The 121,896-nt window shown below is 47.8% G+C and overlaps 1 protein-coding gene and 1 long non-coding RNA gene across 3 annotated transcripts; both read left to right on the top strand.

Annotated features, from left to right (window-relative positions):
- Positions 1 to 4,314: 4,314 nt before the first annotated feature.
- Positions 4,315 to 17,257, top strand: LOC119954213. Its single transcript, XR_005458195.1, has 3 exons — positions 4,315 to 4,770; positions 12,917 to 13,062; positions 16,255 to 17,257. It is a non-coding gene; the product is annotated as an uncharacterized LOC119954213 (long non-coding RNA).
- A 2,960-nt stretch (positions 17,258 to 20,217) lies between these two features.
- LOC119954212 (hepatocyte cell adhesion molecule-like) lies at positions 20,218 to 118,335 on the top strand. Of its 2 annotated transcripts, none has more exons than XM_038779241.1 (7): positions 20,218 to 20,710; positions 89,933 to 90,274; positions 95,487 to 95,768; positions 97,380 to 97,473; positions 107,214 to 107,287; positions 110,451 to 110,527; positions 114,452 to 118,335. In XM_038779241.1, exons 1-7 carry the CDS (start codon positions 20,626 to 20,628, stop codon positions 114,740 to 114,742), a joined length of 1,245 nt encoding a protein of 414 aa, XP_038635169.1. In that variant the 5' UTR covers positions 20,218 to 20,625; the 3' UTR covers positions 114,743 to 118,335. The 2 variants fall into 2 exon arrangements, with proteins under 2 accessions (XP_038635169.1, XP_038635171.1); XM_038779243.1 differs by having other exon boundaries at positions 20,567 to 20,710; positions 110,454 to 110,527.
- Positions 118,336 to 121,896: the final 3,561 nt, after the last annotated feature.

Genomic DNA, 121,896 nt, shown 5'->3' with positions numbered 1-121,896 from the left:
CCCGACCCGACCCTCCCCCCCGACCCCCTCCCCCCCCCCCCTCCCCCCCCGACCCCCCCCCCCCCGACCCCCCCCGACCCGACCCCCCCCCGACCCGACCCCCCCCGACCCGACCCCCCCCCGACCCGACCCCCCCGACCCGACCCCCCCGACCCGACCCGACCCCCCCCTCCCGACCCGACCCCCCCGACCCGACCCCCACGACCCGACCCCCCCCGATCCGACCCCCCCCCCCGACCCCCCCCCGCCCTGACACCCGACCCGACCCCCCCCGACCCGACCCGACCCGACCCCCCCCAACCCGACCCGACCCCCCCGACCCGACCCGACCCCCCCCCGACCCCCCCGACCCCCTCCCCCCCGACCCGACCCCCCCGACCCGACCCCCCCCGACCCGACCCCCCCCAACCCGACCCCTCCCCGACCCGACCCCCCCCGACCCGACCCCCCCGACCCGACCCGACCCCCCTGACCCGACCCGACCTCCCCCGACCCGAACCCCCCCGACCTGACCCCCCCCCGATCCAACCCCCCCCCCGACCCGACCCCTCCCCCCCCCCCCCGAAGAGCGTCAAAGTTCAGCTTGCCCGGGGCGCCAGCAACCCTAGGGCCGGCGCTGGCGACCCCCAACCATCCCTCCACCTCCCTCTCCCTTTAACACTCCCCAAACCTTCCTTCACACCACCATTCCCCCACCCCCAGCACTGTGAACCACGTGTGTGGCTAATGATGTCCTCTCTGTGTCTCCTCAAGAAAGGTTCTCACACAACCATCGGGACTGGCAGAACCACCAGACAGGCGGTGGGGTGCCGGACATAAAAATCCTCACCTGCTTCGAGGAACGCTGGAGGTGACTGGGGTGGCCGAGGACAGAGCGGTCACCAACACGGAGGCTGGCGGACACTGCAGAGGTGAGGAACCACTGGGCCTTACCTGGAAGACCTGATAAACGTGAGTTGTTATTGCCTTACTGACTGACCATCCCTCCCACTGACCACATATACATTCTGTTTTTTAAAATAATTTTGATGGTCACAAGTAGGCTTACACTAACACTGCTGTGAAAAGCCCCTAGTCGCCACATTCCGGCGCCTTTTCAGGTACACAGTGGGATAATTCACAATGTCCAAATTACCTAATAGCATGTTTTTCAGCACTTGTAGGAGGAAACCGGAGCACCCGGAGGAAACCCACGCAGACACAGGGAGAACGTGCAGTCACCGCAGACAGTGACCCAAGCCGGGAATCGAACCTGGGATCCTTGCGCTGTGAAGCCATGGTGCTAACCACTATGCTGCCGTGTTACCGCTATGCTACTGTGCTCCCACAGGTCCTTCAGCCCATGGCGTGGCCCATCCCGGATGGCACCGTCTCCACCCTCCCAGGCGACCACCTCAGAGGGGAGCTCTGAGGAAGACACAATCGAGGTGTCACAGCTGTCAGCCCCACCCTCCACCAACACAGATGCACGCACCTCGGTGGGAATTCTTAGTGGTCAGGCTTCTGGGGCACAATCTGGTGAGCACCACACAGCCACTGATGTACATCAGGTGGAGGCAGGAACCCATCAGACGAGGCAGCAGTTGGAGGTCTATTGGATCTATTGGTAGCGTCGACGTGGGTGGACCAGGACAGATTTTTGGTGATGTGTACCCCTAGGAATTTGAAGGTGCTAACCATCTCCACCTCGGCCCCGTTGATGCTGACAGAGGTGTGTACAGTACTTTGCTTCCTGAAGTCAATGACCAGCTCTTTAGTTTTGCTGGCTGTGGTGAATTATAAACCGAGTAATTCACACTGTGTTCCACTATATGTATTGTGTCCTTGAGGGCTCTGTATACGAGCCGTTGCGCGGCTCTGCCCATAGGGGGAGATGAGTTTGTACTGGGCTCCATCCTTGGCTCTGCCCATAGCTCCGCCCATGGCTCCTCCCACTAACCGGAGGTATAAAGCTCTGCAGTCGTGAGCCTGCTACCAGTTCATCTCGTCGCAGGCAGGCTCTGTTGTAAGATTATTAAAACCACTGTTCACTTCCAATCAGATGTCTTATGAATTGATGGTCACATCACTGGCATTGAGGGATAGATTGTTGTTGCTGATAGGTTCTCTATCTCCCTCCTATATTCTAACTCATCATTATTTGAGATCCGGCCCACTATGGTCGTATCATCAGCAAACTTGTGGATAGAGTTGGAACCAAATTTTGCCATGCAGCCATGTGTATACAGGGAGTATAGTAGGGGGCTAAGCATGCAGCCTTGCGGGGCCCCAGTATTGAGGACTATTGTGGAGGAGGTGTTGTTTATTCTTACTGATTGTGGTCTGTGGGTCAGAAAGTCAAGGATCCAGTTGCAGAACGGGGAGTCAAGTCCTTGGTTTTGGAGCTTTGATATGCGCTTAGCTGGGATTTTGGTGTTGAAGGCAGAGCTGTAGTCAATAAATAGGAGTCTGATTTTGTTGAGATGCTCGAGGGATGAGTGTCGGGCCAGGAAGATGACGTCTGCTGTGGACAAGTTGCGGCGGTATGCAAATTGCAGTGGATCAAGGCGTTCTGGGAGTATGGAGTTGATGCACTTCATGACCAACCTCTCGAAGCACTTCATTACGACTGAGGTAAGGGCCACCGGACGGTCACCAGGGGCCTCCGATGGTCTGGGAGACCTTCCCTCCCCCTCTCAGGTGCTGTTCCACCAGGTTCAAGTTTGTGTGGACCATGCTGAATGAAGCCCAGTTGCAGCCTCCCTGGGTTAGCCAGTAGATACCGGGTAATTAGGCCTTAATGTCCCAATCCCATGTACCCATCCATGCCCTGAGTTCATCTGCCTTGCCCGTCAGGCCTCTTGCATTGAAATAAATGAGGTTTAATCTAGACTTCCCTTGCTCTCTGCCCTGCTTTCTCAGACCATCTGTCCGATCATGTTTTGTACACTCTCCCTGTGTTGTATTTCTCTTAGCCTTACTGGACCCATTCACTGTGTTCTCCACAGTCTCTGTACTCTATACTGTGGCCCTTTTAGATTTTTGACTTTGGTTTCTCTGCCTTTCACTTTTACCCTTCCTGTCTTTTGTTTCTGTCACCACTTTACTTTACAGCGAGTTTGATGGAAGGCAGGAGACGGGAATCCAGTGAGCGCTGAAAAGATGGAAACCCGCCCAACGGCAGGTTAATGGCAGGTCGGTTTTCCAGCTCCCCAGCTGCATGAACACCATTTGCATTTATTTGCAAATCATGAATGCTCATTAGGCCTGTGTCGCCCCAGTGGGAAATTACATTGGCCTCAAACTCGTTTGAAAAAGAACGACATGCACAAGACAGACCTTAGTTCGTTTGAGACGTCGAGGTTAGTGAAACATACATTGCCTACCTGCCACATCACTGCACCGCTTCTGTTACACTGAATGCCACGTTGCTGGGGCAGATTGGCTTGTGCCCTCCAGCTCCATGTCGAGTTAGTCTTTATGAAGAGCACTGCTGCAGGACTCATGGACTCTCCACTCCAATGGACCAAAGTTCGTCGGGAGACCGGGGATGGGTTGTGAGGTGAGGGTAGGGAGCCTGATGAAGACAAGGGGCCAACATGGAAGGGGGGGGTTTGGAAATGTGAGATGGGGGTAAGGGTGAGGGGCACAATAGCAGGCAAGGAGATGGATAAAGATGACGACGAATGGAACGCAGAAGACCGGGGGGAGGGAAGCTGGACCCCGACAAGAGTGCATGAAATGCACACAAAGAAGGGGGTTAAAGATATACCACATTATTTCCTGGAAGGGATACACGCATCTCCAGATGTGGTGGGCAGATTTCCACGTGGTGCCTCGCAGGTGATGGGCTCGGGCGGAAGGTGGGAATGTTCACCACATCAATGGCCAGATCCAGAAGGTCTATAGAGGTGGTTGCTGGGGGGATAAGGGCTATCCACGTAAACAGTGGCTGATAATTCCAGTGCGTTGCCCCCAAACACATGCTGAGGAGAGGTTCAACACTGCTCACAGCTCCTCATTCTCTCCCATAGAGTAACCCATAGGACATTTGAAGATGCAGTTCAGAAGCCAAGATCACTGTAGGATTCGACTGTGCCAGTTGTTGAGGGATTTTGAAACCATTCAGGTTACCAGCTGCACTTGCGATTACTGGAACTCAGTAGAAATTTAAGTTAAAACTTCTCAGGTGCAAATAACAATTGTTTTATTTGTCTTCCATTGATTACAATTTGAAAGTCATTTAAAAGGCAATTCGTAGACAATTTGAAGCTTTCAAAGAATCACAGAAATATCTTCTTGCTTGGGCAAAACTTTAAAAGTCAAAGTCTGAAAATGAAATATGAATACAGGGAGACAGTGAATAGTTCAGATCAAAGTATAAATGATTCTAACCTACCAACAAGACGTACCAAAAACTAACTGAAGCTACCTACTCAACCTAACCTAAAACTAACCACCCAAAAACTATCCGAAAACCTAAAAATGGCGGAACAAAACTCTTCAGTTATACTGTTTCATATCTGTCTTAAATCATCTAATCACACCCCAATATAATCCTAATTGGTTTGGGTTAGACTCAAACACATTTGATTTGACGGCAAGCCGTCCATCTTCAATATGTAACATTCTTCTAATTGTTGTGTATCTGCATACTTGTGTATGTTAAAGAATGCAATATTGTGCTTTTATCTTTACCAGCAAAAACTGGTTTTCTGATGACTTGGCTATTGTAACAATGGAGACTTCATGTTATCTCATCATGCCATGCTGGACAAAGACTTGAAAAATGTAAATCAAACTGTCTGTTTTAATCTAGTAAAGTAAATGATGCTACTTCTATGAAATTGTTATGTTTTGAGAATGTTGGAATCAAATATATTTGATTCGAATGTTTTATAAACTGTCCATTTTAAAAATCCAGCTAGTCTAGAATGTTTCAACCTGTATAAGTTCTGGAATGTGATTCAGGCTGTAATCACGAATGGCCTGAAATCAGAACAATAGAGCCTTTACTCCTGCCACCTCGTTGCCATGGATTCATCCCTTGTCCTTGGAGAAATGTAGTGAAAAGTGTTTTGTCTTATCAGACTTCTGTGTTACTTTAAAACTATGTAAATTAATTTGCGGAATATGTGTTTTTTAATCCTTAATTTAAAACTGGGGCTTAATATTTACGCTTAAACAGCTATCTTTTACCTATATTAGGTGTATTAGAAATACCTGGGGCGCGATTCTCCGCTCCCCACGCTGCGTGGGAGAATCGCGGGAGGGCCCCCCGACAAATTTCACGCCCCCCTCGATTCTCGAAACTCGGCCGAGTTCACGACGGCCCACCCGATTTTTCCCGGGAGCGGAGAATTCCGCCCCTGGCTTCTACAATCGCTCAGGTGGCACTCTGCAATATGTACCAGAGAAGGTTTCCCACATGAATCCACGATCTGGACTTCCGGTTGCGGCTATGACCAGCTAAGTCGCACGTTTGGCTGCTCCTGCTACAAAGGTGTTTTCGGGCCGATTGGAGGGCCCCAACGGCGCTGTAAGGACAAATCCCGGTGGGGGAAGGCTCCCTGAAGAGAACCAGACCAACTTTATGGTCGGTACCCGGAGTGGGGTGGTAAAGAAAGCAACAGCAGCTCCCAAAAAAAAGCGGGGGAAGAAGACCAAAATGGCGGCCGGTGGAGCACCCGAGGAATGGAGGAAATGGGCGGAGGAGCAGCAGGCCGCTCTCCTGCGCTTCTTTACGGAGCTGAAAATGGAGCTCTTGGAGTCAATGAATGCGACGACCACCAGGCTGATGGGAGCCCAGGCGACCCAAGAGGCGTCGATTCGGGAGCTGCAACAGGAGATGACTGTGAGGGAGGAGGAGGCCACGGTCCTCGTGGGAAAGGTAGAGGTGCACGAGGCACTCCACCTGAAATGGCAGAGCCGTTTTGAGGAGCTGGATACCCGAATGAGGCGGAAGAACCTGAGGATCTTGGGCCTGGCAGAAGGCCTGGAGGGGTCAGACCTCCCGGGATATGTAGCAGAAATGCTGAGCTCCCTGATGGGGGCAGGGGCCGTCCCTTCGCCCCTGGAGCTGGAAGAGGCCTACAGGGTCATGGCTAGGAGGCCAAGAGCAAATGAGCCCCCGAGGGCGGTGCTGGTGCGGTTCCAGCGACTCAGCGATCGGGAGAGAGTGCTGGAGTGGGCCAAGAGGGAAAGGAGCAGCAAGTGGGAGAATTCGACGGTGAGGGTCTACCAGGACTGGAGTGCGGAGGTGGCAAAGCGGCGGGCCCGGTACAACCGGACGAAGGCGGTGCTACATGCAAAACGGATCAGGTTCGGAATGCTGCAGCCAGCGCGCTTGTGGGTCACCTACAGGAACCAACACCACTATTTTGAGTCCCCAGAGGAGGCGTGGGCCTTTGTACAGGAAGAGAAACTGGACTCGAATTAGACCCAGGGGATACTTGGCGGCCGTAGCCGCTCGGGTACTTTCAGCTGAATTCTTTGTTTGGATTTTGAACTCTTGCTGTGGTTTTTCTTCTGATGTTTTTTCCCCCTTTGCCAACTTCCCTTAGTTATTGTTATTGTGGTTATTCATGGTTATTTATGGTTATTTATGCTGTTTGGTAGAGGGCGACTGTTAAGTACATTGTTATTTGTTATTTATCTGTTATTTATAATGTTAAGTTGGGGAGGTGGGACGGGGGGGAGAGCAGATCGGGGATATGGGCTCCTAGGGGGGGTTCTTTTACAGGCATGGACGGGGACGGGGGTGGAACTGAAGATGGCGGGGTGGGGTGTGGCAGGGCGAAAGCGCGGGCTTTCCTCTGTTTTCCCGCGCGCGGGGCAGAGGAGGGGGGAGGGGAGGAGTGCGGGGCGTGGCTAGCAATGGCGACCTTTCCCGCGCTGGAGCGGGGCCAGGGAGGAGTGGCAAGGGGGGGGGAGGCCCCCCCCCCGAGCCGGGGGGAGTCGGAGTGGGGCAGGAGCAGCCGGGTCAGCGTGAACCAGCTGACTTACGGGAGTACGATGGAGGGTACATCGCGGCTAGGAGGGGTCCTAGCCTGGGGGGGGGGGGAGGGGGTTAGGGAGGGACACCGGGTTGCTGCTGAAAAGACCAGAAACGGGAAGTGGAGGACTGGAGAGGTGGGGGGGGGGGGACATCGCCATGGGGAGCGGGTCAGAAGGGGAGGGTCGACCCGGGGCGAGCAGGGAACAGGACATGGCTAATCGGCAGGGGAAGGGGGCGGGTCGTCCCGCGACCCGGCTGATCACTTGGAACGTGAGGGGGTTGAATGGGCCGGTCAAGAGATCAAGGGTATTCTCACACCTGAAGGGACTGAAGGCTGATGTAGCAATGTTACAGGAGACCCATTTGAAGGTAGTGGACCAGGTTCGCCTGAGAAGGGGGTGGGTGGGACAGGTGTTCCACTCTGGATTGGACGCAAAGAACCGGGGGGGTGGCGATTCTGGTGGGAAAGAGGGTGTCGTTCGTGGCGGAGGAGGTGGTGGCGGATAAGGAGGGTAGGTATGTGATGGTGAAGGGTAAGCTGCAGGGGGAGAAAGTGGTGATGGTCAACGTATATGCCCCGAACTGGGATGACGCGGGTTTTATGAGGCGCCTATTGGGCCTCATTCCGGGACTGGAGGCAGGGGGCTTGATCATGGGGGGGGACTTTAACACAGTGCTGGACCCCGGGCTAGACAGATCGAGCGCAAGGACCAATAGGAGGCCGGCAGCGGCAGAAGTGCTGAGGGGGTACATGGAGCAGATGGGAGGAGTAGACCCATGGAGGTTTGGTAGGCCGAGGGCGAGGGAGTATTCCTTTTTCTCCCACGTCCATAGAGTGTACTCCAGAATCGATTTCTTCGTGTTGAGCAGGGGGCTGATCCCGAGGGTACGGGAAGCTGAGTACTCGGCCATTGCGATCTCTGATCATGCACCGCATTGGGTGGATGTGGAAATGGGGGAGGCGCGGGACCAGCGCCCGCTGTGGCGGCTGGATGTGGGGCTGTTAGCGGACGACGAGGTGTGTAAAAGGGTCCGGAAGAGCATTGAGAGCTATCTGGACTTGAATGACACGGGTGAGGTGCAGGTGGGGATGGTCTGGGAGGCCCTGAAGGCAGTGATCAGGGGAGAGCTGATCTCCATAAGGGCGCATAGAGAAAGAAAGGAGAGGCAGGAGAGGGAGAGGCTGGTGGGGGAGCTATTGGAAGTGGATAGGAGATATGCGGAGGCACCAGAGGAGGGGCTGCTGGAAGAACGGCGCAGCCTGCAGGTCAAGTTCGACCTGCTGACCACCAGGAAGGCAGAGACGCAGTGGAGAAGGGCACAGGGCGCGGTCTATGAGTATGGGGAAAAGGCGAGCAGGATGCTGGCACACCAGCTTCGCAAACGAGATGCGGCTAGGGAGATTGGGGGAGTGAAGGAGAGGGGCGGGAAGGTAGTGCAGAAGGGGCAAGAAGTGAACGGGGTCTTCAGGGATTTTTACAAGGAGTTGTATCGGTCTGAGCCGCCGACAAGGAGAGGGGGAATGGAGGACTTCCTAAACAAATTGAGGTTCCCAAGGGTCCAGGAGGGGCTGGTAGAAGGGCTGGGGGCGCCAATAGGGCTAGAGGAGCTAGTCAAGGGAATAGGTCGGATGCAAGCGGGGAAGGCGCCGGGGCCAGATGGGTTCCCGGTGGAATTCTATAAGAAAAATGTGGACTTGGTGGGACCGGTACTGGTACGAGCCTTTAATGAGGCGCGAGAGGGGGGGTTCTGCCCCCGACAATGTCGCAGGCTCTGATCTCCCTGATATTGAAGCGGGATAAAGACCCCGTGCAGTGCGGGTCCTACAGGCCTATCTCGCTTCTGAACGTGGATGCCAAGTTGCTGGCAAAGATCCTGGCAGCTAGAATAGAGGATTGTGTGCCAGGGGTAATCCATGAGGACCAGACGGGGTTCGTGAAGGGGCGGCAGCTCAACACGAACGTGCGGAGATTGCTGAATGTAATTATGATGCCGGCAGTGGAGGGGGAGGCTGAGATAGTGGTAGCGCTGGACGCGGAGAAGGCATTCGATAGGGTGGAGTGGGAGTACCTGTGGGAGACGTTGAAACGGTTTGGGTTTGGGGAAGGGTTTATTAAGTGGGTGAAGTTGCTCTACTCGGCCCCGACGGCGAGTGTAGTGACAAACGGGAGGAGGTCGGAGTATTTCGGGCTCCACCGAGGGACCAGGCAGGGATGTCCCCTATCCCCCCTACTTTTCGCACTGGCGATTGAACCGTTGGCGATGGCACTGAGGGGTTCAGGGGGGTGGAGAGGACTGACTAGGGGAGGGGAGGAACATCGAGTATCGCTGTATGCGGATGATCTACTGCTGTACGTGGCAGACCCAGAAGGGGGAATGCCGGAGATAATGGAACTATTAGCAGAGTTTGGGGACTTTTCGGGGTACAAATTAAATTTGGGCAAAAGCGAGGTTTTTGTGATACACCCGGGGGACCAGGGAGAGGGTATTGGGAGACTCCCCTTCAAGCGAGCAGGAAAGAGCTTTAGGTACTTAGGGGTGCAGGTGGCAAGGAACTGGGGGACCCTCCACAAGTTGAACTTTTCCAGGCTGGTGGAACAGATGGAGGAGGAGTTTAAGAGGTGGGACATGGTACCGTTGTCGCTGGCGGGGAGGGTGCAGTCAATCAAAATGACGGTCCTCCCAAGGTTCTTGTTTTTATTTCAGTGCTTGCCCATCTTCCTCCCTAGGGCCTTCTTCAAAAAGGTGACGAGTAGCATCATGAGCTACGTGTGGGCGCATGGCACCCCAAGGGTGAGGAGGGTCTTTTTGGAGCGGAGTAGGGACAGTGGAGGGCTGGCACTGCCCAATCTCTCGGGGTACTACTGGGCGGCAAATGTGTCAATGGTGCGCAAGTGGATGATGGAAGGGGAGGGGGCAGCTTGGAAACGAATGGAGAGGGCGTCCTGTGGCAACACAAGCCTGGGGGCCCTAGTAACGGCACCATGGCCGCTCCCCCCCACGAGGTACACCACGAGCCCGGTGGTGGCGGCCACCCTCAAGATATGGGGGCAGTGGAGGCGACATAGGGGTGAAATGGGAGGTCTGTTGGCGGCGCCAATAAGAGGGAACCATAGATTCATCCCGGGGAACATCGACGGGGGATTTCAGAGCTGGTACAGGGTGGGCATACGGCAGCTGAAGGACCTGTTTATAGAGGGGAGGTTTGCGAGCCTGGGAGGGCTGGAGGAGAAGTTTGAGCTCCCCCCGGGAAACATGTTCAGATATTTACAAGTGAAGGCATTTGCTAGGCGGCAGGTGGAGGGGTTTCCCCTGCTCCCCAGTAAGGCGGCGAGTGATAGGGTGCTCTCGGGGGTCTGGGTCGGAGGGGGGAAGATATCAGACATCTACAAGATAATGCAGGAGGCGGAAGCAGCATCGGGGGAGGAGCTGAAAGCCAAGTGGGAAGGGGAGCTGGGAGAGCAGATAGAAGACGGGACGTGGGCGGATGCACTGGAGAAGGTCAACTCTTCCTCCTCGTGTGCGAGACTGAGCCTCATTCAATTTAAGGTGCTGCATAGAGCTCACATGACGGGGACAAGGATGAGCCGGTTCTTTGGGGGTGAGGACAGGTGTGTCAGATGTCTGGGAAGCCCAGCGAACCATGTGCATATGTTCTGGGCATGTCCGGTGCTGGAAGGGTTCTGGAAGGGGGTGGCAAGGACGGTGTCGAAGGTGGTGGGGTCCAGGGTCAAACCAGGATGGGGGCTTGCGATCTTTGGGGTCGGGGTAGAACCGGGGGTACAGGAGGCTAGGGAGGCCGGAATACTGGCCTTTGCGTCCCTAGTGGCTCGACGAAGGATATTAATTCAATGGAAGGACGCGAGGCCTCCAAGCGTTGAAACTTGGATTAACGATATGGCTAGCTATATTCAGCTAGAAAGGATCAAATTTGCCCTGAGAGGGTCGGTACAGGGATTCGCCAGGCGGTGGCAACCTTTCCTTGACTTTTTAGATCAGAGATAGACGTTCGGGGTCGTGGCAGCAGCAACCCGGGGGGGGGGGGGGGGGGAGGGGGGGAGGGGAGGGCAGCAAGGGTCGTGGGGGGACACGCACGACTGTAACGCGGGCAAGCCTGCTCGCTGCTCATGTCTGAAACTGTAGGCTGCCTTGGTTGTTAAGGTTGCCTGGGGGGGGGGGGGGGGGGGGGGGAGGACTGGTGCGCGCGAGAGGGCGGGCGAGGGAGGGACATTTGCCTAGAGGGATTGTGTTGTAAATAATTTAAAATTAGTAGGGGTAAATGTCTGTATGGAAAAACTCTTTCAATAAAAATTATTTAAAAAAAAAAAAAAAAAAAAAAAATGAATCCACGATCTGGCTATGCAACGAGGTAAACCCTGAGGATGTAGTATGAGCAACATGATGGATGGAATGGTGGTGATGTGAATGTGTCCTTGAGAGAATGTGCGTCCTTCGCTAATGGATGTGTGTGATCCATGAAGGGAGTCACTGTTTGAGTACATGATGCCATGATGAGAGTTTGATAGTGAAGGGAGCTAAGAGGGGACTTGCCATGGTGGAGTGGGTGTGATCATCATCCATTTCCTGCACTGAATGGCGCTTCTGTCATGGTGCCAGCCATGCTAATCTCTTAGGCAACAGCCTCCCAGGCCAGAAAGATGAGGTTGGTGTGCTTACCGCAGCCTTCCGTTGGGTAGAAGCCATCCCTTTGCACCCAGATTCCTCAAATCAAGACCTGGAGGGTACATACTTCTTAAGGCTGCTGACCTTTTGCCTCTGGGCTCCAAACATCCTGCACAGCCTTGTGAAGACAGATGGGCTGGAGGGAGTGATATGAACGTGCTGGACTGGCGTTTACATATGATGCCCAGATCTTCAAACCACTAGCTGATGGAACTTCCGCCAACTCACTTAGAAAAAAAAAGAGAATTATGCCTGTAGTCTCACGGAAGCTTTTGCAGAGGCTGTTTGTGGCTGGAATAATAAAGGCAGAAGTTTAAATTGAGTTCATGGGCAAAATATTGAGTGGTGCAGCATTTAACTCTTTTGATTAATAACTGATGAAATGGGGAGGCAGGTGCTTTTGTCAAGGCTTAAGAGAACATTTGTCAATGCCTTTCAGGTTTTGATTTGAGGAATCTGGGTGCAAAGGGATGGCTTCTACCCAACGGAATGCATGGAAGGAAATGGAGGAAGATAATTTGAGGGTGCAGGTGACCACTATTGCCATTTATGGTGTTAGTCCTCCATTACCAGCGAGGGGCAGTTGGCACACTTTTGTATCTGACCCTGGGATATGGACCTCTCTATGATTAGGTGAGAAGGTAATATAGTGGCATAGGTGCACATTTCATCACTGGTGGAAGCTGGCATCCCTCCAGTACTTCTGCTTGTCCTGCCAATATGAAGGATTCAAAACACTTTTCCAGCGGTATGCATTTACCCAAAAGTTGGTAGCAGCAGAACATCACACATAAAGTTTCTGACCAATAATGTGGAAAAAAAAATTAATAAAAATAACTTGCAATACTCTAAAAATATATTGTTTTAAATGAATGAATGAAAAATGAAAATCGCTTATTGTCACAAGTAGGCTTCAAATGAAGTTACTGTGAAAAGCCCCTAGTTGCCACATTCCGGCGCCTGTTCAGGGAGGCTGTTACGGGAATTGAACTGTGCTGCTGGCCTGCCTTGGTCTGCTTTCAAAGCCAGCGAATTAGCCCTGTGCTAAACAGCCCCTAAATCTACTTCCATACAGTAGTATTCCTTGCAGCCAAGGAAACCAATTTTATATAACTAGGCAAATCTGAGTGTAGGAGATTACGTAGTTATCTAAATCAGGTAATTGGGACCTAACTTCATTAACTTTGTTTTGTTACATGAGCCTGAATTCTGTACAAAAATAACTTTTTCATTTTTTTCATCTTTTTCCTTCTCTAGAGTTTGACTGAACTGTTTCCACATGTACCATGTCTTCAAGTGCTTGACCTCAGTGCCCGTACTCCATGCATGAGTTGAGACAATGAATTGGCAACAATCTAGTCACTACAAATGCCTCGGTCTCACCCAATCTTGTTATCTTTCAAGTAAGTGTCCATACACAAAGACGTTTTGAACTTGTGTGGTGGTGTGGAGCGGCGATTGGGAGCCGGCAAGGTGCCCGCTGTGGTTAATGGGCATCGGGTTTGGTGTTCTAAAAGCTTGAGTCCGCCTTATCCCTGCTTGGCTGTGACTCAGTAATACTTTCCAGGCTTATAAGAACATAAGAACTAGGAGCAGGAGTAGGCCATTCGGCCCCTCGAGCCTGCTCTGCCATTCAATGAGATCATGGCTGATCTTTTGTGGACTCCCCCTCACACCCACTCTTCACTCTTATGGATTTAGGTTGATTTACAATGGGGATTAAAGTCATTTTTATCAGGGAACATTCTTCCTTGTTCATTCCCCCCCCCCCTCCCCGTACACACACTTTATACCACATCCGCCCCTCAGAAATTAACAGCAAGAATTTACTGCTGTTTCTGCATCACTATGGGAACTCCATGTGCTCTTTATTTATTTCTTTGTTTGTCTTCAGCTCCAGTCCACAAACACCAATCTTAGCTCCCTTCCAAACGCAGAAAACTGTCTCGCAACTGGTAGTTTTGAAGTGATTTGTGAGGTGGTCAGACCTTAAAAGAGAAAGAACTAACATAAAGTAAAGACCCATGAATAACATTGTTTTGACCATTTCACTTTATTTCTAAAATTCCAGTGGAAGTATATGTCTTGGCTAAAAAGGTACTTTATATGAAGGCTTTTCGCTTAAATAAAAGACCTTCAAGAAACAATCGAGTCTTTCATTTTGCCAGGTAGTGTTTTGGTGTCTTGAGCCCTTGACCTCAATAAGTGCCCGTTCCAATTCCTTTTGTGCTCTGTGCCATTCAACTTTACATAACACACACAACAAAACACAGTGAAACCTTGTTACTGACTTCTTGTCGGATCAAATATTGTCCCTGATTCTTAGGAAACTCATTATATTCATTGGGTAAATCCTCAACAAGAACAACTGTCAGTTGCTGTGCATTTGTAATCAGGTTTGGTGGCATATAAAGAGAATGGAAAAGCTTGGCATTTGAGTCGCGCCACACAAACACAAAAACATCTATTGGCCCGGCCTTTGTGGTCAGTGGCAAAACAAGGGTGCTCGCCATTGACCTCAAAGCAAATTGTCCACAAAGACCTGGCAATGTCTGTGGTGCAGATTTCCCCTTTCCCAGTTCCAATTTAACTCAGTTTAAACCAAGTCAAGAGGATGTTTTGGCAACAACAGCAATGTTAGCAAGCAGGTAAGCAGTCACTCACACTGAAGTGTTCACACACAACCAACAGGAAGCTAAAAGCACTAATCTAATACTTCTAATTTACATTTTCCAATAGCAAAATAAATTATAGTGCTTGGATAAAGATAGAAGCTAAATAAAGAAAAAGAAACTGCAAAAAATGTATGTTTATTTTTTAAAATATGGGCGTTTATTTATCATTATAGAGAAATGTTACATCCCACAAACCCAAAATTAACTTTTCAGAGCCACTGATGGATAAAGATAGAAGCCAAATAAAGAAAAACAAACTCTACAAAAATATTTATTTGTAAAAATATGGGGGTTTACTTAGCATTATAGAGAAATGTTACATTCCACAAACAAATAATTAACTTTTCAGAGCCATTGATGGTGTTTAGGGGTACTTATGAAGTTTTTAAAAATGTTGAAATAAACCTGTTTCACCATCATCAGTAAAATGTAACCTTTTGAAGGATTTTACAGCAAGACTGAGGGTGGGATTTTCCAGCCATGCCTACCGCAAGATCTCCGAGGATGGAACGGGACCACGTAAAGGTCCGTTGATCTTGTTCGGGAATTTCCAGTCTCCAGGCAGGCGTGGCCAAAAAATCCTACCCAATATATAAAAATGGAAGCGCTCATCAATTCAATTGATTTCCACTGATTGCAGCCATGGGCAAGTGTGAAGGGAGTACCTCATCAGCACATTTTGTGGGAGAAGCATAGAATCACTGATCACAACTTCTACATTTCCTCCTTATTCTCCAAATGAAGTTGCTGCCAGCTTCGATGGAGTAATGCCTGCAAAGGCTGAACTTTTACTATCATTATGACTGTAAAACCTGGGCCAATAATTCTCAAGCAAGGGATGTAGGAGCAAATTCCTCATGTTTTGTGAAGGACAATTTCATGGAATGTGTGCAGGAGTTTCCTATATCAGTATGTTAAGGAACCAACTAAGGGACAGACTATTTTAGAATCGTAAAATTCCTACAGTGCAAAAGGAGGCCATTCAGCCTATCAGGTCTGCACCAACCCTCTGAAAGAACATCCTACCTTGGCCCCCGCCCTACCCCATAACTCCAACTAACCTGCACATCTTGCCATCTTTTGGCATAGCCAATCCACCTAATCTGCACATCTTTGGACTGTGGGAGGAAACTGCAGCACCCGGAGGGAACCCATGCAGACATCGAGAAAAAGTGCAAACTCCAGAGTCACCCAAGGCCAGAATTGAACCAGGTCCCTGGTGCTGTGAAGCAGCAGTGCTAACCAATGCGCCTCCCAAATCTTAGATCATGAATTATGGGTTGTGTGGTCATTACACAAAGTTAGTATTCATTGATTTGGGATAATATATTTAGCATGGATTGAAGCTTGCTTAATCAGCAGAAAACAGAGTGGGAGTTAACATGATATTTTCAGGTTGGCAGACTTTAACGAGCGGAAAAGGAAGTGGTGTGGAGGATGCAAAAGGGTTGCAAAGGGATATAGACAGGTAAAGCAAATGGGTAAGAAGGGCACAGGTGGACTATGGTGGTGATAAATGTGAGGTTATTCACTTTGGTAGGTGTTATAACCTACCTGAATTTTATTGGCTGGGGACAATTGGTTATCCCAAGACTCTTGGGGAGTATGACCTCCCCCAATGAGGGGGACGAGGCAATCACTAGTAGCTGCAGCTGTATAAATAGAGCTGGCCAGTGTGGTACCGGCTAGAGAAGGAAGCAGCGGTGAACTACGGCTGCTGTGTACATATTGTTGTAAATAAAGTTACTTTCTGTTTGACTTTACAAACTCGTGAGAAGCTACTAAAATGAAAGCAAAATACTGCAAATGCTGGAAATCTGAAAGAGAGGTGGAAAATGCTGAATAAACTCAACAGGTCTGGCAGCATCTGTGGAGAGCGAAACTGAATTAACGTTTTGTGTATATTTGATTCTTCTACAGAGAAATGTTGGTGTCCCGAGAGGCATCTGAGAGTCCTTATTTGCTAAAACAGAATTCAAAGACAGTAAATAATTAACATGTAGATGCAACAACCAGTTAGGAAGGACATGGTGGGTTGCCCATTATTGCTAAGGAACTGGAGTACCAGAGGAAGGAAGGTTTATTAAAATCCTGCAGCTCATTGGTGAGACCACATCTAGAGTAAAGTGTACTGTTCTGGTGACTGTATCAAAGGAATACAATAATTGTCCAAGAGATGGTGTAACAAATGTGAACTAAATGATTCCTGGGATGAGCGGATTGTACTATGCAGAGGAACGGAGTGGAATAGATCATGTTCTCTGGAGTTTAATCGAAGAGGCACAATGGGGGAAGTTCGCTGTCTCAGACCTTCAATCATAGTGAACTGAGGGGAGTGGAATTGCATAGAACCCCCTCGGGCTGTAGGACTCACATTGAATGTATACAGCGAATATTACATAATATCGCAATCGTATTTAAGCACCTCAGAGTTCAATATGATCTATGTGGACAACTTAAATTCCTTTGCACCATTTGTATTGACCATTTTGAAATGTCTGTAATGTTTCTTTGACTGTATTGAAGTAGCTCAGAGTGCAACATGATGCATGTAGAGAACTTAAATATTATTGCACTTTGCATAGTGGCCACTTTGAAATGTTTGCAACGTTCTTTTAGATATGTGACAAATAAAGAATATTGTTGCAGCAAAAACAATCTTTAGCACTTAGAAGAATGAGAGATGATCCTATTGAAATATTTAGGATTTTGAAGGGTTTGACAGAGCCAATGTTAAGTGTATCCACCAATTGGAGAGTCTAGAACTAGGAATCAGAGTCTCAGGATAAGGGATTAGCCATTTAGACTTGAAATGCAGAGAAACATAAGCGTTTATGCGGTGAAATATATTTTACTGACCGTTGTGTTTAAGTGAGAAAATATATTTTATTGCAAAAAATTTTTTAAAGTTTAGGTAATTTAATATTATTGATCAGCTGATAAAGTTAAATGTTAAGTTAAATGTTCACTGGTTTCAAAATTTTGTATTTATAAAATTATTTTTGTCAATAAATGTTTTACATTAAACTTTACAAGCTTCTACAAAAGGCTTACTGAAACATCAGAACACAACATTTAATTGTGAGATAATTATAAATGAATAATATAATTGAAGTAAACAAGGCAGAAACATAATAGCACGCATAACACGATGGCACACACTAGCACTGCTGCCTCACAACACCAGGGACCCGTGTTAGATTCGGACCTTGGGCGACTGTGTGGGGTTTGCACATTCTCCCTGCGTTTTCATGGGTTTCCTAAAACCATGAAACCTCTACAGTGCAAAAGGAGGTCATTTGGCCCATCTGCACCGACCCTCTGAAAGAGTACCCTACCTCGGCCCACTCCCACAAACCTAACCTCAGAACCTAAACTGTACATTCTTGGACACTAAGAGACAACGTTGCACGGCCAATCCACTTAACATGCACATCTTTGGACTGTGGGAGGAAACAAGAGCACCCGGAGGAAACTCACGCAGACACTGGAATAAAGTACAAAGTCCACATAGACAGTCACCCAAGGCCAGAATTGAACCCGGGTCCTTGATGCTGTGATGCAGCAGTGCTAACTATTGTGTCACGGTGCTGCTGCTGTTTCCCCTGGGAGCTTTGGTTTCCTTCCACAATCCAAAGATCTGCAGGTTAGAAGAATTAGACATGTTGGATTGCCCCTTAGTGTCTTAAGATTAGATGGGGTTCCTGGGAAAAGGCGGGGGCATGGGCATAGTTCTTTCGGAGTGTCGGTGCAGGCTCGATGGGCCGAATGGCTTTCTTCTGCACTGCAGTGATTCTACGATTCTATAAACACAAATCAAAAAAATGTCAGATGTTACAAAGACAATGACAGCAAAAAGCCCTGGAGCACTTTAACTATCTTATGACCATAATCTAAATTTAAACATACGAACACTTTTAGGCATGCCACACGTAAAGTTATATAATCATATAGTGCAGATTTAAATAGTTTCACAAATTTAAAAGAAATAACCAAACCTACCTTCACTTATAAATAATCATCTCCAATCATAAAAAAAATAAAAATTACTTTAAAAGAATCAATAACAACAGCAATGCCTGTATAAAAGAAAGCAAAAAAACTGTTTAAAAATCTTCTCCGTACCTTTAAAATACTTGTTAATTATGTTGCCCGTTGTGTTGGATTTAATCTGCTGTTTAAATGCCTGCCCTCAATGGCCGTTCCCAAATTGGCCACGTCATAAGGGGGTGGTTCTGCATTCTTCCTGCACTGCACTGGCGCCTACACAGACCAGGGTGCTGGAGGCCTGAGGCTACCGCATTGAGAGGAAGGTTCATTACATTATCCAAGCGCAGCTAAGTTCATATTTTTTCCTTTTGAAAAACATGGCCGATGGCTTCCCGCTGCTAGCCGGAAATTAAGGACCATTATATTTCAAGACTGGGAACTCAGCCTGCTGTTTAAACTCTAGTCTGCAAACATCAAAGTAAGACACCAGGTTGACCAACAGCCTGCACCAAGCCTGAGTGGCCTCAAAGCCTGTTTTCTGCCATCATCTGCCAAGCAAACCAAGGCCTTGTATACCAACCTCATCTCACTGTGCCACCATCAACTTTAAAGGAATTCGGCAACTCTTACTTCAGCTAGTTGAATCCGCATGAACTGTAGTTCCTCCTTGAAGGAACCCTCACTGAACTCTGACTTCCTGGATCCTGGAAATAACATGAACTTATCTCCACATCTGTGGTGCCTATTTCTTTGAAATTGCTCATATTTGTAAAAACTCTTTTCTATCTTCTTATTGTGTGCTTGTGTGTGTCCATGATTTGGAGACCATTTCCGGGTTTGAATGTGTGAGTAAACTAAACTTCTGATTTAACCCTAAAGAGAGTTTTGCTGCGAGTCACTTTAAAAATTGACCTCACAAACAGAGGATTTGGGGAAACATGCCACAGCCCATTCAAAAATGAAAACGCCTCTGTTTATGGTCAGATGGCGAGAAAATAAAGGAGTTCAATTCTACCTCCTACCCCTGTCCATTACATCATGATACATATCACCATCGCACTACCATAACTATTAGCCCATTATTCTACAAGTACATTAATAGGTATAATAATTTTCAAACATGTATAACGTGAAATAGATGGGAAATGTAAGACCTACATGGGTTTGTAAAATGTTTATCAAATTTATTGCACTGTTGCCTCTCAGTGCTGGTGATCCGTGTTCAATTCCAACCTTGGGTGACTGTGTGGAGTTTGCACATTCTCCTCGTGTCTGCGTGCGTTTCCTCTGGGTGCTCCATTTTCCTCCCACAGTCCAAATATCTGCAGGTTAGGTGGATTAGCCATTCTAAATTCTCCCTAAGTGTCTAAAAGGTTAGATAGAGTTATGGGGTTACAGGAATAGGGCGGGGGGTGGCTTTAGGTAGGGTGCTCTTTCAGAAGGTCAGTGCAGACCTGATGGGCCGAATGGCCTCCTTCTCCACCGTAGGAATTCTATGATTCTAAATAGTCACTTTTGAATGCATTGCTAAACTGGTACTCACAGACTAAATGGCATTGGCAATCTCAAGCTAGCAGAGTAATAATATATATTTTTAATGATTATGCCAGAACAATTTCACAGTTTCTATATTCTTCTGGAAATATTATTGCGTTTCCTGGCAGACAGGGAGCAGGGTGAAAAAAAACTCGAAGGAAATTCTGCGGCAAGAAAGCAGCGGTCTACAGGAACAATCAACTGATTCTGATCTGGGAATGTTGCAGACCTTGTTAGCAGTGGTCACAGAGCGGTCAGTGGGAGGGATTGACTCACGCCTCCTGTGTGAAGGCAAGGTGCAATGTGCAAGTTGGAAGTTGCAAGGGAGGCAAGCTAATGGCCACTGTGGCATTTAGTTTTAAAAAGTAAACCGTTGCTTTGAGGAAACCCAAACTTGTGGATTTGAGAACACGAGAATGCAAAGAGTTAATGTCCATATCAAAACATTCAGAGGCAACTGACAGCAGCAGTGCCCAGAGAAGACTCTGAGTTCAAATATCAGTTCCCAAGTTTTCTCAAGAGGTTTATTTTTTTGTAAAGGGAAAAGGCAGATCTCCATCTTTATGTTGCCCCATCTTTTCTTTCTGAAGTTGGCATGGATTCTCAGTGCTGATGGCTTGGTAATAAATTAGAGAACACTGCTCTTCTATTCAGGGGCTTGGCAGAGCTGAGGTCTGTTGAAAACTCCTAGTGGTACTGAGGACGTGCCCTGATTGCACAAATCATGCAAATGATCATCAGCCAGGAGACAGCGTCAGTCCCAAAATGAAGGCAGGAAGGAAAGTATTCTCAAGAGGTTTGACTACTCTGCACTTCTGCAACATTTTCTGTCTACTGCTAGCACTATCAGGTAGGATGTCTTATCTATTAGAAATATGTCAGCTTAACATATTCCTGAGATTTGATCCGACTCTGCTCCTGCTGATGAGCTTACTCGTTGCACTTGATCTCTCGTTAAAGTCATTGAAACCAGTCATCATCTCAGAGTAGACAGAGCCTCAGAAAACTATTTTAAATATTTTTGTTTAAAAAATGACTTAAGTTTTTGTTTGTCAACGCAGAAGTCCTTAAGGCACCCTGTAAAATAACATGCATTGTTTATGCATCTCTCTCTTCGCCTCTCCCACTCTACAGCATGCCTCTCTCCCCATGACACACTTTTTGCATGGTTTCCACAGAGAAACTTTTAGGAAGTTTGTATTGTACATTGATGGTGTAAACTGTTGTGCTTGACTGCAGTTCACGTTGATGCAGGCTGTCATATTCAGATAGTATAATTAGTTTTCAGAGGCAGGGGGCCACACAGATCTGTGTGGGCACTTACTGGGCACTTGTTTAGCCTTTTAACTCTTTCAACGGTGACGTCCACTGAGGATGGCTTTCTCCATTCAGGAAATGTTTTATTTTATCACAGTTTTGTCTCTGCATCCTCTGATTTTCGGCTATGTTTCTGGCTCACGGCCATATTGTCCTCTGTGTTGGGATTTGGGGGGGAGGGAGCGCTGTAGATCAACTCAAAATGGAACTTAAAAACCAAAAATACTGGAAACGTTCATCAGGTGTGCCAGCATTTGCGGAGAGAGAAACAGAGTTAATTTTTTGAGTCCAATATGAGTCCACGGGAGTCACGGTGGCACAGGCTAGTACTGCTGCCAGGGACCCGGATTCAGCTCCGGCCTTGGGTGACTGTCTTGTGGAGTTTGCACATTCTCCCCGTGTTTGTGTGGGTTTGCTCCAAGTGGTCCGGTTTCCTCTCACAGTCCAAAGATGTGCAGGTTAGGTGGATTGGCCACGATAAATTGCCCCTTAGTGTCAAAAGGTGAGTTGAGGTTATGGGATTACAGGGATAGGGAGGGGACCTGGGTAGGGTGCTCTTTCAGAGAGTTGGTGCAGATTCAATGGGCCGAATGGCCTCCTTTTGCACTGCAGGGATTCTGTGATTCTTCTTCGGGGCTGGCTAAAATGAGAGAAAAATTAAAATTATGGTGATTTGTCTCTCCCAAAAGTTGCCCAGGAATCATCTGGTGCGACCAACCTCTGGTGAAGGCCAACTGGACAGTATTTTCTTATAGAGCTTGCTGCGTACCTTTTACTTCATTTGCTGCTTTTTCCCTTGTGCTGATGAAGTTACTGACACAACACGTCCCTTTGTGGACTGCTAAAGGGACCATTGATCATGTATGAGCCCAGATAGTGAGAACTTACTTCATTATTTGATGATGAGGGTGATAACAACCAAGTAAGCAATCATGGGCATGTTCCAATAGGAATTAATGAATAAGGATTAGGAGCAGAAGCTCTAGATGGGCATGACCCACCTGCCCTCTGAGGTGTGTGGGGGGTGAGGGGGCATGTAAAATGGGACAGATGGCTAGCCCACTACCTGGCTGTCCATTCCCACGCCGTTCCCTATAATATGGTAGGTGGGTATCCACTCTCTGGACAGCATTCATGCATGGGCTGATAAGTGCACAAGTGGTAGTCACAGAAGTGCCAGGTAATGATCATCTCCAACAAGAGAGAATCTAACTCTCTCCCCTTGATGTTCATCAGCACCACCATCACCATCACTGAATCCCTCATCATCAATATCCTGGAACTTACCTGAACCAGCCATATAAATGTTGTGGCTACAAGAGCAGGTCAGAGACTGGGAATTCTGCCATGACTCAGAATTACTCACCCCCTGACTCCCAAAGCTTGTCCACCATGTACAAGATTCATGCCAGGTGTGTAATGTCATATTCTCCACTCGCCTGGATGAAGTCATCGTCAACAACATTCAAGATGCTCGACAGTAACCAGGACAAAGTAATGTACATGATAAACACATACACCACCTTAAACATTCCGTTCCATCACTATCGGCACACAGTGACAGTGGTGTGTACCATTTGCAAGATGCACGGCAGTAACTCACCAAGCCTCTTGTGACAGAATCTTCCAAACCCACACCCTCTACCACCTAGAAGTACGAGAGTAGCAGACAACACCACCCTCAAGCCCCTCTCCAAACCACTCAACATCATGAATTGAAACTATATCTCCATTACTTCACTTTCACTGGGTCAAAAACGTAGAACTCATCCCACCAGCACTGTGTGTGGGTGTACCTACACCACATGGACCACAGTGGTTTAAGAAGATGGATCACCACAACCTTCTCAACGGAAATTAGGGAAAGGCAACAAATGCCCTCATGCCATGAAATAATTTGAAAAAATAATGCTAAGCAGGAAACTCCCAAAGGTGTGTTTCCACTCAAGTACCAGTGTAGATGTCACACAGTACTGCAGAAACACTTAGATGATATGAGGACATCAGCCAGAAGTTCGGGTATCAGAATCAATGGTCTAATGTGGAAGTAAGATTATGGGGTAAGAAACAGACTCTTTGGGTTAGTAATTGCAGGATTATTCCATGTAACCCTGTCCAAAGACCAAATTTGGGATTATTACGGATGAGATTCCCCAGCCTCCCAGCCACGTGTTTCTTGGTGGAACGCCGTTCACTGGATGGGGAATTCTCAGATTCCGTCGCTGTCAATGGGATTTCCCATTGAAGCCACCCCACGCCTCGGGAAATCCACAGGCAGGGTGCATTGCCAGCAGTACCAGAGAATCCTGGGCTGGATTCTCTGCCGGCGAGATGCTCCGTTTTGCCGGCAGCCCGGTGGGGGGGGGGGGGGGGGGGGGGGGGTGGATTTCTTGACGGTGTGGGGTTGCTCCACAATTTGAAATCCCATTGACCAGCCGGCGTAATGGAGCATCCCACCGGCGGGATAAAATAGAAATGTGACGCAGCGGGGCGGTGAATCCAGCCCCCTGTCTCTAGCGAACAGCCAGAGAATTCTAGCCGACATGTCAACCAGCAAGGAAAAAGCAGATCAGGGAGGTAAATGTCAGGTGTGTTTTACGGGAGGCAGGGATTCAGACTTTGGGATATTGGGATCAGATCTGGAGTAGGAGTGGGTTGATTTTTAATTATTTTTTCACATGTCTTGTACAGGGGGTGCCAGTGTGTTGTCGTAATGTCACTGGACTAGTAATCCAGAGACCCAGGCTTATGCTCTGGGGACATGGTTCAAATCCCACAGCAGCAGCTGGTGGAATTTAATTAAATCAATAAATTTGGAACATAAAGCTCGTGACCATGAAATCTGTCAAAACCTACCTGGTTCACTAACGCCCTTTGGGGAAGGAAACCTGTCATCGTTACCAGTCACTCCAGGTCCACAAAATCTGGTTGACCCTTAACTGCCCCCTAAAATGGCTCAGTAATCTAATCGGTTCAACAACAATTAGCGATCACCAACAAATGCTGATCTTACCAGGCACGCCCACATCCAGTGAAGGAATATTTTAAAAATGTATACCAGTAAGGATGGCAGATAGCTTTTCATGACAATCGATAACAGCATCATGGTCACCATGAGACTATTGGATGGAGACTAATTAGGCATGCTAGTATATTCTTGGATTATAAATATTTGAATAGCAACACATGAACATAGGAACGGGAGTGGACCATTTGGCCCATTGATTTGATCATGGCTGGTCATCCACTTCTTTGTGCTATCGCCATATACCTTGATGCAGTGGGCTCTAGTAACGTGCATAGAACACACAGTGCAGAAGGAGGCCATTTGGCCCATCGAGTCTGAAGCAACCCAGTTAAGCCCTCACTTCCACACTATCCCCGTAACCCAATAACCCCTCCTAACCTTTTTGGTCACTAAGGGCAATTTAGCATGGCCAATCCACCTAACCTGCATGTCTTTGGACTGTGGGAGGAAACCAGAGCACCCAGAGCACCCAAGCATACACGGGGAGAACGTGCAGACTTCACACAGACAGTGACCCAGCGGGGGAATCGAACCTGAGACCCTGGAGCTGTGACACTGTGAAGCCACAGTGCTATCCACTTGTGCTACTGTGTTGCCCACAGATTTTGATCTTGAAAATGCTCATTGATTGAGCAGCCACTGCCCTTTGGGGTAAAGAATTTCAAAGATTCAAGTAAAGAAATTCCTCCTCTTCCTAGTCTTAAATGGCCTCTCCCTTATCCCAAGATTATGTACCTTGGTATTAGATGCACGAGCTAGGTGAAACATCTGGGCCTGGACTCTCTAATTCATGATGGCGGAAATGTGAATCACGGCCGGGCAGAAAATCGTAGGTAATCACAAAATTGAGGCTTGCGCCAGGCGTCAATTCCAATGCCATACTGGTCCCTCACTGGCTCCGATATCGGTTGTTGTGCCATGCCCTAACAGAATTCATTATCATTAGCGGCTTGTACACTTCATGCTCCACCCTCCTCCGATGCTCTGCCCCTTTGAGGCAGATGTATCCCAGCTGGAAATTAGGCCAAGTATTTACAAGCGGGGCCTGGGCTTACAAGCTCCTGGCTGCTCACACTGCTGAGTCCTTCGAATACTCAGAAGGCCTCTGGTCACCTGGGAGCCCACCCTGACTGTCCATCTGGCCACCCAGCTTGGGACATACTGCTGTCCACGGATGAGGCGCTGGGCAGGTGAGCCCAGTCACAGACGGACATGTCCCGGAGACACATGGACATTACTGTGGAACTCCAGAGCTTGGCCCATTCACAAAGGGTCACGGCTGAGGGAATTGAGACCATTTGCCAGATGCTGACTGACCATAGCCAGTCACAGAGGGGCACATCCGAGGCAGTGGGGGACTTGTCTGACTCGTTGAGGGACATGGCCCAGTGTCAGTGCTCCATAACTGACAGCATCAAGACCATGGTTCAGACGAGGGCTGACCTCCAAGACTGACAGCGCCAGGTGAGGGCGGGGCTCACTCTTGCCTCCCTCTGTCCCATGGAGTAGCCGAGGGTTTAGCTAACAACTCGAGGGAGGAGGAAGTGATGTGGCCCATCCCAGCGCTCTCACAGGAGAGGCGTAGGAACACGTCTGCCTTTCCGAATCCCCCCCACCTGACACTGGCGCATTTGCTGGGTGTGGGCAGAACAGGGTGACACGCCATCACCTGTGACACCAGAAGCTAGCTGGGCCCATCCAGATCCCAGGCCCTCCAGAGGATGAAAGCCAAGGGCAGCACAGGGCAGAGGGAGTGACAAGCAGCAGGCTGTCTCCGCTTTTGACGTGCTTTCTAAATTAACATCCAGAAGGAGCAGGAGGCTACGAAAGATGAGAACGAGAGATGACACTAAGTTTGTCTTTGTGCAGTAGAGAGTAAGGACGCACATTGTGGTGGTATGAATAGGAGCACTGCCATTGGTACAGAGCACTAGTTTCCCATTGGCTCTGGCTGGTCATGTGCCTCTTGGCTTATTGGCTGGGACTAGTCATGTGACTGCTCACCAATTGGTCGAGAGGCAAGTAGACCCTGCGTCCGAGGCGGGGTATAAGTACCCAGAGTTCCCGGCGGTCAGCCTTTCACTGTAGTCGACCACCGGGCTAACATCTAGCTGATTAAAGCCTAAGTTTGGACCTTCAACATGTCTCGCGTCCAATTGATGGTACATCAATTTAATCAGCTAGATTTTTGAAATGGAGCTACGCATCAAGCCTGACTGCCTCCGCATCAGCCCACTTCGAATGCGCCTGCAACCTTTAAACATTGGCTGGCGTGTTTCAACAGTTACCTGACGACTGCAGCCAGCAAGCCCACCAAGGAGCAGAAACTCCACATCCTCCACTCGTGCGTGGGCACGGCGGTATACTCAATGATTGAGGACGAACACGATTATGACGCGGCTATGGATCTCCTGAGAGGACACTTTCTCCGGCCGGTCAACGAGGTATATGCACGGCATCTCCTGACTACTAGACAACTGTTCCCTGGTGAGTCCCTCGACGAGTTTTACCAGGCCCTCACGGCTCTGGGGAGAAATTGCGCCTGTCCCCAAGTTTCTGCGACAGAGCACATGGAACGTTTAGTCAGAGACGCTTATGTTGCCGGCATACAATCCTCCTCCATCCACCAGCGATTACTGGAAAAGAACACCCTCAGCCTAGCTGAGGCACGGACCCTCGCAACCTCCCTGGAGTTCGGCGACCTGAACGCCCGCCCATACCCCCCCGGCCACGCGGCAACCCCTTGGACTTCATGGCACGCGCCACCTCCGTCCTCTGCTGACGCCGACCCCCCCCCCCCAGGCCTGCGCTGCGGGACGCTCCAACAAGCTAGCGGGGCCCCGCTGCTATTTTTGCGGCCTCTCAAACACCCCCGCCCGCGCTGCATTGCCCGCTCCGCTCTGTGTAAGAGCTGTGGGAAGAAGGGCCATTACGCTGTGGTCTGCCAGACCAAGTCGGTCGCTGCTGTTCCGTGCAGCGACCGTGGATCGCCCTCCCCCGGGCCCTCCCAGGGCCCAGCGCCGCGCACCGACCTCTCCGGCCCGCCTCCCGGCCCCCGCAACAGGCCCACGGTCCTCCCTACCCCCGCTCCCGGCTGCCCTGACCGACCCGCAGACGCCGCTGACCCTGCCCCCAGCCGCCACAAGGGTCCCATCTTGGGCCCCAGACGCCGCGTGTGGGCCACGGGCGCCGCCATTTTGGGGCGCCAACTCCACGTGGGGGTCCTGGGTGCCGCCATCTTGGGGTCCCGACTCCACGTCCGGGTCCTCGGCGCCGCCATCTTGGGCCAACACAGAAGGCCCTGCCAGCGATTACTCTGCCACCGAGGATGTTCTGGAACTCTCGCCACGACTTGCTTCCATCACGCTCGACCAGTCATGACCACGCATGCTCGCCAAGACAACGACATCGATCCAGCTCAACGGGCATGAAACGAAATGCCTACTGGACTCCGGGTCACGAAAAGTTTCGTCCACCCCGAAACGGAAGTTGTCCTCAGGATCCCCTCTCCCGACCTGGCTGGTCACCCCCGGCCCATCTTGCTCCGGAAGCATGTGCGGGTGCACAAGCCCGACCCGTTGGTTGATCGAGTCCAGTTACTCCACGCCAACCCACAATATGCGTACGTGGAGTATCCCGACGGTTGGCAGGATACGGTCTCGCTTCGGGACCTGGCACCCGCCGGCGTACGGCCTCCCCCCCCTACATCAACACCTCTCCCCCATCCCGATTCCCCCAAAGCGCCCCCTGCACCCCCACGACCCAGCGCACAGACCCCTCCTTCCCCGATCACAGTGTCTCCACCACCGGCCCGGGGTACGGAGACACATCCACGACCGATGCTCCCGGAGTCAAGGACGACCACCGGCTCGACATCACCGGCTCCACTGCGATGGTCCACCAGAACACCATGGGCACTCGACAGGCTGATCTTGTCCATCCGATGCAACCATAGGACTTCATTGGACTCTATTGTAATTTTTTCCCACCCAACTGTATTCGGTTTTGTTCACTTTTGCCACGAGCCAGTGGGCAGCCCCCATCTTCTCGATTGTCTCCACGCATACCACCAGTCCTCGCCCCCCCCCTCTCTCTCTTCCCCTTACAACACACCCCCCCTCCGGCTTCTTTCTCCACAAGGGGTGAATGTGGTGCTATGAATAGGAGCACTGCCATTGGTGCAGAGCACTGGTTTCCCATTGGCTCTAGCTGGTCATGTGCCTCTCGGCCGATTGGCTGGGACTAGTCATGTGACTGCTGACCAATTGGTCGAGAGGCAAGTAGAATTACCCAGAGTTCCCGGCGGTCAGACTTTCACTATAGTCAACCACCGGGCTAACATCTAGCTGATTAAAGCCTAAGTTTGGACCTTCATCGTGTCTCGCATCCAATTGATCGTACATCACCCATGTTGTAAATTGTCGCCATTAAGTACTTTCTCTAGCAGTCCAACCTGCGTCTTGCCTCTGTCTCACAGGTGTGAATGATGGGCTGGAACTGGGTGTTGTGCAGCGGCTGGGTGGGTGAGGGGCCAGAGGTGCACATGACCCATGAATGTCCCACACAGTTACACCCTCACCGCGAAGTGGCAGGGCATAGGGCCTACAGTGTGAGCCTGTCTTGTATTACAGCATCCCCAGTGAGTGAGCCCTAACCATCCACCCTATCCTGTAACCTCTCCCGCACCAACATATTTGGGCCCGTGAGAAGGAATCGGCAGCACACGCAGGGATCACCCAGGCAGACAATGGAATGTTATCCTAAAGACAGGAGTCAGACTTTGTCAGACAATGAGAAACAGCAGAGCTCATCTCACAGAGAGTCGTCATCATCCTCTGTCCCGTGGACAAGACCCGCTGATACTATCATCCCAGGGCCAACCCCCTGTGATGATGTTGGTCTAACCCCCGAAGGGTGGAGTGGGAAGGAATGGAAGGCTGGGGGAAAATGGAGTGAAGGAATAAGGGAGAATGAAGGGGTGGAAGGACTAATGGATAGGAAAAGATTCAGAGTCTCAGGAGAAAGTGGATTTTATGTGCGGAGGGGCATTAGAAGTAGGGGGAGGAGACAGGGTGCTGGTGGCCAGGCCTTCTGGTTGGTAAGTCTGGAGATGAGGGGGTTGTCCTGTGTGCAGCGGCCCTGGATCACACGTTGGGCTGCCTGCCATGCTAGCTCCGGCTCCACCCTCGGATCATCCTGGAAACCATCCTCGTCTTCCTTGTCAGATGAGACCTGGATTTCTTTCTCCTCCTCCAGCATGTCGCCCCATCACTGATGATTCTATGATTCTAATGTTATAAAGTATGCAGCAGGTCAGCATGATGCTCGAGATCCTCTGGGGCTATATTGGAGCGCCCCACCAGAGCGGTCCAGGCATTGGAAGCGCATCTTGAGCAAGCTGATGCACCACTTGATGACACCCCTGGTTGTTTCATGAGCGTCGTTATAAGGGTGCCTTCGCACTTCCTCTTCAACCTGTTAGATGGCCAGAACCTGAACCTTCCCAGCTGGCCCCTGTTCTCTTGAGGCAGGCTCCTCTTATGCAGGGTCATCCCTGGGATGGCCCTGGTGCTTTCTCCACTGGGCATCTGTGATGGCAGCAGAAGCCAGGTAGATAGGGAGCATAGCCAGTTGTACTCTGATATCAATGTCTCTGCGGAGGGAAGGGGGAGTGAGACAGAGAATGTCAGCAAGATGAGGATTCCCTTGACCGTCCAATGCACATAGAATTTAGAATTTACAGTGCAGAAGGAGGCTATTCGGCCATCGGGTCTGCACAGGCCCTTGGAAAGAGCACCTTACTTAAGCCCACACCTCCACCCTATACCCGCAACCCAGTGACCACACCTAACCTTTTTTGGACACTAAAGGCAATTTAGCATGGCCAATCCACCTAACCTGCACGTCTTTGGACTGTGGGAGGAAACCGGAGCATCCGGAGGAAACCCACACAGATATGGGGAGAATGTGCAGGCTCCGCACAGACGGTGACCTAAGCCGGGAATCGAACCTGGGATCTTGGAGCTTTGAAGCAACAGGTGCTAACCACTGTGCTAACGTGCCGCCCGAAATGCCCCCAGATTACATGGTCACTCTACGTTGTACTGCTACACTGCCCTCAACATGTCCCTCCCCACCTCTCCCAGTCTCTTCGAGATAATGTAGTCCACATTGCACCCCTGTCCCCATCTGTGACTGGCACCCGACCTGTGATAGGAGCATCGACCCTCACCACCCGTCACTGCCAACAGGGGTACCAGTTGCTGTCACAACTGATGTTAGTGTTACACTCTGTGGTCTGTGGCCTCGTGCCAGGAAGGTGGCAACTGGTCGTGTGATGGATATGTTCATACTGTGCAGCCATTCATCTCCATGCTAACAGCCTGGTGCGTGGGCAAGTCCTACAGATGGGGGTGAGCAAGGGATGTGTGCGTTTTCTGGGACCTTAGCTGTAGTATTATTTGGGACCTGTGTTTAACACAGGTTGTGACATGGAACTGATTAGATTTCCTGGCTGGGGGCGGAATGGATGGGATCGGGACACTGTGAACAGGTGGGCTTTGAGACACCTTGTGATCCTCAGGGGCGAGTTTTTACTCTGAGATGGGCTGTGTGCCAGGGAGGGTTCCAGCGAAGGGTGCATGTGCCCTTTGTTTTGGGTGAGCTCTGCTAATCCCCTGCTTCCTCTGCTATGGGGCTGCGCCTCAAATAGTGCACTGACGATTGTCAACACCTGGTGGGCTGGCGAATGAGCATGGCCACGCCCATCACCTTGATGATACTGCTGGAGTATGAGGGTTTCCAGATGGGTGGGTTGGGTGGGATACAGGTCCCACACTTTCGGCGGACTCGGACTGCAGAGGCAGCTGCAAAACATCGGCCTCCCCGATCGGCCGCGCACCCGAAGATACAACCAGCCCGATCTGTCCCCCAGCTGCCCATAAGGACCCTCCCTCGGTGCCCGAACGCCCCGCCCCCATCAGGGCACTGTCCGTGTGGAGTCTGCACACGCGAGCTTCGCGAACGGCAATAGGTGGTTAGAACCACGCTGTCGGGAACTCATTGCACCCCATTCATCACCTTCAATGTTTACTCCTACCATTGGCACATAGTGGCAGCAGTGTGTACCACCTACAAAATGTATAGAAGCAACTCACCAAGTCTTCTCTGTCTGCACCTTCCAAACCCATGGAATCTAAGAAATGGAAGAAAAAAGGCAGCAGATGCATGGGAGCAGCAGAAATTGTGAGTTCTCCTCAATCATCGTTATGACTCGGAAATATATATGTCTCCACTGCTGCTGTGTCAAAATCCCTGGACCTCCCTCCTTAACAGCACTGTGGGCGTACTAACACCACAAAGACTGCAGTGATTCAAGAACACAGCTTGCCATCACCTCCTCAATTTGTGATGACCAATAAATGCTGGCCAAGCCAGTGACACCCACATCCTATGAATAAACTTTTAAAAATAAGTGATGCCAATGTTCATTCCTTAATTTTCCAGGAGATGTTCATGTGCTGATTTAGAACTTAGGTACCATTGATGTGACAAGCCAGTTGGCTTGAGCTTGTCTTGCCTTAACCCGCACATTTCCCAATTACCTGTTGTCAAGTTCCACCTCATGTCAGATACTAATTACTTTTCTTTCTCTGAACTCTACAAACTAGCCCAGGTCCAGATATAATCTTTATCCAAGAATCAGATTTCTTGACAAACTGCAAGTTTCAGATTAAGAATAGGCCAGATTTTGTGGTCAGTGGAGAACAAACCAAGCCAGTCATTCATGGCATATTTGTCCACAGGCTTCACATGTCTATTTGCAGTGAAACTGACAGTGGTTATAAAGCCATCTCAGCGTATTCTATGGGGGATCTGGGACCTATGTAAACAGATTGAGCAACTGTGTGTCTCCTGAACTAATCAAATTGATGAACCTTTAATGAGGCATGAAGAGTCTGAAACAGGAAGTATAAGTTAGAATAATTAATTTGTGAACACAGCCCAGTCCATCATGCGAACCCGCCTCCCATCCATTGATTGTGTACACCTCCTGCTGCCTTGGAAAAGCAGGCAGCAAAATGAAAGACCTCCCCACACGGCTTATTCTCTCTTTCAACCTCTTCCAATGGGCAGGAGATACAAAAGTCTCAGAACACGCACTAACAGGTTCAAAAACAGCTTCTTCCCTGCTGTTACCAGACTCCTCTTATGGACTGATCTCTCAACACATCTCTATTGAGTAATACTACACTTAGTATACTTCACCTGATGAAATGAAATGAAAAAATGAAAATCGCTTATTGTCATGAGTAGGCTTCATTGAAGTTACTGTGAAAAGCCCCTAGTCGCCACATTCCAGCGCCTGTCCGGGGAGGCTGGTACGGGAATCGAACCGTGCTGCTGGCCTGTTTGGTCTGCTTTAAAAGCCAGCGATTTAGCCCAGTGAGCTAAACCAGCCCCAATGAATTTACATTGTCTATCTATCGCATGTCCTATGTTTTTCATGTATGGAACGATCTGTGTGGACTGTATGCCGAACAATACTTTTCACTGCATTTCGGTACACATGACAAGAAACCCAAACCCAAATCCTAATTCAATGTTGAATCTGTAGTAGAATAAAATCATTAATTCAATATTGGAACCTGTAATAGAATAAAATAATTAATTTAATGTCATGTCAAAGAAAGTGAAATAGATTTGGATGAAGAAAGTAAGATAAAAGTGACAGAAAATGTTTTTTAAAAATACATTTTATTTATTTCTTAATTTAATTACTTTTAACTCTCCAACAATAATCAATCTTCTCTGAGCTTTGAAAAAGATATTAATATCTTTTTTTGGGAATTAGTACTCAATGTTGCATGCTGTACTTTGTCCACAAAAAGTGAATCCAACTTGTTATACTATGTTCTCCAGATGCATACTTTATTTGCACTGTTGATAACTTTCATATCTACCAAGCTATTACCAATAATCAACCCAAAATGATTTTCTTCTTTGCTTCTTGTACCTTTTCATGTTATGTAAATATTTAATGTTATTTGTTCCAATATTTACCTGCATTAAACTCCATCCACTGTTTCTCAGTCCATTTTTATAATTGGCTCAAATCAATTTGATGATGATCAATCTCCTTTCCATTACAATTGGGACAAGCACTATTCAGAAATATTGTGAAGGGCAGGAATCCAGTTACTACATCTCGGGGGCAATGTCTTCCATAGATTACTATCCTTTGAAATGAAAATGACTTATGGTCACAAGTAGGCTTCAAATGAAGTTTCTGTGAAAAGCCCCTAGTCGCCACATGCCAGCAGCTGTTCGGGGCAGCTGGTGCGGGAATTGAACCGTGCTGCTGGCCTGCCTTACTCTGCTTTCAAAGCCAGCAATTTAACCCTCTGCTAAACTAGCTCCTTTGTCTTCTGTTGTCAAGACAATTTTTAATCTGCCAATTCCACGAGCCTTAATGTTCATAATAGGCTCTTGTCAAATGCCTTTTTACAAATTTGAGTAAACAACTCCTGGATTAGCTTACTTACATACGCAAAGAACCAGCAGTGTATTGATAAAACATGATTTATGACATACTAAAGTCATGTTTTGATAGGATGATCCTTGGAGGCTAGAGATATCTAGCGATGGAATGCCTAATGTGGCAAGGACAGCATTTGTTGCCACCCCTAATTGTCATTGTGGTGGTGATGGCTTTCCTGAACCGCTGGTGATGGTTCTCCCATAGTGCTGTTAGATAAGGGGTCTCAGGGGTTTTACTCACTGATGTTGAAGGAACGGCGATGTAGCTCCAAGTCAGGGTACATGGGACTTGGAGGGGCACCTTCAAGGTGGCGGTGTTCCCATGCGCTTGCTGTTCTTGTTCTTCTAGGTAATAGAAGTCGCAGATCTGTGTTATCAAAGGAGATGTAGTGAAATCTTATAGATGGTACACACTGCTGTCACGATGCATTTATGGTGGAGAGGCTGAACGATTATGATGGAGGATGGGATGTTAGTTAAGCAAGTTGCGTTGTCCTAGATGATGTCCAGCTTCTTGAGTGTAGATTGAGCTACACTCATCTAGATAAGTGGGGATAATTCGATCACAGGCACAGACTGCTTCAATATGTGAGAAGGTGTGAATACTATTCAATTATCAACAAACATCCCCACTTCTGACCTTATAATAAAGGAGTGGTCATTGGTGAGCAGCTGAAGATATTTGGGCCCCAAGAAATTCCTGCAATAATGTCTTGGAGCTGAAGCTTTCAACAACCTTTCTTTAATTTTCCCCAATTCCTATTGACTTCAATTTTACTAGAACTCTTAGAATAGAATAGAATAAAATCCCTACAGCACAGAAGGGGGCTATTCAGCCCATCGAGTCTCCACTGACCCTCCGAAAGAGCACCCTACGTACGCCCACTACTCCGCCCTAACCCCATCTAACCTTTGAACACTAAGGGGAAATTTAGCATGGCCAATCCACATAACCGGCACATCTTTGGACTGCGGGAAGAAATTGGGGCAAAGAATAAAGAGAACAAAGAGAACAAAGAAAAGTACAGCACAGGAACAGGCCTTTCGGCCTTCATGATGCCCTACCTAAAAATAACCTTCCGCCCTTACTCGGTGTGGTGGTATGATTTGCATAGCTGTCTGCCATTGGTGCAGAACACTGGCTTACCATTGGCCCTAGTCGGTCATGTGCCTCTCGACCGATTGGTTGAGACCAGTCATGTGACGGCTCTCCGATTGGTCGAGAGGCTGAGTTAACCCCGCCTCCAGAGTGAGGTATAAATACCCAGAACGCCCGGCAGTCGTCCATTTACTGTAGTCGACTGCAGGGCTAACTTCTAGCTTATTAAAGCCTAACTTTTGTACAGCAACTCGTCTCGCGTTCGATTGATGGTTCATCAATTTAATAAGCTAGAATTTTGAAGATGGAGCTCCGGATCAAACCCGAATGCATCCGCATCAGCCCGCAAACTCAGAACGCTTCAGAAATCTTTCAACATTGGCTGGCATGTCTCGAAGGATACCTGGCATCCACAAACAGCCCACCACCATGGCACAGAAGCTTCACATCCTCCACTCCAGCGTGGGCACGGCAGCCTACGTGATGATTGCGGAGGAAAAGGATTACGATGCGGCCATGCTTAAGCTGAATGGACAGTTTCTTAAACTGGTAAACAGAGTATTCGCCCGACATCTGCTGGCCACCAGACAACAGCTCCCCGGTGAGTCATTAGACCAATTTTACCAGGCCCTCGCTGTCCTGGGGAGGAAATGCTCCTGCCTCCAAGTTTCAGCCACGGAGCACATGGAACTTCTGATTAGAGATGCTTACGTGGCTGGGATGCAGTCTGCCGCTATCAGCCAGCGGATGCTGGAGAAAGACGACCTCAGCCTAACTGAGGCACGGACTCTCTCCACCTCCCTGGAGGTCGCCGATTTAAACGCCCGCGCCTATGTCCCCAGATGCGCTGCAGCACCCTGGACCTCCTGGCACGCTTCCCCACCGCCATCCACCACTCCCGACCTCCCTCAGGCCTGCGCCGCAGGACGCCCCGACTATTTCTGTGGGTTCACTAAACACCCTCGCCCGGGCTGCCCACCCAGCACCGCCCTCTGTAAGAGCTGCGGGAAGAAGGGCCATTTTTCATCCGTCTGCCAGACCAAATCGGTCGCTGCTGTACCGCGCAGCGACCGGGGATCCCCCCCTCCGGGCCCTTGCGGGCCCTTCCAGTACACCGTGCCAATCTCCCCCACCGCCTCCGGGCCCCTGCACCCGCCCTACGTGCCTCCTCCCCTCCTCCGGGCCCTTCCGGGCCCTACCAGCGCGCTGCGCTACTCTCTCCTCGCCGTCCCCGGGCCCCTGTGCCTGGCCTGCGCGCCTCTCTGCCCCTGCTCTCAGCCGCTCCGGTCGGCCCGCTGGCACCGCTAACCCTGCCCCCAGCAACCATGAGGGCCCTGCGGGCGCCGCCATCGTGGGCCCCGGACGCCACGTGCGGGTCCTGGGCGACGCCATCTTGGGGCGCCGACTCCACGTGAGGGTCCTGGGTGCCGCCAATTTGGGGCCCCGACTCCACGTGCGGATCCTGGGCACCACCATCCTAGACTGGCACGCAACGTTCTGCCAGCTACTACTCGGCCGCCGACGACTGCAACGATGGTTCTTCTCCACGGCTCGCGGCCATTCAACTCGACCAGTCACGGCCACGCACGCTCGCCAAAACAACGACGCTGATCCACCTCAACAGCCACGAGACGGGCTGCCTGCTGGACTCCGGGAGCACGGAAAGCTTCGTTCACCCTGCCACGGTAAGACGCTGCGCGCTCCCTGTCCATCCTGTAAAACACAAAATCGGATTAGCCTCAGGTTTGCACTCCATCCGCATCACCGGCTGCTGCATCGCGGACCTCACAGTCCAAGGGAAGGTTTTTAAAAATTACAAACTCCTTGTCCTCCCTGACCTTTGCGCACCGGCACTCCTAGGACTGGACTTCCAGTGCAACCTGCAGAGCTTGACCTTCCAATTCGGCAGTCCTATACCCCCCCTCACTGTCTGCAGCCTCGTGTCCCTCAAAGTGGACCCCCCCTCCTTGTTTGCTAATCTCACCCCCGATTGCAAACCCGTCGCGACACGGAGCAGACGGTCCACCGCCCAGGACCGGACCTTCATCAGGTCCGAGGTCCATAGGTTGCTGAAGGAAGGGGTCATCGAGGCCAGCAACAGTCCCTGGTGAGCCCAAGTGCTGGTGGTCCGGACTGGGGAGAAAAACCGGATGGTCATCGACTACAGTCAGACCACCAGAGGAGGGGGAACTATCTTCCTGCAAGACAATTGGCTCTCACTAGAAGGAGATTATTGGTCCAGTTTTAAACAGCTAAACAGAGTTCAGTTACCCCTTAATGGAAGATTTTTCGGATAAGTTGCTCAGAAGTAAGGGCAGCACATAGCATTGTGGATAGCACAATCACTTCACAGCTCCAGGGTCCCAGGTTTGATTCCCGGCTTGGGTCACTGTCTGTGCGGAGTCTGCACATTCTCCCCGTGTGTGCGTGGGTTTCCTCCGGGTACTCCGGTTTCCTCCCACTGTCCAAAGATGTGCAGGTTAGGTGGATTGGACATGATAAATTGCCCTTAGTGTCCAAAATTGCCCTTAGTGTTGGGTGGGGTTACTGGGTTATGGGGATAGGGTGGAGGTGTTAACCTTGGGTAGGGTGCTCTTTCCAGGAGCCGGTGCAGACTCGATGGGTCGAATGGCCTCCTTCTGCACTGTAAATTCTATGATTTAAGTAACTCATCTACTTTTTCAGCGCAGGACCGTTGTCACCTAAGACATCCTAAATGAGCGTCTAGGAGCTAAAACTTTTTCAAAGTAAAAATGCACAGTTTATGTATTTTAGTGGAAATTTATTGAAATATTTCAGAGTATAAAATAAAAAGTTACAAAGTTTAAAAATAGGAATCTGTCAACAGTCCTTTGTTCTCTGCTAACAGATTGTATTCCTTAAGAGAAAATACATAAGTAGAACGCAAAAACGATAGGAGAAATGTATGAACAAGGTTTATTTCAATACAATACTCCACCACTCCCCTAAGGGTCTCCTTCCCCGGGCTGTACCCAGGCTGGGGTTTTTTACAGCTCAGGCGCTCCTTGTTGAGGGAAAGCCCCACCGCCTTAAAGGGGAGGTCCCGCCCCCTCCTTTAAAGGGTAAATTTATATTCCGGGGAGGTCATGGGAAATTGTATGGTCCTGATCCCAGAACATCCATTGGGGTTACTACAATATCTAAACATGGAATTCCGCAAGTATCTATAAAACATCTACCTAATACATTTCTTAACAAAGTACTAGGTATATACTCACAAAACATCAAGGGTCTTTGTTTGTCGAAACAGAATGTTGAGCAGAACAAAGTGACTTCACTCTTTGGCAGGGGAGAGAGTGAGAGTGCTGGCTTGATGAATTTGTTCCTTTTTAAAATATTTTCTTTTCTATTCTGTGAATAGCCCGTTTTTTGTCTTATCTCCATAATGAGCGCTTCCTTGCCAATTTTGTTGTTTCACCCGGTCCTATTGCCAGTTTATTTTTCAAAGTTGATTAATGTTTCTTTTAATATTGGTTTGAGTATCAAACATTTTAAAAATAAATTTAAAGTACCCAATTCATTTTTTCCAATTAAGGGGCAATTTAGCGTGGCCAATTGGCCTACCCTGCACATCTTTGGGTTGTGGGGGAGAAACCCACACAAACATAGGGAGAATGTGTAAACTCCACACAGACAGTGACCCAGAGCTGGGATGGAACCTGGGACCTCAGTGCTGTGAGGCAGCAATGCTAACCACTGTGCCACTGTGCTGCCTCAAACATTTTAACATATATTCAGTCAGCAGGTCATTCTAAGAGTTTCTTCATTTTGTTATCTCTCATGTGTCAAGTGTTTCCAAATATATAGTTGAACAGAAAGTTACTTAATTGGTTTTATTGGTTATCTTGTGGAAAGTCTCTCTCATTATGGTTTGTGTCCACAGTTTCAATTGAGTAATTAAAAGGATTTATGTTCTGTCAAACCAAGGATCTTTCTTAAGCTCTTTGTTTTGCTTGGTGAGATATGCGTCTTTCTTTACGTGCCTAATGACTTCTAAAAAGACATGGGGGCACAGGGACTCTCCCATAGAGTGTTGGGGCTTGTAGGGGGGGGGGGGGGGGGGCTGGGGGCTGCTTTGGGGACTTCAGAGATTGGGAAGCCATTTTTAAATGACGCCCTGATCACCCGCTATACTGAGGAGTTACAGCAAGTGGAGTTTGTGGTGTTTTTTGTGATTCTGTTATCAGGATGGATGTCATAGTGTTCACAAAGACCACAGAAGCTAAGTTCATTAACAAAGCTACCTTTTATTTACACAACTTAAATTGAGCTCGACCACTTACACCTATGGTAAACAATAATTATAGTAATCTGCACTGTACTAACAGTAGTCTCTACGTTCTAAATCTAATGTACTCTATCCTCTTTTGATTTCTCCTATGCACTCCACTCCAGCCTTCACTCTCAGAAACCTGTTAGTCAGTGCTTTATATAATTCTGCAACTAGCTCCATCTACTGGTTAATTCTGATGTGACATTAACCCTTTGTACTCTGAACATTTCACATAATGTCATTGCGCACAAAATGGGGCTATGTGTGACCTCAGCCATGCCTTCCCCGATGAGGCTCCCTATCTAACCCGAGTGCAGTTTTATAGCATTGTGTTTCTCGGGACTTTGTTCCCATGTAGTTAAATCCTGCCCATTGTGTATTAATTTCTGATTATAATAAGTGTCTTTATTTTAATCTGAATTCTGTGGTCAATGTGATATTCATCACAACAGGATATCTGGAAATTGATATTAATTGGGTTGTCACCAGGATGTATAAGCAAAGGCTAAAACAAGGTAAGAAGACAAGATAATCAGCGGCAAGCCCATTCCTGAACGCCTCATTGTTGTGAATTTGCGAACTGCACTGATAGACATCTGGGACTGGCTGCCTTTCAGCTGGCAGTGATACAGAGTGTGCAGGAGTTTACCACATTGAGGAGGAAGTATTAAACAAAGAGGGAGAGGAAGAAAACAAGCTTAATGATATCACAGATTTTCAGTGCTCTCTACCGAACTGCTGTATATTGGCCTGTTCCTCCAATTTCATTGGAGCCACACTCCCTACCAGCACTACCTGGATCAATTCAGGACTTCAAAGAGGGGACATTATATTTGTTAAAACGCTTGTTCTACTTAATATTCATTGAGCAAGGATCAAATATAAATATCTATTTTCAATGTAAGCCAAGAGCTTGGCTACTTCTTAGAACTGTCAACAGCATGATTTGAACTGCTCCAGCCAAACTAATTAGAATGAAAATGAGACAGATGACCAGAATGCAGAGTATAGAGGCTGCTCAGTGGACCACTAACACATTGGGCTCAGAACTCCAGTTCAGAGTTGGTGTTCCTGCCAAAAAAGTCGCTAAGACAGCCAGGATGCAGGGATTTTGAAATTAAAATATGGCATCATGGCATGTTTGTGGGACAGGACCTCACAAATAAGTATTGTTTCGAACAAGAACATCCGAGTTCTCCCTGCTGTCCTGGATAATGTTTACCCCTCAACCAACATCACTAAAATGTGACCTTTGCTGTGTGCAATTTGGCTGCTTTTCTTCCCAATAACTTCACTTCAAAATCCCAGTAACTTCACTTCAAAATAACCCCAATGGCTATAAAGTCCTATAATGCATCGTGAGCTTGTAAAAGGTGCTATATTTTTTAAATATAAATTTAGATTACCCAATTATTTTTTCCAATTAAGGGGCAATTTAGCGTGGCCAATCCACCTACTCTGCACATTTTTGGGTTGTGGGGACAAAACCCACGCAGACACGGGTAGAATGTGCAAACTCCACACGGACAGTGACCCAGAGCCGGGATTGAAGCTGGGACCTCAGCACCGTGAGGCAACTGTGCTAACCACTAGGCCGCCGTGCTGCCCGTGAAAGGTGCTATATTGTCTTTTTCTTTTGCAGACAGTTCCTTCAAGCTGTGAGCACAGATCTAGGGTGCTAAGAGCTAGAGATGGTTTGCATCACGTTTAAGGGGGGCCTGACAGACAATGCATCCCAGGTCTGGAGGGAGCATGTTGTGCACTTTTGACTGAAACGTTTCATTTCCGGTTGAAGAGACATGGCCATGTCTTTTGCTTGAGGCAGCAAAGGTAAACAGCAGAGGCATACACATCATTTCCGCTCCCCCATTGAAAGCCACTCCAAATTACCCACCCAATTCACTCTACCACAAACACAAAGTTCAATGTCCTCACACTCCTCTCAGTTCAAGGTCCCTCATAAAGTTCTCTGGTGAGTCAAAATAAAACTCCTGTTTCAGATGTGTCACCCACAAGCGGGCAGGGTACAAAACCCACACTTCACCTCCTTCTTGAAGAGGGCAGCCTTTACCCAGTTGAACGCAGCTCTCCTCTTCGCTAGCTCCACACCCAGGTCTTGGTAGATCCGCAACTCACTTCCACATTCCGGCGCCTGTTCTGGGAGGCTGGTACAGAAATGGAACCGTGCTGCTGGCCTGCCTTCGTCTGCTTCAAAAGCCAGCAATTTAGCCCAGTGTGCTAAACCTGCCCCTGTTATTGTGGTATGGGGAGCACATGGCCCACTCTACAGGTGCGGTACAGCAGAAATGGAAAAGTATTTTTAAAAGCAAAACGATGTTTATTCTATGAACTCAAGTTAGCCTTTTTAAAACATACAGTGAACATCTTAGCAACCATTAATTCAAATACAACCCCCAAAGAATACAACACTAAGTAATCCTTTAATTTTTCCTTTTAACATCCATAAGACTTAAAACACCTTTTACCAGAAGCACATCAGGTTAAAGTCACTACTGTTGTTAGTTTTAAATCACCAGGATTGATTTATAGCCTTTAGATTACAGAGAGAGATTCTAATACACCTTCTGGCTCTGACTGCAGCTATCCAGCTCTGAAAACAAAACTAAAAGTAAGCCTGCAGCAAACAGCCTAAAACAAAAGTAAAAAGCTGACAGACAGCCCAGCTCCACCCACACTCTGACATCACTGTTAAACACCCATTTCTCAAAGGTACATTTCTTAAACACACACTTTTTAAAGGTACTCTCACATGACACCTTGTAGACATCTTTTCAATTCTAAATGAACTGAACCTCAAACTGCAAGTGAAGGATGATGATTGCTTTCGACTCTGTGAAGAAATAAGTTATTGAAAGTTTCACAAGTGCAAGTACAAAGCCAAAACTACCAATGTTCCTCAAACCTCTACAACACATAGAAGAAAATAGTGTTAGTAAGGGACTGTCAATAGACTGGCAAGCCTTATTCAGTCGAATCTGGCTGCCATGATCAACAGTTTGTGTCGCGAATGTCCAGAGGAGAAGTTTCAGATTTTGAAAGAGTGGAGGTGGGTGAAAACCCTTTTTGAGTCAATTATTAACTTACAGCTGACTCCAAATGCACAGATTGAACTTCTGTGCTTTAACTATTCTATGACTCTATGGCACCGCACTCACCTGTGATAGCACATTACAAACATACCACAAGTCCATGAGGCTGTAAGGAGTATCCAGTGCAGAGTAAAACAAGCACTTTGTTGCTATTGCCAATGACCTATATGAGCAAGGCTGGAATTTCTGTCTTCACAAAGATGAAGACAGCACCAAGGAACTGGCTGAACTCTGCATCTGATATGTGCATTGCCCTCTTCTGTGAACCTAGTTGGACTGCGATTGTGAAGACTGAACAGGCTCACCTGTCGCATTAAAGGTAAGCAGAAATGGTGTGTCGTAAAGGTCGGCTAGCATAGGCCATGAAGGTTGACCGGCGTGGTTAGCCGGTTGATAAAAGTGGGTCCCGGTCAAAAAGTTTGAAAAAAACTGCCTTAGATGGAGACCCCCTGGGAAGAGAGAGTCAGGCAGGCCAAAGACGAGTGAGATGGGGCTCTGATGGGATGAAGCACAAAATATGGCAAGAGATAGAGATAGTAAACTCATAGTAGCCTTCTTTCTCTCAAGGGTGGAAGAAGATAAGAAGAAGAAAATTGCATTGCTGATTATGGAAGCTTACTGTGTATAAATTGGCTGCAGTGTTTCTACATTATAACAGTGATTGCACTCCAGTAGTACATCATTGACTGTAAAGCACTCTGGTACAATAGGGCCAGGAATGGTGCTTGAGGTAACTCAGGTTCACCAAGGGGATGGTTACAGAACTGTGCCACTTCCATTACAGAGCCTCACACCAGGGTGAGTCCAGCACTGCCAGTGGGCATACATAATAAGCAGGCACTTTTTGGTCTCATTGACTATATGGGATCTCATCACTAATAATCTGCCTTCTTCACGCAGGTCACTGAGATATCGCCTTTGTGCTGAATTATGAGGTCAGGAAGGCACTGCTGCCTCACAGCGCCATGGACCCATGTTCGATTTTGACTTCAGCTGACTGACTGTGCAGAGTTTACACTCTCTCCCCATGTCTGCGTGGGTTTAATCCGGGTGCTCCGGTTCCCTCCCACAGTCCAAAAGATGAGCAGGTTAGGTGGATTGGCCATGCTAAATTGCCCCTTAATGTCCAAAGGCTAGGTGGGACTACATGGATATGGGGATAGGGTGGTGAAGTGGCCAAAGGGTGCTCTTTGGGAGGATCGGTGGAGACTTGATGGGCCGAATGACCTCCTCCTGCACCGTAGAGATGCTATGATTCTATGAAATCAGGTGAACGGCAGGTGCCAATTAGGTACAACAAATGTGCCAAAAGTTCCTTAAAAATCCACTCCAGGATTTAGGACAGCTATCTTGATGAAATGTAAAAGGAAATGGGTAAAAGGGTGGCAGGGTGGCACCGTGGTTGGCACTTCTGCCTCACAGCGCCAGGGACCCGGGTTCAATTCTGATCTCAGGTGACTGTCTGTGTGGCGTTGTACCTTCTTCCCGTGTCTGCCTGGGTTTCCTCCGGGTGCTCCGGTTTCCTCCCACAGTCCAAAGATGTGCGGGTTAGGTGGATTGGCCATGATAAATTATCCTCAAGTTATGGGGATAGGGCGGCGGATTGGGCTTAGGTAGGATGCTCTTTCGGAGCGTCAGTGCAGACTCGATGGCCCAAATGGCCTCCTCCCTCACTTTGGGAATCAGTGATTCTAAGAATGAACAAATCATGATGTGCGAGTACAGTGTAAACCAAGAAATAAATGAATTGCAGATACTTGAAGGTAAGAATAAGAGAAAAGCGAAAACAGATCAGACAGAGTCTGTGGTGTGAAACAGAGGAGTCAATGTTCAAAGCATCTGTTCTCTTTGCCAATCCAATCTCAAAGGCTGTGGATTTTCGGGCTGGGGATCTGGAAACTTCCAGGTTCATAAATGTTAACATTGAGCCCTCCCTGGTCAATTATTGAACAGGTTACACGAGGGTGAAATGCCTTTTGCCTTCGTACAGCAACAAGGATCAGCATCAAAAAAGAAGAATAAAGAAGAAAACAACTGAGTGTATTGGAGGCATGAATCTTCATAATTGTTCAGTGCACAAGGAAGAGTGAAGCTGTTGGGGGGGGATCAGCACGAGATGCCTGAGCGGTTTTGACACTGAGGAACTTGGCTCCAGCGATTACATTTTTTTGGCACGGAATCAATTCAACAGTTCACAAAGGAGGATGTGCATGGGTAGGTGTCCCAGATTCTGAGAGAGCTGAGGGTCAGGCCATTGTCAGGACTCCTCATCAATCACTTTGATGCTCTCTTCCTTTCAGTTTGGGATTCGGGAAATTAAAGAGCCAGTCCAGTTTGCAATTATTTTGATTGCGATCGAGCAGCAGCAGTGACATCAACATGTTGCTGCACATAGCCAGGATCAACGCCCGGAAAGAAGGGGGAGGCAGGGCCCATTTATCTTCCTGAAGCAGGGCCACAGATGGCACACCCTTGGATGACCAGTCAAGGGTATTCCTGCGTAGAACGTTCTACCTTCAGATGTTAGAGTCCAGTGCCAGAGAAGACTGTGCCTGTCCTGGGGGATGGTGGACCACCTGTGCCAGGTGACAAAAGAGTTGGCACCACATGGACTGGGAGGTCACCCATTGCCTTTGACCCTGAAAGTCACTGCCGTTCTGAACTTCTATACCAACCGTTTGTTTCAGGGCTGCAAGGGTGACCTGTGTGTCATACCCAGTCAGCAGCACTTAAGTGAATAAGGGAATTCACATGTGCTATTTGTGAGGGCCCAGGACCAGGACCAGGCTAGCCAGGCACCCGAGCCATGGGTTTCACCCGCATAGCAGGCGTGCCCCAAGAGCAGGGTGTCATTGACTGCACCCACAAGGCTCTGTGTTGCCCATGGCAGCATGGGTGCCATTTTTGAGCCATAAGGGATTCCACTCCCTCAATACCCCAGGTTGTCCTTAACTATGCAATGCGCATCATGCAGGTGTGTGCCCATTTCCCGGGGAGTGTCGATGACAGTTACACCATGGGGAGCTCGCAGATTGCAGCGATATTTCAGGGAGAGCAGCGGCTAAAGGGATGGCTCCTCGGTAATAAAGGAAACCCAATCAGGAGGTGGCTGATAACACCAGTGCAGAGGCAGCAAACACCCACTGAAACTCGGTATAACGAGACTCGTGTCAACGTATGTGCTGGTCGAGCAGGTGATTGAACAAGATGCAGTTCTGGTGCCTGGACCAGTTGGTGTAGAACAGCCCCCAGAGGGTGTCCCGCATCATAGTGGTCTGCTGTGCTCTGCACAACCTGGCACTGCAGCAGGGTGAGCAGCTGGACCAGGAGGGGATGAAGCAGCACCACTTCTCAGATAAGGACAATGCCGAGGACAGTGCTGAGGAACAAATCATGGAGGAGGAGGAGGAGGAAGAACCCTGGGTGATCGCCAGGACCCACATGAAGCGCAGGGCTAGGGATGCCCTCATTGATTCTCAATTTAGTGATGACCAAGACTAGGTTGTGAAAACCTTTCCCACCCTGGAGTCTGACATCTATTCACCACTGAGGTGCCTGTGGGAGGTCATCGTGATGATGGCTACATTCATGGGCAGGGCGCTAAAGGAATTGGTTGCAGGAGAATGATGATGAAATGCACTGAGGACAAAACAATGTTCCTCCAATTCTCATCAAATATCTGACTCTTGCATGACAGAGAGCTGAATGCGACCTGCCAATGAATGGCCTTGTCATGAAGCCCAGAGAACTGGATGACACATTTCAGCTGCTGCTTCGTGCTGTGAGGTCAGAGGTCCTGTTGTTCTTCTCCACCTACTTACAAGGTGGACAGGCTTGCAACACGTTTTCAGCCCTTGTTGATATCCTCATCACTGGAGAATACTGTCAAACACGAGGGACCATAGCGTTAATGTTGGGGAGGGGGAGGCAGGGGTGGGGGGGGGGGGACGCGTTTAACCTTCCATGGATGCAGGGATGGGGGGTCAGGGCTCATGCCAGAAGCTGTGCGTCTTTAACGTGCCATCAGTGTGGCAGGTGAGAGAGACGGTCTCACACTGATGAAGTGCTGAGTGAGCAGGGGTTTGTGGAACTTGGCGCCATGTCATGACAGCATTTCAGGGTCAACTAAGTGAGTTTTAACGTAAGCGCGATACTTCAATGATGATATTTCTCTACTAGTAACTAGGTTAACCCATGCCTACTAGGTGCCTACAATTCTTACTCTTCCTCATCCTCCCACTATGTCTTGGTGTATCCCCAGGATCCACAGCTTTGAGGAAGCCCGCTAATTCCATGCCCTGTTTCCTGAGGTGGCCTTGTCAGGTGTCCCCTAGGGCCTGAACCTTGATGCTCCGGGACTACATTCAGGCTGTACAGGTGTTGCAATGCTGCCCTCCTTGCTGTGCTGTGTTGGAGGTGTGTCAGTCACCAGGAGGGGGCGTCAGATGGGCTGGACACCCCCAGGGTCTCCCGGCTGGAAGGTCCGGGGCTACACTCCTGCCCATCTTCTTCCCTTCTTGTGCCCTGGGGCCCCAGGGCTCCTCCATGGGACTGAGGGGCAGCTGAAGTGAGATCCAGGACGCCGGCGTCCTCTGGTGCTGACACTATGTAGTTGAAGCCCTGCACCGTGGAACTCATGTCCTCAGCCATGGAGGTCATGGGCTGAGCCGTGAAGCGGATATCCACCGCCATGGAGTGCATGCTCTGCACCAAGGTCTCCAGTGTGGACGCCACCCTAGCAGTATTGGCCTTGTTGCTCGGGGTGATGGCACATCTCCTCGAACAGAAGGCAATGGGATTCCTCCAATCGGTCTTGCAGTTTGAAGAGGGGTTCTGTCATCCCTTTCTAATGCTCATGATTCTGCCTCTATAGCTCCATGAGCTATCGGACAACCGGACACAGGGGCACGTCATTGGACTGGGGCTCAGCAGAGACCTGGGATCCGGCATCCTTCTGAATGTCGGATTCCTGGGACATCCCTCTCTCTCTCTCTCTCTCTGTCTGCTGTGCATCTTCAGCTGTGATTTTCTCACCAGTGAATAACCCAGAAACCTGTCAACTAGCTATTCCCACCGAGGTGTAAGTATTTACATTTGTGGAGGGTGCAGATGGCAGCGGTAAGGCCTCCCCGATGCTTGTCTCTGAGGCGTCTCCCTCAGAGCTGCTCTGGTCTCCAAAGGGTACAAGAATGGTCCGGGCTTGCCGACTGATTGACCTGCAAGGGAAGGGAGATGGCATCAGGGATGAATGATGGAAGAAAGTTACCTCACATTAGGCTTGTGCAGCTGCATGTCTTGTGGGTTCTCAGTTTTGTCTGTTGCCCTCACCTCACTCACTACACAGGTGCAGTCCTGCTTCTCACCGGCCACTTCAAGAGCTCTCTCCATATTGGCTTCTCAGCTTCTCAGCTCGGGAATGGCCCCGTAGGCTGTGCCCACTCACATCGATAGTGCTCAAGTTTATCCGGAATGAGAGAGATAGAGAGAGTATTGGCTGACTCCTTCCAGGTCAGATGGCGATGAAGGCTGGCATGCATGTGACAAGAGTGGGGGCAGGGATGTGAAGAGCACATAATCTGCTGGAGGTACCACGGGCAGTGGGGAGGGCGGGAGGGGAATGGCGTGACATGGGTTGGGAATCCGTAAGGCGGCTGGGTGAGAGATCACCATGGTGGTGTGATAGGTGTGTGAATGGATGCAATGGAAGACATTAGGAGGCAGACTTACCTTGGCTGCACAAAGAAGGTCATTCATCTTCTTCCGGCACTGTTGCCCGTCCTCTTATGGAGCAAGCTGTCACTCACTATCATGGCCACTGCCTCACAGGCGGGGATGGTGACCTTGCTTGATGTACTTCTGCGTGGTCATGGATAAAGGATGTCATGCCAGGGGTTTGGTGTGGGATCTCTCCGTGAATTGTGGTGCTGTCTTTACCTGGCAGCCATTACCCAGACTGGATTTGGAACAAGGGGAGGCAGTGACACAGTGGCATTGTCACTGGACTAGCAATCCAGAGACCCAGCATAATGCTCTGGGTTCGAATCCCACCACAGCAGATTAAAATCTGGAATTAAAAGTCTAATGATGACCATGAAACCATTGTCGATTGTCGTAAAAACCCATCTGGTTCACTAATGTCCTTTAGGGGAGGAAATCTGTGTCCACAGCCTTCTTCCCATGAGTAACTTGCATGAAGCTGGAAATTACTTTATGGCTCTGGTCTTCGGTGGATCAACCTTTATTCCTGATGTATTCACTCTGACCAGGAAAGCTGATTGTTGTCTGTGAAAACTCACGCTTACTGTTGAATGTCTTGTAGTTTTCTCAGCATTGCTGTCACCGTGGCATTGTGGACAGCACAATGGCTTCACAGCTCCAGGATCCCAGGTTCGATTCCGGCTTGGGTCACTGTCTGTGCGGAGTCTGCACATCCTCCCCGTGTGTGCGTGGGTTTCCTCCAGGTGCTCCGGTTTCCTCCCACAGTCCAAAGATGTGCAGGTTAGGTGGATTGGCCATGATAAATTGCCCTTAGTGTCCAAAATTGCCCTTAGTGTTGGGTGGGGTTACTGGGTTATGGGGATAGGGGGAAGTGTTGAACTTGGGTAGGGTGCTCTTTCCAAGAGCCGGTGCAGACTCGATGGGCCGAATGGCCTCCTTCTGCACTGTAAATTCTATGATCTATGATCTACAATCATGTCTCAGCTTGAGTGGGCCCTTGTATCAACATGCCATCCATGTGGCAACCAACTCCAGATAGCCTTGTAAAAGATTTAACATTGCGCTTTGAAAGATCTCTGGTGCTGACGCTATTCCAAAGGGTAACCTGTTAAAGCGGAATCTTGCAAATGGTGTTATTAAAGTTTTGAGAAGCTTGATCTCCTCTTCTAGTGGTACTTGCCACAATCCGCTGCTGCCATCTAATTTAGGGAACACTGGGCTCTTCCCTAATTTAGCTAAACTCTCATTGACTAATACCATTGGATGGGCTTCTCTTTTCACATTTCTGTTGATTTATGTGAGATCAACACATATAGGCTTCAGAACCAGGACCACTTCCAGGCCGCAACTCGCTGGCACTTTTACCGGTGATGTGACTTCTTCTCTTACCATTGAGTCAATCTCTTTCTTTACCTTTGGAAGTAAAGGATGTGGAACACTTCTGAGTCTGTAGAAGCAAATTGGTTTTGCTCCTAGGCTTAGTGTTACACGATACACTGTTCTCAGCTTGCTCAATCCTGTAAATAACTTTCAGAATTTTGCTCTGAAGTCTCTTGATTGACCTTCACAAACTTTATTCCTTCAATTCTACGAATTAGATTCAGTTACACGCATGGCTTTCTACTTACAAGTGAACAACTCTGATCTTGAATTAGGTAAAGTACTTCAGTAATTACGTCCTCTCTGAAATTATTTTCTATCTCACAGTCTTCTGCTAATTGGTTAAAAGCTTTGGTAAATGCTTTTGCCATGTCTCTGGGTACTTTTATTGAATTTTGCGTGTTCCACGATGAAGATTGATGTCTGTCTCCAGTGCATGAATAACCTCGGCATACATGTCTTTACCCTCAGTATTATTCCAGGTTAACTAGATGTCATCTGCACAGTCACACATTGCATACAAAAGTGTACTGACACTCATAATAAAAGCAAAATACTGCAGATGCTGGAAATGTGAAATAAAATCAGAAAATGCCACAGCGGGTCTGGCAGTGTCTATGGAGAGAGAAACAGATTTAACATTCTGAGTCCCTAGAGCTAAAGAGAAGGGGAAACATGATGAATTTTGTACTGTTTAAGAAGGGATGGAGCAGGTGGAGTGAAATAGGTTAGGGATAGGTATAAGCCGGGAGAGATTACACAAAGATGTTTAGGGCACAAAAAAGGGAATGTTAATGTCAGTGAAGGAATATAGAAGGTTCTGATAATGGCATACAGATAGAAAGCCGGATGTATTAATAAGAGAAAGCCGGATGTATTAATAAGAGAACAAAGATCAGTATTCAGTGAACAAGTGACAGATGGCCCTGTGTGTGTGTGTGTGTGTGTTGGAGGGGGGGGGGGGGGGGGGGGGGGGTTGCATTGGGACAAAACATTATTTTTGGATTTAAAAGAGGGATGGAGGAGAAAGTTCATAGTCTAGAGTTGTTGAACATAATGTTGAGTCCAGGAGGCTACAATGTGCCTAATCGGAAGATGAGGGACATGATTCAGCGGACTTTAAACAAAGTCCAGTTGTGGGCGAGCTTGGCAGAGTGTTTCTCGGCAGCTGCACTACCGAGATTCACCCCGCTATTCACTTGTCAGTTTTCTGGGCCTCAGAGAGTTTCTCCCCATCGTGGACACGTTTTAGTCGAGTTCCTACTGGCAAGCTGAGCTCGCCAGCAGGGGCGGCTCCTCGCAGATTGGGGCACCATTTTGACTGGCAGCCCCAATTTCTCCAACCCCCCCCCCCCCGCCTTTTCCAACTCTTCCACTTTCTGTACCCCCCCCCCCTCCCCAACCAGATGCAACACGGTACCTGAATCACACTCGAGCTGCTGTTCCTCCAGTTAAGACTTTGTTGTTGCAAGAGTTTAACTAATTCTCAAAGACTCCTGGCTACAAAACACTCTACTGTAATATATTTACAGTTATGAAAGCATCTTATATTAGCTTCTGAACATGCTACTCTCCTGTTCCAGATCACATGAATACACACCACTTTCATCCATGATATCACAGACTGGTACAGTTAACACTGAATAGGACTTAGTCTGACATATTCCATTATACAACTGGTTATTGTACACTCCTTGCTCAGTTTGTTTATATCTGACAGTTTCATAGTAATGAAATGAATGGCAATACCGTTTCCTACTTTGGGGCGACCAAGGTCTTTTATCGAGACAACCCTATTAGTTGTTAGACTAGCCATGTTTTTCATTGGAATAATCATTTCATTTTACCATATAAACCTCGGGCTAGGATTTTCTGGTCACGCCAGCAGTGAGTGGGGTGGGAAATTATGTCTTATGTATTCTGGGATAACACAGGCTGCAACTGGATGCAGCTTTAACCAAAAGATATTCCAGACCTTGAAGTTCGTTCAAATTGATTTATTGAACCAGTAGCACAGTTGGCACAGTCAGTGGCGGACTGGCCAGGGTGTCAGCTTGCCCGATGGCAAGTGGGCCCCTGATGAAGTGGGCCCCCTATATCAAATAAAAATGCAATAAAGAAACAAACACAGACAACTGTTTTAGTAATAAAAAGGAATAAGAAAAAAAAAGAGAACAGGACACAAATAAGCAGTGCATGAAAAGGAACGAAGCAGGGGAGGTAGTGGAAGGATGTGGAATAGGGGGGCCCAGGTCGGGGATAATTAAGGAAATTCCATGTTTTCAGCAAGAGTGTGTGAATTTAAAGATAAAATTACAATTCGTGATTTGAGATGGTCGGCAACTTCAAAGGATATCAAGCAGTAGTCTTGGTTCAGCCGGTACTTCGGTCCAGGGCCCGGAGAGCCAAGAAGGGGTCCGCGAATCTCTGAAGGGCCCTTAAAAAGTATAATTAATTAGATAAATAAATCTCCAACTTCTTTCCTGAGATTTGTATTCTAACTTAATAAAATATAATTGTTTTTAAGAAGAGCAATACCAAATAAAAATGCAATAAAGAAACAAACAACTAATCACTCAGTGTATGAAGGAACGAAGCAGCATTAAACGGATGTGAAAAGGAGCGGAGGGGGGTGGGGGCTGGTTCACCCGGGTCGGACATAGTTGGAAATCCACGTTTTCAGCAAGCGTGTGTGAATTTAAAGATAAAGTTACAGTTCGTGATTTTAGATGGTCGGCAACTTGAAAGGATATCAAGCAGTACATAGGGTTGTGAGGTCACCGAAAAGGAGAAGCGGTACCTTTGACCGTGAATCATGAGGTCAAAGATATTGAAGTGATAAGCCATGATTGGTAAACTCAAAGGGTTGCAACTTGTAACACTACACTGGTATCAAACTGGACATGTTAACTTTGGTTGTGGGACCATTCTTAATGTCTTACTATAGTCGGACCAAACTTCTAAGTTTCAACAGTTGTCTCAGTTGCTAGCTGGTGTGAACACTGGACAGTGGATTGTCCCCTCTTCTGAAGCTGCATAGGCCACAGTAGTATTGACAAATGGACATAGCCTATTGAAGTGTAAGTAAGTTATTTTATATTTTTTATCAAGTAGGGGTTTATCTGGCGTTCCTTCAAGTTATTCTTGCAATCATCAATATTCATTTTTCCCAATGTGGGCTATTTTTAATTAAGTTTTTATTTAAGGAATATTACTCCTACCAGCATGGAAAAGAAAAAGCATAAATCTGGGTCACTAAAACGCAAAGAACAAAAAGAAGCAGAAAGGAAGGAATCGGCCAAGCGATGCAGGCCTATTACAGAGTTTATAATACCACAAGCACAATCCACATCAATATCCAGTTCTGCAACAGATAATCAAGAAGCAAGAAACAATGCTCATGGTGATGATGCAATGACATGTGAGTTACAAGAACAGAGAAGAGCTACTTTGAATGTAGAGACAAATACAAGTGCATCCATTACTAATCAACTCAGGCCCAATATTTCTTCTGGCTTCCTTGTTCAGGTATCTTTACTGCCTGTAGTTGCAACATCTGAACACATAGCTTCAACTAGTGACAGGGAATCAGATATTCCTTCAAGCATAAATGACTTGGTTTCTGAAGCACATCCTGTAAATGAACCTACGCAAGAAAATGAAAGATCAATTACTGGAATCTTCCAATATCCATCACGAGCAAAGCTAAAACAGTTTTTTGCTGAACATCCACTTCAGCCACTTGATGATCTGCCATTTGATGCTCGTTTGTATGAGATGAAAATTATGAATGACTCAGTCCCAAGAAAATGGCTAACATATAACAAAGAAAATAGATGCTTATATTGTTCATACTGCTTAGCCTTTGAGTTTCCCAACACTTGTAATCCATCACCCTTTGTACGTGGCTTTAGTGACTACAGGCGTATTAGCCAGAGCTTGACTTTACATGAATCGACAACAACGCATGTCAGAAATGCTCAGCAATATATCAGTGTGGTTAATGATGGCACCTGAGATACATTTTTTGCAGCATCACTAATTAAAAGGAAAGAAGAAGTATTGAAGCAGAGAAGTATTGTCATGAGGATTATAGACATCATAAAGATGTTAGTCAAGCAAGCACTTTCTTTTCAAGGTCACAGAAATGAATCGGCCTACACTCTAGATAATGAGGTTCTGAATCATGGCAATTTTTTAGCTACAGTGCAGTTGATGGCAAAATATGGCCCCATTATGGCAGTTCATGTTTCTGCAGTGCAAAACAAGTCTAAACAAAGAATCACACGATTAAAGCAACAAGGAAAGGCTCAAAGTAAAGGCCGTGGTGGACTTGTCACATACCCGAGTAAAACAACTATAAACATGTTAATCAAAATTAAGAATATGATACAAGAAAGAATTAGTCATGCAGTTTCTCAAGCAAAAAATTATTCTATTCAGGTTGATTCAACACAAGATAATTCATCCATCGATCAGTATAGCATTATTATTCGGTATGTGCTTAAAGGTGCTATCTGTGAGTGACTACTTTCAGTTGTGCCAAGTAATGATGGTACAGGACAGGGAATTTTTGATCTATTGATTGAAACATTACAGCATCTTAAAATTGACCCCTAAAAATGTTTATCTGATAGCACAGATGGCGCTGCAAGCTACCATGGCCAGTATAATGGTTTACAAAGTAAAATTGCTGATGTGGCTGATCAACATGTTCATATATGGTGCTATGCCTATGTCTTGAATTTGGTGATAACTGAAACAACAAAATGTTGTGTGCCTGCAGTTTCCTTTTTCAATTTGCTCCAGAATATAGCAACTTTTGTGAAAGCATCATACAAGAGAATGGCTGTATGGATAGAAGTTGTTGGAAAACATCTAGGACAAGAAAAAATGAAACGATTAAAGCTAATTGGTGAGACCAGATGGTCAGGAAAATCCAATGCAGCAACAACTATATTTGGACGTTTTGATGATGCCGCTGCCAGTACTTTCGTAAATCTATTGACATGCTTATCAATGATACAAGTCTTCTAAAGTTTGAAACCATATTGACAGCATTTACTTACTTGTATATATTTGAAACTACAACCCCGTTATCAAGTTATCTACAGACAAGTGGTTTAGATATGTTTACTGCATGGAGTTTGGTAGATTCAGCTACAACAAAGTTGAAGGAACAGACAAGAAGATTTGATAACGTTCACAGCAAGGCTTTGGAATTTGTAAATAAATGTAATGACAGGATTTCACAGATGAATATGGATGAAAATCAAACATTGGAAATTGATGCATTGGAAACAGCATTGCCAGTTAAGAGGCAGAGGAAGAAGAAAAGAATGGCAGATGAGCTAATTGATGATGAAAGAAATTCCTCAGATTCTCCAGCTGATTTTCGAGTAAATGTATTTAACCTAATAATGGATTGCATTTTCCAGTCCCTAGAATCACGCTTTGTGCAACACAAACAGTTGTATAAAGATTTGTACTGCTTGGACCCAGCAAAGTTTAAAACTATTGCAGAGAAGGGCCTTGAAGATGAAGCATTGGAAGGTATTATTAAGCTGTTTCCACAAATCAGCAAAGATCAAGTAATATTGGAATAGTTTTCTTTTGCTTCAAACTTTGATGTATTAAAGCTATTCCCGTACCAGCCTCCCCGGACAGGCGCCGGAATGTGGCAACTAGGGGCTTTTCACAGTAACTTCATTGAAGCCTACTCGTGACAATAAGCGATTTTCATTTCATTTCAGTATTGCTTAATGATGGTGAGAATATAGATTCCAGTTGCAACAATTGTACAATTTGCAGCACTTGCCCATCATGTGTACTAAAAATTCTGGCATCCAACAGAATTCATGACAAGGCATATGATAACCTTTATGTACTTTATAAAGTCATCTGCACACTATCAGTTACTCAAGTCCAATGTGAGAGGACATTTTCAAAGCTAAAGATCATAAAGACAAGGTTAAGAAATTCGCTGTCTGATGAGAATTTGGAATCATACATGTTGCTATCCATTGAAAAGGAATTGTTAGATTTAGATTTAGATTTAGAACAGTACAGCACAGGCCCTTCAGCCCTCGATGTTGTGCCGAGCAATGATCACCCTACTCAAACTCACGTATCCACCCTATACCCGTAACCCAACAACTCCCCCTTAACCTTACTTTTTAGGACACTACGGGCAATTTAGCATGGCCAATCCACCTAACCCGCATATCTTTGGACTGTGGGAGGAAACCGGAGCACCCGGAGGAAACCCACGCACACACGGGGAGGATGTGCAGACTCCACACAGACAGTGACCAGACCGGGAATCGAACCTGGGACCCTGGAGCTGTGAAGCATTGATGCTAACCACTATGCTACCATGCTGCCCATACATTCATGCCATCCATTCATACAGATGAATTGGATGCAGAAGCAATTATTGGCAGATTCGCACAATCATCTGGCGAACACAAACAACAGTCTGTGGACTGCATGCAATTCTCTATTGTGCTTTTGAACTATCTGTTAATGTGTAAATTGTGCAGTAAACTATTTAAAAATAGCAACCAATTACTTAAAATTTAAAAAAATAAATAAAAAATTCAATTATAACATTCTGTATTTACATTTGGTATCTACTGCCAGTAATATGTACAGCACATGTAAGCTGTAATTACTAAGAAATACACATTTTTTCCACAAAAATTAATTGTACCGTTTTTTTCCCATATGTATTTTGTGAAAATTTTATTTATTCGTTATGAAAATTAAATGATAGCATTGTAGTTGTGGGTGGGCCCCCTTTGTCTCCTGGCAACCAATATTTTTAGACCCAGTCCGCACAGAACTGGGCACAGTTCTCTATGAGTTCGACTCTCTGCTAACCTAAGTGTGGTTACTCTGTCTAACTGAACCAGGCTAGCTCTTAGCCACGTGCTGGAGGTGTGATACTGTACATACACCCTGACTCAACACTGTAGATGTTCATCAGTGGAAAGAGGTGGAGTGTGAGTGCCTCGTGCCTTTTATAATGAGATACCACCCCTGAGTGTCCTGCCTGCTCATTGGTCATGTCCTGTTCTCTGTGTTCATTAGCTGCTTGTCTGCGCCTGTCTGTATATCATTATCTGCATGTCTGCATATCATGACAGGAAAAATCGGAGAGAGGTCAAAAATCAATTGACTTATTGTCAGGTTTGTCAATTGAATTTTGACCGCTCTCCAAATTTTCCCACCCCACCCGTGACAATGCCCAACACTGGCGGGATCAGGAAATCCCACCCTCGGTATCTTATTCTGTTCAATAAAGCTGTTTGTAATGTGTTGTAAACCCTTCGGCCTTCAAGATCCAATTGCTTTAAATGGCACATCATAAAGATACTTGCAAAGCTTCTCAGACAGTTGACAGTTGTTTATAAATCCCAGAGTTAGAAGAAATCAACAGGAGTCTTTCCCTCTTTTATTTTCAATGGGATGCAGCAATAGTGTATATGAGGAAATGTACTGCCGGATGTGTGGTGGATCGGCCCCCAAATCAGGTGATCTTGTTCACAAGAAGCTTGAGGATTTGAAGTTTGGGAAATCCAGGCAGTTTATGTTTTGGGAAAATGTAGACTTCCATCTCTTTTTAAAAAAAACATGTGGTTAGTTAGTCAACAGTTAGCAACAGAGCGGTGAGTGATGGGGGAGTTAGGGGGATACATTCTGGCACCTGTCCTTACCCCGATGCCTGCCTGATCCTATTTTTAGATAGAATTGGGATGAGGGTGATTTTGTTGGGCAGGCGTATGCTTACATGCACGTTGGATGTCATATGAAAAATGTAGGCCTTAGTTTGCAATTATTAGATGGAATCTGTCATTATTATTCTGCACTTCGTACCAGGCAGCCTAAACTATAGTATTTAAAGGGATTGTGGAGGACTTTCAGGAAAAGGCCCCAAATATTTTAATTTTATTTTTGTGGGGCCAGGAGGTTTAGGAGCACTCCTCTTGATTTTGTTAGGAAAATAAAGGTAGATTTATATTTATAATGGTAAACATTAGAAATAAGGGCAGGAATTCTCCGAGGCCGCGCCGGCTCGGAGAATCGGAGTTAACACTGGGACGGCCTGCGACGCTGGTCCTATGCCAGGACGTGATTCTCCAGCGACCGGCGAATCACTGGCAGTCGTGCGAGCGCGATTGACACAACGCCGGTCGGGGGCTGTTGGAAGAGGCCCCCGCGGCGATTCTCCGCGGTCGACAGGCCGAGTTCCCGCCGGTGTGGTTCTAACATGGTTCCTCACGGTGGGAGATCAGACCCACGGCCGCGGTTGATGTCCTGGTGGGGGGGACGGGGGGGGATCAGACTCCAGGGGGGCTTCCACGATGGCCAGGCCCATGATTGGGGGCCACCGATTGGCAGGCGCGCGCGATCCATGGGGTGCCTACCCTATTCCGCGCCGGCCCATTGTGTGGCTCTGCCATGTTGCGCGGGCCCATCGCAGAAGCGGCGGCCACGTGCATGTGCAGGGCCGTGTATCGGTGCCGGCGCTGTGTGCAGCACTCCGGCGCCGTGCTGCCCCCCTGTGGGCAACGGAATCACTGGGCCAGGAGGCCCATTGACGCCGGCATGAAACACTCCGGTGTTTAAGCCAGCGTCAACACTTAGCAGCGATTTGAGAGAATCCCGGCCAAGGTATCATTTTTAGCGTTAATGTTTCTGCACCTGGATGCGTAAAACCTATAGTTAGATCCATACTGGACCTATGTGCGGGGCTTGGTTAAGTTCCAACTGTGCTTCCATTGTGCTTAGAGAGTTACGATGTGAAGAATAAATAAACCAGAAATGGTTGCTTAGTAACTGGGGCATTGTAAGGTGGAAAAGTTTCACGTTTTAGTTCAGCTAATTTGATTGCAGTTGAAGAGAGGTAATGTGGGAGAAGACTGCTCTCACACCTCTGCTGGCAGCAATTAATTTTAGGAGGCTAAAGAGGAAACATCTCGCTCAGACTTGCTAGAAGAAAAACCATACTGTGGCTAAGACAACAGATGCCGGAAATCTAAAGTCCAGCTGGTTAAGGAAACTGGCGAAATGAAAAGAAGTGTCCAAGAAGTCTGGAGTTAAGTGAAAAGAGACCAAGGTATGGTTCAGAAAGTTTCAAAGAAGAGTAAACAAAGGGTTCTGAGTTAAAAAGACAATTACAGAAACCAGATTTACAGCTGGACAGCAGCTTTCAGAGGTAAATCAAACGTCTGACGCCATTTTAATACAATCTGGAAATCGAAAGTGAAAGCAATTGTGAGCAGGTTGCACAGCAGTCAAGACAAATAAATCCTAAAGGTGTTGGTTTAAAATCCTGGACTGGATCCACTGTTTAAAGAGTCATTTGGAAAACCTGGTCTGGATTTCAGAAGGCAAACCACGAAGGGAAAACATTATTATGAGAGAAGATTTTAAAGCGTGTTTTTGGGATGAGAGTTTGGAAACTGCCATGTGATCATCATCTGGGAGGATTCTGAGGAGAAATCCACAGACACTAATTTGGGTACAGGACAGAGTATGTGTACTTGACCACTGCCACCGTGTGTGTTCAAAAGGGACTTTTGTGTTAATGAGATCATTGCAGTTTAAGGTGTAATTTGTAATCCGTGTTAATCTTTAAATCTGTGTGTATTTGTTAAACTAAGGGTAGAGTAAAGGAATATTGTATAATAATCCAACTTTTCACAGTTAATTTTTTAAAATTCTTGTTGTTAAAACTAATGAGCGGTCCTGTGGCTCTGTTCCTCCACATTTCTTAAAACAAAAGTAAAAATTGCGGTCTTTTGAGCCAGTGTTCCATTATGGAATCTTGCTATCCAGGTATAACATTAACTGGGATCAGAACAATTCCATGAGATCACTTTGTTTCACCAACACCACCACCCACACCCCCTTCCCACAACAACCAATGAGCTACAGCAGAGTGCCCATCCAGGACCTGCAGATCACCAGCAACAGCTATGTGAGGCCCAAAACTAAAATGGTGCTGGTCTCCCTGATGCCAGCTTTGGGTGAGTGGCATGACCATCCTACCAACCTCACACCTGTTCGTGAGGCAGCACGGTAGCATGGTGGTTAGCATAAATGCTTCACAGCTCCAGGGTCCCAGGTTTGATTCCCGGCTGGGTCACTGTCTGTGCGGAGTCTGCACGTCCTCCCCGTGTGTGCGTGGGTTTCCTCCGGGTGCTCCGGTTTCCTCCCACAGTCCAAAGATGTGCGGGTTAGGTGGATTGGCAATGCTAAATTGCCCGTAGTGTCCAATAAAGTAAGGTTACGGGGGGGGGGGGGGTTGTTGGGTTACGGGTATAGGGTGGATACGTGGGTTTGAGTAGGGTGATCATGGCTCGGCACAACATCGAGGGCCGAAGGGCCTGTTCTGTGCTGTACTGTTCTATGTTCTATGTTCTATGTGGGTGGTGCAAGATTCTTCCCATGTTCTACATGCAGAGTCTATTGTGCTGGCACATTTAGCTATGGTCCTGAATAAAGAAAATGGGGGTCGAAAAACACAATTAGGTTGGCAAATGACAGAGAGAAATTAAACAGAAATGTAAATAAAATATTTTTAAGTACTTTGAAAAAGAGATTCATTGATATAACGGGAGGTATTGGTATAATTGCAGAGGAATTGTGTTGTGTAGTATTTGGTGTTACTGTTAAGGTCCAGGACCAGATCCCAACATTTGTTAGGATACCAGAGAAGACCCCAAACGCTTTTTTTATACTTGTAAAACTGAGGAAAGGATTATTCGCTTCAGATATGTAACATTAAACATAGAAACATGGAAAGTAGGAACAGGAGGAGGCAATTCAGCCCTTCAAGTCTGCTCCACTATTCATCATGATCATGGCTGATCATCCAGCTCAAGAGTCTGATCCCGCCTTCCCAAACGTTATTATTAACACATGATCAAACTACATTAGCAACATCGAAAATAGTTGACAATTAACAGTTAAACCATTCTGAACAATAAAAGGAAACACTTCAATGGGCTGGTTTAGCTCAGTGGGCTAGAGAGCTGGTTTGTGATGCAGAACAAGGCCAACAGCGCGGATTCAATTCCCGTACCAGCTGAGAATTCTGAATTCTCTTCTCCCTCTGTGTACCCAAACAGGCGCCAGAATGTGGCGACTAGGGGCTTTTCACAGTGTTAATGTAAGCTTACTTGTGACACTAAAAGATTATTTATTTATTTTTAATTTCTAACTGCTACCTTCTCCATCTCCAATCAAGCAAAACCCATCACAGGTCAAAAGCTACTTGTAAATACAGTTTGCGAATACAGGGTTACTTGCTATGCACTTGAATAGAGATTTCTTGGATAGACTGCTTGAAGAGAGAAAGAAACACTTTCAGCCACCAACTGCAAGTCTTGCTGTCTTTGGGAGACAACTGCTTAATCTGGCAGCTTTGGCAAAAGCTGCTGCTCAGCTTAAAATTCCCAGCAAAACTAAAAGTTAAACTACAGACCTGGCTCCTCCTATTAATTACATAATTTATATCCCACTCAGATCCCCTTACCTGCTTACCTAAGTCTGGACATTGTCTACTCTCCAGGGTGTGATGTTCTCTGTTTTGTTTGTCTGGATATCGTGAATGTGTTGTGTTGAACAAAGGACATCAAGCTAAGTAAATTAACAAAGCTGATTTATTAACACTACTTAAATAAGATTCATACATATTCCTAAAGTATAAAGTTACTAAATTAAACTATGCTATCTTGAACTGCAGAACTCTCAAATACACAACTGATCTATCTCATGCCTAAACACCTTCTCCGAATCAAGGAGCATGACATGATATATATCTGTGACTGCTCTTGATCACCATCTGGTGGTAGGAAGTATTAACATTAAATTGTTAACTGTTTGTCTCCCATACATTGTACCTATTGTGACACAGGGAATCTCCAGCAAAAAATTCCATTAAGCCTCTCTTTGTAAACACATACACGGTTGGAAAGAATGATGATCTCACTGTTACAAAATCTTAGTTGCACCTTGTGCAACCACAGAGGCTGGAAACCTTAACCTAGGTTCATTAATAATATTACTGCAACAGATATAAAATACAATGGGCGGATTCTCCGTTGCCCGCCGTCGAAATCGCAACGGCGATCGGGCAGAAAATGGCTTCTGATGTCGAAATCGCAGCAGGCGGCGCTTGACACTGGATTGCGATGCTCCTTCCCCTCCAAATTGGCGTCATCGAGACGTGTGCCGCCTGCAGTCACAACCCTGTTGGAATGCCATTTGTGGGCTCACCCGCAATGCTCCGCCTCTAATGGGACAAGTTCCAGACGGCACGGGCCACATGTGGTCTCAGTGGTCGTGGCATGGTGGCTGCAGAGAGAGAGAGAGAGGGCTTGCGGGCAGTGTGCAGCACCGCATCTCACGGCCAAGATCCCTGCCACTGGCTTCTGCCAGGGCTGGGGTGCGGTGCCCAAGAGGTGGGCTGTGGGGTTGGGGTGGGTGGGAATGCTGTCTAGCACAGCCAGCAGCATATTTTCCGGTGCGATCGGCGCGTGTGTGTGTGTGGCGGGGGGGTGTAGGCGTATGCGTGGCTGCAGCTTGTCATGTGCAGCACGGAGCCGGCGATTCTCTAACCGTTTTCTGCGATCAGCGGGTGTTTCACGTGGCACTGGTGCTCGCCCCTCACTGGTAGCCGGATCTGTGCAGGTTTCCCATCGTGAAACACCATGGATCCTCTGTTGCCCTCGGCACTTAGCCTCAGCAAAGGAGAATCCAACCCTATATATATATAGCAACTTCTTACATTCATCACATTATTGAAGTTCGCTTGTGGTGAGGTTATTCAATATTCTTTGCAATAATTTATCAATATGTTCCATTTTCACTGTTAACCAGATATTGTGTTGAGGGTGTGGCACAGGACAGAGAAGACGGGTGCTGTTTTCTCAGCCATATAATGTCTGCTTTATTTACTCGATGGCAAGAAGGAATTGTGACTTCAGGAGGAGAATATTTGTAATGAATGGCTAACAGACACTAACAGTACAATATCAACATAGAGCCAACCCTTGCTCAATGCAGACCCAGAGAGACAATGGAACAACATTGCACGAGATCTGTAGTTAGCTTGTGGAACATTGTAACTCCTAGAGTTATTGTCCTGAGCGATGGTGTTTTTACTGAGTTGCTTCCAACACTTTCTGCACTTCAGAAATATTGCTTTTCAAGGGCGACAGTTTAGTCAGAGCCAAGGATAGGAAATGAGCTCAATGAAAGGAAACAGGAACTTTGTTCTGCGTTGCTTGGCAGCTTCTTCAAACTCACAAACTGCTGGGTTCACTGGGCGAGCATTCACGCCCTTATCTTCCCGTCAGCCAAATCCTGTCATTAATCCAATGAAGTTCCCAATATTGATCTGACCAACCAGTCTGAGCCCATGTAACAAAGTAATGAAGCACCAAAGTGTCCATAAACTTCCAGCATAAAAGAGATGGAAATATTTGTCCAATGTGCTTTGCTGCCGGGACATGTCTTACCCACACTGCGCTGACCACTTTTCTATTGCTATAATTTTTGGATCAATCCTGCACGAGTGATTTTACAACCTAACATTGCCATAATGGAATGCCTGCTCAGTGAGCAATTTGATTGGCAGCTCCGAGTGGTAATAGAGTAGAAATGTTTGTTTTCAAAAGAGATTATTTGAAGAAATTTCAATGAACTGAATGCTTTTTTTTTAAACCAATGAGAGTGTTTATTTAAATTTTTATAAACATTTTATTGAAGTATTTATGGTTTTATAACAATAACAAAAGAAACAGTGTACATATAAACATAGTGCAAAAGCCGTTTTCCTCTCTCACAACCCCAACCCCCCCCCCCCCTTCTCTTTGCTGCTGATTGTTAATTTTCCCCAAAGAAGTCAACGAACAGCTGCCACCTCCAGACGAACCCTAACATTGACCCTCTGAGGGCAAACTTGATTTTCACCAGACAGAAAAAGCTAGCCAGGACTCCGACTTCGGGGGCTCTGAGTCCCTCCAAGCTAATAATATCTGTCTCCGGGCTACCAGGGAGGCAAAGTCTGCCTCTTTCTCCTCCTGGATTCCCGGGTCTTCCGAACTTCGAAAATCGCCACCTCTGGACTCGGTGCCACCATTGTTTTCAACACCTTGGACATGACATCCGCAAACCCCTGCCAGAATCCCCGAAACTTTGGGCATGCCCAGAACATATGGACATAGTTCGCAGGCCCTCCTGCACACCTTGCGCACCTACCTGCTATCCCAAATAACCTGCTCATCCGAGCCACTGTCATGTGAGCCTGGTGAACGACCTTAAACTGTATCAAGCTGAGCCTGGCACATGATGTGGACGCGTTGACTCTGCTCAACGCGTCTTCCCAGAGATAATCCTCTATTTCTCCTCCTAACTCCTCTTTCCATTTGTATTTCAGCTCCTCAGTCTTCTCTGACCCCATGAATTCCTTATAAATATCTGAAACCCTCCCTTCTCCCACCCACATTCTGGAAACTACCCTGTCCTGTATCCCCCTTGGTGGTAGGAGCGGGAAGGTTGAGACCTGCCTGCGTGGGAAGTCCCGTGTCTGCAGGTATCTAAACCCGTTCCCTCCCGTCAATTCAAATTTCTCCTCCAACTCTCTCAGGCTGGGAAAGCTTCCCATTATAAACATATCTCCCATCCTCTCGATCCCTGTTCTCTGCCATCCCTGGAACACTCCATCTAGCCTCCCAGGGGCAAACCGGTGAATATTGCAGTTTGGAGACCAGACCGATGCTCCCTCTGCTCCCACATGTCTCCTCTATTGTCCCAAGACTCTCAGGGCCGCTACCACCACGGGGCTGGTGGAGTCCCGCGCCGGCGGGAACGGCAGAGGCGGCGTTATCAATGCCCCCAAACCATTGCTCTTGCATGATGCCGCCTCTACACGCTCCCACATCGACCCCCCCCCCCCCCACCATCCACTTCCTAATCATGGCTATATTCGCTGCCCAATAATAATTACTAAAGTTCGGCAGCGCCAGCCCGCCCTCCCCCCAGCTGTGCTCCAGCGTCCCCTTTTTTACTCGCGGGGACTTAGCCATCCTACAAAGTCAGTGATCACCTTATTGACCCGTTTAAAGAAGGACCGTGGAATAAAGATGGGGAGACACTGAAACACAAACAGGAATCTCGGGAGGACCGTCATTTTCACTGTCTGCACCCTCCCAGCCAGTGACAACGGGAGCACGTCCCACCTTCGGAAATCTTCCTTCATTTGGTCTACTAGTCGGGCCAGATTTAGCTTGTGTAGCCGCACCCATTCCCGCGCCACCTGAATGCCTAGGTACCGAAGGCTTCCCCCGCCACTCTAAACGGCAGCTCCCCCAATCCCCTCTCCTGCCCCCTTGCCTGGATCGCGAATATCTCACTTTTCCCCATGTTCAATTTATACCCCGAAAACCGGCCAAAATCGAGACTGTTTATTTTAAATATTGACATCATCAATAGGCACATGCCTTTATTTCATGTCAGCACAGCTCCTGAGGTTTGCTCGTGGTGAATACCAGGTGAGATGGCATGGAGGTGGTGGGTGGAGAGCATGGCTTGGCATGTGTTGACAGATGCCCACAGATGCCCCAGACTCCACAGATGCTGCCATACCTGCTGCGTTGATCCAGCATTTTCTGTTTTTATTTCAGATTTCCAGCATCCGCAGCATTTTGCTTTTATTTATAGTCATTGTTTGTGGGACACTGTCGTGTACAAATCAATTGCTGCATTTACAATGTTACAGCAGTGGCTGAACATTAACTGTATTTAATTGGGTCGAAAGCACATTGGACATCCTGGGTGGGATTCCCCGATTGCCGACCCCAAAATCCTGTTCGGCGATCGGCCGGAAAATCCCCATTTATGACGGAATAGGGGGTGGTGCTGTTCTTGCGACCATTTAAAATGTACAGGGTAGAGATTTTCCCCCCATAGGGTTTTGCTGTCACCATCCCACCCCTGGACATTTTCTTGGAGGCAGGATCTGGGGCAGAAAGGTTACCTGACAGCAAGTGACTTGTTGCCAAATAAAATAATGTAATGGTCCTTAAGTTCAAAGATGTGCAGGTGAGTTGGATTGGCTTGCTAAATTGTCCCTTAGTGTCCAGGGATGTGCAGGTGGGATGGGATTATGGGGTTCCGGGTTAGGGTGGAGGAGTGGGCCGAGGTTGGGTGCTCGTTCAGAGAGTCAGTGCGGACTCGATGGACCGAATGGTCACCTTCAGCACTGTAGGAATTCTATGGTTGTACAGTATTAAGGCCAATTTGCCCTGTGGCATCAGGAACTAGGCAAACTCCCCGGAGACTGCCTGAGGGTGGCAGACCGGTTGGGGCAGTGCTCCAGGCAGAATTTGATGCCCTCTACACCTGCTTGGTTACAGCTGCAGCCTCAGCCTGGCCCATGGAGCGGTTCCATCCTCCATTCCCCCACCCCCCCCAAACACCTCTCCCCACTACGAGGGTTCCGTGCAGCTGCATATTGGCATTTCTGAACTTTAACATTTTAACAATTACCGAGAAGGCACCTCAAGCTGAAGGCACCCAGTCTTACCTTGTAAAGCAGGCTTCAGTTCTTCTGAACTAGCTGCCACCTATTGGTGTGTCTCATTCCGTCCTGATGTTCAGACCCTGAAGCCTGCAGTGAAATACTGCCTGGTGTGTGTGATTTTCAATTGCTAGTTGGTAATGCCGGTATTCCATTGCTTTGGAATTAATTAATGAATATATCTGGCCATTTGTTCACAGACCAGCTGAGCAAACAAGCACCATTGTAAACTGCAGTTCAAGACTGACAAATCTGTGTGGCTGATCCGATCTACAGACAGCAATGTAGCCTTAATAGTGTGTTGTGTTTCCAGTTTATCAGTGACTTTCTCTGTCTGACTCTGTCGGAAGAAAATGTCTCAATAACCAAGTGTATATTATATACGTTCCCCCAAAGGGAAACATGCAAGAACTGAAAGACTGAACTGCTGTTGAGATCATTTGATTGTTTATCTTGAGCAAATTGGACCTCTGAAAAAAAGGTACAATGGGTCATGTCCCTGCCTCTGTGCCCAGAAGCTGCGGATTTGAGTGATGGTCGACGAAGGTGGGTTCATACCGCCGCCAAACAGGTTGTTATCGTTGAGACAACACTCTGGAGGCTTCCAGGAGGAAATAAGGGTTTATTGATAAAAGGCAAAGACTGGTAATATTACAGGCACAGAACACAATGTAACAGGACTGGTCATTTTGGCTCCAGGGTCCACACTGCCTAGGGTCTTGCTCCCAGGGGTCCGCGCAAACTCCCTATTAGTTGGGGTTCATTGCACTCTTGGGCGTTTGATCCCGAGGCAGGCACATAGTTCGTGAAGCCCATCCCCTTAAAGAGGCCGTGCTACAGCATCCCTCCCTCCCCTTAAATTCCTTATAACATTCTATACAAAAACTATGTACAGATTCTGTATACATGGCTGCTGATGTTTCAGGAGGCACCACCTTGACGATAGGAGAACCGGCCTTGCCAGTGTCCATAGGTACAGCTCGCTGAGAGGATTTGGGAGTCCTCAACTCCCTCTGGTCAGGAACACTCATAGAATCATAGAATTTACAGTGCAGAAGGAGGCCATTCGGCCCATCGAGTCTGCACCGGCTCTTGGAAAGAGCACCCTACCCAAGCCCACACCTCCACCCTATCCCCATAACCCAGTAACCCCAGCCAACACTAAGGGCAATTTTGGACATGAAGGGCAATTTATCATGGCCAATCCACCTAACCTGCACATCTTTGGACTGTGGGAGGAAACCGGAGCACCCGGTGGAAACCCACGCACACACGGGGAGGATGTGCAGACTCCGCAGACAGTGACCCAAGCCGGAATCAAACCTGGGACCCTGGAGCTGTGAAGCAATTGTGCTAACCACAATGCTACCGTGCTGGTAGTGAATGTCGACAACACCAGTGGAACCCATTTGCTCAAAATGGAGGCTGTCATCCCCAACTCCTCAGGTGGTCAACCTGCTTTTTGACAGTCCTTCCATTTACATTGACCACATATGACACAGGCCCTGACTGAGCCACAATTGTCCAAAGCGCCCCGAGGTGAAGTTACGAACCAAAACCGAGCCCCCACAGGGAACGACCTGTAAGTCCTCTGTGCAGCCAAGTTAGGAAACACAAAATCCAAAGGCGTTCTGACATCTGCCACCCAAAGGCCATGAGCAGCTCAGCAGGTGTGACACCCATGATGGTGTGGGAGGGCCGGACTGTATGACATCAAAAAACTGGGCAATCGTTGGCGTAGGGGCTTGTCAGACTGTTTCCACATTGCGTTCTTGAAGGTCTGAACAGCTCTCTCACCAAACTGTTAGACCCAGGGTAGCAGGGGATATCCTAGTGTATCATATGTCATTGCCTCAAACAAAGACCTGGAAATCATTGGCTGTAAAAGGAGAGCCATTGTCAGAGATGATGGTCTCTGGACGTCCATGAATAGCGAACGTTCAGCGTAAGTGTCTACAGTGGGGCCGCGGTAGTGATCCCCATCTCCTGCATAGACAGCCACTTGGGAGTGGGCATCCACCAAAACTAAAAACATCCTGCCCATGAAAGGACTTATGTAGTCAATGTGGACCTGGGCCCACGGGCGTACTGGCCATTCCCAAACGTGGAGAGTGGCGGGCGGAGGCAGCGACTGCTGTGTTTGACAAGGATTGTACCATGGTGCCAATACTTCAATGACTTTACCAATTCCTGGCCACCAGATGTAGCTGCACGCCAATATCTTCATCTTTGTCTGCCCTGGGTAGCACTATGCAGCTCCTGAAAGAGGGGATGCCCGGCTGGAGGGGTAACAACTACTTGTAATCCCCACCAATCACAATCTCCACAGGTGAACTCATCCTGAGGGATGAAATAGGGCCTCAATAGCCCAGATTTTTCACAGTGTCACCTGATCAGTATCATTCTCTTCACTTTTGATAGGTGGAGTCTCTCTGGGTCCAGTTACGAACGGCAGGGTGTCTAGGAGGTTCAAGGCCAATACGATCTCTTGGGGTAGTGGTGACAGCAGGAGGCTCTTTGGCAGGAAGAGTTGGCTCAGTGCATCTGCATTGGCAATCTGTGTGCTGGGCTAGTGCTGAAAAGTATAATTGTAGGGCTCTAGTAGCAAGGCCCAATGATGCACCTTCACCAGGATATTGGCGGTATTGGCTTGACTTCCCTCAAAAGTCCCAGTAGTGGCTTATGGCCGGTAACTATGTCAAATCGCCACCCATACACATATTGGTGGAATTTCTTTACACCGCATATAACTGCTAAGGCCATTTTCGTGATTTAGGCATAGTTCCGTTCCAGTTCTGCAAGTGTCTTTGAGGCAAAGGCGATGGAGCATTCAGAACCATCTCCCAACTTGTGGGATAATACTACCCCTGTACCGTAAGCGGACGCGCCACATGCGGGCACGACTAATTTCCCAGGGTTGAAGTGAATCAAAAGGTCCTGGGACTGCAAAGCTTGCTTCACCACTCAATCCCCCACAATCCAAAAGATGTGCAGGGTCGGTGGATTGGCCACGCTAAATTGCCCCTTAACTGGAAATTCTTTAAAAAAGCTGATTTCTGGCTCCACTCCAATGCCATCGCTGATTCTTTGTTTATAGCTGATGTAATGGTGCCAATATTGTGGCTAAATGTGAAATTAATCTTCCATAATAATTTACAATGCCGTGGAGAGATTTGAACTCATTTACATTTCTGGATGCTGAACCTTCGAGTATTGCCTTGACTTCCTCCTCCAGGTGATGCAACCCCGGGGCAGCAATCCAGAATCGTAGCTACGTCACTCCTGGGCCCTGGAAAGTACAAAATTATTCTCTTAAATTACTTCACTATGTATATTTAGCTACGGCTTTTGACTAACAATATAAAATATGTTTTCCCTTTCAACCCCATTCTACCATATAGTTACAACATGGGGGCCCTACTCCTCTCCCACAAGTAACTTCTTGGCAGGGGTTTCCAAACCTCCCCCCCCCCCCCCACACCACCACCCCACCCCACAGAGTGTTTTGTGGTGGCTGTGGGGGGGGGGGGGTCACCATTGGCGGGATGGCAGATCCATTCGCGAGAAAGGCCAGAAAATCTCGCCTCATGCCTTCATCATTTCTCATCTCTATCCAAAACACTTCTACATCCCTGTTTCCTGAACATAGATCACCCCTCTTTATTGTGCTAACACCATCATTAACTAGCAAAGCCAACAATCCACCTTTTCCTCATGTCACGTACCCTTCATTATTCAGGACTCAATCCATGGGTGCAATTCAACTAACAGGGAACAAAGTCCCATAGCGAGTATGTTTATCTGCGCGTTTTCCTTGGCAGCACCAAGAAACACATGGCCATAAAAAGCCACACGCGTTAGATAAGGGGCCTAAGCGGGGAACATGTGGCCGGGCCGCACATATGTCCATTTTGTGCACTGAGGAGCCCCCGTTGCCAGAGCTGACAATGTCTGCGTGGGTCTCACCCCCACAACCCAAAGATTTGCACGGTAGGTGGATTGGCCATGCTAAATTGCTCCTTAATTAGAAAAATTAAATTATTTTAAAAATTCAAGTGAGACGAGTTGTCTTGCTTTAATATGTTGATTTGCTAAAAAGTGATCCTGCCCACAATGGGCGGGATTTACATCGCAACATCTCGCGAGACTGAATTAGATCAACTGATTCACTGTTAGATTCAAAATCTCTGATTTACTGTTAGATTCATACTCCCTGATTTACTGTTAGATTCGTACGCTCTGTCCCTCCCTGTCGCTGTCTGGTTATCATTACCCAATGAATACCTTTTCAGGGAAGGTGACCAGATTATGGAAGGCAGCACTTTAGAGGGGCCGGTGGTTGGGGGGTGTTGAGCCTTCTGAACTTACTGTATTGTTACTGGGTGCTGAACGCGGAGAAGGTGCAGGGCTGGAACAGGGAAGATTGTGCAAATTAAAGGATAGAAACAAGGTGAGAGAGAAAGGTATTCATTTGGGAAATGATAACCAGACTGTGACATGGAGGGACAGAGGGCAGGATTCTCCGACCCCTCGCCGGGTCGGAGAATCCCCGGGGGCTGCGTGAATCCCGCCGCTCCAATGCCGGCTGCCGTATTCACCAGCGCCAGTCTGCGGGCGGGGGCGGGGTTTACGCCACGCCATCGGGGGCCGTTGGCAGTGGCCCCGCTGGCAATTCTCCGGGCCCTGAAGGGTTGAGCGGCCGTGCGTTCCTGGCCAGTCCCGCCGGCGTGAAACGGACATGGTCCATCCCGGTGGGACCTGGTTTGGAGGGTGGCTAGCGGAGTCCTCCGGGGGGTTATAGAGTTATAGAGAAATACAGCACAGAACAGGCCCTTCGGCCCACGATGTTGCGCCGAACTTTTGTCCTACGTTAATCATAGAATTTTGGACAATTTTTCATGGCCAATCCACCCAACCTGCACATCTTTGGACTGTGGGAGGAAACCGGAGTACCCGGAGGAAACCCACGCAGTCACGGGGAGGATGTGCAGACTCCACACAGACAGTGACCCAAGTCGAAATCGAACTTGGGACCCTGGAGCTGTGAAGCAATTGTGCGATCCACAATGCTACAGTGCTGCCCTTAAGAAGTTAACCTACACTCCCTTATTCTACCCTAATCCAAGTACCTATCCAATAGCCGCTTGAAGGTCCATAAATTTTCCGACTCAACTACTACCACAGGCAGTACATTCCATGCCCCCCACTACTCTCTGGGTAAAGAACCTACCTCTGACATCCCCTCTATATCTTCCACCATTTATCTTAAATTTATGTCCCCTTGTAATGGTGTGTTCCACCCGGGGAAAAAGTCTCTGACTGTCTACTCTATCTATTCCCCTGATCATCTTATAAACCTCTATCAAGTCGCCCCTCATCCTTCTCCGTTCTAATGAGAAAAGGCCTAGCACCCTCAACCTTTCCTCGTATGACCTACTCTCCATTCCAGGCAACATCCTGGTAAATCTCCTTTGCACCTTTTCCAAAGCTTCCACATCCTTCCTAAAATGAGGTGACCAGAACTGCACACAGTACTCCAAATGTGGCCTGACCAAGGTTTTGTACAGCTGCATCATCACCTCACGGCTCTTAAATTCAATCCCTCTGCTAATGAACGCTAGCACACCATAGGCCTTCTTCACAGCTCTATCCACTTGAGTGGCAACTTTCAAAGAACTATGAACATAGACCCCAAGATCTCTCTGCTCCTCCACATTGCCAAGAACCCTACCATTAACCCTGTATTCCGCATTCAGATTTGTCCTTCCAAAATGGACAACCTCACACTTGTCAGGGTTAAACTCCATCTGCCACTTCTCAGCCCAGCTCTGCATTCTATCTATGTCTCTTTGAAGCCGACAACAGCCCTCCTCACTATCCACAACTCCACCAATCTTCGTATCATCTGCAAATTTACTGACCCACCCTTCAACTCCCTCATCCAAGTCGTTAATGAAAATCACAAACAGCAGAGGACCCAGATCTGATCCCTGCGGTACGCCACTGATAACTGGGCTCCAGGCTGAATATTTGCCATCCACCACAACTCTCTGTCTTCTATCGGTTAGCCAGTTTGTTATCCAACTGGCCAAATTTCCCACTATCCCATGCCTCCTTACTTTCTGCATAAGCCAACCACGGGGAACCTTATCAAATGCCTTACTAAAATCCATGTACACTACATCCACTGCTTTACCTTCATCCACATGCTTGGTCACCTCCTCAAAGAATTCAATAAGACTTGTAAGGCAAGACCTACCCCTCACAAATCCGTGCTGACTATCCCTAATCAAGCAATGCCTTTCCAGATGCTCAGAAATCCTATCCCTCAGTACCCTTTCCATTACTTTGCCTACCACCGAAGTAAGACTAACTGGCCTGTAATTCCCAGGGTTATCCCTATTCACTTTTTTGAACAGGGGCACGACATTCGCCACTCTCCAATCCTCTGGTACCACCCCTGTTGACAGCGAGGACGAAAAGATCATTGCCAACGGCTCTGCAATTTCATTTCTTGCTTCCCATAGAATCCTTGGATATATCCCGTCAGGCCCGGGGGACTTGTCTATCCTCAAGTTTTTCAAAACGCGCAACACATCTTCCTTCCTGACAAGTATCTCCTCAAGCTTATCAGTCTGCTTCACGCTGTCCTCTCCAACAATATGGCCCCTCTCGTTTGTAAATACTGAAGAAAATACTTGTTCAAGACCTCTCCTATCTCTTCAGACTCAATACACAATCTCCCGCTACTGTCCTTAATCGGACCTACCCTCGCTCTAGTCATTCTCATATTTCTCACATATGTGTAAAAGGCCTTGGGGTTTTCCTTGATCCTACCCGCCAAAGATTTTTCATGCCCTCTCTTAGCTCTCCTAATCCCTTTCTTCAGTTCCCTCCTGGCTATCTTGTATCCCTCCAGCGCCCTGTCTGAACCTTGTTTCTTCAGCCTTACATAAGTCTCCTTCTTCCTCTTAACAAGACATTCAACCTCTCTTGTCAACCATGGTTCCCTCACTCGACCATCTCTTCCCTGCCTGACAGGGACATACATATCAAAGACACGCAGTACCTGTTCCTTGAACAAGTTCCACATTTCACTTGTGTCCTTCCCTGACAGCCTATGTTCCCAACTTCTGCACTTCAATTCTTGTCTGACAGCATTGTATTTACCCTTCCCCCAATTATAAACCTTGCCCTGTTGCTCGCACCTATCCCTCTCCATTACTAAAGTGAAAGTCACAGAATTGTGGTCACTACCTCCAAAATGCTCCCCCACTAACAAATCTATCACCTGCCCTGGTTCATTACCAAGTACTAAATCCAATATGGCCTCCCCTCTGGTCGGACAATCTACATACTGTGTTAGAAAAGCTTCCTGGACACACTGCACAAACACTACCCCATCCAAACTATTTGATCTAAAGAGTTTCCACTCAATGACTTCCGGTTGCGGCTATGACTAGCTAAGCCGCACATTTGGAAGCTCCTGCAACAAAGGTGTTTTTGGGCCAATTGGAGGGCCCCAACGGCGCTGAAAAAACGAATCCCGGTGGGGGAAGGTCCCCTGAGGAGAACTAGACCGATTTTATGGTCGGTACCCGGAGTGGAGCGGCAAGAAAAACGGCAGCAGCTCCCCAAAAAAAGCGGGGGAAGAAAATCAAAATGGCGGCCGGCGGTGCACCGGAGGAGTGGAAGAAATGGGCGGAGGAGCAGCAGGCCGCTCTCCTCCGTTTTTTCACGGAGATGAAAGTGGAACTCTTAGAGTCCATGAACGCGACGGCCACCAGGTTGGTGGGAGCCCAGGCGATCCAAGAGGCGTCGATTAAAGATCTGCAGCAGGAGATGGCCGCGAGGGAGGAGGAGGCCACAGTCATCGGGGCAAAGGTGGAGGTGCACGAGGCACTCCACACGAAGTGGCAGAGCCGCTTCGAGGAGCTGGACACTCGGATGAGGAGGAAAAATTTGAGGATCCTGGGCCTGGAAGAAGGCCTGGAGGGGTCGGATCTCCCGGGATATGTGGCGGGGATGTTGAGCTCCCTGATGGGGGAAGGGGCCGGTCCGGCGCCCCTGGAATTGGAAGAGGCATACCGGGTCATGGCCAGGAGGCCTAGGGCAAACGAGCCCCCGAGGGCGGTGCTGGTGCGGTTCCAGCGGCTAAGTGATCGAGAGAAAGTCCTGAGGTGGGCTAAAAGGGAGAAAAGCAGCAAGTGGCAGAACTCGACGGTAAGGGTGTACCAGGACTGGAGTGCGGAGGTGGCAAAGCGGCGGGCCCGGTACAACCGGACAAAGGCGGTGCTACACGCGAAAAAGATCAAATTTGGAATGTTGCAACCGGCGCGCTTGTGGGTCACCTACAAGGACCAACATCATTATTTCGAGTCCCCAGAGGAGGCCTGGACCTTTGTACAAGAGGAAAAGTTGGACACGAACTAAAACCTGGGAGCACCGGCGGTCGTAGCCGCCGGGGGACTCTTGATTGTGCAAGTGGCCCTTTTCTTTTTCAGGCCAGGTCGGAACTGGGTAACAGTTTCGTGGAGTGTTTGGGGTGTTTTTTCTCGAACGGTTGACTTTTCTGAATATTTTGAAGGTTTCGAGTTGTTGGGTGTTTCTGTATATTTGTACTGTTGAAATCTCTATTGTGGGTCGTTGGCTTCTTATGGGGTGTTTTTTCCCGTTTCCAATTTCCCTTAGTTATTTACCCCTCTTACCCTTTTTCTTTGGGTGCTTGGGGGGGTTTTTTGGTTCTTTTTTTTTCTTTTCGGGTTATGGTTATCTGCGGTTATTTATACTGTTTGATGGAGGGTGATGGTTGGGCACGCGGTTAGTTGATAGTTAGTTAATTATTTTGTTATTTAAGTATGTAGTTAAGTATTTATGTATTTAGTGCCATTGGGTATTTGTATTTATATCGTTAAGTTGGGGAGACGGGACGGGGGGGAGCGGGTTGATTATGCGGGTCTTTCTCGGGGGTTTTAAGGGGATCTTTCACGGGCGCAGATGGGGTGAACCGGGAGGAGTCGGAATGTGGCAGGAGCAGCCGGGTCAGCGGAGACCAGCTGACTCTCGGGAGTACGATGTGGGGTACATCGCGGCTAGGAGGGGTCCTAGCCAGGGGGGGGGGGGGGGGGGGAAGGGGGGGGGACTGGGGGGGGACACGGGTTGCTGCTAGAAAGGCCAGGGACGAGAAGGGGAGAGCCGGGGGGGGGGGGGGGGGGGGGGGCCATCGCTATGGGAAGCGGGTCAGAAAAGAAGGGATGACCCGGGGCGAGCAAGGGACAAGACATGGCTAATCGACAGGGAGTAGGGACGGGTCGCTCTGCGACCCGATTGATCACGTGGAACGTAAGGGGGCTGAATGGGCCGGTCAAAAGATCAAGGGTCTTCTCACACCTGAAGGGACTGAAGGCTGATGTAGCAATGCTGCAGGAGACTCATTTGAGGGTAGCAGATCAGGTCCGCCTGAGAAGGGGGTGGGTGGGACAGGTGTTCCACTCAGGCTTAGATATCAAGAACCGGGGGGTGGCGATTTTGGTGGGAAAGAGAGTGTCGTTTGTGGCGGCAGAGGTGGTGGCAGACAAGGAGGGCAGGTACGTGATGGTGAGGGGTAGGCTGCAGGGAGAGAGTGTGGTACTGGTAAATGTGTATGCCCCGAACTGGGACGACGCGGGTTTTATGAGGCGCCTGCTGGGCCTCATCCCGGGACTGGAGGCAGGGGGCCTGATCATGGGAGGGGACTTTAATACGGTGTTAGACCCTGGGCTGGATAGATCGAGTTCCAGGACGAATAGGAGGCCGGCAGCGGCAGAGGTGTTAAGGGGGTTCATGGAGCAGATGGGAGGGGTAGACCCATGGAGATTTGGTAGGCCTAGGGCGAGGGAGTATTCTTTTTTCTCCCACGTCCACAGAGTGTACTCTAGGATCGATTTTTTCGTATTGAACAGGGGGCTGATACCGAGAGTGCAGGACACGGAGTACTCGGCCATTGCGATATCGGACCATGCACCACATTGGGTGGACGTGGACATGGGGGAGGCGCGGGACCAACGCCCGTTGTGGCGCCTGGATGTAGGGCTGTTGGCGGACGAAGAGGTGTGCAGAAGGGTGAGAACGGGCATTGAGAACTATCTGGGTACGAATGACACAGGTGAGGTGCAGGTGGGGACGGTCTGGGAGGCCTTGAAAGCAGTGATTAGAGGAGAGCTGATCTCCATAAGGGCACACAGAGAGAGGAAGGAGAGGCAGGAAAGGGAGAGGCTGGTGGGGGAGCTCCTAGAAGTAGATAGGAAATATGCGGCGGCGCCAGAGGAGGGGCTATTAAGGGAGCGGCGTAGCTTGCAGGCCAGGTTCGACCTACTGACCACTAGGAAGGCGGAAATGCAGTGGAGAAGGGCGCAGGGTGCGGCGTATGAGTACGGGGAAAAGGCGAGCAGGATGCTGGCACACCAGCTTCGTAAGCGAGATGCAGCCAGAGAGATTGGGGGAGTGAGAGAGAGGGGTGGGGATGTAGTGCAGAAGGGGCAAGAGGTGAATAGGGTCTTTAGGGACTTCTATAGGGAATTGTATAGGTCTGAACCGCCGAAGAGGAGAGGGGGAATGAAGAACTTTCTCGACAAATTGGGGTTCCCAAAGGTACAGGAGGAGCTGGTGGAAGGGTTGGGGGCGCCGATAGAGCTGCAGGAGCTAATTAAAGGGATAGGCCAGATGCAGGCGGGGAAGGCGCCGGGGCCGGATGGGTTCCCGGTGGAGTTTTACAGGAAATTTGTGGACTTGGTGGGTCCAGTGCTGGTGCGAGCCTTCAATGAGGCGCGCGAGGGGGGGGTTCTGCCTCCAACAATGTCGCAGGCCCTGATCTCCTTGATTTTGAAGCGGGACAAGGACCCGGTCCAGTGCGGGTCCTACAGGCCTATCTCCCTCTTAAATGTAGATGCCAAGCTGTTAGCAAAGGTCCTGGCAACCAGGATAGAGGACTGTGTGCCAGGGGTAGTCCATGAAGACCAGACGGGGTTCGTGAAGGGACGCCAACTTAACACAAATGTTCGGAGATTGTTAAATGTGATTATGATGCCAGCAGTGGAAGGGGAGGCGGAGATAGTGGTAGCGCTGGACGCGGAGAAGGCATTTGACAGGGTGGAGTGGGAATACTTGTGGGAGACGTTGGAAAGGTTTGGGTTTGGGGAGGGATTTATCAAGTGGGTAAAACTGCTCTATTCAGCTCCGATGGCAAGTGTGGTAACAAACGGGAGGAGGTCAGAATATTTTGGGCTCCATCGAGGTACTAGGCAGGGATGTCCCCTATCTCCCTTACTCTTTGCATTAGCGATTGAGCCGTTGGCGATGGCACTGAGGGGTTCAGGGGGGTGGAGAGGACTGACAAGGGGAGGGGAGGAACATCGGGTCTCGCTCTATGCGGATGATTTGTTGTTGTATGTGGCAGACCCGGAGGGGGGAATGCCGGAGGTAATGGGGATACTAGCGGAGTTCGGGGACTTTTCGGGATATAAATTAAATCTGGGGAAAAGTGAGGTCTTTGTAATACACCCGGGAGACCAAGGGGAGGGAATTGGGAGGCTCCCCTTCAAAAGAGCAGTTAAAAGTTTTAGGTATTTGGGGGTGCAGGTGGCAAAGAACTGGGGGACCCTACACAAGTTGAACTTTTCCAGACTGGTGGAGCAGATGGAGGAGGAGTTTAAGAGGTGGGACATGGTGCCGCTGTCGCTAGCAGGGAGGGTGCAGTCAGTTAAAATGACGGTCCTCCCGAGGTTCTTGTTTTTGTTCCAGTGTCTGCCCATCTTCCTCCCCAGGGCCTTTTTCAAGAAGGTAACGAGTAGTATCATGGGGTATGTGTGGGCACATGGCACCCCGAGAGTTAGAAGGGTCTTTTTGGAGCGGAGTAGGGATAGTGGAGGGCTGGCGTTACCCAACCTTTCCGGATATTACTGGGCGGCAAATACATCGATGGTACGAAAGTGGATGATGGAAGGGGAGGGGGCAGCCTGGAAGCGCATGGAGAGGGCGTCCTGCGGCAACATAAGCTTAGGGGCACTGGTAACGGCACCATGGCCGCTCCCTCCCACGAGGTATACCACGAGCCCGGTGGTGGCGGCCACCCTCAAGATCTGGGGGCAGTGGAGGCGACACAGGGGGGAAGTGGGAGGTCTGATAGGGGCACCACTAAGAGGGAACCACAGATTTGCGCCGGGAACACAGGAGGGGGATTCCAGAGCTGGCAGAGGGCGGGTATTAGACAACTGAGGGACTTGTTTATAGAGGGGAGGTTTGCGAGCCTGGGAGAGCTGGAGGAGAAATTTGGGCTCCCCCCGGGGAACACGTTCAGGTACCTCCAAGTGAAGGCATTTGCCAGACGACAGGTAGCGGGGTTCCCCGCGCTCCCCGACAGGGGGGTGAGTGATAGGGTGCTATCAGGGGTCTGGGTCGGGGAGGGGAAGATCTCGGACATCTATAAGATTATGCAGGAGGTGGAGGAGGTACCAGTAGAGGAGCTGAAAGATAAGTGGGAGTTAGAGCTGGGGGAACAGATAGAGGACGGGACATGGGCAGACGCCCTGGAGAGGGTTAACTCGTCGTCGTCATGTGCGCGACTAAGTCTCATTCAATTTAAGGTACTGCATAGAGCCCACATGACGGGGACAAGGATGAGTCGGTTTTTTCGGGGGTGAAGACAGGTGTATTAGATGTTCGGGAAGCCCTGCGAATCATGCACATATGTTTTGGGCATGTCCGGCACTGGAGGAGTTCTGGAAGGGGGTGGCAGGGACGGTGTCGAGAGTGGTGGGGTCCAGGGTCAAGCCAGGATGGGGACTTGCGATCTTCGGGGTTGGGGTGGAACCGGGGGTACAGGAGGCGAGGGAGGCTGGAATATTAGCCTTTGCGTCCTTGGTGGCTCGGAGGAGGATCCTGATTCAGTGGAGGGACGAAAGGCCTCCGAGTGTTAACACCTGGTTAAACGACATGGCAAACTTTATCCAATTGGAAAGGATCAAATTCGCCCTGAGAGGGTCGGTGCAGGGGTTTTCCAGGCGATGGCAACCCTTCCTAGACCTCTTGGATCAGAGATAGAAACTGAGGCCATGACAGCAGCAACCCGGGAGGGGAGGGGAGGGCGGGAGGGGGGGAGGGGGGGGGGGGGAGGGGGGAAAACGACGAAGGAAGTACGGTAGCGGCGGTGGCACGGGCAAGGCCTGCCCGAGGACGCTGCTAGAAATGATAAGTTGGTCTGACTGTCGGTTCGCCGGCGGGGGGGGGGGGGGGATGCGCGGGTAGGGGGGGGGGGGATTCTTTTTCTTTTTCTTGTTAAGTAGGGGGGTTTGACTTTGTTTTGTTATAATTTAAATGTAAATGTAGGGGGGGTTAAAATGTTTGTATTTTGAAAAATTCAATAAAAATTATTTAAAAAAAAAAAGAGTTTCCACTCAATGTTTGGGAAGTTGAAGTCACCCATGACTACTACCCTGTGACTTCTGCACCTTTCCAAAATCTGTTTCCCAATCTGTTCCTCCACATCTCTGCTGCTATTGGGGGGCCTATAGAAAACTCCCAACAAGGTGACTGCTCCTTTCCTATTTCTAACTTCAACCCATATTACCTCAGTAGGCACATCCCCCTCGAACTGCCTTTCTGCAGCTGTTATACTATCTCTAATTAACAATGCCACCCCCCCCACCTCTTTTACCATCCTCCCTAATCTTGTTGAAACATCTATAACCAGGGACCTCCAACAACCATTTCTGCCCCTCTTCTATCCAAGTTTCTGTGATGGCCACCACATCGTAGTCCCAAGTACAGATCCATGCCTTAAGTTCACCCACCTTATTCCTGATGCTTCTTGCATTAAAGTATACACACTTCAACCCATCTCCTTGCCTGCAAGTACTCTCCTTTGTCATTGTTACCTTCCCCACTGCATCACTGTGTGCTTTGGCATCCTGACTATCGTCTACCTTAGTTGCTGGACTACAGATCCGGTTCCCATTCCCCTGCCAAATTAGTTTAAACCCTCCCGAAGAGTACTAGAAAACCTCCCCCCCAGGATATTGGTGCCCCTCTGGTTCAGATGCAGCCCGTCCTGCTTGTACAGGTCCCACCTTCCCCAGAATGCGCTCCAATTATCCAAATACCTGAAGCCCTCCCTCCTACACCATTCCTGCAGCCACGTGTTAAACTGCACTCTCTCCCTATTCCTAGCCTCGCTATCACGTGGCACCGTCAACAAACCAGAGATGACAACTCTGTCTGTCCTGGCCTTTAACTTCCAGGCTTTAACTTTAAGGGCGGGTGAATCCGTCCCCGGGGTGGACCACCACGGTGGCCTGGTCCGCAATCGGGGCCCACAGATCAGCGGGCGGGCCTGTGCCTTGGGGGCACTCTTTCCCTCCGCACTGGGAGTCTGTTTGTGGATGTTCCCAGACTTCTGTATCTCCTGCCCGATGGAAGAAGTTGGAAAAGTGAGTAAGCCGGGTGGGAGGGATCCTTGATTATGCTGCCCGCTTTCCCCAGGCAGCGGGAGGTGTAGATGGAGTCCATGGATGGGAGGCAGTTTTGTGTGATGGACTAGGCCGTGTTCACAACTCTCTGAAGTTTCTTGCCATTTCTTGTGGAGGAGGTGTTGTTGTTCATTCTTATTGATTGTGGTCTGTGGGTCAGAAAGTCAAGGATCCAGTTGCAGAACGGGGAGCCAAGTCCTAGGTTTTGGAGCTTTGATATGAGCTTGGCTAGGATTATGGTGTTGAAGGAGGAGCTGTAGTCAATAAATAAGAGTCTGATGTAGGAGTCCTTGTTGTCAAGATGGTCTCGGGATCAGTGTAGGGCCAGGGAGATAGCGTGTGAATTGCAGTGGATCAAGGCGTTCTGGGATTATGGAGGTGATGCACTTCATGACCAACCTCTCGAAGCACTTCATTACGACTGAAGCCAGGGCCACCGGACGATAGTCATTGAGGCACGTTGTCTGGTTCTTCTTTGGTACCAGTATTATGGTGGTCGTCTGGAAGCAGGTGGGACCTCGGAATGGAGTAGGGACAGGTTAAAGATGTCCGCGAACACCTCTGCCAGCTGGTCCGCGCAGGCTCTGAGTGCACGACCAGGGATCCCGTACGGGCCCATCGCTTTCAGGAAGGCCGGTCTGACTTTGGAAGCTGTGATGGTGGGTATGGGTATGTTATGGGCTGCTGGGGCACTCGACAGCGGATCGGTGGTTTCCTGCTCGAACCGAGCATAGAATGCATCGAGTTCATCGGGGATGGGTGCGCTGCTGCCAGATATACTGCTCGGCTTCGCTTTGTAGCCCGTTATGTGGTTTAGTCCTTGCCACAACCGCCGAGAGTCTATCTGTGACTCTAGCTTGGTCTGATATTCTCACTCGGCATCTCGAATGGCTTTGCGGCGGTCGTACCTGGATTTCTTGTATGGGTCAGGGTCATCTGACTTGAATGCCTCAGACCTGGCCTTCAGTAGAGAGTCAATCTCGCGATTGAGCCATGGTTTCCGTTTTGGAAAAATACCTACTGCTTTCTTTGGCACGCAGTTGTCCACACATTTGCTGATGAAATCTGTGACGGTGGTGGCATACTCATTTAAGTTGGTCGCTGAGTTCTTAAATATGGACCAGTCCACTGTCCCTAACCAGTCACGTAAGAGCTCTTCTGTTTCTTCAGTTCTTCGCCATCTTCTGGCGGTTCTGACCTATACACATCCCTGTGAAACTCTTCAAATGCTTTGTTCACCTGCTCTGGCGCCACCCCCAGCTCATTCGTCCTATCTCTGACCCAAACTATCTCCCTCGGTGCTGCTTGCTGCAGAGCTGGCCCAACAACATGCGGCTGGCCTTCTCCTCATTGCTATTCCCAGCTGCCGAACCCCTTCTCCGGCGACAGAAGATCGAACCTCGCCTGTAGCTCCTTCCTTCTCACAGAAGACCTGGATTCAGGTTCTTCACATTCCTCCTATCTGCTTCCAAAATCTCCTCGACCAACCGTTGACATTTCCATCTCACCTCCCTATCCACCTGCGCCTTAAACAAAATAACCTGACTTGTTCTGTGGCGCACGGTAGCGTGTCTGACTCCAGATCAGAAAGTTGCATGTTCAAATCACGTCAAGCTCACAGTTTTTCTGCAGCTGCTTCCAGAAATTTCTCTCAGTGTGGGGGTGTTCCCGAAACGACTCCGTTAAAAAGCATAATGCAAATAATCTTTGGGCAACACGGTGGCGCAGTGGTTAGCACTGCTGCCTCACAGCGCCGACGTCCCAGGTTTGATCCCGGCCCTGGGTCACTGTCCATGTGATTGCACATTCTCCCGTGTTTGCGTGGGTTTCACTTGCATAACCTAAAGATATGCAGGTCAGGTGGGTTGGCTGTGCTATATTGCCCCTTAATTGGAAAAAAATTAATTGGTTATGCTAAATTTATAAAAAAAGCTAAAAACAAAACAAAAGAAAATAACCTTATCCCTCACTACCTTCAACACTTCCCATACCACTGACAGTGAAACCTCCAACCGGCCCATGGAAAGAACACCCTACCTAAACCCACACCTCCACCCTATTCCCGTAACCCAGTAACCCCTTCTAATATTTTGGCATGGCCAATCCACCTAACCTGCACATCTTTGGACTGTGGGAGGAAATTGGAGCACCCAGAGGAAACCCACGCAGACAGGGGGAGAACGTGTAGACTCTGCACAGACAGTAATCCAAGCCAGAATCAAACCTGGGGCCCTGGAGCCATGAAGCAACTGTGCTATCCACTGTGCTACTGTGCCGCTCCTTGTAGAGAAGCCCAGCAGGTTTTACTCAGGACCCTGAATCTTTTCCACACCTTCCTGCCTTCCTTTCCCATATCTCCCAATTGTACCACTGCCTAAATCAAATGCTGACACCGTGGGTGAATCAGGAACACTGTGGGCGAAATTCTCCCAAAACGGGAGAAATCGTAAAACTGCCGTAAAACCCGGGCGGGTTTTACGGCATCGCGCCCCTTCCCGACGGGGGACCGATTCTGGTCCCCCGTCGGGGCTAGCAGCCCGACGTCGGAGGCTCCGACAAGTCGGGCTTAACGAAAATCGTTAAGCCCGCTTGCCGGAGTTAGCGCCGGCTGACGCGTCATATGACGTCAGCCGCGCATGCGCAGGTGAGAAGCCTCCACCCGCGCATGCGCGGGTGACGTCATCGCGTTTTTGCGCGAACCCCGCGCATGCGCGGGCCGGGTTGCCCCTCAGCCGCCCCGCGTATTGATACTGCGGGGCGGCGGAAGGACAAATAGTGCGCGGGCATCGGGCCCGCTGCCCGCGATCGGTGCCCACCGATCGCGGGCCCATGGCACCCTTGGCACGGCCGTGGTACTGCCGTGCCAATCGGTGCCATGGTTATTTTTTGCGAGTTTGTCACGACGTTTTTACGAACGGCAGGACCAGGTGTGTTTGCCGTTCGTAAAAAGGTCGTAAAGGGCTGGGACTTCGGCCCTTCTAACAGCTGAGAATCGCTGCCGGCCGTAAAAAAACGGCGGCAGCGATTCTTGTCGGGATTTCGGCGGGGGGGCGGGAGAATAGCGGGAGGGCGTCAAAAAAGTCGGGAAGGCCCTCCCGCTATTCTCCCACCCGTCGTGGGGGGGGGGAGAATTTCGCCCTGTATTTCTGCTTTTACTTTATCCTACTGAGGTGAAAGCATTTGTGAGTTTCAGATCTCCCAGATTCCATTGACATGTGAACATATGGAAATGATGGATACCTCCTGGTCTCTCCGATATTATCATGCTTTCTTGTCCTTCACAATACAGACACTGCCCTCCCCTAACCTGGAGTCTTGTAATCTCATGGGGGATGCAAAAAGAGCTACACAAGAAAGGTTACTCAGAGAAATAAAACAGGAAAATTTCCTACCAACTCCTAGAGCTGATCCACACCCACACTCCCCCACACACACTCCCTCCCCCACACACACTCTCCCCGCCACAAGCTGTTCCAGGAGAGCACATTGACCATGTTTCACATACATTCATAATTAGAATATCAACTACAGGAAGCAGATGGGCTCGTAAAGGAACCATATATTACTTAGTCCTCATAGACATTCTTCCACCACTGCCATAACAGTGCACAGTCCGATTGTACCTTCCTTTCAGAATCTGCAGTCACCTCTGCTATCCAGTACGGCAGGATAGGTGAGTGCGGCATTGAACCATCTATTACTGTATCATTTAAAGCTGAACAACAGGCTAACCTAGAAGAGGCAATTGGCATGAACTCATTCAATATACTGTGTGTGTGTGGGAGGGTAGTGTATGTAGGGGGGGGGGGCAGTGCGTGTAGGGGGGTAGTGTGTGTAGGGGGGGTAGTGTGTGTGGGGGGGTAGTGTGTGTAGGGGGTAGTGTGTGTAGGGGGTAGTGTGTGGGGGCGTAGTGTGTGTGAGGGGGGGTTGTGTGCGCGTGGGGGGAGGGAGTGAGTGTGTGTGGGGGGATGTAGTGTGTGTGCATGGGGGAGGGGGTGAGTGTGTGTGGGGGGATGTAGTGTGTGTGCGTGGGGGGGGAAGGAGTGAGTGTTTGTGGGGGAGGGAGTGCGTGTGTGTGTGGGGAAATGAGTGTGTGTGAGGGAGGAGTGTGTGTGTGTGTGTGTGGGGGGAGTGTATGTGTGTGGGGGGAGTGTGTGTATGGGGGTGTGTGTGGGGGAGGATAGTGTATGGGGGAAGTGTGTGTGGGGGGGAAGAGTGTGTGTGCGAGGGGAGTGTGTGTGTTGGGGGAATGGGTGTGTGTGTGATCAAATGTGTTTGTGGGAGAGAGTGTGTGGGAGGGAGTGTGTGTGTTGGGGGAGTGGGTGTGTGTGTGAGGAAATGTGTGTGTTGGGGGAGTGGTTGTGTGTGTGGGGTGGGGGTGAGTGAGTGTCTGTGGGTGTGTGGAGGGGGTGTGTGCGTGGCAGGAAAGTGTGTCTGTGGGGGAGAGTGTGTGTGGAGGGAAGTTTGCGTGTGTGTGGGGGGAGAGTGAGCATGTGGGGGGAATGTGTTCATGGGAGGTGTTGGAACCAACAATTCTACGGACACGTGCTTGTAGGATTAGAATAGCGGTTTTAATATACTCACAACAGAGCCAGCCGGTTAGCCATTGAACTTTCGGTGAACTGGCCGGCTGACCATGTGGCACTGAGCTTTATACAGCAGCTCCAGGAGGAGGAGTCCTGGGCGGAACCAAGGGAGAAGCCCAGTACAATTCTCGAGCATTCCCAGAGCTACTCCCCCTGGAGGTCAGGTAGTGCAATTGCACTTACCATATAGGCACATGTATAAACAGATTATAATCTGGTGTGAATCACATTCACCACAGGAAGTAATTGTGTGCGGGGGGGAGGTGTGTGTTGGAGGGAGAGTGTGTTTGGGGGGGGGGGAGGTGGAAAGAGTGTGTGCCAGAGGTGAGTGTGTGTGTGTGTGTGTGTGGGGGGGGGGGGGGGGAGTGTATGTCTGTGTGGGGGAGCGAGTGTGTGTGTGGGGTGTGAGTGAGTGAGCGCGTGAGTGAGTGTGGGTGAAGTGTGTGGTGTGTGGGGGGGAAGTGTGTGTCGGGGGAGGTGTGTGGGGGGGAAGTGTGTGCCTTGGGGGAGTATGTGTGTGTGTGTGTGTGTGTGGGAGGGGGGTTAGAGTGTGTTGGGGAGAGTGTGTGGATTAGAGTATGTGTGTGTGTGTGTGTGTGTGTGTGTAGGCCTAACTAAAGCCACCCCTTCTAGCTATACCTTCCTCCACAAGACCTCGTCAATGGCAATGTGACAACCTAAAGGACAAGAGTGAGCCAGATATGTTTTTCCAATAATTGGTTTCATGGTTACCATTATTGAACCTAACTTTTCAGTTCAAGATTAGTAATTGGATTTAAATTCCAACTGCCAAGATGGGATTTGAACCCTTTTGCCCCATTTGAGTCTCCACCACCATTCAATCAGATTCTAACTGATCTGATGAGATAATCCTCAACTCCAATTTCCTACCTTATCCCCATAACCCTTAATTCCCTCACTGATTAAACATCTGTCTCTCTCAGCCTTAAACATACTTAACGATCCAGCCTCTACTGCCCTCTGCAATTAATAATTCCACAGATTTGTTACCCTCTGAGAAAAGAGATTCCTCCTCATCTCTGTCTTAACTGGGTGACCCATGACTCTGAGATTATGATGTGGAGATGCCGGCTTTGGACTGGGCTGGTCTTACAACACCAGGTTAAAGTCCAACAGGCTTTTTTCAAATCACTAGCTTTCGGAGCACTACTCCTTCCTCAGGTGAATGAAGAGGTAGGTTCCAGAAACATATATACAAACAAAGTCAAAGATGCAAGACAATGCTTTGAATGCGAGCATTTTAAGGTAATTAAGTCTTTACAGATCCAGAGATAGGGTAATCCCAGGTTAAAGAGGTGTGAATTGTCTCAAGCCAGGACAGTTGATAGGATTTTGCAAGCCCAGGCTAGATGGTGGGGGATGAATGTAATGTGACATGAATCCAAGATCCAGGCCGAACTCATGTGTGCGGAACTTGGCTATACGTTTCTGCTCGGCAATTTTGTGTTGTCGCGCGTCCTGAAGGTCGCCTTGGAGAACGCTTACCCGGAGATCAGAGGCTGAATGCCCTTGACTGCTGAAGTGTTCCTGACTGGAAGGGAACATTCCTGCCTTGCGATTGTCACGCGATGTCCATTCATCCGTTGTCGCAGATCTGCATGGTCTCACCAATGTACCACGCTTCGGGACATCCTTTCCTGCAGCATATGAGGTAGACAACGTTGACCGAGTCGCACGAGTATTTACCGCGTACATGGTGGGTGGTGTTCTCACGTGTAATGGTGGTACCCATGTCGATGATCTGGCACATCTTTCAGAGATTGCCATGGCAGGGTTGTGTGGTGTAATGGTCGCTGTTCTGAAGGCTGGGTAGTTTGCTGCAAACAATGGTTTGTTTGAGGTTGCGCGGTTGTTTGAAGGCAAGTAGTGGGGGTGTGGGGATGACCCTGGCAAGATGTTCCTCTTCATCGATGATGTGTTGAAGGCTGCGAAGAAGATGTCGTAGTTTCTCCACTCAGGGTAAGCACTGGACGACGAAGGGTACTCTGTCGGTTGTGTCCCGTGTTTGTCTTCTGAGGAGGTCGGTACGGTTTTTTGTGTGGCGCGTTGGAACTGTCGATCGATGAGTCGAGCGCCATATCCCGTTCGTACGAGGGCATCTTTCAGCGTCTGTAGATGTCTGTTACGCTCTTCCTCTGAGATTATGGTCCTCTGGTCCTGGACTCTCCCACAAGGGGAAACAATCTCTCAGCATCACCCTGTCGAGCACCCTGAGAATCCTATATGTCTCAATAAGGTCACCTCTCATTCTTCTCAACTCAAATGAATTCAGGCCCAACCTACTCAACCTGTCCTCCTGGGTCTCTGAGAAACTAGTCCAGTGATATTATCACTATGTCACCGCCTCCTCCATGATTGTAGCAATAAGACCAGCAACTATTGACTGGCCAATTTAACTTTGGCAGTGGGAAAACTTCTAGAAACAATAATCCAGGACAAAATGAATAGTCACATGGAGAAATGCGGGTTAATTAAGGAAAGGATTGCTTCAGGGAAAATTATGTTTATCTAACCTGCTGGAGTTTTTTGAAGAAGTTGATGGGGTGGCCCTTCTAGAAGGCATTTGGTACAATACCACGCAGCAGATTTGTGAGTAAAGTTACAGCTCCTGGAAGAAAATGGGTGATAGCAACCTGGATATAAATTGATTGAATGAACGGAAACAGAGTAGTGGTTAATGTATATTTTTCAGGCTGAAGGAAGTTTTGTAGTTGATTTCCCCAGGGGTCAGTGTTGGGACCCTCACTGTTCCCGATATATACAAACAACCTAGATCTTCAGCTTTATTAAAAGTGGCACGGTGTACAAGAGCCTATCTCACTCCCCACTCTGTTCACCTTCTGTATCTACCCCGGGATAAAAACCAACCCTCAATTCTCTGCATTTTCAAAATCACTGACCATCCTTCAGTCCACTCTATGTTAAGCTTGTATAAGTCACTAGTTCAGCCTTAGATAGAGTATCCAGTTCTATGCACCGCACTTTCGGAAGGATATGAAGGGATCGGACATTCTCCCCGTGTCTGCATGGGTTTCCTCCGGGCGCTCCGGTTTACTCCCACAAGTCCCGAAAGACGTGCTTGTTAAGTGAATTGGACATTCTGAACTCTCCCTCAATGTACCCAAACAGGCGCCGGAGTGTGGAGGCTAAGGGATTTTCACAGTAACTTCATTGTTAATGTAAGCCTACTTGTGCCCAGTTGTAAAAGATTCAGGAATCATAGAATCATACAATTTACAGTGCAGAAGGAGGCCATTTGTCCCATTGGGTCTGCACCGTCCCTCAGAAAGAGCACCCTACCTAAGCCCATACCTGCACCCTATCCCCACACCTCCACCCTATCCATCCCCGTAACCCCCACCTAACCTTTTCTGGACACTAAGGACAATTTAGAATGTGAGGGTACGGATTTAAAGTAATTAATAGAAGAAGCAAAAGTGATATAAGGAAAGCCTTTTTCCTGCAGCGAGGAATTTGGATCTGGAATGCACTGCCTGAGAGTATGAAGGAGGCGGGTTCAATTGATGCATTCAAAAAGGAATTAGACCTTTATTTGAAATGGCAGAATATGCAGGGTCATGGGGTGGAGGCGGGAGAATGGCACTAAGGGAATTGCTCATTCAGGGAGCTGGTGCAGACGTAATGGGCCGAATGGCCTCCTTCTGCTGGAACAGTTCTGCGATCCTGTGACATGCCTATCTCATGCCCCACTCTGATCACATTCTGTATCTACTCCGGGATAAAAACCAACCCTCAATTCTCTGCATTTTCAAAATCAACTGACCATCCTTCAGTCCACTCTTCGCCAGAACATTTCTGTAGCTACTGATTTGCTCACTGGCCTCCTCACCTGCGATGTCCTAGTCCCCACTTAAACCACTGCACTCCTTCACCCTGGCCATTCCCCTTTTACAGTCCTTGCTCCCTAAGATCCAAGGAATGCAGAATTGAAAGAATTTGGCAGAGTTAACCTTTCACTGTCAGATCTAGCTGGACCACTGAAAGCACTACTAGGTCCAGCTCTCTGCTGCTGAGCTTGCTCACTATTGCAGGATCGATGCAAAGATAATTCTTGGCTTCTTTCCTTTGCTGCAAACCGACTTCGTAATTACCTCTCCCCTGTTTCCTCCACTCTCACCTTCAACATTAAGTTCAAGGAGCTCATGAATCTCTTTTGTAACTGAGATCAAGACTCAACTGATCAGCTGCTTTTGCCACTTCCCTCCCTTCTACTAGGCCATTTGGCCTAACTTCATCTGAAATCCTTCTATCCTAACGTCGGGTTATGGGCAGGGTGGTAGGGGCACTGCCAGGGTGCCAGGCTAGCAATGCCAAAGTGCCCAGGCCTGGTTGTCCACGTCAGGGGTCGGGTCCAGGGTTGCCCTGCCTTTATGAGGTGCTGTGAGGGAGGGCTCGAAGATCTCCTGACTGTTAAGTTGGAGCGTTCGACGGGTCTGGAGACAACTGTGGTGATTCAAGAGATTGGGGGAGCATTTAGAAATGGTGCCCTGAACTCAGGAAGTGAAGGTACATGAGGCCTTTGGGGGACGCTCCACGCTGATGCAAAAACAATCAGAGTTCCGTTTGAAAGCAGGGTTGTGCCTGGCACCTACCCCGCTCAACATGCTCAAGTGTCGAAACGGGCACTTTTTTTCCCGTCAAATTGCACCCTACATCTTAAAATGTAATCAGTAGTTCTGATGCACTTTACGACATTCTGAGGCTGTAGAACTTTTATATAAATGCCTCTTCTTTCTTTTTAACCTGAAAGTTTGCAGCTGGTTCAAAACTGGAAAACAATAATTAATGGACATGTGGGCAATCCAACCCTGTTTCTGATGTTCAGCTGGAAACATTTCTCTTTATATCTCATTATTGTTTTAGTGCCAGCGGACGGAGTGAATATCACAGCACAAGATCACACCACGCACGGCATCGTGGGAGGGTCGGTCTTACTTTCGATACATTACACAACCAGCAGCTCCGAGACTCCAGTCGTTCAGTGGCAGCTAAAGAGAGACAAGCCCATCCCTTTGATCCAGTCATTTGGCACTCGCATCCTGGGCAAGCTCCGGCCAGAGTACAAGGATCGGATCGTGATCTTCGGCAACGGATCCCTGTTGATCCACAACCTGCAGCCAACTGACGAGGGGATGTACGAAGTTGAGATCGCGATTACAGACGATGCCTCCGCTGCAGTGAAAACGCTCAATCTGACTGTTGACAGTAAGTGTTCCGGTTGTCAGGCTGTCTGCGCACCTATACTCTGATTGATACTGAATTTGTACCAGCTTCCACTCTCCCCTCCACTTTCCCATTCTGCTTTTCCAAAGAAACCGATTTGAAGGCCAGCCCCCACTCTACAAAATAGCCATTCCTGATGTGAGTCTAGGTGTCATAGTCATAGAGTTATAGAGTTTTTACAGCATGGAAAGAGGCCCTTCGGCCCATCGTGTCCTATCTCCTTTAACCCTATTTCCCAGCACTTGGCCCGTTGGGAGGTTCAGCTGAAGGAAGAGGCCTATCTCGACTGATTCTGTCCTCCCAAAGTATTATGAAATACAGCTACGATGGATGGGAAGGAAGAACAAAAAACTAATTTTAATTTACGTAGAGGCAAAGATGAAATCTAGGAGGTCTTGTGGGTAACATCCCAGCCTCTGAGCCAGAAGCTCCAGGTTCGGGTCCCACCCCAGGACTGATGGCTACATGACCAAACTGGTTGAGTGTCAGCCTGTAAAATCCTTCCAAACATGCCAATGGCTGGCGGTAAGAGCGGGAGAGACTCCTGGTCAGCCACGTTTGATGTTGAGTTGTTCCCCTAAAGCTATAAGCCCCTGGCGACAGACTAGTGACCTGTTCTGGAAATTCCTAGCTATGGAAACAGATGAAGCTCTGCCTTCATTCACCGCTAGGAGTGGGAAGAGAATTGGAATGGGAAGATAAAGTCTGATTTTCCCCATTTCTAGCTCAGGGACACTAGGTAATTGTAATGCACTGTAACACCACTCCGACTGCAACTTGCTAGGCAGGAGATCAAACTCGCCGTTTCCCTGTTCAGTATGGTGCACCCAGGCAGTGCCGAGTAACTTTGCCATGAATGGGGGCCTCCAGTTATGATTCGTGTCCTTGGTCTCGTGAAAGAAGAAGAATCAATTCTGGTTCCTGCTCCTGACTCACAGGCTCTGATCCATCATGTACAATATAGATTTACAGACACCAGGTGAGGACGGGATTGGGTTTCAGAGCCCTTCGTGTTGGAGTCCAACTATGATGTGAGAGACACCAGAAAACATCAGTAATGTTTTGTAATGGCTAAAAGATCAGGCCGCATCTTGACTTCATGTCCACTTGCAGTAGAACCAAAACAAACAAGGAAAGAGTTGGCTTCTTAAATTGGCAAACTGGACCAGACTCCCCGTTTCACAAATCCATTAGGTTGCTCCCTTCAACTCCTGGTCGAGATAAAGGGAACGCCATTGGAACAATCACCCGCTCCCACCCCCCGGAACATAAAACCCACTCCAACCCCCACCATCACCAATTTCTGTCGCAGTTGGTCTGGTTGAACATAATAAAATCATTGACAATGATCTCTGGGTTGTTGCCCGTGCCACGTGATAGTGAGATGAGGAATAGGGGGAGAGAGCAATTAAACACGTGGCTACAGGGATGGTGCAGGCGGGAGGGATTCAGATTTCTGGATAACTGGGGCTCTTTCTGGGGAAGGTGGGACCTCTATAGACAGGATGGTCTACATCTGAACCTGAGGGGCACCAATATCCTGGGGGAGAGATTTGTTAGTGCTCTTTGGGGGGGTTTAAACTAATTCAGCAGGGGCATGGGAACCTGGATTGTAGTTTTGGGGTACGAGAGATTGAGAGTATAGAGGTCAGGAGCACAGATTTGACTTCGCAAGAGGGTGCCAGTGTTCAGGTAGGTGGTTTGAAGTGTGTCTACTTCAATGCCAGGAGTATACAAAATAAGGTAGGGGAACTGGCAGCATGGGTTGGTACCTGGGACTTCGATGTTGTGGCCATTTCGGAGACATGGATAGAGCAGGGACAGGAATGGTTGTTGCAGGTTCCGGGGTTTAGGTGTTTTAGTAAGCTCAGAGAAGGGGGCAAAAGAGGGGGAGGTGTGGCGCTGCTAGTCAAGGACAGTATTACGGTGGCGGAAAGGATGCTAGATGGGGACTCTTCTTCTGAGGTAGTATGGGCCGAGGTTAGAAACAGGAAAGGAGAGGTCACCCTGTTGGGAGTTTTCTATAGGCCACCTAATAGTTCTAGGGATGTAGAGGAAAGGATGGCGAAGATGATTCTGGAAAAGAGCGAAAGTAACAGGGTAGTTGTTATGGGAGACTTTAACTTTCCAAATATTGACTGGAAAAGATATAGTTCGAGTACATTAGATGGGTCATTCTTTGTACAATGTGTGCAGGAGGGTTTCCTGACACAATATGTTGACAGGCCAACAAGAGGCGAGGCCACATTGGATTTGGTTTTGGGTAATGAACCAGGCCAGGTGTTAGATCTGGAGGTAGGTGAGCACTTTGGAAACAGTGACCACAATTCGGTGACCTTTACGTTAGTGATGGAAAGGGATAAGTATACCCTGCAGGGCAAGAGTTATAGCTGGGGGAAGGGCAATTATGATGCCATTAGACATGACTTAGGATGTGTTGGTTGGAGAAGTAGGCTGCAAGGGTTGGGCACACTGGATATGTGGAGCTTGTTCAAGGAACAGCTATTGCATGTTCTTGATAAGTACGTACCAGTCAGGCAGGGAGGAAGGGGTCGAGCGAGGGAACCGTGGTTTACCAAAGAAGTGGAATCTCTTGTTAAGAGGAAGAAGGAGGCCTATGTGAAGATGAGGCATGAAGTTTCAGTTGGGGCGTTTGATAGTTACAAGGAAGCGAGGAAGGATCTAAAGAGAGAGCTGAGACGAGCAAGGAGGGGACATGAGAAGTCTTTGGCAGGTAGGATCAAGGAAAACCCAAAGCTTTCTATAGGTATGTCAGGAATAAAAGAATGACTAGGGTAAGAGTAGGGCCAGTCAAGGACAGTGGTGGGAAGTTGTGTGTGGAGGCTGAGGAGATAAGCGAGATACTAAATGAATACTTTTCGTCAGTATTCACTCAAGAAAAAGATAATATTGTGGAGGAGAATGCTGAGGCCCAGGCTATTAGAATAGATGGCATTGAGGTGCGTAGGGAAGAAGTGTTGGCAATTCTGGACAAGGTGAGAATAGATAAGTCCCCGGGGCCGGATGGGATTTATCCTAGGATTCTCTGGGAAGCCAGGGAAGAGATTGCTGAGCCTTTGGCTTTGATTTTTAGGTCATCATTGGCTACAGGAATAGTGCCAGAGGACTGGAGGATAGCAAATGTGGTCCCTTTGTTCAAGAAGGGGAGTAGAGATAACCCCGGTAACTATAGGCCGGTGAGCCTAACGTCTGTGGTGGGTAAGGTCTTGGAGAGGATTATAAAAGATACGATTTATAATCATCTAGATAGGAATAATATGATTAGGGATAGTCAGCATGGTTTTGTGAAGAGTAGGTCATGCCTCACAAACCTTATCGAGTTCTTTGAGAAGGTGACTGAACAGGTAGACGAGGGTAGAGCAGTTGATGTGGTGTATATGGATTTCAGTAAAGCGTTTGATAAGGTTCCCCACGGTCGGCTATTGCAGAAAATACGGAGGCTGGGGATTGAGGGTGATTTAGAGATGTGGATCAGAAATTGGCTAGTTGAAAGAAGACAGAGAGTGGTAGTTGATAGGAAATGTTCAGAATGGAGTTCAGTTACGAGTGGCGTACCACAAGGATCTGTTCTGGGGCCGTTGCTGTTTGTCATTTTTATAAATGACCTAGAGGAGGGCGCAGAAGGTTGGGTGAGTAAATTTGCAGACGACACTAAAGTCGGTGGAGTTGTAGACAGTGCGGAAGGATGTTGCAGGTTACAGAGGGACATAGATAAGCTGCAGAGCTGGGCTGAGAGGTGGCAAATGGAGTTTAATGTGGAGAAGTGTGAGGTGATTCACTTTGGAAAGAATAACAGGAATGCGGAATATTTGGCTAATGGTAAAATTCTTGGTAGTGTGGGTGAGCAGAGGGATCTCGGTGTCCATGTACATAGATCCCTGAAAGTTGCCACCCAGGTTGATAGGGTTGTGAAGAAGGCCTATGGTGTGTTGGCCTTTATTGGTAGAGGGATTGAGTTCCGGAGCCATGAGGTCATGATGCAGCTGTACCAAACTCTAGTACGGCCGCATTTGGAGTATTGCGTACAGTTCTGGTCGCCTCATTATAGGAAGGACGTGGAAGCTTTGGAACGGGTGCAGAGGAGATTTACCAGGATGTTGCCTGGTATGGAGGGAAAATCTTATGAGGAAAGGCTGATGGACTTGAGGTTGTTTTCGTTAGAGAGAAGAAGGTTAAGAGGTGACTTAATAGAGGCATACAAAATGATCAGAGGGTTAGATAGGGTGGACAGCGAGAGCCTTCTCCCGCGGATGGAGGTGGCTAGCACGAGGGGACATAGCCTTAAATTGAGGGGTAATAGATATAGGACAGAGGTCAGAGGTGGGTTTTTTACGCAAAGAGTGGTGAGGCCGTGGAATGCCCTACCTGCAACAGTAGTGAACTCGCCAACATTGAGGGCATTTAAAAATTTATTGGATAAGCATATGGATGATAAGGGCATAGTGTAGGTTAGATGGCCTTTAGTTTTTTTCCATGTCGGTGCAACATCGAGGGCCGAAGGGCCTGTACTGCGCTGTATCGTTCTATGTTCTATGTTCTATCTCTCTTCAGGTTACCGCTAGTAAACTCCAGCCCTTTTTTCCCTGAATTACACGGATTATTGCTGAAACCCATTGACCTGCGGGATCATTTCTCCTGGCTGCTTTCCAATATTTCACCATCCATAAATTGCAGCTTATCCAAATCTCTGCTACCAGTATTCAAACTTTCTCCTTGTCCCATTCAGCCATCACCCCTCTGCTCGCTGACTTACATTGCTTCCCAGTCCACCAATGCCTCAATATCACCCTCGTCCAAAATCCTTTGTGCTTGTGTCCTCCCTACCCCTGTAATGTTCTTCAATTCTGAATACTCCGAGAACTCATCCTTGCGTTCCTCTCACTAGTGGTTACCGTGCCTCCAGCTGTCTAAGCCAGTAGTTCTGAGACCTACTTCCTAAAATTATCCACCTCTTTCTTCAACTCTCTCTTTCCCGTAACACATTGTTTAAAATGTATCTTTTTGACCAAATGTTTAGTCACCTTCCCCAGTTTCTCCTTTTTTGCCTCTCTGTCAATATTCATCTGATTACTCGTCTTGGGATGTTTTATTGAGTTCGAGGTGCTTAGAAAACACAATTTGTTGTTGTGTTATATCTTGGATCACTTGTCTGCTCTCTGTTTATATTATTCAGTCCCTGTGACAAAGCCCGTAGTGGTGTTGTCATCCTCTACAGTACTGGAATTGAGTGAATACGTCACGTTGAATTGTTCACACGAAAATGGAACCAAACCAATGTACACATGGCTGAAAGGAGGGAAACTCCTAGACAACGATGAAAGGTTCTCATTGTCCAGTGATCAGAAAACCCTGACTATCACACGGGTCCACATAACCGACGATGATCTATATAGCTGTACGGTGGAAAATCCTATCAGCAGCTCTCGAAGTACTCCAGTGAAGCTGACTGTATACAGTAAGTACACGATCGATCTAGAAGAGGACAGCAAAGAACCACAGGAACTAGTGTGTGAAACTAGGATTATATACACAGTTGGGGTTGGGAGGTCAGTGGAATTCATCGAGGAAACGCAAGGAACAGGGTAGGATATTTATAGAGGCAACAGTTGAATGAAAGTCACCATAGTCTCTGAGGACCATAGGCTACTCTCCTGTTTTTGAGAGAGCTGACTGGAGGTGATTTAACTTGAGGGTCACCACACCTCAAATGTGGGCATGGTTGAGAATGTGGGGCCATCATGGATAACCTTAGCTGGTACAGGAATTGAACCCGTGCTGTTGCCATCACTCTGCATCATGAACTAGCCGTCCAGCCAACTGAGCTAAATCAGCCCACTTCAGTGATATACAGGTGAAGTGAAGTGGAGAATTGGGTGCAATAGGACTTATAAAGGAGATATCAAGTAGGATGTAAAATAGGTAAAAATATATAACAGTGACTGATCCAATTTTAACCTATTGCTGCAAGTTACAATTACTCCTTTTATGGGCCAGGGTTTAGAGAACACCAAAGTATATCATGGAGTTCACCTGACCTACAACTTTTAATAGATTTTGGTTATGAGGAGCACAAGGACCCACTTTTCAGGTGTTATGCAACAGAGATCTTAAGTATTTTTAAACAAAACAATGTTTATTCTATGAATCCAGTTAACATTTTATAAACACAGAGTAAACATCTAATCAACTACCAAGACAAATACCCCCCTCCAAAGATACAGTACTCTATAGTTAACCCTTACTAACTTTCCTAACAACATCCATAAGCCAAACACCCTTTTTCTACAAAAACAGTAGGTTTGAATTCCTTACAGACAACAGGAATAAATTTGATGTTATCAAGTGGTCTGGAGACATTATTTAGCATGCAGAGAGAGAGAGACCAAAAATATACCTTCTTTGTTTGAATGCAGCTCCCAACTGAAAAGAAAACCAAAAAACTCAGAGCCACAAAGTAGCTTCCAGCCCAAAACAAAAGTAAAAGACAGAATCATAGCCCAGCTCCACCCACACAGTGACATCACTGCAGCGATTTGATGCCCCAATTAGTTGTGTAGACCCTCTTCATCAGCACAGAGAAGGTCAAGAGAAAAACTGGTGAAGATATTTAACATTTTTCAGGGTTCTGATAAGATAAAGTGAGAACAATTGGACAATGCATCGATAACTCTAAAGGGCATAACATTTTAAGGGAGAGGTTGGGAGAATTTTATTTGAATGCAGAGAGCCATTGGAATGCCCAACCAAAAGCTGTGTTGGGATCAGAAGTTTTAAAGCTTTTCAAAAGGAAATGGATAAATATTTGAAAAATTTAGATAGTTAGCAGGAAAAGTCAGCGGAATGGGACTGAGTAGATCACACTTTCACAATGCCAGTATAGGCACGATGGGCTAAATGGCCTCTTCTGCACTATAAAATAGGATGATTCTCTGACAGAATAATGTGTGAAAAGAAAAGGTTTGATGGGCAGTTTGGTCCTTTCTTGAAATGTTTTTCAAAATGTAACTACAATGTTTTTACTGAAAATTCAGAGACTGAAAGGACAGTGATCTTGTGTTTTTTATAGGGCGGAGTTCTTTATACATTATCCTCTGCACAGGCGGGATTTTCCTACTCGTTACCTTGGTAACAGTATGTGCCTGCTGGAAACCTTCAAAAAAGTAAGATTTAACTGAGGTTTTTGGTTTTGTATCTTGTCTGCTTGCTATTTTGCACACGGCATAACTCAGTATAAATGGCTTTTCACAAAAGGATTATGGTAGTGTTGTTTTATTACTGAACTAATAATCCAGAGAGTGATCCCAAAATGGTGGTTGTAAAATTTTATTCCAATTTTAAGTCTCTGGAAGTCAAAAAACCATCGGATTGCTGTAGAAACCCAACTGGTTCACTAGTTCCTTGGTAGGCCCCATATGTGACTCCAGTCCCACACAATAATGATGCAGAGGAGACTGACAGTAATCTAAAAATAGATTTATTTACAAGTATTTACAATGGTCTGCATAACACATTATCTCACTCCCAGTGCAATCCTAGCTGGGAGGACTTATCTCACCAGGCCCTAATCTGGGCCTGCTTTTAACTGTTGCTCGTCACGAGCCCCAGGTGGTAAACTTCCGTCCTCTACCTGGGGATCTCGTGCTTCACGAGTCCCACGCGGAGATGAATCAAGGCTTCCCCTTGGTCCTCGTGGGGATTATGACACACCACGATCGTGGTCGACTCTGAAATGGTCTAACAAAGCAACAGATGATATCAAACTGCTGCAAAAGATGCTGGTTCTTGTTGAGGGCCTTTTACCATCCCAAGAAATAAATGCCAGTCTTGTCAGTGATGTCCATATCTGAAGAGTAGATTTTTTAGAAGTTGCGTTTGAAAAGTATTACATGTCACAAAGTGGGATATCAGAAAGAATGGAAACTTTTTGTGCAATTTAAAAATATATATTTTTAAAGAGTACCCAATTCAATTTTCCAATTAAGGGGCAATTTAGCGTGGCCAATCCACCTATCCTGCACATCTTTTGGGCTCTGGGAGCGAAACCCACGCAAGCACAGGGGGTATGTGCAAACTCCATATGGACAGTGGCCCAGGCTGTGATCGAACCTGGGACCATGGCACCGTAGGCAGCAGTGCTAACCACTGCGTCACCCTGCCATCCTTAATTTTTCTGTAATTTAGACACATATATATTAGCAACTAGATTAATCAGATGTTAAATATGTGCAGCTCAGGCAATTCAGATTACGTGGGGGGTGAGGGGGACGGGGGCGGGGGCGGGGGGGGAATTCCCCCTGCGGGGTGTTTTCAGACGGTGGAGGCAATTCCCCATCGACTGATGGCGGGATCTTGCGGTCCCACCGATGTCTATGGTTATTTGTGGGGTTCACCCGTCCAGCTGCCAGGGAACCTGCCACAAGGGGCAGGGAAATGGGAGTGCCATCTTCAGCCGGACTGGAAGATCCCTCCAGCAGGATGGGCACAATGGTTAGCAATGCTGCCTAGAGGCATCAGAGATCCGGGTTCGATTCCGACCTTGGGTCACAGTCTATGTGGAGTTTGCACGTTCTACCTATGTCTGCACAGGTTTCCACCGGCTGCCCCCATTTCCTTCCACAGTCCAAAGATGTGCAGGTTAGGCAGGGCTACGGGGTTTACAGGGATAGGGTGGTGGAGGGTGCTCGTTCAAAGGGTTGGTGCAGACTTGATGGGCCGAATGGGATTCTATGGAAATGATCCGAGACTCTATTAAAAGATGAAGCGATGTTGGATGAGAAATAAATATTGGGACTCTCTCTGCTGCTCATTTACAAATGGTGCCATAGAACATTTCGTGATCACCTGAGCAGGAATATACTTTAATGTTTCACATCAAAGACAATGCCTGCGACTCTCTCAGTGGAACGAAAATGCTACCAACTCAGACAAGGCGACTGAAAGGAAAGCGGCACAAAGGGATGGATAGGTATGCAGCAGAAAGAAATCATGAGATAGAAAAGCATGCGGGAATCATCATACCAGAAAAGAAAATGAAATAATGGAGAGAAACAGAGAAAGAGTGAGAGAGCAACGCCAGGTATACAAACATGGCATGCCACCGTTCAGCTGCCTGCTAAACAATGCATTTACACACAGTAAACAAGGGATTTGCATATTTTGTCTTCCCACGGTACACTGTGTGCTGAAGTCCGAGACTGAGTAATGGTGCAAAGTGACAGAGGTCTGGGTAGTAGCGATACTGTAAGTCCCCGATTAAGACTTGTTCTTACCTGCCTGCCAATATCCAGAGCTGTTTTTAGATTTCAGCCACTCAGGTGCTGGAATAGAAAGCCACATATCCGAATTTACTGATGAAATAGGTCGCATTTGGAGCAATGTAAATGCAAGTACAAAATTAGGAAGAGATACTGATAGTTAAGTGAATGGGCAAAACTGCGGCAAATGGATTTCAATGTGGGAAAAAGGCGAGTGTAATATCCTGACAGACGGGCGACCACCAAATGGATTAACAAATGAACAATTTATTAAAGTAAGAAACTATATACAGAGAGTGAGATAGAAGATTCCAAGACTCCAAACTCCTGCCTAACTGGGAAATCTCACTCGCCCCCAGGTTATGCATTCTCCAGCTCCATCCATTGGCCAATTGGGTAACATGATGCTCTGGGGACACGCCTCCCCTTAAAGATTGATGCACTATTTATTACGACGAGAAGAGAGTAGAGAGTAATCGAGGCTTTATTACACTGACGTGTGTGGCCTCCTACAGCTGCTGCTGAAATGGCTGCAGTTCGGAGAGCACACACATTTATACTCCGCCTACTGGGCGGAGCCAGCAGGCAGGGATCTACCCCCGTACGTGTAGTACAGGGGCCTTACCGTAATATCCTCGTATGCAGTGCAGTATATACAATATAATACAACAGTGGTGACTACCACATTCACCCCCTGCTAAATATGAGTCCAGCGGAGGTGGTGGAAAACTATTTACATACAGATTGTCGTTAAAAATTCAGAGGAGGTTACAAATTCAGACGATTGGGAGCCTTGATCAACGTTGAGAGCGCCGCAGTGTTGGTGGCGAGTCAGGCATCAAATTGGTCGTCGGTGACTCCGGGAGTGTGTCGACATCCTCTTCATCCCCGGGTGGGACCAAGGGGAGGACGGATCATCATGGAGCGGGGGCTGTGGCGGGGTGCACCGGGGGAAGGGAGGGTGGTGCCGGGGCAGAGGGGGGGGGGGGGGGGGGAGCGGGGACCCAGCTGGTGCCAGATCCCGAAGGGAGACTGTGTCTTTGCGGCCGTCAGGGTATGCTACATAGGCGTACTGCAGGTTCGCGTGGAGTAGCTGTACCCTCTCAACCAATGGGTCAGCCTTGTGTAGCTGCACATGCTTATGGAGGAGAACGGGTCCTGGAGCTGCCAGCCACGTTGGGAGCGAAACCCCAGAGGTGGACTTCTTAGGGAAGGCAAAGAGATGTTCATGGGGAGTTTCGTTAGTCGCAATACACAGGAGCGACCGGATGGAGTTAAGGGCGTCGGGGAGGACCTCCTGCCAGCGGGAGGCAGGAAGAATTCCGGACCGTAGGGCCAGCTGGACAGCCTTCCAGACCGTCAAATTCTCCCGCTCAACCTGCCCATTTCCTCTGGGGTTGTAGCTGGTCGACCTGCTCGAGGCAATTCCCCTGTGAGCAGGTACTGGCGCAGCTCATGAATGATGATCCCCGGTCGCTGTGGACGTAGGCGGGGAAACCGAACAGAGCGAAGATGGTGTTAAGGACTTTGATGACGGTGGCAGACATCATGTCGGGGCATGGGATGGCGAAGGGGAATCTCGAGTACTCATCGACCACATTGAGGAAATATGTGTTGCGGTCCGGGGAGGGGAGGGGCTCTTTGAAGTCCTCGCTGAGGCGCTCAAAGAGGCGGGAGGCCTTCACTAGGCACACGCGGTCTGGTCAGTAGAAGTGTGGTTTACACTCGCGCAAACCTGGCAGTCTCTGCTGATAGCCCTGACTTCCTCGATGGAGTAGGGCAGATTGCAGGCCTTTATGAAGTGATAAAAGCGGGTGACCCCTGGGTGACAGAGATCGTCGTGCAGGATGCGGAGTTGGTCTACTTGTGCTCTGGCACATGTACCTCGGGATAGGGCATCGGGGGTTTCGTTGAGCTTACCGGGGCAATACAAAATCTCATAATTGTAGGTGGAGAGCTCGATCCTCCACCTCAAGATCTTATCGTTTTTGATCTTACCCAACTGTGTGTTGTTAAACATGAAGGCAACCGACCGTTGGTCAGTGAGGAGAGCGAATCTCCTGCCGGCTATATAATGCCTCCAATGTCGCACAGCTTTTACGATGGCTTGGGCCTCCTTTTCGATGGAGGAGTGCCGAATTTTGGAGGCATGGAGGGTGCGGGAAAAGAATTCCATGGGCCTGCCTGCCTGGTTGAGGGTGGCGGCCAGAGCGATGTCTGATGCATCACTCTCTACTTGAAAGGGGAGCACCTCATCGACTGCATGGATCGCGGCCTTGGCGATGTCGGCCTTGATACGGTTGAAGGCCTGGTGAGCCTCGGCCGTCAGCGGGAAAACGGTGGATTGAATGAGTGGGCGGGCCTCCGACAAGCAGGGAGATGAGCAGGGATCCTGAGGCAGGGAAGATGGAGGCGTCCACGGGCCTCATGTGTCCTGAGGCGGGCAAGATGGTGGCACCCACACGCCGCACGTGTGAGGCGAGCAAGGTGGCGAGGAAGATGGCGGCGCCCATGGGCTGCACGTGTTGTGAAGAGAGCAATATGGCGGTGCCCACAGGCCGCATGTGGTCTGCGAGGAGGAAGATGACGGCGCCCGGGAGTCGCACATGGGAGGCGCCGGGGCAACGGCGGCGACCGAGTGGGCCAGGCACACAGCAGCAAAATGTCCTTTCTTACCGCAGGCCTTGCAGAGCGTGCTCCGTGCCGGGCAGCATTGTTGGGGGTGCTTTGACTGTCCGCAGAAGTAGCACTTGGGTCCCCCGGGGTTGTTTGGTTGCCGCGCGGCGCAGGCCTGGGGATGGCTCAGTGCGGTTGCTGATGAGGTGCATGATTGGGCATTCGCTGGCGGTGCCCATGATGTCCAGGAGGGGTGGGCCGTGCGGTCGGGGACACACGCTTGAATATTGAGCGAGGCGACCATGAGCGAGAGTGTTAGTTTCTTGGTCGCTGCGAAGTCGAGGGTAGCTCCTTCTAAGAATCGCTGGTGGATGGAGGGCGACTCTCTGCCTGTAACAAACGCGTCTCTAAGTAGCAAGTCCAAATGTTCAGAGGCCAAGACAGCCTGACAATCGCAGTCTCTCACTAGGACTTGGAGGGCACGCCAGAAATCCTCCACAGACTCACCGGGGAGTTGATGCCACATGGAGAGGAGGTGCCTGGCGTAGATCTTGTTGGTCTGCTGCTTATAGTTTTCCTTCAGTTGTGCCATGGCCTCAGCGTATGTCGGCGCATTCCGGATGAGGGGAACATGTCCATGCCTAGGCATGTGTCAAGGATCTGGAGCTTCTGTGCCTCTGAGGCTGGTTCAGTCGCAGATCCAAAGGATGCCTCGAAGCAGGCTAGCCAATGTGCGAAGGCTGACTTGGCCTTGTTTGCTTGAGGGTGCAGCTGCAGGCATTCAGGCTTGATGCGGTGATCCATCGTTTAAAAATCCCTGTGTAATAAATTGATGCACTATCAATTACGACGAGACGAGAGTAGAGTAGAGAATAATCAAGGCTTTATTACACAGAGATGTGGAGCCTCCTACAGCTGCTGCTGAAATGGCTGCAGTTCGGAGAGCACACACATTTATACTCCACCTACTGGGTGGAGCCAGCAGGCAGGGATCTACCCCCATACCTGTAGGACAGGGACCTTATCGTAATACCCTCGTATGCAGTGCAGTATATATAATATAATACACAGTGGTGACTACCACAAAGGGGCACACTACCACAGTGAGGTTGCCCACTTTGAACCCTAAGAGGACACTTTCTATGTGATGAAAAGTTAGAAACAGTGGCAGCCCAAAGAATCCAGGTACATAGATCACTAAAATGCCCTGAACAGGCATAGAAAATAATCCAAAAGATTAATGAAATGCTGGCCTTTATATCTAGAGGACTAGAATACAAATGATAAAAGTTATACTTTAGGGGCTAGATTCTCCTTTCCTGAGGCTAAGTGCCAACGGAGGATCCATGGTGTTTCACGACAGGAAAATAAGTGCGATACTCTCACATGCGCAGGGCTGACAAGCTGCAGTCTCGCGTACTCCACACTCCCCACACACGAACCAATTGCGTCGGCAAAGATGGCGCCGGCCATGCCTGACCGCCTACCCGCCCACCCCGACTCCACAGTCCGCCTCCTAGACACCCCCACCACTCCTGCCAGGCCTGGCCGAAGTCCCCCGGCGAGCGACCGAGTGTGTGAGTGCTGGGCACTGTCCACTCACCAGCCCCCTCTCTCCGCAGCTGGCATGCCAGGCTCACGACTGCTGGGACCACATGTGGCTCGCGAACGCGGCCCATCGGATGCGGAACATCACAGGTGGGCTGGCTGATGATGCTCCAGCGGGGTTGCGGCTGCGCATGGTGCGTGGCCTGGTGACGCCGATTTGGAGGGGGCGGAGCATCGCGATCTGACGCCAAACCGGCGCCTGCCCCGATTTCGGTGTTGGGAGGAATTCTCTGCCCAATCGACATTCCTGATTTTGACATCAGGCAGTGGAGAATCCTGCCCTAGGCCTATAAAGCCCTGTTTAGACCATCCCTGGAGTACTGTGAGTAGTTCCGGTCTCTACACGTTAGGATAAAAATATTGGTGGGAATGCAGCTAGATTAACTGGAATGATACCCAACAGTTAAACTATGAGATTGGGTTCCCAGGAATTTAGAAAGTTAAGTGATAATTTAATCAAAGTTTTTATGTTATTAAGAGGAATAGTTGCCTAAATAGAGGTAACCTATTTCTACTCGCTGGGGAGTCTAGGACCATGGGCATAGCCGAAAAAATTAGAACCAGAACTTTTAACAGTGAAATTAGGAAATGCTTCTACATACAAAAGATGGTAAACATTTGGAACTCTCTTCTACAAATGGCAATTGATGCCAGATCAATTGACAATCTTAAATTTGAGATTTATAGATTTTTGTGATACGGGGAACAGGTGGGTATATAGAGTCAGGTCACAGATCACTCCTGATTTCACTGAATGGCAGATCAGGGGTAAGAGATTAAATGGCCTCCCCCTGTTCCTGCACTCCTATGTTCAGAGCAGAGAAGGAGAAACCGTTCCTATTGGTGGGGGAGGGGAGGGAGGGAAGGGAGAGGGGGGGGGGGGGGGTCAAGAAGCAGAGGACACTGATTTAAGTTAAATGGCAAGAGAATCAACTGTGGCAACAAGTGGAATGTACTGTCTGAGAGCGTGATAGTGGCAGATTCAATCATGGCTTTCAAAAGGGAAATGGTTAAGCAGCTGAAGGGAATCAGGCGACAGGAAAAAGGCAGACTCTCTTGTAATGATATGTATAATGTAAGGAGTGTAAAGGGTTAACAAGGTGATGTTCATGTATCTCAACACTAGATGGTACCAGAGAGTAATCTTATAAAAGGCTGCGTCTCCAGGCATTCTGGGAAGAGGTTGTGAAGAAAGATAGTGAGAGGTAGAGATAGATTGTTAGCTGTACTAAAAAAGATATAGATTTCTGGAACATAGATTTTATACTGTTGTTTTATTAGCTATTACTTAGTGGTGTGTGAACCATTTGAAGTAGTGCAAAATAGTGGCACTGCCACCTTGTTTTTGTGGCCAGACCCACTTGTCACCTGTTCCCATTCCCTTCGGAATGTCTGCACGAGAACCTCCTGGCCCCTGGCGGAAACATGGCTTTTCCACTCGAGGCCACCTCTGCCGTGAATGCCTCCCGCCCCCCCATTCTCCATCTATGAAGCTTGGAGCCCTTTCTCTGGCCAGATGTTCCTTGTTCCTTCTATTTAACTGTAGCAATATCAATCAGTTGTAACTATTCATTAAAGAAAAGCAAATGACTGCAGATGCTGGAATCTGAAACTAAAAAGAAAATGCTGGAAAATCTCAGCAGGTCTGGCAGCATCTGTAGGGAGAGAAAAGAGCTAACGTTTCGAGTTCCGATGACCCTTTGTCAAGATTGGACTCGAAAGGTTAGCTCTTTTCTCTCCCTACAGATGCTGCCAGGCCTGCTGAGATTTTCCAGCATTTTCTTTTTGGTAGCTATTCGTTATCCAGTGCAACTTCCCTTTAAGAGAGACTGACTGCCTTTCAATGCCAGGACTCATATACTAGCCTCGTCTACTAGCCTAGCACCTCATTAGGCTCCTTCTTATGTGTTCAGCCATTTAAATGAGAAGGCAGCATAGACTGTGCACTACCTGCCTCTACCTCAACAAGTATAGTCAGGTTACGGATCCCCCAAAAATAGCATGGCCATTTTTTTTAGCTGGTATTAAATTAAACACCGATTAATGTTGTTATTAACCGTGAAGTGTCTTCACTGTACTTCTTCTTATTTTCATTTAATCTCACTCTGATTGCCTGTTTTGTAAAGGGATGTTTTGTCCCAGGTTCTTCGAAGTATGCCGTCATCCTCTGTGAGCAGCTTAAGATCTGGCCCATCATTTAGCAACATCATGCGCTATCGCACAACATTGTCATGTCTGTCATAATATACACACCAGTATATCATGGTGCAGACACACACTGATTGACACACAGCAAGACCAATCAACACACACAACACCGCAGCCAATCACCAGTTAGAGCACACTCACTATAAAGACAGAGGGCACCAGTTTTCCCGCTCATTCGGGATGTAGTCCTAAGAAGGACAGAGCTTACAGCTTGTAGCACAGATCTTTACCATGTGCTGATAGTATAGACTGGTTAGGATAGGCATAGGTCTTTAGTTTAATCTAACATAGTGTCGACCCACAGTGAAAGTATGTTCAACAGTTTCTAGCTTAATCAAATAGTGTTGTACTATTTAAAGCGTTGGTAGCCTGTATGTGTTACTGCTGAGGTAAACACAGTCTCCACAGATCCAGAGTACCCAACACATCAATGTCTTTGCTTTTCAAAGGCTGATGCACCTGCTGTGCACTTTCAGCATCTTGAGTTCCTGCTGACACTAACTATTTATGTGCGAAAGGTGGGAAAAGTGTCAGAGAGACCTGGTGTGACTGTATCCAGAATGAGTCACTGTTTTCAGGAGCTAATGGAGGAATTGGAAAGCCTCTGTTTGTTGGTCAGAAGCCAGGGTGCAATACAACAAAATGTTTCCGATAAATAATAATAATAATGGAGGTGATGACAATATGCAATGAAGGTTGGATTCAGATAATTGTGGGAGCTCTTAGTGAACAGCTCTGAATCTTGCATTATTCCTCATATTACAACAATAGCTACACCTCTGAAATACTCCACTGGCCATAGGTCGGCGCTGAGGGAGTGCTGCACTGTTGGAGGTGCAGGCTTTCGAACAAGAAGTTACATCTCTCAGGTAGACACAAAATTGCTATGAGGTTATTGGAAGAAGAGTTCTTTGATCTCCTGACTAATATTTATTCCACATGCCTCAGGGAAACAGATTATCTGACCATTATCTAATTACGGTTTGTGGAGCTTGCTCTGTGGAAAATGGCTGCTGCATTTCCTACATTACATCTGTGGCTAACTTCATGTGTGCGTGAAAGCGTTTTGGAATGATTTGTGGTTGTGAAAAGCATTATGTAAATGCAAGTTTTACATTCTTTCACATGAGCAATAACTAGCCACAAAGTCAGGAAAATCAGTCTGAACGGCAGTAGTGTTTCAGGCCTCACTATTTTGCCTTATTTGTTTTTAGAAATAAAGGGACCGGAGAGAAAGGAACGTCCCCAGGTTCTGCAGAACGCAACGAGGATCATGATAAACATGAAGGTAAAGTGTGGCATGAGTGGAGTTGGGTGGTGTGTTGGTAATGGAGAGGAGGGTGGAGATCAAAACTCTGGTTCTTAAAATGCCGACTTCAGACCCAGGTTGGTGGGAAAGAGCATCAATGGTCAAACACTAAACCAGTCTCCTGTAGTGAACAACTGTGGATTAAAGGATGCAAAACAGGTTATATCGAACTTCTTTTTGACATAGTAAAGGTGTATGTGGTGGAGATTGGGAATCTTAAGATAAAAGTAAAAGATTAACCAACGCCTGGTGGGCTGACGATGTGCGTTGGATCACTCCTCTTTATTAATACATAAGCACCTTGACACAAAATGATAATCTTTCAGCAAATCCACAGGAATGCTAATTGTGAGAAATAGAAATTCCATCCTGGCTCAAGCGTGAACTCTCCTCCGGTTCCAATCGTATATCTCATGATCGGAGAATCTGGAATCTGTATAAAAATTAGATCAGGGTACTTGTTGCTGGCATCTGCTGCAAACATGGGTATGCTCATTTCCAACACTAACTCCCTGCTCTTTAATGAGCGCCAAAGCAAAATGATCAAAGAAGGAATCAGCGCATTTGATACTCAGGAGCTCCTGGTAATTTCAGAAACAGAGTCACTAATTCGGTTGAAATATTAACATTTAGAAAGGTATGGGGAAAAGTGGAATTAAGGAGATAAATAGCAAAGGGATGATGGACCGAATGGAGAATTGGTCGAGGAATACGAATAAATGGATTCATGAGGGAATTAGATGACCATTTGAAAATAAACAATTTGCAGGATTACAGGACATGTTCATTTGGAGGGCCTGTGCAGACTCAATGGGCTGAATGGCCTCCTTCTGCACTGTATGATTTGATAGCTCTTTCATATGTCTAGTACAATCAAGGTGGGCCTAATGGCCTCCTCCTAAACGGGCCGCCAATGTTGATTAAATGCATGCCTGGAGGTTTCACCACGTGACTTGCCTCCACGCTAAAACCATTAGTCGGCCACACGGCCATCCTCACCTTCCTAGCCCAATCGGTAAAGACTCATTACCTAATTGGATGGTGCTTGACCGTCAGCCAAACAGACTTTTTTTCTGCCATGTTCAATGACAAAGGATGCAATCTGTTTTAATGTCCCGATGATTTTTCTCCAGGGTCGCACACAGCAGTGACCTGGAGATTGATCTTCAATTCCTGGAGACTCCAGGTTAATCCTGAAGGGTTGGCTACCCTACTTCCTATGTCCCTCAGAAGACAAAGCACAGGTTCAATGACAGCAAACAGAGTGTAATACTGTACTGGTACTGTTACATCTCATCATGAAGGGCTTTAAGTTCTACTATTGTAAATATGCTGAGCTGACATCCAGTGGCAAATACTGATTACTGCAAGCATATCAGACTGAAATGAGCACACTACCTGTTTTTCTGTGCAAGTCTATGAATGAAAAGGGAAATCTGGCTGGTCGATATTGGCAACCAATCTGCATTTTGATTATTTTCCACCACTTTCAAAGTTAAAATCAGCCTTGTATATTTCAGGGTTTTATTGAGAGATGTGGGCTGTATGACCCAAGAGTGACCAATTCAGTACTGTACTCACTTTCATAAAGGGAACCAGAACTAATCTGTGCAACTCCAGGCTGGTTTATCTAACGCTTGTGCCATGGGTACTTTTAATCAACAGTAAAAATAGTAAATATCTAGTTGAAGAGCAAATAATTCGAAGAAACCAACATGGATGTCAAAAGTCAATGATTATGGGGCGGGTTTCTTCGTTGGCTGACGGCAAAAAAAAATTTTTTTTAATCGCTAAATGCAATTGGGTGGATAATATATTCCGACACCAAAATTGTGGCGGGTGCTGATTTGACGCCAAATCGCAATTTCTCCATCACCTCGACAACAGCATCAATGCACGTACAGTAAACACCGTTTGCATATCAGTAGCGGGCTTTCCCTGGTATTCTATGGGGCCTCCGAAATACTCCACCGAATGGGCCGAGTTGTCGATGGCAGGGATCGCTTTGTGCTTTTAAAAATCGTTAAACTGCTTTGTGGCTGCTGAGGAAGAGAGAGGGGTGTATGGAAAGTATTCAACATTGCCATAGTTTGCTGACAGTTGTGCCCCTGGCCAGGGCTTCTGTCAGGAACGGGGGAGTAGCGGGGGAGGGAGGTGGGGTCGGGGTGGATGGGCGTGGAACACCATTGCCACATCTGGCAAGGCAGCCATGCAGCTGCACATGCTGCTAACAGCCCACTGTAAACGTAGGGCCACAGATTGTAAAGCAGTCTCCCTCAGGCCACCCCCGCCCCCCAGGTGCTTTCTGGCCACAGCCGACCGATCAGCTGTATGGGTGTGTTCCAGCTCAACTAGTGCCATCTTCTTGGCTAGGACGAGTGTATGTGGGGAGTGTAATATCTGTGTGCGGCTGCCTCCCAAGTGTCAATCACCGACCTGGCGAGTTCCACGCCGTTTTTCATTGGAATCGATTGCAGGTGCTAGCCCCTCCACAGTCGCTGAATCGGTCTAAGTTTGGTGCCAGTTTTGGTGTACTGAAAGTCCACAAATTCTGCCCGTCGTCAACACTTAGTCTCAGGAACAGAGAATCCCGCCCTATATTTGACAAATTGGATTGAGCACTTGGGCAGGTGACAGTATGGTGAACAAGAGAATTGCAGTAAATGTGGTGTTCCAGAAAGCCTTTGGCAAGCTAGCACATAGGAGATTTTGGGAGGAGATTAAAGAATACAGAAAACAGAGAAGTTTAAAAAATGGACACAAAACATGTTAATAACACCTCAGGAGCAGCTCAGTGGTTAGCAATGCTGCCTCATATAACCAGGTGGCCGGGTTCAATTACAGCCTTGGGTGACTGTGTGGCGTTTTCACATTCTTCCCATGTCTGCGTAGGTTTCCTCTGGGTGTTCCGGTTTCCTTACACAGTCCAAAGATGTGTAGGATAGGTGGATTGACCATGCTAAATTGCCAATTAGCGTCCAAAAGTTTATGTGGGGTTACAGGGATAAGGGGGAGCAGTGGGCTGAGGTAGGGTGATCTTTCGAAGGATTGGTACAGATTCAAGGCTGAATGGCCTCCTTCTGAACTGTAGGGATTCTATGATTCCATTCGTGACTTTATATCTATTCCATTTCTTTTCCAGTAGAGTTGCTACCGAAAGCAGTTGAGCATGAACGTGAGCGCAAGAACCCTGTGGGATTGTACGTCATCAAAGAAAAGGTAGAAACATGGCAGTACTCGTGGGAAAGGGTGCCCTGCCTTTGGTTGAAACCAGTCTATCAGCTGTTCAATGATAATCAGGGAAGATATGCCATGAGAACTACTGCAAAAGAATAGTCCAGTTTACAAACTCTAAAACACATACATAAACTTTTAATCTCACAGTTTAGAGACAAATTAATGGCCACAATAAAATATTATTGATGCTGTTTAAAGGAACAGTGTTAACGGTATGTTAATTATATTGATAAGATACACATGGGAAGGACATTGTTAAATAAGTACTTTGAACATTTATAAAGAGAGACTGCTGGGACACTGGGTTGGTAGGTAGATAGGTAGGAAGCAGACATATTTAATACTGCATTCTGTGAGTAAACCTATTATGAAGAAAATATTGGTGCTTAATTTCATACGTCATAGAACAGGCAGCATTTGTTTCCTCACTTAGATTTGCATTTGAATCCAGTTGCAATTAAAGGCTCCTCTATTTGTTCACAGCACATCCCTATCTCTGCCGTTATAGCACTCAATACTCAATATGATATTGAGTGCAGAGCATCACTCAGCAGGTTTCAAAATATTGGGTACAAGAGGGCAACATGCCCCTGACATAGTTTGCCTGGTTTGGCATCCATTAAAGTTTGATGTTACTTTCCTCATTTAGTGTAAAGTAATATTCTGGATTTACATTATCTTTATCACTTAATAGAGATCAGCAATATCTGTCCCATCTTCTCTCAAGCTTGGCACCTTTACTGTCTGGGCGTTAAGCATCACCTTGTAAATCAAGCTCACAGCTTCTCCAAACTGTGTTCCTACCGAGCAAGGATCTAACCGAGAGGAGCCACAAACATTTATCCTCATGACCCATCATTTGTTTCTTTTACTTTGATTGTTTTCCCACATTGTCCTGATTGGATGTTAAAATCCATGACCATCATCACTCTCGTGTTCCTGGACTCCTTCTGTCATTTCAATGTCATTCAGGATACTTACCTTTTGGTGGAATAAGAAGAGCAGTCACAGTTGCTTTATAGATGAATGTAGCTGACAACTTGTGCAGAGGAGGGTCCCACAAAAGCAAAAAAAAAACTTTAATTTATACAGCATCTTTTCAACTTCATAAATGTCCCAAAGTGCTTTGTAGCCATTGAGATCTTTTTTGAAATACGATAACCAATTTCCACACACAATGATCAAATATTCTATTTTTGAGATGTTTTCACTGAAGGCTAAATTCCTTTTTTTAAATTTAGAGTGCCCAATTCATTTTTTCCAATTAAAGGGCAATTTAGCATGGCCAGTCCACCTCTTTGGGTTGTGGGAGCGAAACCCACGCAAACACGGGGCGAATGTGCAAACTCCACACGGACAGTGATCCAGAGCCGGGATCGAACCTGGGACCTCGGCGACGTGAGGCAACAGGGCTAACCCCCTGCACCACCGCGCTGCCCGAAGGCTAAATTCCTTGATATTCTTTGCCTTGGATCCGAGTGGATAGATGGATAGAGAATTCCTCGAATGGGGGGGGGCACTCTCCCCCCCCCCCCTCCCCGACAGGTTTGCAGGCAGAGGGTGGCAATAAAGCCCTATATTAAAGGGGCTTTTCACAGTAACTTCATTGAAGCTTACTTGTGACAATAAGCGATTACTATTATTATTATTGGATGGCCTACCACTGGACTCTTGCCCAGCTTGGAACTCTCCACAATTTTCTGGTGAGATTGGTGAGGCCTATGCTGCCCCATTGCTCCCCCCCCCCCCCCCCCCCCCCCTCACCATCCACACCCTCCCTCAACCTGTCCTTGCTCCAGTTGAGGCCCTTGAGTGGCCAATTAATGACCACTTAAAATTGTGGCTGTGCAAGTGGTCAGAGTCAGTAGAAAGCAGAGAACTTGGGCGGATTGTAAGGTTGGAGGAGGTTAAAAGGATAGGAGGCCATGGAGATAGATAAAAAGAGGAATGAGAATTTTAAAATCAAAATGTTCCCGGTCCAGGAGTTAATACAGGTTAGCGATAGCATAGATTCTGCTTCATCCTTCTCCAGAATGGCAGGCGTGATCCTCCAGCTCTTCCCACTGGCGGGATCTTCTGATCCAGCTGCAGGCCACACCCACGGCAGGTTCCCTGGCGGCGGGATGGGCAAGTCACACAAAATGTGGTCGGCGTCAGCGGGACCAGAAGATCGCATAGGCGGCCAATGCTGAACCACATCCGCGGCCGAGAAACACGCCTCCGGGTGGTGGTGGGGAGGGGGGAATCCTGCCGCACATCTCACAACTTTCTGGTGTTTGGACTTTTCTCTTTCCCCATAACGCTGCAGATTAATCCTCTTCAAGTACATGTCCATCTAGCATTTTAAAGTTCCTATGGAATCTGATTCCAATCAGGTAGAGGTTTCCATCTGTTTATAAAAAAATTATCCTCATTTCCCCTCACTCTGTCAACTATTTCAAATCTTTGACCACTGGTTATGACACACTAGCTGAAAGAAACAATTTCTCCTACTTGTTCTATCAAAACCCCACATAACACAGGTATTTAAAAATTAAGTCTGAACTATTGCTGCTCCAAGGAGAACAATCGCAACTTCTCCAAATTATTGTCTCTGATCCCTGACATCATTCTGGCAGAATCTACTCAACTGTATCAAGGAGCCTTGACACCTGTTCTAAAACCTGGTGCCCGGAATTGTATGCAATGGTCGAGTTCAGACCTAACCAGTGATTTATAATGGTAACACAATAATGTAGCACTCCCGTGGTACTGCACTGAAGTGTTGTGGAAACGTAGCAAATAGCAGGAGGCGGCCATTTGGCCCTTCGAGCCTGCTCCATCATTCATTATGATCATGGCGGATCTTCCAACTTAATGGCCTTCTCTCCCCCCCCACCCCCCCCCCCCCCTCCCCAAATATCCTTTCATCCCCTTCCACCCTAAGTACTATATCTAATTGCTTTTTGAAAACACAAATTTTTGCCCTCTACTACTTTCTGGGGTAATGAATTCCAAAGGCTGACCACTCTCTGGATGCCAATCTAGATAATGAGCTCAAGTCTTGGAGTGGAGCTTAAATTCCAAATCTTCCGATTGAGAGGTGAGAGTTTTTGTTTATTCTATGGGGCGGCACGGTGGAACAGTGGTTAGCACTGCTGCCTCACAGCGCCAAGGACCTGGGTTCAATTCTGGCCTTGGGTGACTGCCTGTGTGGAGTTTTCACTTTCTCCCCATGACTGCGTGGGTTTCCTCTGGGTGCATATGTCCTCCCCTGCATATCCAAAATGTTAGGTGGGGTACTGGGTTACTGGGATAGGTAAGGTGCTCTTTCAACAGATCGTTGCAGGCTCCATGGGCTGAATGGCCTTCTTCTGCACTGTAGTGATTCTATGTTCTTTCATGGGACATGGGCATCATTGACTTGTTGCCTATTCCTAATTACCCGTAACAACAGGACAATCAACCAGATTTCCTTCCCTCAAGGACATTAGTGAACCAGATGGTTTTTTGCGACCATCAACGGTAGTTTCATGGGGTCAGTTTTGGTAAAAAAAATATTTAAATTAAATTCCGCCAGCTGCTGGGGTGGGATTTGAACTCATGTCCCCAGAGCATTTTGATCATGACTTTAGCACAATGTCAAGATCCTGTCTTCGAGCACTGCCAAACTGGCAATACTATTATCCTACTTTAACCCATCCTTTCTCAAAATGCCAAAATGTTTTAACTCCACACTTCTGTCTTTTCTTGCTCGTATATTCTATAAATTGAAACATACCCTTCTTTAACCATGACATATTGCTTTAACTTGTCCTGTCTTTTGGTATGTTCAAACACAAATGGTGCCCCCCGTTATGGACTTCATCCTAAATCATCAAGGCTTGTCAAAAACAAATTACCTTACCCAATCCCATTCTATTCCAGGATTCTCCAGATGCTGAGGAAGACCTCCTAAGTGTTTCCAAGAGTGCAGCAGAACAGGCTGGATTCATAGTTTCCTCTGGGCCTCCTGCTAGATCCCCAAGACCAGCCGGTCGATCGCCCAGGCGATACAACAGGTCTCCCGTCCGATCTCCTGGCTCTACCAGAGCACACAAGTCTCCAAGTAGATCATCCAACTCGCCAGCGCACCAGAGGAGCGCTAACCGCGTCATCCGGCCAGCAGGGGTCCATATGATCATGGAGCAAGACGAAGCGAGTGTGGAAGAAAATTAACACTTGGAAGACCCTGTATTTTCTTCCATGGACATAAAACATGCTGTAGGTGCACATGTATCGGTATCAAAGCCTGGAACATATCCAGAGTTCTGGCCTCCATTACTGCTTTTTTCTGGGTATACATATAATACAGAGTACCATAATCCTCTCTTCCCCTAACCATTGCAACCTAGCTTCTAGAATGAAAACCAAGGTCAGACCCCTCAGAACACTATTATAAAACATCCCTAAACAAATCCCATTTGGAAGGGTGATTGTTGACGCACTCGGGAGGGTAGTTTATTTGCTTCGCTTTTGCCATCACATGTAAGAGACACAAATTCAATTTAACAGTGTGAGCAGATAATGATACGTGCTCAGAACTTTCCTAGTGATCTCCCTGTGGCCCACAATATTCCACAATGCGTGTTCCTAAAGCACTCGGATGTAAAAGATTCCCAGTGTGATGTTCCATGTTGAGCTACCAGTTCTCAGCTAGTGACTTTGGGTGGACACAACAAGGGTTTTGGTTTCCTTGGGTTGGTTGGGGGGCGGGGGGGAGAAGGGGAATTGGATTTCACTGCTAACCATTACCCTGCTGAAAAATTCCTGTTTTTGCATATGAATTGAACAAGATATTGGGCTCAATTTTGATACCACAGTATCAATGCTTATGCATGAAGACTAGCCACTTTGGCAGGGGGTGAGAGGTTGCAGTGGTGTGATCTGTGTCCATGATGGGAGATAATTGGTAAACAATGTTGTTTCCTAGATGGTAGCACCCTCTGAAAGGGCCAGAACGAACTCTTCAACCAGCAGAATGAAAGTCACACAACCTCCTCTTAACTAGAAACTGAGATGAGCCACTGTGTAAGAGAACCTCTTAGGGTCAGCCTGGCTCAACTGAGATTGGCTCCTCAAGTCAGGGTAATCTCAGGATTTCTAACAAAGCAGGTCAATCTAAACAAGAGAAAATCACTACACAAGCAGATAGGAAAACTGCAAGGAAATTGGTATACTCAGGTGGTAACATGTTGGTAACATGTCTGGTTAATCGAGTGTGGAGTGGGTCAGCAAGAGGAAGCTCAACTCAAACCCATTACTAACTTAGTCAACTAGAATCAACCCAACCAACAGAAGGGACACCAGATAGGACACCTTTAGGATGGAATTGTATATTTAAGGGAGTAACAGATATTGGTTATTTTATACAATATGGTGTGCATTAAACATAGACACGTGGTTGATGTTTTGGTAACTGGTCAATCCTGATGGTCACTTCTGATCACTATGTACTAACTTCCTGATCATTGAAGTTAATGACCATGGGCAGGGTCGCACTGCTGCCTCACGGCAACAAGGTCCCAAGTTCGATCCCGGCTCTGGGTCACTGTCCGTATGGAGTTTGCACATTCTCCCCGTGTCTGCTAGGGTTTTACCCCCACAACCTAAAGATGTGCAGGGTAGGTGGATTGGCTATGCTAAATTGCCCCTTAATTGGAGAAAATGAATTAGGAACTCTGAATTTATTTTTAAAACGTTAATGACCGTGGACATCAAATGAGCACAGAATTGGACTTGGCTGTGATGCTTACCATAGTTGAACAGTCAGCCACCATGCCTCCCACATAAAGAATGTCCATTGCGGTGAGGTACCGCAGAGCTGCTTGGTGCATGGCCCTTATCCCAGTACATTTAGTAGAGGAGGGAAGACAATCAGGAAATGGAATGCTTAGAACAACTTTGTTCCCAGTTCTCAGTCCCAATAGTGGCTAGCACCTTAACTTATTCAAGTGTCCAGTCAGTTTCTTCCCCTGAAACTCTCTGCGGCCAATAATGAGAATGGGGAGTCTGACTGAGCCTATCAAGAACTTTTAACCACTACCAATCCAAACCCTCTGCCACTCATGGGCCTTTGCCTCTCCAGAACCTCCAGCTCACTGCCTCTCCCAAAGGAATGCCTCTCCCAAGCCTCGGTCACTCCTTTACCTCCTGCTCCATCGAACTTGAGCCGGTCATGACAAGATGCTGGAGAGTTCAGGACTGGGCACTCCTCTCGCTGAACCTCTCCTGACATTCCTTGCAGGTCTGGTAGTCCTCAATAGCATAATCATTCTGGAAAATATAGCGACAGGTTCATTTCTTCGAAGCAAGTAAAGGTCTGCAGCCCCCAACATAGCGAACTGAAAATGTTTGAATCTCTTTGTGTGTTGTACAAGGAGCCAAAATCGCAACACCGCATCTAATCACTTTCCAATTTTTAACATAATGCTTTTTAATCCATCTATGAGCGCTTTGGATTTCCTTGCAGCTTAATGTTATCTTGGCAAAGCTGTGCTAATATAGTCAATCTATTTGATTCCTCCAGAACAAGTCCAAATTACTGTGGGGTTCCCTCAATGACCCCCACATTCCACAGTCGCTTCCTTTGTTTTGGTAAAATTCTCTTTTTTTTCTACTCATAGTGTCATCTTGGCTCTCCCAGTGTTGTGGACCAACCGCGAGTCAAAATATTGGGCATGGTACTGCACTTTTCCCCCTGCCTGTGCCCACTTTTTTAGATTTTGAGTTCGCCCACTCACTATAAGGAAGTGGTTGGCTTTTGTTCAGTGGTTTCACTGTGCTACAGTATTTGGGAGGAATGGGTGCAGACACGGGCACAACTCCACATCTCAACATAGTGGCATTGAACATTGGGACCTCCAGCGTGCTACGTCTGGGTGACTAACAAACCAATGCATCAGATGTGGTTTTACACTTGGGAGAGCAGATTATGAATGTTCGGCCCTTTACTGACCTCCTGAGACCTTTAACATTAAACCTTCTCTCCCAAAAATCTGTTGAGGTTGGGTATACAGAAAATTTCAACTTGATGTTGATCGGCTTTTTTAAAGATATTAAGAGATATGGGTTGTAATATGCCTTTAAGGGATTGCAGCATGGCAACACAAGAAGGGAGTTTGTCCTTGCTGCAATCTCTTAAAGGCACATTACAACAGTATGGAACGAAGGTGAATAAATGAAATTAAGATACAGATTAGCTATGCTGCTCCTGACTAGAGAAAAAGGCTCAAGATGCTGAATTTCCTACTCCTGTCCTATATTCTTATGTTCGTCTGTCTCAGTAAGTGATAATCTAGCTTGTGCTGTTCAGTAAAGTGATGTGGTTTCAACTAGTTGAAAGCAAGAATCTCTCGTATACTGTCCATATCAGAGAGGTGAGGTGTGCTAGTGATTTGCATGTATAAATATGAACAATATTCACTGGACAGGATATGCTCTTCCCAGCCTCAATCACTCCCAATGCTCATTGTTAGCCTATGATAGCATGTGAGCAGATCTGATATAATCCAAATTTGGTGCTTGCTTTAGATAATGAGAAGCCTTTGAATTGTTTAGACACCAATAGTATGGATGGACTACTAATGTGTACGCGGCCTGTTTTTGCTCTGGTACCTGAATAGAACATTATTTCAGGTTAATATTTGGACAACTCAGCCATCGTTTTGAGGCATCCAGGTGTGTGTTAGCAATTTAGACACTGCAAAACAGAAGAAATTGACAAGAAACTGTGTCAAACTATCAATAAAGGTTTATTGCAGATTCCTGTATCTCAGTCTCAACTAATTTTTTGAACAATCTGTTTCAGAATAGTTGCTGCTGCCCACTTAGCTCTTTTCGGATCAGTAGGATATTCCACATATGACCTACGTGGGATCAATAATATCCAATGTTGTTGCTTCAGTCTTGGTTAATCAAACTGCTTCACTACAAGGTCTTGGAAACTGATGTTAGGAATCTATTGAAAGACCTCCGTAAAATCGCCAAGAGCTCCGTGTAAAATTCAAGGTCTTAGCTTTTGTGATAGTGTAAAAATGGTCAAGGGCAAATCCACAGTCTATTTTATATCACTTATGGAAGTGATTTAGAGGGTATTGTAAAAATCCACTTCACCCTATCCAAGGAAGAACTCTCTGCTTTCCTTTGAACCGTACAATAGGATTTTTCTGAAAGGTAATGCGTGTTTACCCCAGTACTGCACCGCTTTGTCATCTTAATTGCGCATTTGAGTCTGGATCAGGTTTGAATCCAGAACATCCTGGGCCAGCAGCAGATGATTCAAGCTGGCAAGCTGCAAAATGCTTTTCCATCTTTTGGTGTCAGCATCAAGCTGGACGCAGCAAGGAGTAGATGCTGAGTAAGACTCTCTCGATACTTCCCTCTTAATGTACCTTACTCAGGCTTCAAAAAGACGTGTTCCGTATACCAATGTGACATTTCCATTTGCCATACTGTTCAAATTTAAATATTTAATGAAGGAACTGTGATCAATGGGTCAGATATTCCGTGTGCACATTGCCACTGCTACAGGTGATGAACATTAAAGTGCTGTAAATCAATGGGAATTATTTCTAGGAGTATAAAATTCAAAAGTTGTGAAGTTAGGTTAAACTTATTTAGGACTTTACTGAGCTCTGGCCTCCACCCTATAGGCATGATATAGAGGTATTGGAGAAAGTGCATTACCAGTCTTTCACCAATAGTTAAGTTGGAGGGTCTAAGATAATTGGGATTCCATAGAATCCCTACAGTGCAAAAAGAGGCTATTAAGCCCCTCGAGTCTGCACCAACCCCCCAAAAGAACATCCTACTTACACTCTGTAACCCCACCTAACCTTTTAGACATTTTGGGACAATCCACCTAACCTGCACATCTTTGGATCATGAGAGGAAACCGGAGCACCCGGAGGAAACCCACGCTGGCACAGGGAGAATGTGCAAATTCTACACAGTTACCCAAGGGCAGAATTGAACCCGGGTCGCTGGCACTTTGAGGCTAACCACTATGCTACCATGTCAATGTAAATAGGGCTCTGATTGCCATTTTAGGTGGCAAGTATTCTGAGTAATGCAGACAGTGACCAGTTCCATGGTGTTGAAAGAGAAGGTACTTCTGGTAGCCAAGACTCGAATAATTTCTGTGAGCCCCTGTTTGACGCCTTTCAACTCACCTGACAAATTCAAATGAAGTTGAAGACTCAAAATTGTAATGGCCACATCACAGCTGGAATGGGTGGCTGACTGAACAGTAAAATTTATCTCAACTTGCCCCGAATAGTAATATAAAATCACAAATGGAAGTCAATGTGACTGACGGCTTTGAACCTTTTGAAAGCAGACATGTGGCCTGGTTTATATTATAGCTCATGCCATCAGAATCAAGGCTGTTGTCACCTGCAATGGAGTAAACACTTACTGAAAGCAACTGATATTATAATATTTGGTGGGCAGAGAAGGAATCAAGTGCATTTCTTTTGAACGCTTTAAGATAAACCTTTAGGCTCTCTTATCCGCGTCACAATTTTCTGCTGGTTTGACCTTAATTCCTTATCATCACTCATTTTAAAAGACTAAACTGAATGAATCACGATGCAGTCTGTTAATCTTGAAGATAAATAAACAAACAACTTGTACTTCTGCAGTTGCTTTAATGTAATAAAATGGCCCATTGCACTTCACAGGAGCATTGGTTTTATCAAGTATCTTAAAGGAAGAAAGAAGTAGAGAGTTTTAGGGAGGGTATTCCAGAGTCACCAATGGTGGAGGCAATTAAAATCAGAGTTACCCAAGGGGCCAAAACCAGAGAAGCACAGATAACTCAAAGGGTATGAGACTGAAGGAGATCACAGTGATAGGAAGGGGGGAGTCCGTGGACAAACCTGAAAACTAGGATGAAAATTTTAAAATCGAGATGCTGTTTAAATGGGAGCCAGTGTACATCAGTGAGCACAGGAATAATAGTTGAGTGGAACTTGGTGCAGGTTAGGACACAGGTAGCAGAGTTTGAATTACGTCAGCTTTACGGAAGATTTACTAGGCGAGCCAGGTTGCATTGGAGTAGTCAAGTCTAGAGGTAATAAACGCTTGGATGAGGGTTTCAGCAATAGATGAACTGAAGCAAGGGGTGACTCAGGGCAACAATCGGTGAATTTATAAAACATTGCAGATACTGCACTGTGCAGAAATAGGCCCAACAGGTCTGTGCTGGTATTTATACTCCAGCCTCGTCCCATTCCATAAACCTCACCTCAGTTGTTCAGCATGTCTTTTTTCTCTTTTCTTGCATGTAATCATCTAGTTTCCTTTTGAAAGCATCCAAGTTATTTGCCTTGACTACTTCCTGTGGTAGTGAGTTCTGTATTCTCACTACTCTCCGTAGTAAAGATATTTCTCCGTATTTCCCACTTGGAATAGGTTAGCCACCTTCTTTTATTTATCATCTCTAGTCTCGGACTCTCCCACAAATGGAAACATTCGCTCCATATCCAAGCCATTCATTATTATAAAGACATCTATCAGGTCTAAGTCTTAAAGGCAAAATCACCAATCTGTTCAATCTTTCCCGATAGCTGTAGGGACCAATAGTGTCAATTTTTTCTTTTGCACTTTTAGCTATTGACTTTGTATAGTATCGAGAACAGACTTTCATCAGTTCTGATGCAAGATCATCCACCTGAGATGTTAACTCTGTTTCTCTCTCCACAGTTGCTGCCTGTCCAACTGAGTATTTCCAGCATATTCTTTTCTTCTTTCAGATTTTCAGCATCTGCAGTATTTTGCTTTTATATACGCCCCGATTCTGTTATGGGTCTTACCTTAAGGTGCTCTCAGTCAAAATTGATAGAGGCTGCTGGAGGCAAACAGTTAGTAAACATTTAACTGCTATTAAACATTCGTCTGTGGACAGGACAAGGCTTGACACAAGGCTTCACATAGAACTATTCCTCAGCATACACTGCTCTGACCGTACATTACTGTCAATGAAGGCTATGTATTTACATTAGCCCTCAAGTCTACATTTCCTCCATGTCTCTGACTCCATGAAATACATTATTTACATTCTCTTACACTGGTAAATAATCATTCCTCCACCAACACCACTAAAACGGATTAACTGGTTATTATAGCATTTCGCAAAGTGATTTTCTCAACGGGTTAAGCTTTTTGAGTTATTTACCATTTATTTTCAAAGTGGCTGTTGTAATAATTTAATTATGGACCTTGCTGTGCACAAATTGTTCAGATATTTCATTGGCTCTAAAAATACTTTGATCATTAAAAACATAAGTAATTAACTACGAGGCCATCCGGGGCAGCACGTTGGGTAGTGG

This window comes from Scyliorhinus canicula, chromosome 19, assembly GCF_902713615.1.
Source record: "Scyliorhinus canicula chromosome 19, sScyCan1.1, whole genome shotgun sequence".
Taxonomy (NCBI): domain Eukaryota; kingdom Metazoa; phylum Chordata; class Chondrichthyes; order Carcharhiniformes; family Scyliorhinidae; genus Scyliorhinus; species Scyliorhinus canicula.
Note: the sequence above shows the minus strand (reverse complement) of the source record. Positions and strands in the feature narration are given on the sequence as shown.

Excerpts from the sequence above, each read along its gene's own strand:
- LOC119954212 (XM_038779241.1), top strand. The coding sequence starts at position 20,626 with ATGAAGGCAGGAAGGAAAGTATTCTCAAGAGGTTTGACTACTCTGCAC. Across the intron at positions 107,288-110,450 it reads GGATCATGATAAACATGAAG|TAGAGTTGCTACCGAAAGCA; the intron begins GTAAAGTGTGGC and ends TTTCTTTTCCAG. Across the intron at positions 110,528-114,451 it reads TGTACGTCATCAAAGAAAAG|GATTCTCCAGATGCTGAGGA; the intron begins GTAGAAACATGG and ends ATTCTATTCCAG.